This window comes from Rhinolophus sinicus, chromosome 16 (assembly GCF_057876585.1).
Source record: "Rhinolophus sinicus isolate RSI-liver-muscle chromosome 16, RSI-T2T, whole genome shotgun sequence".
Classification (NCBI taxonomy): domain Eukaryota; kingdom Metazoa; phylum Chordata; class Mammalia; order Chiroptera; family Rhinolophidae; genus Rhinolophus; species Rhinolophus sinicus.
The window spans coordinates 45,704,569-45,848,747 of NC_142516.1; the positions used below are offsets into that span (position 1 = coordinate 45,704,569).

Below are 144,179 nucleotides of genomic sequence, written 5' to 3' on the forward strand. Positions count from 1 at the left end.
TGTAAATGTCTCTTACAAAAGAGTAACTTCTACTCTGTTTTCAGAGATTCTCCTGTGTCTGCAGCTTCTCAGAAATAATCAGTGCAAGATAGCCCTTAAGCCAAGGAGGCATATTTTGGGGTGGCAAATCCTTCTCTTCTTTAGTAACATTTTATTTTCTGTTGCATTTGCTTAGCCTTCCTGTTAAGACAGTCATTTCACTTAATCTTTCATGCTCATTTGTCAAAGTTCATCAAATGTTAATAGAAACTAATAAATTATTTTTTGAGACTGATGTAAGTCAAAGACCAGTGTGCCCCAGTGGTGAATGTGTGTCCCCTTTGGATCCTTAGGTTTTCATTCTACGGAGATTTTAGGACAGAGCGAGCTTAGTACAGTTTAGAGCAATAAATGACCTTTCTGAGAGTGCCAAGATTTCAGTGCTTGTTTTTACTACCTTTCAAAACAATAGATTTTGTGGCTAAAAAAAATCATGGGACCCCGTAGAGAAGAAAAATCTGGACATTGATAGCAAAACACGTTCACTGTGAAAACCACTTGTGAGGACTGAGTATTTTCTACACTGATGAAATAGACCGCATGATTAAAATTTGCCTGTTGGGAACATAAGTATGATTCTGGGATGAATAGATGACAATAGCAGGGACTTTGTCTTTCTTACTCAATGCTCTATTCCAGGGCCTAGGACAGTACCTGATTGTAGTAGGAGCTCAACAAATATTTGGTGAACGATTAAATGAATGAGGTCAATAAGTCTGTTCATGGGAATGTCAGAGCTCCAGTAGCCTAAATATAGTGAAGCAAATGAAAAAGAGAACCCTGAAAAGACAGGGTTCTTTGATGCCCCCAATTTGCCATCAGGATAGCACTTGGTGCTTCTCCTTGATCTGTAATGATGTTCAGCTGCACCGAGTCAGGTCCTTTCCAAGGTGGAGAGTCCACAGATGTTTCTGGAATTGAAGGTTGTAATATTTTTTGGCTCTGTTGTGTTCCTGTTGTTTGTTACGTGCTACAGGTTTTTTGAGCCTGGGATTTTCTGGGGTAGTTTGGCGGCAATGAAAGGCTGACTTACTGACAGATGTTCTCTTGCTCATCTGCTCTTTATCTGCACAGAACAGTTTCCTGTATCCATCAGTGATGGGAAAATGATACAGCTGACGGTAGTACCAGGAGTACCGGGAGTAACCCAATGTTATGTTAATCTTCCAGGTCTTGTTTCCTCAAAGAACCATTTTATTTTCTCTTTGAGTGCCTGTTAATCTGCTTGTCTTAGATCTTCTGAACACTTTGCTCTTTTTTGCTGTTCTTCCAGTCTGGGGAATTGACAACGCTGGGGTACTGGGCGAGAGCGAGGCCTTAACATATACTCTAGAAATCATCAAAATGTGATGCACTGTACATCCTCAGCATGAACTAGAAATGAAAAAAAGAAGCTGCAAATAGAATTGATTCCTTGGGGCTTAAATTGGATGGGCAGCAACACACATTCTGCTGTGGGTTGAAGTTGTTTTCGACTTTGGCATTACTCAGTCCGTGGGGAATGGAGGAGTCATGGTTTAGCAGTAAGATTCTGGGAGCGGGCCAGCATCTACATCTGTTCTAAACTGTAAGTGGACTGGAAAAAGGCTTTGAAAAAAAGCCAGAGGAGGGAGGTGAAGAACGAGAACCCTCAAAAAGGCCACGAAAAATGACGCGGTCCACTCTAACTAAGGAGATTGGATTTAGAGAAAAGTTTTTAGAGAAATAAAATGTACACAATTCTTTCTTAGTCTTTATTTGTTAAGTTTCTCTCTCTTAGGATACAAGAATAATAATACACAGCACAAGAAAATCTTATGAGGAAAGACTGAAACATCTCTACTGTACTTGGGATAAGTCTTAATGATTCAAACCCAATACCTTGATAACACCTTCTAGACATTCAACACACTTAGTGAACTGCAGAATGACTCTTTTCTCCAAATGTGTGACTACACCATCTTGTAGGAATCATTTATTTTTACTTTTTTGTTTTTTGAATTGAGGTACTATTTTAATTTTATGTCATGAAGACCATGGGAGAGAGTGTGGCTGATTTACTGGAAAGAGTTGGGAAAGTGACTGGTCTGGGTTCAAACTCCATCATTTCCTGGCTTTGTGCCTCCAGACAAGTGGCTCCTGACCTTGTGATGGGGATAGTAATATCTAATTCATCGAGTTGTTGTGTGAATTGAGTGAGTCCCTGGTCATGTGGAAAGCACAGATAAATGTTAGTTTGCTTGATTTCTCTTTGTTCTCTGTGATTCCCTTTCCTTGTACCTTATTGCTCTGCAGACACTGTTGCATATCCAGACTCTTGATTTCTAGAGAAGTTATTTTTGTCTGATTGGAGTTAATGAAACACTCTTGGCTTTTCTAAATTTGAAATGATCTGTTCTAAGTAGCCGGAAGTGGCTAGAAAAACCAAGAGAGTAAACAGGCTACATGGCATATACGCAGAGGGAGATTTTCAGTCTCCTTGGAGCAATCACATGGATTCTATGAAGTAATTGGGGCAAGGATCAATTGGCCTATTTAGCCCAAATACCAGATTCTTTTTGAAAAGACTTTCTGAAATGGCAGTCAAATTTCAGTAAGCATCACATAGAAGATTCAAAATGACAGAAATCATAGAAAAAATTTCCATGTGACATAGGGATTTTTTTTTTTTCTCTTCAGTTTCTCAGAAAAGCACATGACATTTTTCTAACCGATTCCTGGGATGTATAAAGAGAAGCAAATCGCACTTAGGTATACCAGGGTCCTACTCAACCTCTTTGAGTCACAGTTTATGTTAAATGAGAGGTTCAAAATGAAACTGATTATTTCTAAGATCCCTTTTAATCTAAAATTCTTAGATTTTGTGTTTTGTTTAAACTGATATTAAAGTTATTTTATGCTTCCTATAATAACAACAAATAATAATGACTTACTGAGAACTTACTTGGCATGCTTCGGGTCATTTGCTCCCTATAATTACCCTAGGAAGTAGGTACTACTATTAGTCCTGTTTTACAGATGAGGAAACTAAAGCTGAGAGAATTTAAATAATTTTTCCAATGTCGTCCAGTTAGCAAATGGTGAAGCTCAGACTTAGTGGAACTCTCTGATTCTATCTCATGCTTTTAACCCAAACCTATATCGCCTCCCAGTATATACTGACAATGGGATAAGAAGCTTCTTTGGCAACAGAGAAAATTCAATCTTGGTGAGAAACATTCTCTTAAATAAATAGAACAGTGAATAATTATACATATCAGAACTGGGAAATTTGTCAGTGCTTTGGACTGTGAACCCTATGTGTAGGTAAATATTTTTGTTTGCTTTTTACCTTGGCTCTTGCTTGCCAGGTACAATAGGCATTGAGTAAATTTTTATTGAATGAAATGTACATTGTATAACTTCATTATAAATCATTATAAAGGTTTTGAAGGCTAGACGCAACTTTATAGTTCATCTAATCTATCTATCCCCACCCCACTATTTTATAGAAGGAACTGAAATTCAAAAAAGGGGAGAAAGAGACACATAACTAGCACCCAGGGCTCCTATGTCACAAGCCAGAGCTCTTTCTGCTTTGCTGTCATATTGTTCTTTGCTTCCTGACACTATTCATAGGGCTCAAAGCCCATCTCGTCCACCAATTGAGATGCTCAGGTCTCCAGTATATGGCCTCTACTTTTTTGCCCATTATTTACCCTTGAAACAGGCTGAGGGCATTGCAGGAAATGCCAGCTGGCATGGCACAACACTCCCTTGAAAGAGGACTAATTTTGCCAGGCTCTGGAGAACTTGCTTGCCTTTTTTCAGCTGTGTCTGCACCAGTATGTCTAGATTTACAAGAGCCAAGAGGATGTTTCACCATCTGCCTGTTAGTCAGGAGTTGCCCTTTCTGTTCCTCTGACAGGGTTTTAGAAGGCTTAGTGGCTCAGGGCCAGCTCACTGAGGCGCTCCTCCTTGGCCTGCGTGCTGCCGAAGGAAAGGAAACTCTGCTGAGCTCCCGAGATGAGGGTGACAAGTGGCTTGTGTACATCTGCAACAGCAAGTGTGATCTGAACACAACTGCAGCATGTTGCAAACTTTCTCCTAAATACATGTAATTATCACACTTGGACAGTCAACTGAAAAAGGTCTGGCTTTAAAAAAAAGAAATAATTTTTTTCTTAATTACTAAAGTACTACTGTGTTTTCCCGAAAATAAGACCTAACTGGACACTCAGCCTCTAACGTGTGTTTTGGAGCAAAAATTAATATAAGACCCGATCTTATATTATATAAAACTCAGTATTATATTATATTACATTACGTTACATTATGTTACGTCACATTACATTACATTATGTTATATTATGTTGTGATATATAAGACCCAGTCTTATTTTACTATAATTTTATATAATTTTATATAATTTTATATAATTTTTGCTCCAGAAGACGCATTAGAGCTGATTGTCAGGCTAGGTCTTATTTTCGGGGAAAGATGGTACATGTTTATTATAGGAAATTTAGAAAGTACAGAAAAATGAAAAGAAAAGAAATGCCATCGATTAGATTACCATTCTGGGGGAATCATCGGGAAGTTTTGTTATATATTCTTTATAGCTTTTAAAACATGTATATGGATTGTACATGTGTGTATGTATTCTTTTTTCTTACAGTACATCACAAACATTTGTGTATACTATTAGATCTTATTTCACAATATATTTAGCAGCTGCATAGTACTCCATTGTCCTATGCTTATACCCTATTCTGTTTGTATCCCTACTGTTGGGTATCTATACGTTCTTTAGCTTTTTGCTATTTTAAGTAATGTGATAAACATCCTTTTTGACTGACTGTTTTCATAAGCAAAGTCTTAAAAGCGAAATTGTTGTGTCAAAGTCATGACTGGTTTCCAGTTTTAAAGCTTTGACACCCACTGCCAAATTGCCTTCGAGCAAGGTTATGCCAATTTACATTCCCACAATGGTGGATTACAGAGCACATTTCAGAGTGTCCTCAAGGAACTATCCAAGGAAAGAAAAGGAGGAGCAAGAGAATTGAGAAGGTAAGGCTGGCTGGAATTCAGGAGAATGTTGAAGAAGTTAAAGCAGCTGACATTGGAGAAAAGAAAAGGTGGGTGTTCACTAAGGAAGATGTTTATGAAGGTTTGCTCTTTGTTATGCAATGAAATTCCTTTTGCGCTGCTTCTTTAAGAGACCCCAGAGTGAAGATCTACATAACTGTTTGTTTCTCTTTGGAGCAGGATTTGTCTTCCTTAGAGACATGACAATGTGATGAACCTGGACATGAAATGGTCCTGTTGTTCTTAGGTTAGACTTATGAGCTAGAGAACTACTTCAACTGCAGCCAGCACTCATAATGTTATTTAAAAAAGACCATTATGTTTTTTCTGTCTGACTTATTTCGCTCAGCATTACACTCTCAAGATCCATCCATGTTGTCACAAATGTTCCTATATCATCTTTTCTTACCACCGAATAGTATTCCATTGTGTATATATACCACAACTTCTTTATCCATTCATCTATCAAAGGACATTTTGGTTGTTTCCATGTCTTGGCCACTGTAAAGGAAGGAGAACTGACTCTGGGTGATGAACACACAATGGGATTTATAGATGATATAATACAGAATTGCACACCTGAAATCTATGTAATTTTACTAACAATTGTCACCCCAATAAATGTAATAAAATAAAATTTAAAAAAAATTTTAAAAAGAAAAAAGACCATTATGTGTCAGCGCCTTCATATATATTTTCTCTGATATTTTGAATAATTCAACAATGTAGATTTTTTTTTCTCCCCATGTAAAGTTCTGCCTTTGGAAACCTGGGCGTTTTTAATCTCGAGGCACTGCATGTCTGCTTTTAGGAGAGCCTCTAAGAAATATTGAATCATATAGGAAAAATTTGCAAATTTCTGCAATAACCTCAGCCCTTGATATGTGTTCTTTGCTAGATTAAAAATTAGTTAGGCAAACCTGAATTATGTTAAGATTACATTTTTAAATACTAACTGGAGTTAAATCTTAAACACACTACGTATGCATAAAAAGTATGAATGTATTCTTCCAAACAAAGTATGTAATGACTATTTAAGTGATGTACACATTTTCATAATTATAAAAGCAAAGTTAAAGAAATATGAGTCATTCTAAAATTAAATATGCATCATAAAAGCCAAAGCAAAGATTCTAAATGTATATGGAACTTGGTTCTCCCTCGTAGTTTGTACAAAGTACTCATAGCTCAGCTCAGTCACTGTATAGCTGAGAATAGAACCAGGTCTCCTGAGCCCCAGGCTTGGTCTAACTTTTGTTGCATGGACTGCCTCAAACACAAAAGACTCCTCAACTCTCACTCTCCATCCATTTTGCCAGGAATCTCTAAAAACAATCATTCAATTATAAGTGCACTCTGTGTTCCCAATTGGGCCAAGGCTGAACTCAGGCTCTTTTGGGTGCTGAAATGATTGGGGGCATCATAGAAAAGCTTGAAGCTCCACAGAAGTGGTATAGCAACCAACCCCTGACTTTGATCTCCACTTGCCCACACTGACTGGGTTATTCCTTCCAAGAGAAGGAAACCCAGAGCAAGAGACAGGTGTATTTAATAATAAACCTTTTGGCTCTCTCTGCCCAGTATGCACATGGTGCCCTCTAGTGGCAGAGTGGAGCATTTCCAGACAGGGGATGGAGACTGCTGATGTCTTTGGGTATTTGATTAAATCACTCCATAGCACATACTAAAGTCTTCCAACTAGCAATTTGCTTGTTTATTACGAGCTTTATTTGCGTTAAAGATAGAAACAACATATTTTTATTTGCAATTTAAGGTGCAAGCTGCTATGGCAACCCAAAATAGTTTACAGTAATTATTTTTATATATGTATACCTTATCTTATCCTTTTAGACATGTTTTTATTTATAAAAAAATAAGATAAATCATTTATGAAGTTTAACAATAATCAGAAAATTTTCTTCAAAAGAATTTTCTTAATGCACAATTAGTATAAAATTCATAGTAGCTGAGATATATATATTAAGGACACGAACCCGTGTCATTAAAATAAGAATAAAAGCACATTTCTTTCTTAAAATTTGTCTTAAATGTATTGGGGTGATATTGGTTAGTAAAATTATATAGGTTTCAAGTGTACCATTCTATAATACATCATCTATATATTGCATTGTGTGTTCTCCTCCCAGGGTTAGTTCTCCTTCCATCACCATATGTGTGACACCCTTTACCCTCTTCTACCACCCTCCTCCTCCCTTACCCTCTGGTTGCCACTAAACTGTTGTCTGTGCCTATGAATTTTGGTTTGTTTGTTTATCTTGTTCATTTGTTGCTTTCATTTTATATCCCACATATAAGTGAAATCATATGGTTCTAAAAGTGTATTTCGTAAAAAGGTGCTAAAGAAGAAGGTGCACCAAAAATATGCACTATATATCCTAAACTGTACTTTTAAGCACTATCTTCTTCTCCTATTTTCTTTACCAACAATATGTAGCAGGATTTTTGATATCCAGATGCTACTGCAGGAGGCTTGTGTGTAATGCAGAGAAAGGATAAAGACATCATTCCAAAATTAAGGTTTGCAATGATGGTTGATTGACACCTGAAAGGCTTGGAGTATCTTCATATAATTAAAAATATAAATTATGTCACTGGAGTTAGGCTTTGAGTGGTACTTGATGTGCACGGTCTTCACCTTTAAAATTATTTGAAAATTATTTTACACAAGCAGATATTTAATTTCTGTACTGTTTCACAGGCTGGCTATGCATAACAAAGCTTATTTGTAAATAAGATGTTTATTTATAATAAACAGCTGATTGGTTGTGAGAGCCAACTACTTCTCCTAAGCCCTAGTGTAAAATAGACACATTCTAAACATGGAATGTCTAACAAATAGATATTGGACTTTGAAAAACAACAATCTTAAAAATTCCCCACGTTTCGTCATATTGCATAGCTGAAATTCAACTACTTCTTGCAAAGTGTTCTGTTCATTCAAGCAGAATTTTGCTCCAATCTCCTTCAATTTCCTTCTGTCATGCTATGTAGTAGATTCACAAGTTCATTGTACGCATGTGTTAAATCTTTAAGTAGTTCACAGTTTTAACTCTTAGTCCTAAAGTAGCATCTTTATTATATACGAAAATAATTCAGGGATGCTGCTGGAAAGGTGAAACAGTCCACAAGTCTGCCTCCTTCCTCCACTGCTTTGTACAGGGTGAATGCCTTGTGTGTGCCTGTTACGAGGATCATTACTTCCAAAAAATTGATGTATTACTCCAGCTTCTTTTATTTTCTTTTCAAATGCATCACACGGTATCTGTAAATCTGCAGCATTCCCATCAAAGATATGAATCTTTTCAGGATCTGTATCAATATGCTTAAAAAAGTTATTCCAGACATAAGGATGGTAGCTTTCAGGATGATTGCTGGAAAATCCTACATATTCATCCACGTTAAATGTCTTCACATATTTAAAAGAGAAGCCTCCATTCTTGTGATGTTCTATTAGCTTTTTTATAAGATACTATTGGTGTATGTTGGATACCCAGTGGACTCACCAAGTCTTCTGGTGCTGGAGCAGCAGGAACCCCGATAGCATTTTCAGGGAGAAAAGTTACCTGTTTTATTTTGCATCATTAAACACTCAACTATGATATTTCTATTGTTTCTTGGACAGAGAGTTGTGAATGGCCACTACACAGTTCTAGCTTCTGAACTTGCAGTTATGTCCAGCGTAATTTGGATGACGCTACAATTTTAGAGGCAACGACTTAAACTTCGCTCCATACAAAGAAATTGATGCCACTTTCTATTTTGTAAAATTAAACAATATTGTTCTTAAACATCATGATTTCCTACCTCTTTTGTTCTTGTGTAGACATATATTAGCATAATAGCCAAGGATGATGAATCATTTGAAAATGAACCAGAGTTAGAGAGGCAGTCTGCTGGTCATTTATTACTAGAGAGAGCAGCAAAATAATGGTACACACTTTGTATTTGCCTTCCATGGTGTCACTGAAATCTGAATGTGTCATCTCACAGCTAGCTGCTGAGGGCTACTGTGCTTTGGGAGATGAAGGATTTGGCACAAGCAGCCTGATGTCACAGTGTGGTAGGAGTTACTTCCATCTTATTTTTATTTCCCAGACATATTATGAAACTCTTCCTTTAAAAAAATTAAAGAAATATATTTTTTGAAAGGTTCTCTTTATCTATGTAAAATGTTCCAAGTCAGGGGCCTAACCGCACACAGAGTAGATGCTCTAAAATGCTAGTTCAGTTTCAAGCACTTGAATCTGGGGCAAGGGGACCTCCTTTTCTCTCTATTGGCACCCCTGCCAACCTTGCTAAAACACTATATTGAATTTCCTCAAAGCAAGAGAAGACAAAAGCCTTTTATATTGCCATGTAGTCTTAAACCAATGGCTTCTTTTGCATAGTTCTATTTATTGCGTAATTAAGAAGAAAAAAGACTATTTGTGCTTAGAGGAAAAGTCTCTTTAAATTGTTGTTGCAAACCTTGTAAAATACAGCACATGAAAAATTTTAGTTTTCTTTTTCGTGAAGAAACAATTTTTCAAAGGATTAAAGCTTCATATAGACACTCTAGTAATTTTAGAACTAACATTCTATGTGAAATCTATGTATTAGGTTTCAATACATAGATTTCAATGAAGTGAAAAATATTCTCTAAAGATGAAAGTATGCCACACTTTATATTTTATTCATCCTCTTTACAAAGGATGTGACATCTTCGAAGGTAGAACAGATAGAAAATGAAAGCATATGTTTAAAAAAATGATCTTAGGCAACTCCGACAATGACATATGCTAAAATTTGGCTTGCTCTCCCTTTGCTAAAGGGCTCAGGCAAATTTCAGCTCTCACAACATTTATATATCCCACACATGTAGAAGAAATATTCAAAGACAAAAAAAAAAAAAAATCAATAATAGTAAGAAAAATAAAAGGCTCTCTGTCTTAATTTCCTTATTTGAAACAATCTCCTCAAAGCTAGAGGATAGGGAAAATATTTCATTTAGGAAATTCATAGTCTCACTGTATGAAAAAACAGACAAAGCAGATTATTGAAAATTGTAACCCCCAATTATAGAAAGCTTGAGCTTTGGCTGGTAACAACAACAATTGCAGAATACCTACTGCAAGGAAACTGAGGTAAGGGCTTATAAAACCTTTTAATAAATTAAAAAATCAGCTTGAAAAATATTTAGCAACCATACGTGTACTTACTAATGACATCTTTCATAGAGGGAAACCTACGTGGCTTACAGATCATGCCATTATTCCTGTGGATCATATTTTCAAACTGTCACTAAACTGTACAGTTTGGTTCTTTCTGTTTAGGTGAGATCTGAAGAGATCTGTACTAATTTCAATCTCTGTTTTATTTTTTTTAAAGAAATAAATGACCAGGCTGTCAGTCATTTTAAACATCAGGTGAACTTTAAATGCTACCGTTTAAATTGTGATTAATGTGTAGTGTTTCCCACTGAGAAGCTTATGAGAGCTAGTAATTAACAGGTTTAAAAGAAGTTATGTTGAATGTAGTAACTTTCCAAAGTTCTCTTTTGGGGTGCTCATTAAACTGGTAGATTGCTGTGGAGTGTCACCTTCTAATTCAGTTTATTCAACTAATTCTGGGAGGTAGGCAGCACCTTTCTCTGAAAAGGTTGCATGGAACCTCGCTCTAAGGCTGCCATTTAGGTAGTGCCATAATATCATTGTGATGTGTGACAGTTTAAAAAACATTTCTACATTTTTAATTCTATTTGATTCTCATAGCAACCCTAAAGTAGTGAAAGCAGACACGGCTGTCCCATTTTATAAGGTTCCAAAAGTAAACTACCATATCCAAGTACACAAAGCTATTAAATGACGGAGGCAAGCTTTGAGCTCCAAATTTGTGTGGTTCCAAATTTGAAGCTCTTTCAAGATCCTTTTTTTTAAAATTGAGGTATAATTGACATATAACGTTATATTAGTTTCAGGTGTACGACATAATAATTCAACATTTGTGTACATTGCAAAATGATCACCACAATAAAACCCTAGATCCTTTGGTAAGCAAACTCTTACTGCCACCAGCACTCTCCATCTCTCACCAAACCCTACTCCTGGGCCCAAAATGTGGCCTTCCTGAGTCACAAGGAAAAGTAGGGAAGACAGAGGCCTGTCTAGGCTCATAATACTCACTGGCATCTTCGCAGGTAGGTGTGTGCTGTCACAGTTTTCCCTCAAAGGAGTAAACTTTAGTAAAGTTTTAAAAGATTAGGATAATCTGTTCCACAATTCCTACCCATCATCCCATCACCATAGCCACCCACATGTTCAATAAGCAAGAGTTTATCAGAAAAGATTATAAGAAAGTGTCAGAAAGTGCAGCCTCCATTCCTAGTTCTAAAGTTATCTCCAGGTTCTCCGCTGGTGTTCAATCTCCCTGCTTCCTGGCATCGTGAGACACTGAGCTCTTGCCCATGAGCACTGCAAAAGTCCCAGGTGGATCCAAATACTCCCAACGTTTGGTGCAAAAGGTTCCACTTGGATTTTGCCATGACCATCCCAATATCCAACCGCCATAGAGGTGAACAATGCTAACATGACCTAAATGCGACAGGTAAAAAAGAAAAAGAAAAAAAGGAAACAATTTCTGTTCTAATTGATTGCTCAGATTTCAAAAAATATTGCCAATTATCACTGAATGGCCCTTATAATAATAAAAAAAACAAATAAAATTTATTGAACATTTTGTTATATGCCAGGCAGTGTGCTAAGAGCTTTATGAGCATTATATCATTTAATTCTTATAGCCACTTCATGATATAAGTATTCTTCTTCTTCTTCCCATTTTACAGATGAAGAAACTGAGAACCAGAAAGCTAAAGTCGCTTGCCCAAGCTCACTTCATTCTGAAGTCTGTCTGCAATTAATACAACTACTACTGCTTTCTTTTGATTACTGTTAGCATGGTATGGCTTTCTCCATTCGTTACTTTTAATGGTAAAGTGTGGGGTGGGGGATGTGTTCTGTAGTCCTGTGATTGGGTCTCAGTCTTTGCATGAGCCTGTGCCTCTGGCTCATGAAAGTACTTTACAAGTACTTCTCTTTTTTTCTCCCTCTTTAGGTGGGAGAGGATGACTAGATTGGGCTGGAGCTAGGTATGTTTTTTCTCCTGCATGGAACGCTAGAGCTGGCTGGAGTTGTTATTTCTCTTCCTCCAGGTCAGTTGCCTTCTGATAAAACCCCAGTAGGTTAGGCATTGGCAAGAGAGTTTCTCCTGAGAGCAGAGCTTGTTAAGGAGAACAGAATGATCTGGCATATTTCAAAATGGTTCCTTTTCCCCTCCCACTCCGAGGAGAGAAACTGGCAGAGCTCCAGAAGGTAAAACTTATAAAAGTGTGGGGTCCTCCTGATGATAGGGTCCTCTGGAGTTTTCAGTCTCTCAGATCTGTCCACAATGAGCCTCCAGTAATGTGTCAATTACAGTTCAGTTTTCCCTACCCTTGGCACTGGGTCCCATGCAGGTTTCTGCTCTGGTGAGCTATGACTCTCTATGTGTGCCTATTGGTTTCTTCCATTTTGGGTGCAGTGGTTTGCTTTGTGATTTCCCTTCTCTAATGAATCTAAGAAGAGTTGTTGATTTTTCAGTTTGTTCAGCTTTTTCCTCGTTAGGATGGAGTGGCAACTTCCAAGCTTCTTATATGTAGGATCAGAAGTCCCCATATGTCTCTTAGAAATGAGAAATACTGAGATTAAACCTGTTCCTTTTCTTCTTTCCACCTATAGATTTGTAGCAACCATAACTACCATGTTTCCCTGAAAATAAGACCTAGCCAGACAATCAGCTGTAATGTGTCTTTTGGAACAAAAATTAATACAAGATACGGTATAATATAATATAATATAATATAATATAATATAATATAATATAATATAATATAATATACTACCAGGTCTTATATTAATTTTTGCTCCAAAAGACGCATTAGAGCTGATTGGCTAGGTCTTATTTACTGGAAACACAGTATCAGTGAAAGAGTTTATTCATAGAAGAATCTTTATGTATGTAAGTCAATCTTGATATAAAAGAACCATATTTTACATATGTTAGATACTATGATTTGAGATATTACAACATGGCAGGTGAGCTGAATGGCCTTTGGAGGCTGACATATTGCCGTTTGAATACTGGCTGGCCATATATGGCTGGCCTGTATGGTCTTCAGCAAGATATTTAACCTATTTGAGTTTCAGTTTTACATCTTTTCAAAAATGGATAATGCATAAGTATGAAAATATAAGTCTTTAAATATATAAGTAGAATAGAATGTAAAAATATAAAATTTGAAATTGTGAAACATATTTCAGAAAGGATAATAATGCCTGTATGCAGAAAAGAGTTAAAAGACATAGCATAGACAGACATAGCAGTCCTGAGAGCTTGATTCTTTGAAAAGCCTGCTTGCAAGTTTGGCCCTTGGTTGGCACCTGGGAAGTTGGATTTGGGGAGGGTTCCCACCATTCTCTTGTGAGAGTGGCTCACTGTGCTTAAACTATCTGTGCAAATGATATGGTTCATGCTGAACACCTGTTTTCCTTCTGGTACCTAGAGATTTGGTACATGGTAGACAGAGAATGCCTATGTGAGAAGTCCCCAGGGAAAATCCTGGGCACTGAGTCTCTAATGAGTTCCCTCATGACAAACACCATCTTACATGTGTTGTCACAACTCACTCCTGCAGAAATTAAGCATGTCCTGTGTGACTCTATTAGGAGAGGACCCTTGAAAGCCCATGGTTTCCTCCAAACTTCACCCCACCCATTTTTCCCTGTTGATTTATTTATTTTTGTAATTGTTTACTGTGATAAATGATAGCCATGAGTATGACTACATGCTGAGTCTTCTGAGTCCTCCTAGCAAGTCATTGAACCTGGGAGTGGCCCTGTGGGTCCCTTGCATAGCCTCCTCTACTAGATTTTTCTTAGTATTAAATGTGATTACACTTAGCATAATATTATAGTAATAAATAATAGTAAACACTAATAAATGATGGCCAGAAGTATGATTTATCTTGTGATTACACGGTGAACTTGTGTCTTCTGCTAAAAGACATAGAACAGAAAAATGGCACTAGCCAAACTTGAACTTTTGTGAACACTTTCCAAAGTGGATTCCCTTAAAATAATCATGAGTAAGTCCTGGGCTTTTATTTATAGTAGAACAATTAGGGTACTGTGTTACTGCTTGGCTCCTTCTGCTAGATTTGAGTCAATGAAAACCTTACACACACCAGCCAGATATAATCTCAGATATCGTGTGTGTGTGTGTGTGTGTGTGTGTGTGTGTGTGTGTGTGTGTGTTGGGGGTGGGGAGGAAGCAATATACCAGACTGAGCCTTTGAGAAAATAATTTGCCCTAGCCACGTCCTGTGTTTAAAGCATTGTACCGTATTAATATCTGATAAGAGCCCATTTGAGATCAAGACATGAGAACAACAGGATGCACGTTTTTTCGTGTCAAGGTAGAAGTCTCATGCCGATCAAATAGAAAGTTTGATTTTTGCGTGCCTCAGGAAGAAAACGTCCTAGGTGGTTTGGGGGGTTGTATTCTCTAGTTTTTCCTTACGTGGCTGGGTTCCTACATGCAAATTGAAGTACTTCTGATGGGTCCTTCAGCTTTTATCTAACTTCATTGTCCTGTTTATCAAAACTGGATGAAAACTTGAGACCATATGCATGTTTTGGTTACTGCTCCAGCTTATATACTCAGCGACATGAATGACTGCCAGGTTTGCGTGGGGCCTTGTGCAGGAAAGCATTCCACATCAGAGCCAGGCTGAGGAATGAGTAGTCCTGTCATTTGGGCCCTCTAGCCCTGCAGACACCATGGTGTTGGAGGTTTCAGTGGTGGGAAAAGATGCTGTATGGATTTTGTGGCAAGACCCAGTGGGAGAATCACAATTCAGGACCTTGGGAATTGGGAGCAAGGCCATGCTATCTGCAGTAGAGAATCATGTGCCTTTAGAAAACTGCTCCTGCCATGTTATAAGGCTCTGGTAGAGACAGAAAGCCTTTCGGTGGTCACCACGTGACCATGCAGTGAAACTTCTCATTATGAGCTGGGGCAGATCAACCACATCATAAAATAAGGTGGTCCTAGCAGCAATCCATCATAAAATGAAGGTGCTACAACCGGGACTGAGCATCAGAGGACACAAGTAAGCTGCGTGAGCAGTAGCCCAGAATGCCCATGGTATCTACCACTTGTTGCCCCAGGGCCCTTCCTCAGCCCACACCCATGGCTTTATGGGGGATTCTGTATGACCACCTGAAGGAGGAGGAAAGAGTCCCACTATGATTTGCAGAGGAGTCCACCTTGTATGCGAATGCAAGCTGGAGATGGATGGCAGCTTCTCTACAGCTCCCTCAGAGGTGGCCTTGAAAGACAATAGCTAGGTAAGTGCTCCCAGCAGGAGAGTTCTGAGTGGTGTATGTGGTCATCCACTTTGTATAAAAAGAGAAGTAGCCTGAGGTTAGAATATATACAAACTCAGGGCCGTGGTGAATGGCCTGGCCAGTTGGCCAGGGGCTTGGAAGGAAAACAAGATTGAAAGGTTGTAGATAAAGAGGTCTGGGGTAGGGGCATCCAGATAGACATGCAGGCGTGGGAGGGAAGTGTACCACGTGTTAACAGCTACCAGAGAACATCAAGAGGCACCAAACAACTAGACCGACACAATGCCAGCCAGCACCTGCCTTTGGCCACCCAAGGGCTGGCATGATAGACACGTGGATCAAATGGACAAGGTAGTGGGAATGGAGACCATGCAGGGAACAAGCGTTACTGATGCCACTTACCAAATCTGCCCCTGAAAAATGTCCAACTGCCAGGAACAGAAACTAGGGAAAGAGTTGACTACATAGGGTCCCTTTTATCCTGGAAGGGCCAGCAGTTCTTTCTCTGGAATAGATATATATACTCTGAGCATGGGTTTGCCTTTCCCTGCATTCTGGGCCTCAGCCAGAACCACTCTCGGGGCGGGGCGGGGTGGGGATGGGGGTTACAAAGTGTTTAATTCCTTGGGATGGGCTCCCATGTAACTTGGTATCAGACCAAGGACTCACTTTACAGCAAAGGAGATGTGGGAGTGGTTCCATGACCATTGTCCCATCACATGCCACGCCACCCAGCAGCTGCCATGCTGAGCATGCTGAGGGAGGGTTGGAACAGCCTGCTGAAGGCACAGTTTGAGGACCAGCTCAGAGCCAGTACTCTGGATAGATATAGCCTGTGCTGGGCTTCTCCACTGGGACTTGCTATAAACCACACTGTATCTCTGACACCATAGGGTCTGACAGAGTACACTGTCCAATGGCAGGGCTACTAGCACCAAAACTTGGATTTGATACAAAGCTTTTTCCTGTTCTGAGCCTCATGCAAGCCTGGAAGCATTTCATGTTACCCAGTACATGGGCAAAAGCCATACCTGTAGGTGTGGAATGTGTTGTCTTCAGAACCCAGAGAGGTCCAGCAGACATTGTGCTTCCTTCTTCAAGAAGCAATAATTAATCTTTTACTTTGGAGGGATATCCTAGCATACCCCTTACTATCAGGCCTCTTGGAATTTTATAGATATGGCAAGCCTTAAATCTTTGCAGGGTCTCCTTCTTACCCTCTGGAGCACATGTGTCTTAGTGAGGCCTCTGATGTACTAGCCATTTCTTGTTCCTCCAATCCAATCAACACAATATCACCAGTGTTATGGTGATCAGTGTGATTTTCTGTGGGATGTCCAGATGGTCCCGATCTCTTTGGACTATACTGTGACAGAAAGATGGAGAGTTGATAGAACCCTGGGGAAAATTGCAAACGTATATTGTTGTGTATTACATGTGAATTCAAACTGTTTCTGGTCCTTCATTGATTGGGATAGAAAAGAACACATTTGCTGCAAAATTAATGGCAAAATCAATTGGGATGGAAAAGAACACATTTGCAAAATCAAAATCAATTTCTGAATTGCTATTGTCCCAACCGTTGAATAAGATTACAATAATTTAAATAGAAACATGTTTAAGGTACTTGAGAATAGTGATTGTTGTCTGGCATATTTACAGATGGCCTATACAATGTATGTTCAGGTGGTACACACAAGTTTTGTTGTTGGAATAGTACTTTCTAGGGAAAGTGCAATTTGGTCACAAGTGGCAACACTGTCTAGAAAGTCATGGGTTACAGATGCTTGGTAACCACATCCAAAGCTAGAGTAGAATGTGGACAGGAATATTTACAAAAGTAATATTAAAAACGGCCAAGTATACAAGTTTGATCCATGCAAAGATATCTTGACATTCTTTCAGATTGCAGAAAGAGACTTCAGCTGCTGGCTTGGTTATCATCTCAAGTGGGGTATTAGTGATTTAGACCTCAAACGTGGAGACTTGTCTCAGAAGTTAAGCTAGAGCATCATCTGTGCTTACAATTGATATTGTTGGGTGCATGTGTTCAGCAGAAGCGCTGTGTCCATCAATGTTTAGTGACAGGTCGTCTTTAGCCTATACGTCTGGGACCATATTAATCTCTTCTGTCAAAGATATCACATCTGGCCTGGCAGCTACGATGTGGTTGCGTTTGCAGTGCTCTACAATCACGCTACCAGATCCATTCTGCGGGTAACAGACTGCTGAATTAATGGAGATATAATGGGGAAAAACCATCCTTTAATCCTTTAGATCCTAGGATACAATATTGTTTGTTTCTTAATAAGGAGGTATGGATTACCCCTGCAGCCTCAGAAGCTTCAAAGAAATCTAGGGAATCAAAATCTGTGGGGGGGTGTCTGCCCAAATGACCCATCCCATGTGTCAGAGTCCCTCATTCCCCAAACAGTGCCTGACCTTAGCATAACAGAGCTTCCTTGGATAGGCTTTTAATCATCTTTGAAGTTCAGCCATTCTATTAACACCTGGTCTTGGACCGTGACTTTCTCCACCCTCCAGCTGCAGGAGATGTATGCAAACAAAAAGGCCCTCGCCTTTCACACATGGCTTTCAGTTTCCTGTTTCTTATCCTCAGCTATTTTCTTTCTGTAGCACATCAAGGATGCTTAGCAACAATCCAGAGACTGTTATCCTTATAACTACTCTTTCCTCCATATGTCTCAAATATTTGATTTATTATGCCTGCTAGTGCATTCCCTTTCATAGGTCCACCTTCTCAATTCACCACCAGGGAAAGTTGATGACAGAGATTGTTTGGGCTTCAATGATGGAGTTCTTACTGCCAGTCTGGGCAGTGAGTGATCCACCTCCAAACCCCATCCTATCATCTCCTCTTTCAGACCACTCCTGGTACAGTCCAGGTTCTCCAGAAGCAGATGCTGAGACAGAGTTTGGGTTGCAAGGTATTGGTTGGGGGTTGCAAGATGTTTTTGTAAGAAAAGGGAAGCAGAGGAAGAAGTGCGATGCAGGCATGACAGTTTCCAGCAACTTGGCTGGCAGCATTGCAGTGAATTTGCCTATCATTCTTGTCCATTATTGGGCCAAAATGGCCAGGCCTTTATGTTCCTCTTTTCTCAGTCACCAGGTACAAGCTGCCCTGGATAAGGTGGCTCTTTGCAGCTAAGGGAGACCCCGAAGGAACTGATAGTTGAAAGCTAGCTGCTGATTGCAAGCCTTGAAGAAGGCTCTGGGCAGTGCATCTGTCGGCTACACAGACACACCTTTCGTCATGCACTACCCTCAACCCCCTCAAGTATTCAGGCTCCCACTCTCTCTCTTTCCCATGCATGTTTTCTCTTTTCTCCACTGTTTATCCTTACTCTGCAAAATCCTAGCCTGTCCTTCAAACAACCATCTCCAAGGCTTAGTGCAAGACAGTAATGGGAGAACCATTTCTTTGTGTTGTCATTCCCCTTCTTTTAGTGACTGCTGGTTCTCAGCTGAGTTAGATGGAACTGGAATGGAATAGGGCTTTAATAACAATTCCTCATATTTGCATAGGGTTTGCAAAGCCCATTCAAATACATTTTTTAATTTTACTTCTCATAATTACTCTGTGAAGAAGCTAAAATTATTTCTTATCTTACAGATGAAGAATCTGAGCTCTAGAGAGGTTACGTGACTTCCCCAGTGTATACAGGTCCTGTAGAGTATCAGACCGGGGACTTGACCCAGGTCTTCTGACCCTAAGTCCAAGGCTGCTGTCTCCTAGCTTCCATGCCTACATTGTAATGGGAAGATTGAGGAAAAAACAAGCAATTATTTGTATAAAGACGATAAAAGCTAATAATATTCTGGTACTAATTCTGGAAACCAGTGGGAGGGAGTGGGTACCCACATACTACCAAGCAATTTTCAGAGACCAGCTGGGTGTTCTACAATTCAGCTCAATTCTGGCACTATCTACCTGGAGATAGTGGCATATTCCACAGGTTAAGGGCTCAGTCATACAAGGCTGCCCCGTCACACCCGCACTTCAGATGCCCGTCATAAGTCCAATTTGTCACCTGTGCTCCTGACAGACCAGCTATAGATTGGAGGCTCCCATGACCCCTTCCTTAGATTCAATTAATTTGCAACAGGGCCTCTCACAATACAGAGAAACGTTTTATTGACTAGATTACCAGTTGATTATAAAAGGATATAACTCAGGAACAGCCAGATAGAACTGATGCATAGGGCAAGGTATAGGGAAGGGTACAGAGCTTCCAGGTTCTCCCCAGAGCTCGCCACTCACTGACTCTCCATGTATTCGCCAACCTGGAAGCTTTCCAAACCCTGTCCTTTTGGGGTTTTATGGAGGCTTCATAAGATAGGCATGATTGATTCAATCATTGGCTATTGATAATAGAATCAACCTCCAAGTCCTTTCTTCTTGGAGGTCAGGGGATGGAACTGAAAGTTCCAACCCTCTGAACACATGGTTGGTTCTCCTGGCAACCTGCCATTCTTAGGTGCAGCCCAAAAGTCACCTCATTCATATAACAAAAGATACTATTGTCATTCTCATCAGTTAAGAAATTCCAAGGGTTTTAGGAGCTCTGTACCAGAAATGGGACAAAGACTAAATATATGCTTTTCTTATTATAAATCACAGCTGTTAGGTGGGTGACTGCTGTTTCGTTTCCAGGACCCACCAGCTGGGTGTTGGCGACATGCTGGGCAGAATGAACTGGTCTAAAGGATGGACTTTGATCCTGATAATCTTTGTGTCTATGTCCTGTTCCTGGGACCACCAAGAATCTCTACCATGTGGAAATGTAAAATAATCATTCTCTTTCCTCTTTGCTTTCACACGCACCTTTCTACTATCTCTTTTTCACATTGCAGCTAGAGTGACCTGTCATAAGATGTGTCAGATCATAATACTGCCCTCCTGAAAACCTTCCAGTGGCTTCCCACAACTCTCAGAAGACAATTCAAAGCCCCTCCCAGAGCCTCCCATCCTTTACGTGATTTGACTCTAGGATACCTCTTGGACTTTCCACCACTCTCTCTCTTGTTCATCTCCCTGCAACCACAGCGGCCTCCTAGCTGTTTCTCAGACACATGGAGTACATTCCCTCTTCTGAGTCTTTGCATTTCCTGCTCTGTTTTCCCGGGAAACCCTTTCCCCAGATGTTTGTGCAGCTCGCTCCTTCACTCCTTTCTGGCATCTGTTCACGGGTCTCATTCTCAGCCAGGCTTTCCCTAACTGTGCTCTGTCATACGACCTCACCCATTGCTCTCTTTCTCTTTCTCCTGCTGTAGTTTTCTTTCTGGTGCTTATTACAATGTCACATTATATCATATAATTGTTTGTTTACTTGTTTATTGTTTTCCTCCCCCACTGCAACAAGAAAGCAAGTTCCACGTGGCAGGCACTTTGTCTATTTTGTTCTTTGTTATGTCCTTAGCTCCTGGAACAAAGCCTGGTGTATAGTGAGAACTCAATATAGATTTGTTGAATAAATGAGTGCATCCTCAGTCTTCTTTCTTTCTTTCTTTCTTTCTTTCTTTCTTTCTTTCTTTCTTTCTCTCTCTCTCTCTCTCTCTCTCTCTCTCTCTCTCTCTCTCTCTCTCTCTCTCTTTCTTTCTTTCTTTGGAAGGAATCATGGACTCTTGTCCTTAATTCACCACTTGAGGACTATGGTGAATTATTTATTCTGAAAGGCATTGCTTAATTCAAAATACATTAACTTCTATCCTCTTCCTTCATAATTTTATATGTCTGGTTACTTTCGCTACATTCAAAGTAGCCAAGATCCCCTGTGTCAAATAGAAATGCATGGTCTTGACCTCCAAAGCTTTTATGATCGATTCTGCCTGTTATTACATGTCCAATCATCTCCTGATGCAACTTGGCTCAGGAGTGCTTAACATGGAGTTGGTGAACCTCAATGAAATGAATGGATGGGATTAGGGGAACTCAAGAATCTCCTGAACATGAGCCAGAATTGTGTGTGCATTTTTCTGGACTTTAAAGAGGACCCAATACCTCCTACAGAGGTTAAGAACTCCTTAAAAGAACGGCTATCACCACTCACCATGCCTTCATTCACTCTTTGTTGTCGGTATAGGACTATTGATTGGGCAAAGCTTTCAGGATTAGCAGAGATCTGAAGTTCTCCCTTCTTTTCCTAAAGAAAGTGTAATAACGTGAAGATAGTATGGTTACTGTGAAAGTTAGCTACAAAGTACTAGTGGATGAAAACCTAGAATTAATTTAGCAGTCCATCTCTTTAAGAAAGATGTGCCATCCACATTTATACATATTTAAGTCTTTCTGTCCATCCACATATGCGTCCTTTTACCAATCAATCTGAAAATTTCCCACAACACGTCTTTCTCAGATGAGTGAGACATACTGTTTTCACTTCAAATTCTAACCCCAGTGACATAATTCCATTTTCTTTTCTCTCTTTTTTTTTTTTTTAAAGATTTTGTTGGGGAAGGGGAACAGGACTTTATTGGGGAGCAGTGTGTACTTCCAGGACTTTTTCCCAAGTCAAGTTGTTGTCCTTTCAATCTTAGTTGTGGAGGGTGCTGTTCAGCTTCAAGTTGTTGTCCTTTCAGTCTTAGTTACGGAGGGCGCAGCTCAGCTCCAGGTCCAGTTCCCGTTGCTAGTTGCCATTGCTAGTTGCCGTTGTTAGTTGCCGTTGCTAGTTGCCATTGCTAGTTGCCGTTGTTAGTTGCCGTTGCTAGTTGCCGTTGCTAGTTGCCGTTGCCGTTGCTAGTTGCAGGGGGCACAGCCCACCATCCCTTGCGGGAGTCAAACCGGCAACCTTGTGGTTGAGAGGACGCGCTCCAACCAACTGAGCCACCATCCCTTGCTGGACTTGAGGAATTGAACTGGCAACCTTGTGGTTGAGAGCCCACTGGCCCATGTGGGAATCGAACCGGCAGCCTTCGGAGTTAAGAGCACGGAGCTCTAACCGCCTGAGCCACCGGGCCGGCCCTCTCTCTTTTTTTTTTTGATTAAAACTAAATCATTTCTCAAACTTTAATATACCAACAAATCACCTGAGGAAGTTGTTAAAACGCCTGTCCTTTCTGATTCAGAAAGGGTTGAGGACTGAGATTTTGCTTTTTTTTTTTTTTTTAAATTTATTGGGGTGACAATTGTTAGTAAAATTACATAGATTTCAGGTGTACAATTCTGTATTACATCATCTATAAATCCCATTGTGTGTTCACCACCCAGAGTCAGTTCTCCTTCCATCACCATATATTTGATCCCCCTTACCCTCATCTCCGACCCCCCCACCCCCCTTACCCTCTGAAAATCAATTCTATTCTTTCCTAGAGGCCATCACTAGTAATATTTTGGTGTATTTATTTCCAGAATTTTTCTCAACCCCCCCCCACACACACACCTATACATATTTACTTTTAATAAAAATGGAATTATACTATATGTGATATTTTAGAGTTTGATTTTTCCATTTATATATATGATGGGCATCTTTCATTAAATATGCATTTGCATTACTAATTAATGGCTACAGAGAATCTAATATATTGACAAAACAATTTTGAAAAGTAACCTCCTACTGCTCACACTGAGATCATTTCCATTTCCATCATTATTATAAACAGTGCTGGGTGAACATCCTTGTACAAACACCCATGTGCACTTGTCTGATCATTCTCTTAGGATATATTAGGGTCTTGGTCTCTTTTTCTGTAAAATGAGGAGTTGAATTGGATGATCTCTAAGGTTCCTTCTGTCTAAGAATCCAACTTCTAGAAGGTATCTTAAGTTATAATTTGATTTTCTTGCTTTTGTGTAAACATATCTTATACATCCCAGATAAGGAAATCTTCATGTTATTTTGAAAAGAAAAATAAATAAAATTAATTATATTAAAAGAAACCCAAACTTTTAGAGATCACTAGAGATTCCCTTATGTTTCAGTGCTAAATTATTATCATCACCTGTTATCTTTTTGCCTAGCCTACACCTGATATTGTCATGTAAATTTATTTAACTAATTTTATTCAACAGTGGAGCCTCTCTGAACCTTCTTTCTGAGAATAATGCTCTTTGTATATACTTTCAAGATTTAACAGTCAAATTTTTCTCTTTTCCTATAAATGTAAATGTAGCTCTTCTTGGGGAAGAGAGAAGTTGAATTGATAAAGTGCTTGGAATTATAGTTAAAAAGTTATTAATTTTGCTGCCTCAATTAAGGGAAATCTCTACTAAGGATACAAAACAACTGGCCTGTACTCTTCATTGTTCATGTGGTAAAAGACAGAAAAAGACTAAAGGACTGTTCCAGATGAAGAGGGCCTAAAGAGACACGACAACCACAGGCAATGGATAATTCTAGGCAGGATCCTGAATTACGGAATGGGGACACTGTTGGGCCAATAGGCAATTTGAATATAGATGGTGTGTGCTAAAATTTCTGAGTTCAATAATTATGTTGTTGTTATGTAAAAAAAAGTCCTTGTTCCCATGAGATGCACACTGAAGTATTTAGGGGTGAAAGGGAATGACGACTGCTATTTATTTTCAAATGGTTCAAAAAAAATACGTATTACTGTGTAGATATAAAAAGAGAGAGGTAAGCAAATGTGGCAAAATGTTAACTGATGAATGTTAATTGATGAATCTGGATGAAGACTACACAGGAGTTTTCATACTGTTCTTGCAACTCTTGTAAATTTGAAATGATTTCAAAAGGACAAGCAAAAAGGAAAAAAAATAAAAACCTTTAGTGCTCCATTTTTCTTTTATTCTCTGAGGAATATTTCACATTCTATATACTGGGCCCCATTTGTAATCTGGGGTAGGATGTGTGTTCAAAACAATTGTAGCTGTCAAATTTCCGTCAAATGTGAGATCAGGCTTTTCCCTCCATTTATGTCTCACACCAAATTTTCTATACACTGAAAGGGAGTCCAAGAAAAGGTAAAAATACAAAAAATTAAAAAAGACAAAGATGTTTAAGTGTAAAAGGAAGAATGAGTCCCTGTTTTCCTCAGCACTTTTTCTTTAACTTGTTATTAAAAAATTTAACCTACAGAAAAGTAGAATAGTAAAATAACAGCTATAGATCCATAACCTAGAGTTAACAATTGTCAATATATTGTCATATATAATTCATTATTATTTTATGCTAATATATTTTAAAGATGTCATGACATTTCACTCCTGATCCTTCAGTGGGAAGCTCTAAAAATAAGAAAATTTTTCTTTATCACACCTAACAAGATTAACAATACCATTATCACACCTAACAAAATTAACAATAATTCCTTAATGTCACCTAATTCCTCTCAAATTTTCCCATTGATCCCAAATGTGTCTTTCAACAATTATTTTAAATCAGAGTCTATTCAGGGACCACACATTGAAATGGTTATTGTGTATTTTAAGTCTCTTTTAATCCAGAACTGTCTCCTTCTTTGCTCTGGGTTGTAACTTTTTTCCATTTGTGACCAGCAAATATAATCTGTGTGTGGGGGGGTGGGGGTGGGGATGGGGGTGGTGAAAAAGGCTACTTTTTGTATGTAACATGGGCTAATCATATAAAAGTATTTAATTTAAAAACCAGAGATATTTTTATATCTTGGACACAAACTGAATACTGGAATACTGTTTTAAATAGTATTTACCATATTCTTGAACCTCATTTTTCTCCTCTACATAATGGAGATTTTTAATCCTTGTTCTGTCTATTCCATAGGTATGTTACGAGGCTCAAACAAGATAGTTTGTGAAAGCATTCTGTTCACGGGTATGCACATGTAAGTCAGCATTATTTTTATTATTTTCTCCAGCAGAATGACTTTTAACTTCAGAGTTAGCGTGAGACATTAAATCTACATGCTTTTTTTTTTTTTTAAGAAAAAAAATCTACATGCTGCTAAAGGCAGAGAAAAATGAAGGAAGAAAAGTTCTGTTATGGCCTATTAATCTGCTTGTTCCCCTTTCCCCTCAAAATCGAAACCCCAAACCTCAATCCACCATAGTAACTTTTGAAACAAATTTCAAATATGAAACCTGGGTTCCCCAAGCCCCCTTCCACACAACCTGAACCATGTATAAGCAGCTGCTAGACGGGATGGGGGTGGGGTGGGTGAGTGAGGTAGGGGGTGGGGGGTGGGAGTGGGGTGGGGTGGGCAAGGCCGACCTGCAAGACCAGCTGTCACCTGTGGTGCAAACAGCCCTGCTCTCCCACCCACTTCCTCTCCGCCCTCCGTGCGTCAGCTCCAGGCCACACACGCCGGAGCCCTGGTGCTGCAGATAGTGTCATTTCCCGTGTGAATGAAAGTGCGAAAGGATGGACTGACGGTAACTGGTCGTTCTGTCACGCTGGTGATACCTAGGGTCTGGCTTTAGGAAACGTCCTCTGTTCGCTGCCCTGCCTTGTAATGACAGGTTTTCTGTGAGTGTTGCTTTCCCGCAGCTTGGGAGATGCTGCTGCGCATTTGGCTGTACCAGGTGCGGGCATCTACTGCTTTCTATTTTAAATGCATCGCTTCTGTCTGTCATGGTTGAATCTCTTAAACTCTTCTCACCATACTGAGATTATGGGCCCATGGGGTCTGTGTGCTGGAAGGAACATCAAGGTCACTGACACCAGCACCCACCCAATAACAGTCAAGTGTGCCCTTCACACTGTTGCTTATACACAGTGAAATGGCTAAAGAGCAAAGCTCTCTGGGTTCAAGCTGCACCTACTAGCTGTATAATCTCACACGAACTACTTAGCTGCACTGTCTTGGTTCCCTCATTTGTAAAATGTGGATAATAATAGTATCTACCTCGTAGGGTTGTTGTGAGGAACAGCAGGATTTACCTGCGTCTATAACTCTATCTCTATTTCCATGTTTGTATATCTGTAAAACACACACACAGCAGTTCCTAGCTCATAATAAGCATTATATAAGTTTTGCTGTTTGCATGTAACTGTCCAGCCTCTGCATAAACACCTCCAGGGATGGAAAACTCGCTAGCTCATGAAGCAAGCCATTTAATCTTTCAGGTCAATTCCAACTATCATATACAGCTCCTTGTATTGTGTGGAGGGTGGGGGGAAGGTAAAAGTAGTGGCAAAAATATTCTGAATCCTGTGGTAGACTTTTTGTGTGTATTGTGTTGTAACCTTTTTTGTGTGTATTGTGTTGTAATTGTGTGGAATTATTCTTCCCTGTTTTATTGATTTACATGTGACAAACTACAGCACAGAAGATTTGGCAAACTTGCCTAGAGTCAAACAAGAATTAAATGGTCCAGTCAGAATTTGAACTTGGGTCTCTTGGGCTCCAATATTTTCTTTCTTTCTTTTCTTTTTTTTTTAATTAAAGTTTACTGGGGTGGCAATTGTTAATAAAATTACATACAGTGTTTCCCCGAAAATGAGACCTAGCTGGACCATCAGCTCTAATGCATCTTTTGGAGCAAAAATTAATATAAGACTCGGTTTTATTTTAATGTAATATAAGACCGGGTCTATAACATAACATAACATAACATAACATAACATAACATAACATAACATAACATAACATAACATAACATAACATAACATAACATAACATAACATAACATAACATAACATAACATAACATAACATAACATAACATAATAAATATAATATAATACCGGGTCTAATATAATATAATATAATACCGGGTCTTATATTAATTTTTGCTCCAAAAGATGCATTATAGCTGATGATCTGGCTGTCTTATTTTCGGGGAAACACGGTAAGTGTCATGCAGGGAGGTGTCATGCGGGAGACCCTGCTCGCTGCGCCATTTGTCATGCAGGGTGGCCTGCGGGGTCTCTGCTCCCGCTCCCCATACAAGAACGCAGGATATGGTGAGGCCAAAAAGGAACACCCACGGAGCCATAGATGGGGGAGTCATACCACTATATTCTCTCTGGCGGCACTATACTCTCACTGGAGGCTGGATCCACACTGTCCGCAAACCGCCATCCACGCTTGCCAGCCCAGCCCCCATCTTCTTGCTAGCCCCCATTCTTCTCTCTCCTTCTGCTAGCATAGCCACAGCAGTTATATTAGTGGCCAATGGCTCATTGGTTACAGCTGACGGCCAACTAGCCACAGCTGATGGCCATCCCATCACAGTTGATGGCCATTTACTACCTGAGCCAGCACCTGTCTATGTGAGGCCGAGAGCCTGGAAACTACTTTCTGGGGCTCTGCCCCCACAGTAAGTTTTAGGTGTACGATTCTGTAATACATCATCTATATCTCACATTATGTGTTCACCACCCAGAGTCCAATATTTTCAAATGTTGTGGAAAGATAACTGTCATTTTCCTATTGAAACTTTGGTTTCTCACAGTGGTTGGCACATAACAAGCTCTCAAATGATAGAAATTATTATGGTTAATTTCTATTAACATAATACTTTATATGTTGCAAATGCCCTTTCCAACCATCCCTTCCTTATTCTTTTTTTTTTTTCCTTGCTGAGGCAGGTCTGGCTACAACGTTCAGCTGTATTTGATTTTACCTAAATAAAATATCAGTTGAGTAGTCTTGCCTCTGGACACCTGTGTCCCACAGAAACAGTGATTTACCAGGTAGAGAAGCATTTGCCGAAAGTCTTTTTTGAAGTTACTTCTCTTGTCATACAGGAATTTTTAAAGTCAAAATTTAGTCCCTTCGTGGTTCTGAGAGGAACTTCTCTTACTGCATGTTTGCTAGGATCATTTTGCTTCCTGAAGATTCAGATAGGACAGCAAGCATTTATTCTAAATGTCAACAGGCATTTATTCTAACCCTCCAACAGGTACTTTGCTGTAGTCTCTTCTTACACAAGGCCAGAATGGGGTGCTTCTGAGGCAGCCTCTTCCGTCTTGGAAAGCTCTTATTATTTATTTATTCATTCATTTATTCAACAAATATTTATTGAGAGCTGAGAACTGTTGCCAAGCACTGAGCTAGGGGATACAATGGGAAGTAAAAACAGCAAATTCTTTATAAGACTGAACTAAATTCTGCATCCCTTGAAGCTCTACCTATTGATACCACTTCTGCCCTGTGGAGCAACAGAACATGGTTATTTTCTGGTCCTCACAATAACCCTTTACATACTTGAAGATGGTTTTCCAGTTGTCTGTGTGAATTTTTTTCTCTCTAGGCTTTCCTTGTAAAGATAGTACTTTGTTTCATATTGGCAGATGTGGGGACAGAACCCCAGAAAGCAGTTTCCAGGCTCTCGGCCTCACATAGACAGGTGCCTGGCTCAGGTAGTAAATGGCCATCAACTGTGATTGCATGGCCATCAGCTGTAACCAGTGAGCCATTGGCCACTAATATAACTGCTGTGGCTACGCTAGCAGAGAGACAAAAAGAATGGGGGCTAGCAAGAAGATGGGGGCTGGGCTGGCAAGTGTGGATGGCGGTTTGCGGACAGTGTGGATCCAGCTTCTAGTGAGAGTATAGTGCCGCCAGAGAGAATATAGTGGTATAACTCCCCTACTTATGGCTCCGTGGGTGTTCCTTTTTGGCCTCACCATATCCTGCGTTCTTGTGTGGGGAGAGGGAGCAGAGACCCCACAGGCCGCCCTGCACGACAGCAGATGACCTAAAGGTGATGAAAGAAAGTGGGTCTTAATTATTTTCTCTGAGTCTCATTTCCTTATCTGTGAAATGAGGATAATTATATGCAACAAGTGACTGAAAATTTGAGTTATTGTGTTACTTGTCTGAAATAGAAAAAAATATGTGCATGTATTAGTATGTATTAATAACATTAAGTAACTTTAACTGTATGCATCAATGTGCCAGGTACTCTTCTAAATGCTTCACATTTATTAACTCATTTACTGTCACAATAGCTTTGTGGGGTGGGTACTATATTATTACTCTTATTTTACAGATAAGGAAGTGGAGGCAAGGAGAGCTTAAGTAACTTGTCCAAAGCCACTGAGCTAGGAAGTGGTAAAGCTGAGACTGGATCTGAAACAGTGTGGCTCCAGAATCCTTGCTTTTGTGTCTCTGGTTGGTAGCTATTTTTATATTAGGAGGGGCTAAGAGATGGACTGGAGTCTAATGGTTCAGAAGGTAAAGGGGAGCTTAGAGATTGAATTTAGAGCCTGATTTGATCTGTGGTCTCATCTACTGTTTTAAATAATTGCCTACAGTTTGAAATTCAGTCTCTTGGGTTCACAGACTGGCCTCAGAGGTAGCTTCCTTCTTCCCTGATTGCAGGACCCAGTCCATCCAGCACCCTCTCACATGTGCTGGTTCTCTCTATACCTCATTGTGTGGTTCTTGGCAGCAAATATTAATTTTCTTTCCTCAACACGTCATTTGTTAGTTTCTTACACTGATTCAGCTTGCAGCTACAAACATGTTTTTTTGCTTAAGTGTGGTTTCCTTGGTATAGTTTGGTTTCTAGCTATTTACCACTCCAAATCAGTCTGCTAACCTGGGAATCATAGTTGCAACCCAAATCACAAACAAGAGGATAATTTCTTTAATACATATAGAGCTTTTACACATCAATGAGAATAAGAACAGCCCAGTAAAAAAGTGAGCAAAGGCTATAAAGAGACAAGTCACAGAAAAACAACTACAAATGGCTCTTGTACATGTGAAAAGATACTCATCCTTGATGATTATTCGAGAAATACATGTTAAAGTTATGATATTTTTTCCTATGGCAAAGATAAGTCATATCTATATCTTCGTATTTATGTCTACAGTCATAAATGCTGCTGGTGAGGTGATAGTAAAATAGGTATTCTCATATACTGCTCTTGGTAAAATGCATTGGCCTAGCCTCCATGAAAGACTGTTTGACAATGACCTATCAAAATCATGAATGCATGTGCCCTTTGTTTAAGTCAGAATTTCTCAACCTGGGCACTGTGACATTTTGGGCCAGATGAATCTTTGTCCTGTGCATTGCAGGGTGTTTAGCAGCACGCCGGACATGTACTCACTTGATGCCGGCAGTACCCGTACCCACACTGTGACAACCAAAATGGCTTCTAGACACTGCTAAATATTCCCTGGCAGACAAAAATCGCCTCTAGTCGGGAACAACTGGTTGCAGTTTTTTTTATTGCTGCATAACATCTACCCCAAACGGTTAGCGCTTAGCGCTCCGTGCTCCTAACTCCAAAGGCTGCCGGTTCGATTTCCACATGGGCCAGTGGGCTGTCAACCACAAGGTTGCCAGTTCAATTCCTCGAGTCCCACAAGGGATGGTGGGCAGCTTAAAATAACAACTATTTCATTTGCCTATGATTCTGAAATCAGGACTACAATCAGTTGGGCAGTTCCTTTGCTGGTCTTGCCAGTGGTCACTTATATGGCTGCATTTATCTGGTGGAGTAGGTGAGGCTAAACTCAGCTGGGGTAGTGAGATGGCTGAGTCTTCTCTCTCTCCTCGATGTCTCCGGTTCTTTTACCCCAGACATTCCCTCAGTATAATAAGAAAGTGAAGGCACAGCACTCTTTCCATGTGGTTTTCCAGACGAATTGCTGGATTTTCACATGGCAATGCAGGACTTCCAACGACACAAAAATGAAAGCTGACTGGCCTTCTTAAACTGTTGCTTATTTTCAGCTAAGTAATTTTCTACATTCTATATAAAGTGAAGAATCTGTCCAGAAAATGCTTGGACCTTTATAACTACTTCTTTTGATTTATTTGGTATCTGGATAAGACCAGATCAAGCAGCAATTATGCAAAATGTTTGTCATTGACCTCTCTTGGGTCCACAATATTCCAAGCCTGAATTCCCTGGTCCTCAGGATTTAACCTGCCCTGCTTCTTCCTTTTTCACTATCATAACTTATCTCCCTTCCCAAATTTCTGTTCTTGGGGTTAATATCCTTTAGATCTTCGCTTAATTATCACCTTCTGTGTATTCCCTGACAATATTGTCTTAAACACCTCTTCCCCTACTCCAACTCCAACAAGTGGCAAGAATCACTTGTGCAGGAGCTTTTGAAGCATCTCCTCACACCATTGTGTCCTGGTTGCATTGGCCAAAGCAAGTCACATGGCGAAGTCCAGAGTCCGTGTGGGAGGGGACCTCACAGGAACAAGAATATTGGGAGGTGTGTTTCATTGAGGGTTATCAGTGTAACTTTTATCCCACTCATTATTCCTAATTTTGTTTATCTCCTTTAGAGACTTTATCACAATCTGTATTGATTTACTTGTCAGTTTCCTTCTATTATTAGAGAAAGGAACCCCTACTGAAGTGTATTGGCCTTTGCTGCCTTGTTCACCTCCCGAATCTATCAGCGTTTGGCACACAGGCCAATAATAAGTATTTGCTGAATAAAGAACTGAGCTCTTGAGTTTTCTAAGCCATGTTCAGCTCATTTACAAAAGACCTTGTGTTGACGTGACCATGGAGAGGGTTGAAATTCCTCCTTCATTTTTCAGCAAATTGTATATTTTAACAGTGGTTTTCTGAAAACAATGCCTCGGTTTAAAGGTGTGGTAAATTCTTACATTCAAATGGATCATAAAATCAGATTATTTCTACTTTTGTCCTTTTTGGCATTTTTCCATCGTACTCTTAGAAACTTGGGGAATATTTGATGACTTTTGTTAGTTTATAATATTTCAAGTAATCTTCATTATCTTTCAAAATAGTCTCATGTTCATTTCTTTAGAGAGGAATGTAGAAAGAGATTTGTGGAATTGAGCTGGACTGATGGTAACTTCTGACAAGTTGTTAACTGGATTTTCTAATCAATGGTGATCTCAAGTTGCCTGGAGACCTTTTTTTTGGCAATCAGATGGCCTGAGACTGTAGGGATATATATATATATATATATATATATATATATATATATATATATATATATATATATATTCTTGTACTTTATTTAATTTAAAAAAATAACTATGGAAAATGCAGAGAACTTTTATACAGTATATTTTGACAGAAATTTTACAGCTATGAATTTATGCAGGTAAGGTACTCCTAATCTTGCTTTTCCTTTCTAATTTTGCTCCTTTGAGGAGTAGACAGGATTTCTAATCTTTCAAGGCAAAGTGCGTTTATGCTTCTTTTCTGGTTGCCTGGAAGAGAAGAACAAGAAGGAAGAGATACAACCCAGGAGATAATGCAGATTTCAGGATATTGGTATTATTCCAAATTAAAATCTATATACATAACAAGCTTTCTCAATTTTTATGCAAGTTCACTATATAAAATCTTACAGTACATGTATCTATATGTGATTATAATGAAAATATGCTACATTTCTCATGTGTATTTCTTCAGTTTACATGTATCATGCAATCCTCATATAGCAAACATAAGATAGTGGTGGCAGAGCTGCATATATCTTAGGCTTCATATAAGGGAATCGTAATCCAAAATAATAGCAGCAACTTTTACAGTAGCAACTTTGTTCTAGTTGAGTGGCCTCAGGCTGCTCATTTCCTTTCTCAAGGACAGTGTCCTGTGAGATGAAACAATTGGGGAAATATCCCTTCTAATTCTTGGGTCTGGGTGCCAGCAACAAAACAAAAACACTTATATAAAGATGCCTGTTTATGTCCTTAGGACAGAACAATACTAAGTGTTTTAAACTTAGGATGGTTTGGGGCAAATTTTAAGGATTGTTGGATGGGAATCAGGATGGGATATCATTTTTTTCAGAGTAGAAGGTCATGTTTTGAATGAGAAAAACAAAAGAGGTTTAATTCCTACTTATCTAACAGAATTTAGAGGCTTAAAGTGAATATTCTTTTCCTTTTTTTTCTGACATGAGTGTGCCAGAGTTTTAGCTATATCAGAATTGCTTACATCATGCTGTAAAGCAGTATCCAGACAGTTTAAATGGAAATATGCAGTCTTCCTAACAAGCTGATGAAGTGTGAGAATGAGGTTAGTTGGAAGAAAGGACATAGAGAAAGAAGAGATGGTTTTGGAGGTACTCAGTTGAACCACAGCAGACAAAGCTCACACTAACGTTTTGTAATGTTATTGCACCAGGTCAATGGAGGAAAATTACCCTAAGTCTTTTAATTAGGTGAGGATGGCAAATAGCATATCAGCACTTTCCTGGTGAAGCATTAGTCACCTGGAGAATCATTTCCACACCCTTATATCAAGGGTAGCAGGGAACAAGTATGAACAGGAGAACATGACTTAAAAAAGATCTGTTCAGACCCTCATGGAATGAAACACTGTAGGAATTAGTAATTTCTACAGCCTGAGGGAATACAGAAAGGGGAAGAATGGGTGATAGTCCAGGAAGGTTCTGTTTTAAAAGGGTTTGAAGGGAGAAAATTCAAGCAAGCAGAGACACTAACGTGCCGAATGCGGAGGTACACAGACCCCTTCCAGTTCCTGGTATTTTTTCCTCTCTCCTCTCCTGAAGGCTCTGTGAACTGCTTTGTCATCCACCCAGCAAGCAGTGTCACTCTGCAAACACTGTGCTAGGCCCTGAGGATTTAAACATGAAGGAGTTTCCATCTAGAATCTCTGAATCTTCAGATGCCCGGTCTACCTGCTGTGAGGAGCTGGGCAGAATGGGAATGGCTGGGGTAAGACCTGTTTAAAAATCATAGCACAATGCAGAAGGATTATAGCAGATGTGTGCACACAGCCATTGGAGCTGAGGGGAGACCCTGACTGACCCGAGATCCATGTTCATAGAGGGGGTGACATTGGCTATAGTTCTCAGTAGAGGAAAAGGATAGTGGCAAGTGTGGTATAGGATTTGGCCAACCAGGGTATAGAGTGGGAGGACTGGCATTTCAGAGAGCTAGGACAAGGGACGCACATACAGAGCCAGAGAGGTTTGAAAGGATAAGACACGTTTGGAGGGCGGCTGCTGTTTCTCAGCATTAAAAAGAAAGTTCCAGCTTCCTGTAAGTGATGCTCACGGCATGTTTCTTATGGCCTTCACCTCCAACCTGGATTCCCAAGAGCACTTGGTTTCCTGTCTCCACCAAAAAAGTCCCTGAGAGTGTAACTTGATATAAGATTCCAATTTAGCCAGTCATGGAGGGCCAAAGAAGAGGCAACCAAAGAAGAGAAGCCCCATCATACAGTTTGCTGAGCACTTATGGGGTGAATAGCTAAGCCCCTTACAGCATTGCCATATTTAATTCTCATGACTCCATGTGCTAGGTACTCTCATTATTCCCATTGTAAGGAAGAAACTGACGCACAATGAGGCTGGGCCTCTCGTCTGAAGTTAAATAATTAGTGAGCTATGGATCCGAGTTCTAATCCAGGCAATCTGACCAAATGGCCTCAACTCTGAGCCAGGTGATCTCCTGCCTCACGACTGTGAATACTGCCACCACCAGGAAAAAAGAGAAAAGTATCATATGAGCGTCCCACTCATTCTGGGGCTTCTCCCCGCATACGGAAAGGATAGCACAACAGGGAGGGTGTCATATACCATGTGAATGGGCAACATGGAGGTGTGCTGAGCAGCTCTGAGTGCTGTCAATAGCTGGCCCTCAGGGACTGCTTCAGAAGCTATGGTCCCTTGCCCAAGGTCACGCCACTTCCCAATGACTGATTCAGGAGGGGATATAGAGGTTCAGCTGTGTAGTCCCCATAATTCTGAAGGGCCATGCCAGCTCCTGGGCCTCCGGGAGGTCAGTTGAGCCTGTTGTTGGGTGCACACTACAGGTCGACTTCTCTGTCTGCCCCACCCTGCTTCCTCTCCCTCCCAGCACAGGGATTCGCCCCGTGGATATTCCTTAATGAACATCCTGCCCCTGACTCAGTCTCAGAGCCTGCTTCCCTGGGAACCCAATTGGTGACAATGTCAGTTCCACTGACCGGAGAAGTCTGGCATCTCACTTTGTTCTGTCTCCTTTGTAACTTCCTTTCACATCAGTTTTCTTTGTTTTTCATGTTCCTGACAAACATCTAAAAACAAAAGTTTATACAATTCTCAAAGGTAGGCTACACAAAGATTCACCCCCCATTGATTTGTTTAATAGACTTTACTTAGAGCAGTTTGAGGTTCACGACAAAACTGAGCAGAAGGTACAGAGATTTTCCTGAAACCCCCAATCCTTATCCCCCTGGCACAGCCTCGCCCACTATCAACATCCACTTCCCTTGATTTTGGCAGTAGGTACAGGTTATGGAAGTAAGACCTCTTTAAAACCAAAACTTGCATTAAAATAATGTCTATGAATTTTTAATTGCTGTTTTTAATGTTTGAGGGATTGGCAGACTTCATTCCAATGATCTCTTGCTCTGTGACCTGAGGCAAGCTCCTTAAATTTTTTGAGTCCCCGTGTCCTCTTCTCTAAAATTGGAAAAATAGTCATTGGGAAGATTAGATATTCCAACTCCAAGCAAAGTGCCTGGCACTTACTAATATTCACAAAATGGCATTTTTTAAATGTAAAGGTGGCACTGCACAGGCCACAGGGTGTATTTGTTTCCTGTGGCTGTTGTAACACATTGTCACAAACTTTGGGGCTTAAAACAACGGACATTTCTTCCCTCATGCCAGAAGTCCAAAATCAGTTTCACTAAGCTGAAATCAAGTTGGAGGCTATAGGGGAGAATCCTTCCTTGCTTTTTTTCCCCAGCTTCTGGTTTCCTTCACTTGTGCCTGCATCACTCCAATCTCTGCCTCTGTAGTCACATTACCTTCTCCACATCTGTATGTGTCAAATCTCCTGCCTTCGTTTTGTAAAGATACATGTGATTGCAGCTAGGGCCCACCCCGACAACCCAGGATAATTTTCCCAACTCAAGACTGTTAATTTAATCACATCTGCAAAGACCCTCTTTCCACATAAGGGAATATTTCCAGGTTCTAGTGATTAGGATCTGGTATCTTTGGGGGGCTAATTTTTTTTTTGGGGGGGGGGCTATTTTTCAGCCTACCACATAAATGGTGACACAGTTCCTGTCCTGTCTTTATAAGACATGGTCCTAAACATTTTACCTTTGAACCACTAAAATGGTCTTGTACCTTCCTGTTTGCCATTCAAAACCATCTGCCTTATTTTAAGAATATTCCTCCCTCTTCCAGAAGGGACAGTGGCTCCCAAAGTAGGATGTTTCTTTACATTTCACCACTAAACCATGTTACTATTTTGGAGGCATCTTTCCAAGGCTTTAATTAATTCGAGGATGCTCTCTAGTATTGTTTCTCAAACTTATCCAGGCCCCTGTGATTTAGTAAGTAGTGTGAGGTCTGGGAAACAAAAATTTCGAAATGTCCCAGGGGGATGTTATCATCAACCAAGATTTAGAAACACCGATTCCTACGAAGTCCTGAACCCAAACCCTTGAAACAGGGAATTCCCCTTCTTGCCTGCTGGGTGTGTCATGGTTACATGACTGAGTTTTTATTAAAAGAAAAGTTCTGAAAACCGAGCAATGCTGTCTGTACAGTGTTCACTGAGAGAGTTCCCTAGTGGGAAAGCTTCCAATTCCGAATTAAATAGATGACGACGGCCCAGATTTGGTAGTCCTACTGCTGTCACTAGCTCGGGACCTCGTGGGTCTGACTGATCAAACCCGGGCCCGCGCCCTCAGCGGTAGTCAAGGCTTTTCCTCCGTGAGAGCAGCTCCAGTGAGTGGTGGCGGCTGGGCTACTCCAACCCCGTTGTGAGCGTCCATATAGAGAGGTACTTAGACACTGGGTGGGCGGGGGAGTGGCTTTCGGCGCCACTCCTGCCAGCGGCAGCCACTCCAGAGTGGCGCGGGCAGGGGGCGTGGGAAGGCGTAAGTGTATTTATTCTGGCATGAGAGCAGGGTGCTTGGGGCCGTTCGGAGCTGCCAGAGGAGCTGTCCTGACCTGAGAACTGGCTAGTTCTTCGCAAACGGCTAAGAACCCAGCGCCCATGGTTGACCAGGTGGGGGCGGCCGCGGTGCGGTGGCCGGACGAACAGAAAATGTGCAGTTGTGGAAGTTCCTTTGGGGTTGATGTGGATGGACAGTCCGGCTCAGCCGGGAGTTAATGGGGGCGCAGTCAGACTCAGCTGCGGGTGATGGGGGTGCAGTCAGGTTTAGCCAGGAGGTGATGGGGGCGCAAGATCAGGTTCAGTCAGGCCGGCTGCGCGTGGCGCCTAGCGCCGTGGGTAAGAGCATGCAGCTGCAGCCCGGGGCGCTTGTTGAGGGAACTGCCTCCGCACCCTGCGCTCAGGCGCGGTTCCTGGACGCCGCAGCGATGGGCACTGAATGCCTGCGTCCGCAACTCGCTCGCGGTGGGTGTGGCGGGAGGAGCCCTGCGTGGCTGCCGCCTCCTCCGGCCGCAGGCCCCGCCTCTCCCTCCGTCTGGCCCGCCCTCCTCCGTCTTGCCCGCCCACCCACCCAATCCGCAGCCCTCGGCCCTGGACAGCCGGGTAGCTTGTCTGGCCGGCGGAGGCTGAGCGCGACCTTAACGAGCCGCGGCGCCCGCCGACCAGGGCCAAGCTTGACTCCCGGGAGCTCGCTCTGCCCCGTGTCGCCGCCTCCTCCCTATTGTCGCGGGGACGCTCAGGCGGCCGCGATTCTCCTCCTCTTCCTCCCGGAGGGGAAGGAGCGGAGAAAGCCGAGCGGCTGCTTCGGGAGAGCGAGCCGAGGCCCCTGCCCCCGAGGCTCGGGGCTGGAGGAGGCGGAGGCGGAGGGAAGTGCGCGTCATTCCCGAGCAGAGAGAGTTTCACCTCCAGGCTCGGGCTGCAGCTGCCAGTTGCGTGAAAGCAGCGGCGGCGGCGGCGGGCGCCAGGGCTCGAGGAGCTTCCTGGCCATGGAGAGGAGATCTGGAGCCGGGGACGCCAAGAGCTCGGCTCTGTGTCTTTGGACCGCTGTGTAGGCACCTGAATTAGCCGACGCTAAGCGGGGGAGGGAAAGGTAAGAAGCATGGGGTCACCCGCTCCCCGCCCCGCCTCCCTCATTGCCCTCTGGGGCCACTGTGGGACGCGGACTGCAGTCCCCAGCACCTTCCCAGCTCCTGGCGGCCTGGCATGTAGCACTTCTGCTGCAAGGGAAAACGTCCTCCTGCTCCCCGCAGCGCCCCCTCCCCCCGCGCGCGCCGCCTTTCCCCTCTGGATTAGGAGTAATAAGACTTCCCTGGGGTAAATCCTCACCATAAGAAAGGCTCTTTGGACTGTGATTTCTTTCTCTCCCTCTCTCTTTTCATTACGTTTACGGGGAAGGAAACAATGGACCTTTGAAAGTCGGTGTGAACAGACTCAAACTTTCTGGAGAGGGCTGGGGTGGGGGAATAAACCCCACAGGAAGCCGACTACAGGGAAAGGTTGATGGAATGTGTGTTGCAGTCTCGGCTTTAGTGCGCGCGCGCACTTGCCTTTGGGGTGATCTTTGTCTCTTTACTATTCCCCCGGGTTGTTGGGCCCCCCGCCCCCATCCCGCTTTCTGTTAAAGTAAGGCGAGGCTTTAAAATCGCGTGCAGCTCAGCCCTGGACCACACTTCCAGCTTTCCAGTGAAGAATTGGGAGGTCTTGGCAAAGAAGGGGGAACCGTGAGGACCCCAAAATGCTGTAGTTAATGCTGGTTGCTACATCCCTTGCAATAAAACCAAGGTCCTGACATCCCTGGATGCTCTTTGCTGAGGGTTGATGTGTGTCGCCAAACTTCGCTATGGAGCGGAAACCGCTCACTTCAATGCTCCACGTGAGGTTAGGAAAACAGACTTTGTATATGTCTCCTTTCATCAGCAGTAGGAGTTAGGAATAGAGTGCTTAATAATTTTAAGCACGCACTTTCCACACAGGAGCCACTAGTGCACTGGCCCCGTTTTCCCTTTTCTTGTTTCAGTGTGACAAAGTAATGGGATGTTGCATAATTGCAGGTGTTGGGCATCAGTAGTGGTTGTCTTCCTGAGTTCTTCCCAGTGCAAAGTGAGAAGAATTTAGAGAAGGGATGGAGGGAGGTTCACCCGAGCTGTGGGAGGCTAGAATCCTCTGGGCAGCCTGGCATACCTGTTGGAAATGGTTCTGTGTTAAAAACAAACACATTTAAAATATTTAGCCATAATGGTTCTTTGGTTGGATAGAATAGAGCTATTACTGTTGTTTGACCCTTGAAGGAAGCTTGCTGTTTTAAAAATTGGTCTGGGTATCATACTCTGGTTTTGTGTGCCTTTGGCTATTCAGAGGGTTCTTTTGAGTTTGCATTTCCGGGCAAAGCAGAAGAAAGTGCAGTAGGCACTTCCTCTGTTTAGTAAACATTCAGTGCTTTATCCTTTACATTAAAACCACTCCCCTCTGCTTTCTTTGTACCTGCAGTGCAGGATCAGCAAGTGTAGGGGTGGAACTGGAGGTCTGTCTCCTGGCTTTCAGTGCAGTCCACCCGAGGCTGTTTTATCTGAGGAATGTGTGTTTACAGGCTCAGCAAATTGAGGTTAGAAGTGAATTATGAGTCATCACCTGTTCTGTTTTAACAGCCTGTGAATGTGTGAGCGAGCTGAGGACTGGTCACTGGGTGTGTGGACAGGGAAGCCAAATCTGTAAATTCTTACAGGACTTCCTTTGTCACAACTAATTGTTTGAGTAAAATCTACCTTGATCTAACCTGTAACTTATAGATTTTCAGAAGCCTCACAACAGGAAACCAGAATGTGACAACACCTCATTCATGTCCTAATAGACCTAATCAAGCCTGTTCTCAAACAGCTACCTGGGAAATGAAGAGAAGACAAAGCAAAGGAGTAAATTAGTTTTGGGCCAATTTCTGAAATCCAAAGGCTTCTAGTAAGGTACTTACTAGCTATGCATCTCTGGGCAAGTTTCTGAAATTGGCTATGAAAAAGAAGAAGAAAATTTAAATGATCACTGTTAAATTCACAGTTTAAGACTCTGATGTATGTAAATATGTACCTTGTAAAGTGCTGTAAAATAATGAGCATTGCATCATCCTCCCTCCCACCCACCATCCATTTAACTCACAATTATTAATCACCTATTGTGTGTTAGGGCCCTTTATAAGCAATCTGAATGCCCACCCGCTTCCTGGAGTGTTCATGTTGGTAGGGAGAGGGAATTGGGTCTTTGGTTGAAGCTTGGGAGGTCAGAGGGAGTGAAGATAATCCGTGTGGTGGCTTCCATCTATAAAGAAAGGTAAGACAATTTATGCTCTTGAAGAAATCTGTCTAATCAAGGAGCAAAAGAAATTAACAATTAAGAGGCCCAGTAAATGTGTGTTTGGAGAATTATGCATAGAATGCTTCAAGAACACAGAGGAGGATCAGATTTTGGGGTGGAGGAGCAATTTAGTGAAAAAGACAGTTTACTGAATCAGGCAAAATAGTAGGGACTGAAAACTGGTGTCAGACATACCATTTGGAATGTAAAGATTAGAGGATCTGAAGTCAGAACTGAGTTTAACAAAAGGCTCTGACAATTGCTAACCATTTGCTATTGGGCAGATCTCCGAATTCTTCATACTTTACTTTTTCACATGTAAAATGAGTTTAAAGATACTTTATGGAATTCTTTGAGGATTAAGTTTGATTTAATTTGCTGTGTATATGATAAAGTACCATACAAGCTAGTGCCTTTTGATATCAAAAGTACTTTCCAAATATGTTCTTCTTAAAGCTATAAATAAGATACAAATCATAATTTAATCTAATTGGTCTCAGTCACAGATTTCTGTTTTGTTCTGAACCCAATTTTGAGTGCAAATCCTCTGACTTTAGGTTGTTACCATTTGGCACCCCAGTCACTGGAAATCTTTTTATGGTATTTGGGTTGTGAGCGCTAATTAAAAGGATGGACTGTCTCGTATAGCACATCAATTGAGAGGTGCTTGTCTGGATCTGTACTGTAACTTCTGTACTCTTCCCTGCCTCTCAAGTCAAGCTAGCCCTTCTGCTTTCCTCTATCCTAACAAGATGAACATAGAAAAGGAAAAAGAAAGGAACAGAAAGTTACGTGCCTGCATTTTTGAGACCGTAAAGATCACCCTGATGACTAGATGGGTACTAGACTTATCAGGGTGACCACTTGTAAGGTATAGAAATGTCTAATCACTGTGTTGTACACCTGAAACTAATATAACTTTGTACGTCAACTGTAATTGAAAAAATAAATGTGACAAGATCACCCTTACTAGTTTTCTCCAATTGTAAAGAGGTATAATTTTCAACTATACTGTTAAAGAAAGGCTGTTCTCTCAGTAGCCGCAGCTGCTGTGTGGGTGAAACTTGAATCTGTAAGTACTACTTGCTGTAATAGCCTTGCTTTACTTCTCCTCTTGAAATGGACTTCAGCTCATCTGACATTTTCATAAATTCCCTTTGATATAGAAATCCATACTCAGATATTTGAAACTATCATGTTAAATGGGACTTTATTGGCGGGGAGGTATGAAAATAAACCAGTTTTCAGGACAGTGCTACGCATGCTGAATCTTACCATGTAGTTTCAAAAGGCCTTAAAAATAATATTAAAACTAGGAAGTTGAGACCCAAAGAGGTTAACTAATTAGGTAAGGTCATATAGTAAATTAGTGATTGCATAGGGACAAGAACACATTTGTCCCTATTTCTGGTCAGCATTTTTCTTTTTCCTCCAATATACTCTAATTTGTTCCTGTTTGGTTTTGTTAGCTATTCAGTTATTTTAATGTTGCACGGTGAGATAATTTGCATTTGGGCTCAGAAACCCATTGCACCCAAGTTTAAGGCAGACACTATACCTTCGTTTTCCTTTGGGAGAATTTACACATGACATGGTGTATAGAGTGAGGGGATGTTACTTGTAATAAAGTTCTGCCAAATAAGGAACTAAATGTAAGAATAATGTTAACTTTGCTTGCATTTTCTATAAATAGTACACACATTTCAAATATTGTAAAAGCGTATACTTTTTAAATGAATCAAGTTCCTGGAAACATTCAGATTTGTGTTATGAATCATATGATAACAGCATGTTAGCAAAATGTTTGCATGCTCTTTTGTTTTCCCTATACTTGCTTTGGGAAGCCTTTAATATTGGTTGTCAGGATCTGCGTTCAGCCAGTATTTTGTTGCATTCCTAAGATGTGCAGGCAGTGTACTGGTTGCTGTGAGCAATACGAAGATGAATGAGGCATAGGGTCTTTATTAACATGTCTCTTTTAAAAAAGAGCAACAGACTTGGAAGCTGTGTATGACTTAAAACACAGAATTGCTATTCCCCCCACTCCCAAAAACAACAACAAAAAAAATCAGTCTTTGATCTAGTAGGCAATCTGCTTTGAAATTGTTATCATTAGATTAATGTTGTAACCAGATTTGTAACAAGACAGTTATTTTCATTACATGGTGACAAGTGGTAAACATTTTACATTTATTTTATCAGGGCTCCATCTTAATTTGGACAACAAGTGAAAATTTGGCAACATTTGATGGAATTTTATCTGATGAAAGTTTGCCTAGGAGAGCTGCAGCAGTCTTAGCTTTAACATGTTTTTTAAAAAAAGGACTGTAGATATGCGATTGGAACATTGTTGCCTGAAAGGGTTGCAATTTAAGACAATCCATATTAAGCCCCTGAGAAAAGAATCGTCCTCATTGACTCTGAGTTTGATGTAAGTATCTTAAAACATGAACAGCCATCAGGAACGAGATGTCCTGGTCATGTCTGATTATTAATTCTCTCTGAAGAGTGAAATTGTTACTGATTTGGGGACTTGCCTAATTACTGGGTGGTACTTGGAAACTGCAAGCTTTTTGTCATCATGGTCTCCACCAATAGCAACTCTCTTCCTTGAAGGATGAGTAGTTTCTTCGCATACAAAGAGGTTGGAAAACTAATTATTGTCATTTTAGGGATTGGAAAGATTAAGTTTAGCCAAAGGACAAATGACTGATTCCTCTTTTAGAAGGGGATGAGAAAAATGAGTCATTGTGGTAAAAAAAAGGCAAACCACATAACATTTTTTTTTAATACCATCATTGCCACGGCTATATATATGTCTTTATATGAGGATTTAAAAAATATACTTCATTAATGCAAAAGATGTGGCTTTAATTGTTCAGTAGATGCTTGGTGAGTGCCGTTTCCCAGCCATCCTTAGACAGAAACATCCTCAGAAACATACTCAGACAGAAGTGCTAGCAGTGTTGAGAAGCTAGCAATTTGATAGGAAGTACGTTGTGTATGAAGGCATAGCTGAAAAGGCCAAATGAGAGATGAATCATCTTTTCAGCATGGTTAATGACTGGCATCTTTTGATTAATGTTAATTGCTGCTTTTCCAAGTGCCTGCATTGATTTAGGCACTGTCCTTTCCACAGGGCCACCGTTCACAATGTAAGGTCAGCTCATGGCTAACTTTCTCCAACTGCCTGGTCACCATGTTGTCTGAGCTTAGCTTTAACTGTAAAGTGTTTCTTCGAGCTTCCTGTTTGTGCTTGTGGCACCGGAGCTCATCACACAGTCCCTGTTTTCCTGTCTTCTGTCCCTGTTCTGCCATGTAAAGTCCGACCACTGCTCTAGTGCTCAGTAATTGCTTGTTCAGTGGAGGTCCTGCCTTTTTTCCCCCCTCTGGCACCCTTGAGTTTTGATGAACATTGATTGAGGAGACTGTGGAGGAGGCATAATAAAGTCCTTTTGGTAGGCCTAGGTTTCACATGCCCTAGGAAGACAGGGCCTACGACTGTTCTGTATTTTGTCCTGAAACTCATTTGCAGGTGACTCTGTCTGCCAGCCTTCCAGAGACTATGAAAGACTTCATGAGTCTGTTGTATCTAACACCCCGCCCCCCGCTGCACACCTCCTCCCCCCCATGCTGATCCCTGCTGGACAGTATGTGGTCATTTTAGTGGCAGAGTTCAGTGGTAGATTTTAGTTCACACATACAAAGTAAGAAAGCTGTTAGTTGTGGTCTGATGGTATACATTTGGGGAAGTAAGTTTGCCAAGGCTCTTAAAAACGTAAACTCTGTTCCATTCATAGTGATTTAATAAACTCAGGCAATCACCTCTTTAGACCCACCAGTCCCGTTTTTGCCCTAACATGCGTGATAATTACGTGTTTACTTGTGTCTTCTCCCGACCCCTCAACACTAGCATTTCAGCTCCATGAAGGGAGAGATGATATATAGGTTTTTGTACCACTGGGTCCCCATCATCCAGCAGAGTCCTAGTCTCATAAGAGATGTTCAAACCTGAACGTGTTCCCCATCTGGTAAGGCTTTACTGTCAGTGGTTAATGTTGTATTTAAAATAGGCTATGTGTTGTAAATGTAAGCTATAGGACACTTGGTTTCTTGTACTGGCCTTGCCATTAATAGAAACTTTGATTTGCTGCTGAATTGAGTAGCCCTGGATTATTTCAGTCTGCACATCTCATTATTTATCTGGAATATTTCTTAGTTTGAAAGGCATGCCAAAATATACTCATTATATGTTTCCTATTGTCATTGCATTCTGATGTCCATATATCACTAGATCATGAACTTTTGGTATGCCTGGGCTGCTTTATCAAGCACATCTCTGTCGTCTCCCCACTCGCGCACTGCCCCCTCCCCCCCAACATTCTACTGATACAATTTTCTTGGCTCTTTCTTCTTGAGCAGTATTTTAAAGCTTTGTCCCTGGTGCTTGGCAGAAAAATGCAGCCCACAGGCAGCTCTGCCATTTGCTATAACCTTAATTAAATCAGCCACCCTCAGGTCAGACTTTGGTTTGGTTTTTTCTTTCGAAGGCCAGCTGCAAGGCTGATGACAGGCCTGCGCCTGCCATTGTGTGCCTCTGCACAGCCATCCGTCACTGCCAGCAGGTTGGGAGCCTTTCTGCTGTGTCCTCTCAGCCAATGGAGAGCGAGGGCGAAGGGGGATGGTCTGCTTTTTTCCCCCTCCTGCTTTCTTTTGTTGCCCATGATAATGTTCTCCAGCCTTTTCATTCTACCAGTGATCTTGGGTTTAGGGTCAAGGATTGCTTTTCATGGCTGTGGTTAACAGAGCTGAAAAAAGACAGGATTAATGAGTTAGTTGGTGGCAGAAAAATTAGACATTTGCCTCATGGACCTTGCATAAATGAGAGAAATATATGAATTAAACATAGTTCTTAAAGGTCACTTATTTCACTTTAAAATGGGAAAATGTTCACTTGGTTTACTTTGGGCATTTGTTTTGAGGGATCATAGTTTAACAGGAGATTCCAATATAATTTGCCAAGGATACATCCACCTTTGTCAAATTGTAGCTAATTTGATAATCTGACTTCCTTAAATACAGACCCATAAGCATTTATTTTCTTGTTTTCAACATAAGCAAACTCGTAGTATTTTTAGTTAATATTTGTTTTCTAGGGATTTACTATTTTTTGATTATAGTTTTCTAGCAGAGAGTACATTATAACTTACTGAAAAGTGAATTTCTAAGCAGGAAAATACAAATTATAACTTTAAATAGTACTTATTATAACTCACATACTTATTCTAACTCAAATGGCCACATAATTTTTAGAAAATGTAGTCTTTTTAGGATTATATACCAGGGGTGCCAAAAATATGTATACAAGTGGACACTTTGGTCAGCGTTGCTCAAGCAGTAGTTTACCGTAATCAGAAATGTCTGGATGCTGATGTAACCACTTTGAGCACCTCTTGTAATTGCAGAAGTCAAACGTGACTTGTATTCATCTTTTGTTGTCAGTATATACTGAGTATTACACCTTTAATACAGTTTTCCTTTCTTAAAACGTGTATACAGTTTTTTGGCACCCTCTGTATTTGAACTATTCCTTATAATTCCTCTGTATTTTATTTTAATAGAGTTAGTATGTATTGGGAGAGTTATTTCCTTTTGAGGAAGAAGATAACGTGAACAATACATGGTACAAACTAGGAGTCTGGTGTATATTGGTGTTTATGTATATTAGGAGCTTACTTGGGGGAGTGTCATTCATCATATCTAAATTGACCAAATGGAGAAAGAAGGTTGGGGAACAGAATTAAAGTTTCTCAGTCCCTTACCCTTTCACTTCATCGAAAGAGGTTTCTATTAAGGGTTGGTACATCCCCCTTCTGCCTCTAAGCATTGGACTGGGTAGGATCAGCTTAGTAAGAGTGAACCAGGATCCATGTAAGTAAACTAACTGTGCCAAGTGTCTTATTTTTTGGGAACATGCCAGACAATTGCAGGTGATAGTGACTCATCTTGATTTTGAGAGTTGAAAGAAAAAGACAGAAGGGCTCTAACAAATACAGTGCAAGGTGAAAATGAAGAAAGTGTTCTTGTGCAACAGTCTGAAGCCAGTGCCCTGTAGCGGTTTCAGGGTTTTAATTCTTTGGGAGTGTGCTTACACGAAACCAAGCACATCTCTGAATGAAAGTGAACTAAATTTTTTCCCACTATCTGTCTGTTTTCTCCCAAACAGCTATATAGATCTCCACCAAACATTTATGCTGAACTCCTTTGCAGTGGTTGTGGAAAAATGTATTTTGTCCTGTATGCTCTGGGAATAGAATATGTAATACAATGTATTCCTCTAAACTAGATAAAGGATTTTCTCCCCAGAAATTCTGCTTCAACCTTTGTTTTTGAAAATCTTTACACTATGTATTTAAATACACAATCTTCATGAGACTACTGATCACACTTAAAAATTTATTTGACAGTTTATGAAAGGCCTGAAAGTCAACTTTGCTAAGTTTATTTCTTACTGAACAGTGTTGTATCATTGAGGTATTGAGCTCATTGTTTATCTACAAGTACAGATATAATCTGAATCTAAAACAAAACTAAATGAAACCTCCCCCCCCCAAAAAAAGAAAACCCAAATGTGAAAATCACCTTGGTGTTAATTTTCTGTTGTCTTTCTCCTAAAAATAGGAGATTGGAAGTTGGAACCAGTAATTGAAACTTCAAGGTCATTAGGAGCTGGTTCACAATTTTATTAGGTCATAATTACTAATACTATACATATTTATCATTGTTTTCATGATAATTCATGACCCTGTCTCTTTCCTGGCATGTTTTATTTTTTGCTGTGATGGAGCATACCAGTCAATGTGTTACAAAGACCTACCAAGATCTTAAATAAGAGGAAAAGTTTCCTCAGCCAGATTTTGGCCAGTTGTACTGAAACTCTTGTAAAGCAAAGACTGTAACTTGTAGGACTGACCTTTAGGTTGGATACTGTTTTGAGAATGACGTCCCTGCTCAAAGAAGAAAAAGCTTGATGAGATCATGCCACCTTCTTGACTTTCCTTACAAGCCTGGATTTTCCATTCAGAAATATGTTCTCATCATAAGTGGAGGCAGGGTTGAAAAGAGCTTAAAGGAGTCACCAGTATTGCATTTTCATGAGGTGTTCAATCTGATGCGGCCACAATGAATGGCATAGCGCAGGGCTGTGGGTCCCCGTCTGCGTTGGGTTGGAGGGGCTGGATGAATTTGGGGACTGAGCCTAGCACATGGCCTCCAGGGCCAGTGTCCTCAACCACTGTGTGTGGCTGCTACGCATGTATGGTGGGGAATTTGTCTTCTATATTAGCACCTTAGCAGTAGAAAGAACCAGGAAAACTCAGCTCTTTTAAAGAGCTCTTACTAGTTTTGAATTAATGCTGTTATCTCTGGATTGAGAAGACTTTCCGGTTGATGATAGCATTCATTGGCTATCAGCATAACAATGTAAAATGGAATGGAACATTTTCCTTTTTCCTATGTACCTACTGCATTTCATGGTGGTGTTAAAATGATTACAAAGTATTGTGAGAGGTTGAACTTGTCGAGGTAGTTTGCAGCTCTTTCTCTTTAGAATTCCTATTTGCAGTTGGTAATAATACCTTTCAGCCACCTGCGTGAGACTACATACTAGGATTGAATTTTGTGAAACTTAATGTGTTGACTTTTTTGCTTGAAATGGTGAATGTTCTCCATTTTTCCCAAATCAGGGCAATTGATAGAGATTAGACAAATTTCTCAGAGCCTCAAGGATATTAAATAGGATTAAGTGGGAAATTCCAATTTCTCTCTGTGATATACACAGGAATACTTTGATTTAAGTTCAACAAATGTTTATTGAGTAGTTACTGTGTATATGGCCGTAGGAGAATACTAAGACGACTAAGACATCGTCTCTGCTCTCAAGAGGCTTCTTAGAAGTCAACTGCAGGAAATAGACATATACATACATGATCTGAAACAGAAGGCAGAAAGCAAGATGATCCAATAAGAGTTTTAAACAGTATAGGGAAGAACAGGCAGGGAACTTTTTTCAGCATTTACACTTACGTCTTTTAAATGGATACGTTTTCATATTCTTAGTAATATCTTTTATTCTTTAAATATTTGCCTAAGTTCCCTGTACAAATTTTTAATTGCATGATTTTTTAAAAAAATTATTACCAAGCCTTTTGGGCTACCACTTTTTATCCACAGTGAATAAATACAAGATCTCTTTCAAGGAACATCTAAATACCAAAAATTATGCTTCAAAACCTTTGTGGTGTTCATTTTCAAATTCGATATGAATGACTTTGAGTTATCCCCCCTTTTTGAATTAACTGTGTTTAGGGCTTTAGCACAGGCTGTAATATCTCTTAAAATATATCATAAAATACTGATGTGTTCCTTCTCTTAGTATGTGCTTTCCATTAGAAATGACAGGTAATATAAACAAATTAACTGTATTAAATACATACTTTGTTCTGTAGTAAAAATTTTTAAATGACACCTAACAGTACTTACTTGCCTTGCAGTGTTGAAAGCCAGAGGAAACTCTCCATCCTCTTTACTCTATTGGGTTCCTCCTTTGTTCTCAGGGCCCCAAACTCAAACTAATGCTACTAGAACTAACAACCTTATGGATTAAACAGCCATTGTTGAGATAGCCTGAGAACCTCACCACCATTTTCAAAAGAGTTCCTTGGTTAGTTTTACTCTGCCTTCAAGCAAGTGATTTCAAATTATTTAGGAATTACATTTCTCGGGGATGTTGTCAATTTTTTATCCACCATCCTCTAATGACTTCAGGAGTTCACAGTTCCTTATTGAATGAGTCAAATGTCAGTTTTTCCCACGAATAATTTAAATCTATAACTAACAGTAAATATATTTTAAAGTAATAGATTCATAGTATTATTCCTAAAGTAGACTCGTAAATGTAAAGGGAAATTCTAAGGCAATGTATTTGTATCTTATGTCTTTAAAAATCATAATAAATTGAGAGGGAAATCTGCGCACAATACGATTTTGGGTTGTAATTTTATTCTAAGTTATGACACAACAATGTGTTATTTCTTAAGAAAAGAATGGTTATATTTGCTGCTTATGCATTTACATGTTTTTCAGTAAAATAAAACTAATGGGCTCCGAATATATATATGACAAAATATATAGTTTTGCAGAAGGGTTATGGGGAAAACACAACCATGATTATTTTTGATTTATTGATCATTTTAGTTTGTGGTAGACACCATCTGAATTTTCACAAATTCCAAGTGGGACAGTGACTTCATTTAGCCTCTCACTGCCTTTTATTTGATTGGGGTTAACATCTGGAGATACATTATCTCCCACAACGGGGGCCCTCTAGCCTGTTTAGTGACAACCATTCTCTCGCTGAAACAATGAAGTATCAGATGATTGCAGCCTCAAACAAAAGATTCCCACTCCCTTCAGTGTAGATTATAGTCGTGATTCCCCTCCCACCCTGGTGAGCTTGGCATTCAAGAATATCTAGTTTAGCCCTTTCTTTGTTAATAGACGATCATAAAGGGGTCTTTGTTAGTCTCTGTCATTTGTTCCAACAGGATATATCCATTATTTCACTCTGCTCTTTGGCACATGCATCAGTTTCTTCAATAGCACCTTGAATTGTTTTGTTTTCCTTTTGTCATGGAGCTTAAGCTTCATCTAAATAATTACTTTTGTTCAGAAATCAAATCCCACAAACCCAGTGTTTTTGACGCATAGACTCTGAGAATGTTCTTTGCCCCATGTGAAATCAGCATCAATTCCCGGTTAGATTCTCTTCTTGTCCCCATTAATTTCCAGGTTGTTTGGGTCCTGAGAATGCCTCTTTGTGGCTTCTCTCATGACAACATTTTGTGTTAATGGATTTGCTGTAGTTTAGAGCAAGTTGGAGGTACCCTGTGTCTAGGATGTTATTCATTGTTTTGGTAGAAGTTGAGAGGATTAATTAAAAGGGTATTGAATGAAGCCAGGTGGCTTTGAGAAACTAGTTGTTAAGGAAGGGCAGTAATGGAAAGGGTTGAACATCACATTTCTGGGAACATCTTACTTGTCCACAGTCATTGAAATAAGAATATTATATGACATAGCACTTTCTCTTTTCTTTTCCTTTTTTTCTTTTCTCTTTTCCTGCCCTGCCCTGCCCTCCCCTTCCCTTCTTTTCACTTGGCAAACAAACAGTAAAGTGTCATTCAAAACTTATTTCATTCAAAACTTGTACGTGCTTATTATATACTACTTATAAATGCTTACTATAAATAATATAAAACATAAAAGGACTGCCCTTTTTTCTGTCAGCTTCTCTTAGATAAGAGTCGTGCATAGTCTAGTGAACTTCTGCATGAAGAATTCCTGAGAATTCCAACTGTGCCCTTCCAACACAGTTCTAGTTACACCCTCGTGAAACTGATTCTTTGAAGTTACTGCCTCTCAATTGTTTTGAAAGACTCATTCGTGTAACTGTTAAGAGCCTGCACTCGAGAGTCAAAATACTTGGATGTGAGTTCTGGTTCTCCCATATACTAGCTAATTAACTTTTCTAAGCCTCAGTTTCTCATGTGCAAAATGAGGATAATGGCATCTACCTATAGATTTGTTGTATCAAATGTATTAGATGAGTTAATACATGTAAGTTGTTTGGAACAGTACCATGTGGTAAGTGCTTTATGAGTGTTAGCTATTTTTAAAATCATCTTAATCATAATATTTGAATGCCTACTTTTTTAAAACAAAATTTGAGGATATAAAGAGATAATGTAGAATTTAGACTTTCTCGTGAAATGAATTCACAGTCTATAGTTAAGTGATAATACAAGTAGAAATACTTTAGTTCACCATAAGATGAATCTAGTGGGGGAAATTAAACACTAAACATGAATGCTTGTCTACTGGAACTTGTTAGGGCCTTCTTATGGTCCTCATATGATGTGGACTTTAACTTCAGTTTGAAGAAGTTAGAATAATTATAATCAAAGTGTGACCACCGGTTTCAGTGTCACCAGCGTATGCTTTAACAGTGTAAAACCCAGGGCTCTCTTTGTACTAGCTGAGCTGGAATCACGGGTGGAGAGCTGAGGAGTCTGCGTTTTTAACAAGCTCCCCTGGTGATTCTTAGGCATAATGAAAATTGAGAACGTTTGCTCTCAACTTAGGTGCTCTTTGGATCACTTTTGTGGGGTGGCATTTGAAAGATACATGTGCTTGGATACTGACTTAATTAGTTGAAGTGTGGCCCTGGGCAGGATTGAGAAACAGTGTGGTATTAGAAGACGATTAGTGAAAGTGATGGTCCACACAGTTTATTATAGCAGGTGTCGATGTAAGAACATCCAAACCTGTGGAGAACTTTTATAAAAAGTTTTTTGAACCAAACAGGATACACCTGGAAGCAAGATCTCAACAGACTGAGGGAAATGATCCCTAGAATAGCAGTTTGCAGCTTCTTTTATGCATTTTGAATTAGAGATTTTATGAAGGTAGGAGGAAGCAAGGTTGTGTCGCAAGCGACTGCTAAGCTCAGAGTCCGTGCTGCAGTCTCTTCCTGCAAGTCAGGGGGGCTCAGGGGTCCCAGAGACTCTCAGATCCCCAGGATCTACCTGGCACTGACAGGCCTCCACCGTAGCCGTGGCGCCAGCGAAGAGCAGAGCACGCAAGATCTTAAATGCCTTTCAGTAAGCTCTTGACTCAAACATCAACACACCAAACAGTAAAGCACACAGAGTAATACAATAATTGGATAAAATAGAGTAAGAACAAGTCCCAAAGTCAATCAGAGCCCTGGTGGAGAGAGGAAGGGTGGCTGGTGCGGGAGATTGGTCCGGCAGAGGTTCTGTCCTAGCGGAGCAGAGCAGAGTGGAGGGTTCTTGGAGCAGAGTGACAGCATGGTTACCTCTGAGTCTAGACCTCCTCTCTGAGCTGCAAAAGTCCTTAGTTCTTATGCAGTTCTAAGTGCCTTTCTGATGTGACTTTATCAGGGCAGCCAGCACCCGGACATCTTCATATGGTCAGTAGCAGACCTTCCGAGTGTAGCTGGTTACACCCAATTACAGGGCAACCGGGCAGCTCCCTGGGCGTTGTCTGCTAAGTTCTCCGTGCATGCCCAAAATGTGGAGTTACTCTTGTTCATTCAATATGGAGTCACTCGTGCTCACACAAAACTCATTCTAACAGCTTCCAGGGGCGTTCTACACAGGTGGGGATTGGATTACAGGATAGTTAAGATTCTGTATTCTCTTGAGGGTGGTTAGAGGGGTCTGAAAAAAAGGCATTTCAAAGGTGTGTTAGCCTAGATGGACAGAAACAATGGACAGCTTGTTTAAGGCAAAGATAAGCCTTTTACTAAAGAAGTTATGTGCCTGGGGGGTGACTATACACGATGACCTGTCCAGTTAGGAATTGATGATCTGATCACCCTGTGTGGTTACTCTCCATAGACCCTCTTTTTTTGTCCACACAGGGATGTAAGCTGACTTGATATTTTCAAGAAGTCATTGCAATGGTTATCAGGGGCTGTGGGGTGGGGGAGAGGTGGAAATGGGGGAATTGTTGCTAAATGGCTACAGAGTTTCTGTTTGGGATGATGAAAAGTTCTGGAAATGGATGGTTATAATAGTGGTGCACCACTGTGAATGTACTTGATGCCACTGGACTATATACACTTAAAAATGGTTAAGTTTTATGCTGGGTGTATTTTATTACAATAGAAGGTACTAAAAACAAGCTGTTCCAATTTGTATATTTCTGACCCTTATTTTTTTTTTTCTTTTCGCAGTGACAGTGTATCATGCATGCCACTGATTCCAGGGGACACTCCCCTGCTTTTCTGCAACCTCAGAATGGAAATGGCCATCGCTCATCTGGCTATGTTCCTGGGAAGGTTGTCCCACTGCGTCCCCCTCCTCCTCCAAAGAGCCAAGCTCCAGCCAAATGTCCCTCCATCAGACAGGAAGCCCGGACCAGCTTTGCTTTCTCACCTGAAGAGCAGCAAGCCCAGGGAGGAAGCCGAAAACAGAAGAGGCACAAAAATACTTTCATTTGCTTTGCGATGACTAGTTTCTCATTTTTTGTTGCACTTGCAGTCATTTTAGGCATATCCTCAAAATATGCTCCAGATGGTAAGTGCGTGTGTATGTGTGTGTGTGTGCGCATAGAGAACACACTCTAGGAGAACGAAGAAGGAAAGGAAATAGTATAAAATTAAAAAAACATTCTTGTTAAGTTGATTCTGGCTGACTAGCATATAATTAGATAACATGAAGTGTAACTTCTTATGAAAGAGAGTAATTGTTAAAGGAATCCATTAGGAATGATAAAATTAAAGGATTGCTCTTCATTTCCATTTTGCCACTTTGTCCCCGTGCTCAAGATGTTCTTGGAGCATTTCTTTTTGAAACGCTAATTTTAAGAGTCTTTACTGAATTCTTGTGGTAGCACAGTTTCCTCCTTTGTAGGAGGTATGATTTTCAGACTGCTAAAAGTTTTTAATAACTCGCTAACTGATAAACTCACTAACTGTAGGTGGTAAACTACATTTGATTTAAAAAAAAAAAAAATAAGTGAAAATAATAAGATTTGTGTTCTGTGATTGGGGAGACGGTTCCAAAAGGGAAGCTTCCAATATTTTTGAAGAACAATGCATATCCTTAAAGGAAAACATCCATTAGGAGGTGTAAATTCTGATAACATTTGTCTAAAAATCATTCATTACTTTATAATTAAACATCATGTAAGGAGGTTTTAATTTCTTACGTGGTCTTTGCTTTTCAGTTGGTAATATATTAATATTTGGGATGATTTTGAAGAAGTTTGTTGTTCGTTAGCTTCAATATGGTACCGACAAAGAATGGCCTCATCCCAGAATTCCATCCATCCAGGTGAAAATCAGAGGGCTCAGTTCTGTGGGAGGAGAAGCAGACCAGAACCTGCATTGGGCACCATAATTGCCTGCATTTTTTTTTTTACAGTCTGTAACAGATTTTTTATATCCTTAAGTGGATTTAACATTTGAGAAACATTTGCCATTTGCAAGACTTACAAATATTTTACTTAGTGTTCATGGGTGCATGAGGAGTTTTATAGACCTTAAGGTCCCTGGAAGAGGTAGTCAGTACTTCTAAAAAGACCTGAAACGAGAGAGATATTTGTATTAACACCTTTGTTGACCACACCAGTTGGCCCCTGTTATGAACTTGTAACGTTGCTTTTCATTGCACATAACGTTGAGTTTTCTTGTCCCTTTTCTCCAGCAGAAGAACCAATTCACTGCGGTTGAGTCATTCTTTCCAAGTAATGTGCAGTAAAGGGATGGTAGGTTAGTGGCTAATTAGAGCTGAAATCTGTGGCTTTCACAGACGTTTTCATATTCCATCTAAGACACTGAATCGCTGATGTGGTTCCTCGAATCAACATGCTTTAGTTTCGCATTTTGGCAGTAAAAGTGCAGAATGTCAGTGGAAATATCTGGTATGCTGAAATACTTCAGGGTCAGCCTTACTGTGGTTATTGCTCTTACGTAACTTTGATAATGCATCCACTGCTCATCAAATGGGTAGCCAGGAAGATGGGGCTGGCTGAGCTATTTTGCAGTGCTTTCTGCAGACCACACATTTTCGCATTAAATGTACTTTACTGGAAGGAAACAACCGGGAGTTTTTGGTGGTGATTCTAGTGAAGCATACTCTCCTGGGGAATAATTATAAACAACTAAGAGGAATTATGTAACTTTGGTAGTAGGCTCTAGATCTCAAAAGACTGCATTTCCTTCTCCACAGCTGGGTACAGTGCTTGTTACATGGGCCATACATTTACTTCTGATATAACATTATGGAGAATTCCAGCTAGATTTTTTTTTGGGTTTTGGAATTTTAAGAAATTAAATGCGTTTTATCAGAATAAAGTGTTACCATTGCTCCTAGCTAAAATCATCACCTCTTCCAAATAGAAGGATAAAACCTTGAATTGTAAGGAAAATGACTGTATCATCTGCCAGCACAGGATCCCCATTCCATCACAGCCACATGAGCAAGAATAACAGGAAATTCAAAGGCAGAAACAATTCCAGTGGTGAAAAAATATGCCAGTTCTCAGCAGGCACTGCTTGTTGCATCAGAGTCATTGCATCAGAGTTGCTCTTTTGGCACTGAAATGGGAAATATGAGAGATGGCATGACATATCAGGATGAACAAGGGCCAGTAAACATCATAATCCTCCAAAGCATATCCTAGCATAGGAAAAGTCAGTCCAGTCACCACTAAAGGATAATAACACAAGAGCTATGCCCGCCATGTCTGCCCCCAGCTTGATGTTTCGTGGGAAGAGAGGGAGTTAGAAGGAAAGTTCAAGAAATCTTCAATATTAAGTCAGAACAAATTCAAGGGGCTTCTTGTTTCTTTGATGGGAAGAAAAGTTTAAGGATTATTCTTAGTATAATTGTGATGATTTCTGATTTATCAGAATTAAATGTCAATGATTATGAAACTGCTATGAGAAGAATTAATTTCATGAAGTAATTGCCAAGGACTTAACTAGAGGGACTAATTTTAACTGTAGTAGTAACTATCACCTGAAAGAGAAAGCAGAAGCCTACGACAGACAACATGAGTGCTTAGAAATAAGATGTTTGTGGGATGGCCGTTCAGCTCAGTTGGTTAGAGCTTGTGCTCTTAGCTGGTTCGATTCCCACTTGAGCCAGTGAGCTGTGCTCTCCACAACTAGATTGAAGACAACCACTTGAGCTGAGCTGCTGCTGAGCTGCCAGTGGGACGGCCGAATGGCTCAGTTGGTTGAATGGCTCAGTTGGTTAAAGCGCGTGCTCTTAACAGCAAGGTTGCCAGTTCGATTCCCTCATGGGATGGTGGGCTGTGCCCCCTACAACTAGATTGAAAATTGTGACTGGACTTGGAGCTGAGCTGCGCCCTCCACAACTAGACTGAAGGACGATGATTTGACTTGGAGCTGATGGGTCCTGGAAAAAGCACACTGCTACCCAATAAAAATTAAAAAGAAAAAAGTTTGCATTAGTGTTACACAAGGTTAAAATGAGGAATCAGAATTTTCTTTCTATAAAAAATATCTTTGTGCTGCACCCCAGCCTCTTTACTTTTTCTCATCTTATTTCTCAATGTGTACCTTCCACTTTCATAAGATTGCCAAGCACATTTTGCTGATTACTTTCTACCTTTGCTTAGTTTAGATATAGGGTCTATCTTGCTGTTCCAACTGAGCAACCAAATAGAGTTGAATAGCTGGGGATACTGGGTCACTAATGTTCTCCTTCCTGCTCCTTTTATTTAAATACTATCTACCCTTTGGAATCTATGTCTAGTGCCACCTGTTTCATTGAAGCTGCCTCAGGTACTGCAGCCCCACCTCTCCTTTCTCTGAGCTCTTTTTTACCTCAAGTAACTACCAAATTGTTCAGTATTTAATTATTTCGTACATGGTGGCTGTTTCTCCCAAGCTAGATTATAAGTTCTGAGGGCTGTGGGCTCATTGCTTTATGGTGCCAAAAAAATGTATACAAGTGGACACTTTGGTCAGCGTTGCTCAAGCAGTAGTATTTCGCCGTAATCAGAAGTATCTGGACACTGATAGTAACCACTTTGAGCACCTCTTGTAATTGCGGAAGTCAAACATGACTTGTATTCATCTTTTGTTACCGGTATATATTGAGTATTACAGTTAATACAGTTTTTACCTTTCTTGAAATGTTACACATTTTTTTGGCACCCTCTGTGTGTGTGTGTGTGTGTGTGTGTGTATACATATATGTATATGTCATGATAATATACATATATCAATAAAATTTCTTTTTAAATAAATTTTACAGTATCTAGTACAGAATGGATTAATTGATTTTCAATAAATATTTGGTCATTGGTTGATTCAAATTGTTGTGATTTTTACCCCCCTCTTCTTTCAAATTATAGCAGAAACTAAAGGTCCCATGCATTAAGTAGCTGTGGCAATGCAGAATACTTTCATATTTTCATTATCACCTATCTAAGAGGCAAATTTGAATAACAACACTACAAGTAAAGTAAACCTCATTTCTTAAAGGGGAACGTCCATATTACTCATCTTGCTGAGTAATCATCAGTTTGGCTTCTCTAATCTGTAGTTTCCTCATGTCTGAAAATGAGAAGTCATGTATTTGGTCATTTGTCTCTTGCAGTTTTGTTGGGAAAGAGTACATGTCCGAAGACAGTGATATTTATCAGTCATGGCCTTTGGAATGGAGGAGGTGTTGTTACCAACTTTATGATTCACTGTGCACAGGAAGGAACTTGGGAAGACCTAGTACTTGTATTGCTTAACAATTTCCATTTTCTATTTACCATTATGTTCTGAAACATTTTCTGACACAGCTTTTTGGGGTCCAAGGACAAGTCACAGTTTTGTCTCTTACTGTTGATTTATTTCCACAGTAGATGATTCAGGGGGAACTCCATTTTTACCTTGTGAAGTTTGACCCGAACTAGATGATAGCAACTTAGTTTTGTGGTGAAACCTTTTTGCCGTGTGTAGGAAGTAAAGGATTTGACATATGTCTGCTGCATAGGATGGGATGGGATTTCCATCCTTATAGAAAGAAATTGCAATAGGTCTGCCATAAATGGTGATAGTGCTTGGATTTGGCTGAAGGTATCCTTGCGTTTTTGTTGTGTTAATGGGATATCCTTACATTGTTTTATAGAGAATTGCCCAGATCAAAACCCTCGCCTCAGGAACTGGGATCCAGGACAAGATTCTGCAAAGCAAGTTGTTATCAAGGAGGGAGATATGTTCCGTCTGACTTCAGATGCCACAGTGAATTCTATAGTCATTCAGGATGGAGGTGAGTAATGGTACCTGTCTATGGGAACTGCAAGGTTGCTCTCTATGTAGGGGAACATTTGATGCTTTTTATGTAGAAAATTATACTTAGCCTTTAGAATGTGGTGTCACTCTAACCATGGAGACATAAAAAGTTCCTAAGGTAGAACCATAGAATTCAAAAGGAAGAAGGACCTTAGAAATCACTCAAGATACTTGATTTATAGAAAAGGAAACAGTTCCAGAAGGTGATTTCTCATAATCAAATATTTGTTGCAGCTACGTAGAGTGATAATTAGCATGAGTTAGCATATGGAAAAACGAGATTCAGATTTGTAGGCTGTTAGACACAGTTCTAAGAAATGATTTACTCGTACCTTGAAAGTGAATGGATTGAAATTCATTCGCATGAGAATTTTTAGTGTGTTGAGATATGAGCTCTTCATTTCTTCCTTTAACATGTTTGGAAAACAGGTTTAATTCTCTATCTAGACCCTTAGTAAATTCTTTCTCCCAACTTAGTTATGGGAGAGTCTGTTTTTCCTTCTCAAGGTGAAATCTATTTCTCTGTATCTCAGAAAGATGTTTCAGAAGTTGGCTGATACTAGTGTTATTCTCTGCAGGACTGCTTGTATTTGGGGATGATAAAGATGGATCCAGAAATATTACTTTGAGGACTCGTTACATCCTGATCAAGGATGGTGGGGCGCTTCATATTGGAGCAGAAAAATGCCGCTATAAATCCAAAGCGACAATTGTCTTGTATGGCAAGTCAGATGAAGGTGAAAGTATGCCAACATTTGGCAAAAAATTTATTGGTGTGGAAGCTGGAGGGACACTGGAGTTACACGGGGCACAGAAGGCATCGTGGACGTTGTTGGCTAGAACTCTGAACTCCTCAGGCTTGACCTATGGGTCCTATGCCTTTGAAAAGGGCTTTTTCAGGGGCCTCAATGTCAGGGTCATTGATCAAGACACGGCCAAAATTTTGGAAAGTGAGAGGTTTGACACCCACGAATTCCACAATGAGAGCAGACGACTTCAGGAATTTCTGAGAGGCCAGGCTCCAGGACGGATTGTTGCTATCGCTGTCGGAGATTCAGCTGCCAAAAGCCTCTTACAGGGAACCATACAAATGATCCAGGACCGGCTGGGAAGTAAGCTGATCCAAGGACTGGGCTACAGGTGGGCATACCTTTTGTACTTTCCTTCCCAGCTATGTGTGAGAGTCTACGTCTCTGTGAACGGAGAGCAAGAGTGGACAAAGACACAGAAGACACCACAGTCTGACTTCAGGTCAGAATGGCCACCACCATTTGGAGGACTGGTTGCCTCTTACATTGAAACATGGGACTGGAAGACAGGAATCTGGTTACATAAGCTCTTTTCTTAGCTTTGGTTTATGAAGCACTTTGGGAACTGTAGCGCTAAGCTTGTGAAAAGGACAGAAATGTGGTATTGAAAAAAAAACAACGGTCAGGCAGTTCAAGGACAATTTATATCCCACTTTCATTACCTTCTGAAGTATGTCATAGGAAACTCAGGCTAATTGAGGCAACTTAAGAGTTGAACGTTTCACACTCAATTCCCTGCTAAGGAGTGAAAGTTGTTTTAAGAGCCTAAGGGGGTGGAACGTTAACAGTTTTTTCTTTCATTTTTTTTGAAATCGTTTGCATACTAATTGGGATCTGCTTATTTGCTTGGTGCAGGTCTCTGGAGGTCTGGTTCCTGTGGGAAGGAAGAAGGTGGAGGGCTGGGAACTGCATCAGGATAGTAGGGTTCATTTCTCTTATTTATGCTTCCTGTGCCGTATTCTAGTTAGCCATGGTTTCCTACTGCAGCCCTGCATCTGGGAAAGTAGCCGGCTCAACATTTAATTCAAAAACCAGAAGTTTCAATTCTGCCTACTGTTAGTAAAGTGAGGGAATATCTGCGGTGAAAAGTAAGAGAGTTTCAGAACTCACATGTTGAAATGATCTAGTTATTATTTTATTATTTTTTGATGGTTGGTTGATCTAAATCTTTTTTTTCCTTTGGAAATGTGGTTGTTGGAATGGAATATTATCTACAGAAATTCTGGAGAAAGTTAAGAAGACAAAGGTAGTGAAGCAAAAAGGTCTGTCTTGTTTTAAAAACACTTTTTGTTCACCCAGGGAGTATTTCGGAGGTGCTAAGAGCTGGGTACCTGAAGACGCTTAGATGAAAGGACACCATCTCAGAGCGTTGTTTAATCTAAACCAGGGGTGTCCAAACTTTTTTCAACGTTTTTTACCAAGGGCCATATGCGGTAAAATACACAAACAGCCGGGCCACTCACTCGAGGTGAAGTACGTATTGTCTCACCTGATTTATTTAAGTAAGCTAAATATATTTTTTGGAATTTGCTGCGGGCCAATTAACAATGGATTATGGACCGCAGTTGGCCTGCGGGCTACAGTTTTGACACCCCTGATCTAGACCTAAGTAGATGAGTATTGTCCAGTGAGACATTGCTCCATCCACAGGCTGTAATGGAAGTGTGTGTAGAAAGAGCCCCCAAGTTGGCCTGGGATAGTCAGTGGAGGCTTCCCAAAAGCAAGAAAGAGGGAAGGATGGTGGGTGCTATCTAGGCAGTGGAGAAGGAGGTCTTTCCAGACAGAGGAAGACACTTAGCATGTGCAAAACCTCAGAAGTGGGTTTTAAAAGTAATATAAATAATATAAATAATATATAATACACAAACAGACAAGTGCTAAAAAACAAGAATGTAGAGTTGAATGACTTAGTGCTATGTGATACCTGGGTAGTTACCGTCCAGTTCAAGACAGAACATTGCCAGTGGAAGCCCCCCTCCTGCCCCCTCCTGTTCACTGATCACTCCCTCTACTCACCCCAGGTAACCACTCTCCTGAATTTGTGGAGAATACTGAAGTTTAGGTTTGTCTGGTTTTGAACTTCATATAAATGAGGGCAGACAATGTATCATATTTTGTGTCTAGCTTCTTTGCTCAACTCTTACTAATTGTCATTTATGTTGTTGCATGTAGTCCTGGCACATTTTCATTACTGCTTATTTTCTATTGTTTGTTTATTTCACAATGTATTCACTGCTGGATATCTGGGTGGTTTCCCAGTTTGGACCTCTGTTATCAAAAGTGCTTCTTTGAATGTGTTTACTCATCTCTTGATGCACATATGCATGCATTTCTGTTGTTTATAGATCTGGGAATGAAGCATCATGGTCTTTTCAAAGTTAGACTCCTACTTGATTTCATTATCCAGTAACACCAGGGGTTACAACTTTTGTTTCTTTGTGCCATTCTTGTTCTAGATTTGTGTGATTGTTAGCTATGACTATTTTGTGTCATCCCCCCTGTTTTTTGGTTACTCTCCTTACTGGTTTCTAAATTCCCTTTAAAATGTGGCTGCTGATTTGATGGAGGAATTCGAGTTATGATCCTTTGCCAACGTTCCATTGCTTTGACATTATCTCCAGTGTGCATAAACATACTCCTTTGAAGATAATGTCCTGGTGCACTGAAATTTTCCTCAAGTGGAGGAGGGAAGTAGGAGTGTTCTGGAGATAATGTCAATAGAATAGAACATTGTTTTATAGTTGCTGAGGCAGTCCTGGTAAATAAAGGAAGCCTCTGATATTTTCCCTCTCTCCCTCTCGCACAGGAGGTAATAAATTGAGACATTCTTCATTTGATTCTTGCTGTTGTGTCAAGGAATATAAATAGAGCTATAAAGCATTGTCAGGCAAAGAGTAGCTAATCCAGACAGGGGCGGAGGTGAAATTTATAAGGATGTAGGCATGCTTTGGTTAAGTTTTATCTGTGACTATCCGGCCATCTGTCTGGCATAGATTACATTCCACCCCCCCTCACCCCCACCCCCTGAAAAGGAAGTTGACATTTTTCTTTTCATGTTTTCAACTAGGAGTCTTAAGGCACATTTGTCTTTGTTATTTATTTATTTTTGGTAGAGTGTGACCACAAGTTAAGCAAGGCACTGGGATGTTTATTACAGTATCACAGGAAAAAAAAATGGCATTTTCAAACACATTGCTTTTAACAAATAGACACAGCATGTAATATCTGTTGGATAGTGATTCTGCATCTTTGATTTAAGAATGTTAAGAAGCCAGTAACCCAGTGGATCTCAGCCTTACTTGTACACCTGAGATTTAAAAAAATCCAGATGCCCAGGGCCCACCTTAGATCATATACATCCAGGATTCCCAGGTAATTGATGTATAGTCAGGGTTGATAACTACTGCTCTAACCTCTGACGCTAACGCAGGGTTCTCAGCAGCAGCAGCAGCAGCAGCAGCAGCAGCAGCAGCAGCAGCAGCAGCATCTCCATCATCTGGGAACTTGTTAGAAATGCAGATTCTCTGACCCCATCTCAAACAGAGGGTTCAGCCCAGCAAGCTGATTTAACAAGCCCTCCAAGTGATTTGATGTCTATTGATGTTTGAGAACCACTGCTGTAACTCAGTGGTTCTCAAGTGTGGCTACACATTCATACCATCTGGGGGACTTGAAAAACGTACTAATTCATTGGTCTGGGCTGGGTCGGACCATTGATGTATGTTCTGAAAGCTCACTATGTGATTCTGTTATGCAGCTAGATCGGAGAACATTGAAGAAGAGAGATAAAAAGAGAGCAGGTTTTAAAAGAAGGAAAAAATTGTAAAAGAAGGAAAAATAAATGGGTGTGTGGCCAGAATGATAGTGAATGTAATGGGTGTGTACTGAAGAAGGAAGTCAATGATTAATTGAAGTCACAGTAACTGGTGTGTCACCTGTTACAGAGCTGGACTAACAAGGATTTAAAATCCAGGTGCATTTCTTTCTATGACGTCAATTACTCAGTCAAAGTTTGGATTTGCAATCTCATATGGAGAAAAAGGTGTAGGGATTGACAGAAATGAAATTCGGGAATTCAACGGTACCTGACCTCACATCTGTGTCAGGGATTTGGTTCAATACTATCACAAAAAATCAAATGCACATGCTCTTTTTCCTTCTAGGCAAGCTTGGGCTTTGGTTGGTGTCATTGATGGTGGAAGTACAGCTTGCAATGAATCTGTGAGAAACTATGAAAATCATAGCAGTGGAGGAAAGGCTCTTGCACAGAGAGAATTTCACACAGTGGACGGTCAGAAGTTCTCTGTGACAGCGTATAGTGAATGGATTGAAGGTAGGCAAGTACAGTTTATACCCTTGTAAGACATTGGTAAGTATTGTGACAGATTTTTTTTTTTAAAACAGGTATTGTATTCAAATGGCATTCTCAACTGGTTGAAGGCAGACTCTATAGTTTCCTTAATGTACTTGATCTTTTAGACTCAAGGGTTCTTTCTTGACTAGAGAATGATCTGTTCTAGATTGCACACCCTCAACTGGACTTTGTTCATGATCCTTGGGTTAACTAGTGGAAATGGATTTGTTTCCTGGATTGGTACCCATTGAACCAATCTGGGTGTGATAGGGTGAGTTGTGCTCTGTGACAATGAACATGATCTTGTACTTGGCCTCTTCTCTTTATGCGGATATGTCAGCAGATATTACTTTTGAGCCCATAAAGATGGATCCGGAAATATTACTTTGAGGACTCGTTACATCCTGATCAAGGATGGTGGGGCGCTTCATATTGGAGCAGAAAAATGCCGCTATAAATCCAAAGCGACAGTTGCCTCGTATGGCAAGTCAGATGAAGTTGAAAGTATGCCAACATTTGGCAAAAGATGTATTGGTGTGGAAGCCGGAGAGACAAACTTCTCATTTTCTTATCTTATGTGTTTATGTTCTTTCTGCTAGTGTTCATTTTGTTTTAACCTATTTTCCTCTCTTTAAGTAACTTATTGTAAAGTTATCTCTTGTCTACATTTTCTTTAATGTACTTTGAAGTATAATCCATCTTCCAGAAGAGCTATACTTTGTTTGACTGATGCCTAGCACTGGGTGTTTAGGGTGCTTTTGACTTTTTTCTCTTGAGGCTCACATAATTTTTTTTTTTGTGCCAGATTTTTGGCTTCAGGTACAGCGTGGCAGCTTCCTGTCGGTGCTTGCCCACAATGTTTCTTTTCCACCCAAACATTTTACTCAAACAAATGAGAAATGAGTAAGAGGTGCTTTATTATGTCTGTAATTATCCAGAAAGGCTTATTCTAGACTGTGCTCATACCCCTGTTGTTAGTAGCCATGTAGCAAAGTGTTTATACAAAGATGGATGTCTGGTGAGAGAATGCCTAGGTTCATGTCCCAGCTCTTTCACTTGCTCCATGTTGGTGAGCATGCAACTTGAACTTCCTCACCTTCAGTTTTTTCATCTGGAAAATGGAGATAATAATTGAAACTACCATATAGGGCTGCTGTGAGTATCAAGTGTGAAGTATAGGACGTTTAACACTGTGTATAGTAAGCACTCAGTCAGTACGTGTTAGCTATTTTAACGATGGTACAAACATGATTTGGGTTATAGTAGTGTATTTTGTATCATAATTAGAGAAAGTCTTTTGCTTTAAAACAGACAGACAAGTAGAGTTCCTATCATGTCACAGGAACTTTTCACATGTTGCCTCAAAAGCAACCTTCTGGGTTTGGGGTGAGGAGGTGGTGTCTATTATGGGCAAAAAAGCTGGAATCAAGCCTCAGCTTTCTGCCTCCACAAGACTATACTGCTTTTTATACCACGTCGTGGTTGCCTCTGGCAAAAAGCATCCGTGGGTGAGAAGTATTTCTTAGTAGAAATTTGGACCTGCATGAAAAGTTTAGTACAACTGCCTGCAGTAAGATTCCGGGCAGAAGATGATTACTGAAAAATTTTGTGTCAACATTTCCTCTGTGGGAAATTTTGTTTTCATTTCCACATTGCTGACGACTGGATGAGGGTACGTTCTAGCTGTCTCTCTATCGTAGGATATTGTTTGTGTCCCATGTTCTCAATGACTCTTACTTTCTGGAAGAGGTTAGAAATCCTCTCCAGGAAGCAGGGAGGATGAACTCGTTTCCTTTCATACTTCCAATTCAGTAATGCCGATAGGAGAAAATAGTAGGCAGAATTTTCTTCTAAAGTAAAAAAAAAAAAAAAGTGAGGAGTTATGGAATAATACAGATCTCCCCCATCTAACCTTCTGGGTTAAAACCAAAAAACCAAAAAACAGAACCTAATTCTAACGATCGTTTCAGTCAAAACTTATTTATCTAGTCTTTTAAAACAATTTTTGCTTAAAATCATCCTTTGGTCATATTTTAAAGCATTTTTGAAATTTGTATGAAGTTTTTGTGAAAAAAATTAATGTTTAGTTGTCCTGTTTTAGATAATTTTTTTGGTAAGCATCTGAAATTTGGGGTAGTGATTGTTGTTATGGTCACAAAGTTTTTATTAGCTCTGTTCCTAACCTATTTATTTGATTCTTGGGAAGGCAGAATAATACGTATAGAGGTTAAGGAATTGGGATCTGAATTAGATTGGCATTCGCTTATGGGGTCTCCCATTTTTTAGCTGTTATTCAAACTCCCTGACCTTTGGTTTTTTCATGTCTAATGCGTATTGTATTTCCTATTTCTCAGTTGTTTTGATGAAAGGTTATTATGTGTGTGAAGTCCCAACAACTTTTTAGCTCTTATTAGTATTATTAGTTGTTATTATATTATGATTTGGACAAAATTTTATTATAGACTTTAGTATCTGGATGTAATAAACATATTAAAAAAATACGTTACCTTTATTAGGTATCTCTTTTCTTGGGGTGGGGGGGTGGAGGTGCTTTGTAGAAATAGAAAAGCAGGGTAGATCCCAGTGGAAAGGAACAGAATCCAAGACTTGATCAGGTTCGGTTTTATCAGGATAGTTGTGTGAAGGCTGTAAGAATATCCGTATTATTCCTTGTGCCATGCCTGAGTTTTCCTTCTTTTGATTCCCTTAACTTAAGTAAATGTATTTTTCTCACTCCTCTTATTGTCCCTTAGAGTCATTATCTTAAAGGAGTACCAGATCAGTATGTTATATTCTGGTGAGGGGTGCATGGGGCTCTTTCCTCTTGGCGGGGTCTCTATTAGCATCTTTTAATCATTAGTATCTGCTTAGTGACTTCCACATGGTTACCATTAGTAAACATTTTCTGACTTGCATTTATCTTAACTTTTAATTTGTTAATCTGTGAGTGGGTTGATATTAAAAAGACAAAATTCCTGCTAATAATGCACCACTTTCTTTTTTGCTTTGTGGTTTAGGCGTTTCTCTTTCAGGTTTTCGGGTAGAAGTTGTGGATGGAGTGAAGCTTCATCTGATGGATGATGTTAGTAGCTGGAAACCCGGAGACCAGATTGTGGTCGCAAGCACAGATTATTCCATGTACCAAGCAGAGGAGTTCACACTTCTCCCCTGTCCAGAGTGCAGCCGTTTCCAGGTCAAAGTCAAAGGTATTAGACCACTCAGAATGCTTTTTGGGAAAAACTTTTTTTCTTGAGATTTGATTCCTGGAGTCTTTTTTTTTTTTTTCTCAATCACCACCACCACCACCATCACCACCACCACCACCACCACCACCACCACCACCACCACCACCACCACCACCACCGTGTGTCATGCTTGTTTCTTTGTTTAAAATATGCAGACTAGGTGGATTGATTGTTTTCCAAAATCCTTTCCAACTTCTTATTAATTTTCCACTGTCAAATAATAGTAAACCCAGCCATTCAACCAGATTAGTTTGTTTAATAGAAGTTTGTCTTCTTAATTAAAAAATATGCATGGTTTTTGAGTGCCTACTTCCTGACAAAAAGTAGATCTCATTAATATTAAAATGGAACCAAAAAGTTACTTTAATAAGACTACGTTTCCTATCATAATTTTGAATAATGTATTATTTTATTTTATTTTTTTTGAGGGAGAGGATGCACATGAGATTCTTACTATAAACTATCTTTAGAAAGAATGGGTGACATTTATCAGGTACTTATTCTGAGCCTGGTAATAGGTAAAGCTTCTTCTCGCATTGCTTCAGTTACAGAATTCATTCTACATGTCACTCATTATATTCCTTTACTTGCTACTGTACTCAAGATTATACATTTATGGTACAAAACCAGACCTTACAGTAACTGTTTGATAAGTATCCACTTAATGGATAATTTACAGCTTAGAAGTTTAAGGGAAAATTTTTTGCTTTAAAAAAAAAAGGATGATTTGCTCACTTAGCACTTTTTCTCTGTGCTTCAGTGTTGTACTTTTCCTTCTTGATAGTACAGGGCATAAGCGGAAAACAAAAGAAAACAAAGCAAAAATCCCAGAAAATTATGATACATCTGGCTTTCATTTTGTTTGGAAATTCCCACCCTTGTTAACAAGTCTGCATGATAATGAATCTCCATGATCTCAACTGCTTGATGCATTTGTAGTTTTTTCCCTGAGTTTATATAATAAAACCATCAGAGAGAAGCTCATTATTAAAGTATTTTTAACTTCCAAAAAAGTTGGGAATTTAAAGAATGCATAATATGAAAATAAGAAAGATGGTAATTTCTGTACTGTTCATGTGGGAATGCCGATTACTTTAGCTTTGAAGTAGAAACAAAGACAACTTGACACCCTGTTATCAACATCTACAAACCATTAGTTTTTCTGGACTCACCATGTATTTGGCTCTTCATGTGTCCTCAGGGGAGTAGGACCAGAGCATATGGACAGGGACTAGAGAGACACATACATTCTTAAGTAGATTCCAGATTATTGGTGCTGTGTAAGAGAGAATTGAGCTTCAGGAAGAAGCAAACTCTGTGTGAGGATTTGACAGTTGGTAGTGAGGGTTTGGGCATTGGGTGGGTGGTTAACTAGATAATCTTCAAAATCCTTGCTTTTGGGGATTCTGTGATTCTGAGGTATTAAAGAATGGAAGCAGACAATAAATTTTGATAATGTCTTGGGGTTACAGAATAAATAGGACTGTCTTTTTGATATAAGTTCCATGTTTTCTCTGTTCTAATGTTCTTTTTCCCTTGCCCACACCAACTAGAAACCCCTCAGTTCCTGCACATGGGTGAGATCATAGATGGTGTAGACATGAGAGCTGAGGTTGGAATTCTTACCCGGAATGTTGTAATCCGTGGAGAAATGGAAGACTCATGCTATGCTGAAAACCAGTGCCAATTCTTTGATTATGATACCTTTGGGGGCCATGTCATGGTAGGCAAAAGGATTTGATGAGTTCTTGGAAACCCTGCTTGCTAAATATATTTGAAAAAAGAAATCTTTCAAGTTTTGGAATGAGATCTATAAGGGTATTAAAAAGAAATCATACTTTATTTCTCTATCAAATGGCAAAGAGGAGATTTTTAGATCATTAAAAGAAAAAATTTATATGTTCATTTAGTTGACGTGGACCTATGCTTAAGCCATTTAAGAATCGTCTTACAAAGAATTAATATATTGGGAAGAACCAATTATAGAGAGACAAAAACAAAACAAAGCAAATAACCTTGGTATGAAAGAATCAATTAGTTCTTTTTAAAACATGATATTATGACAGTATAAGCAGTAGCAGTATACATATACAAAATAGATTTCTGCAAAAAGAAACATATATATATACACATACATACATACATATATATATATATAGAGAGAGAGAGAGAAAGAGTTTTTTTTTTTTTTTTTTTTTTTTAAGGAGGGGGCAGCTCACAGTGGCCCATGTGGGGATGAACCAACAACCTTGGTGCCACCAGCACCACGCTCTAACCAACTGAGCTGACTGGCCACCCCTGTAAAAATATTTTTTTATATGCAGATTTTTATTTTATAAAAGTATTGAGTGCTTACTGTGTGGTAAGCTTTGCTCTGTGTACTTATTTATTGGACTTCTGGGTTGCGTTTTGGCTACATGTGTTTTAAAATTAGTTTTTGTGCATGGAGTGGGCTATGCTTGTTAGCAACATTTCTGTTACACTGATTTCTGAAATGTGGGTCAGTATTATTTCTCTGTTTTTAGTAGTATGATTGAAAATGCAGTGTGTAAAAATAATGAGAGTGCTCCAGTTGTGGATCACAGAGGAATTTTTAAAAAGAACTCTGAGTAAACCATATTATGTGCTAACAAAACTACTCAGGGATGATTTAGAAATAACTATCAAACTGTAGTGGCAGTTACAAAAGAACAACATGAGACTGGAACTGACCAGAATATGTGAACAAATCAAAACACGTATACGGAAATCATTTCTGCAACTTTCCTGGTTATATTTCCTTTTATTCCTAATAAAATGCTATTTCTATAGCTCTTTCAAGCAGTCACTTATGTAAAGGAGCATTTGCTAAATTATTAACTGGGGATCTTGGAAAATAGGATAGGAAAGACAATAAATATTTTAATATGTATTCTTCTTCAGACATGTTCTATTAAAACATTATATTTTGCTGCTTTCCTATGATGAAATTTATCATTTGATTTTGGTTACCTTGTTTTATAGATAAGGAAAAATTTTACTTCAGTCCATCTTTCTTATGTGGAATTGAAACACATGGGTCAGCAGCAGCTGGGACGATATCCTCTTCATTTTCATCTGTGTGGAGACGTCGATTATAAAGGAGGATACAGACCCGCAACATCTGTGGACGGACTGTCTATTCATCACAGCTTCTCCCGATGCATCACTGTTCATGCGACGGATGGCTTGCTTGTAAGTAGCCTCACGTTATGTTGATGGATATTGTTGAAGCAGTTATCTCTCCTAATTCTCATGACATCTCAATTTTAGATAAGTAAGCTTTGTACTACGTGTCTTACACTATCTTGATTTTACTGAGAATTCAACTGTTTTTCTGTGTGAAGGAAGCCTACTGTTTTAGCTAACCAAATTATTCTCTTCAGAGATCAATAAAACCTGACATTTGACTTTGCCTCTTCAGATAAGATAAAAACTTCTTTTTGCATTTGTACCAACCATGCTACACTAAATAGCACTTGTTACTTAAACCACAATCAATCTTGTTACCAATTACATTATACACTTGTATTTTTGCAGATAAAAGACACCATTGGATTTGACACACTAGGTCATTGTTTCTTTTTGGAAGATGGTGTTGAACAGAGAAATACTTTGTTCCACAATCTGGGCCTCCTCACCAAGCCTGGCACCCTCCTCCCCACTGACAGGAATAACTCCATGTGCACCACCATGCGAGGAAAAGTGTTTGGAAATTACGTCCCTGTGCCTACCACTGACTGTATGTGAGTAGTTGGCAGAGAGGAAACTTATGCATGATGATCAAGGCCTTTGACTTTGGAAGAAGAGGTTTTGGGGGAAGTTTTTAGGGGGCAGGATTTTTCATGATGAATATTTAAATCACCTTAAAAAATGCCTTGCAGGGCTGTTTCAACTTTCTGGATTGCTCATCCCAACAATAATCTGATTAATAATGCGGCTGCAGGCTCACAGGTAAATAATATTGAAGTGCTTTCAGTTTTTTTATATTCATGTTTATAAATATTCTTTGTATATGGATGATACGTTATGGATGTAACATAATGTGTGGCAATCTGCCGCATCACATTGTTTTCTGATATTACTTGTTGATATGATTCTTCTGTTTCTTTTAAATCATTTATGCCATAACTCTTTGAAGCCCCTTTTGAAACCCTCAAGGTATTTTACCCCATCCCTAGCTGAGAATGTCTCAGATACCTATGTTCCCTTTCTGTCTCTGAACCTCTCGTGCATGTAGGGGTCTCTGACTCTCTTATGTATGTGGGGTTCCCATACACATGTATGTGTTAAAATTGGTTATTTTCTCTTGCTAACCTGTCTCATGTGTGTTTGATTATTAGACCAGCCAGAAGAACCTTGAGGATAAAGGAAAGTTTGTTCCTCACCCACAATAGCTCTAGCCATAATTAAAAGTATGCATAATGATAAAATATTTTAACTTTTGTTAAAATGCCCATCAAATGGGTAATAGAAAAAATATATATCAATATTAAATACCACATTGTAAAAATCAGAACAAAGATGTGGCCATAACCAAATAATAAAATGATAAAATATTTTAACTTTTTATAGCATTATATGAATTTTATAATGCTCCATTTATTTTTCATCATTGAAGCAAACTTTTAAAAGAATCTTTGTATTTCACTGGAATATTTTTAATACAAAATTTTAAGTTTGAAATATTTAGTAATTTCTGCATCATGAATTTTTCCCCCCTTCTTCCGCCTCTCCCCCCACTTTGGTTCAAGCCGTTGTTTCTCAGTCTAGTTGAGTAGGAGGCAGTCGGTCGCCAGTTGGCAGCTCACGGCACCTCTTGCCGGCTGCCAGCTGCTCACAATGGCTGCCGGCCACTCAAGCCGACTGCCAGCCACTCACACTGGCCAATGGCCACTCATGGCAGCACACAGCAGCCTGCAGCAGCACACAGCAGCCTGCAGCGGCTCATAGCAGCTCGCGCTGACCTCTGGCTGCTTACAGCAGCCTAGCTACAGGGAGAGCCATTGTTCACAATCTTAGCTCACTGGCCCATGTGGGAATCGAACCTGAGACCTCGGCATTAGGAGCACGGTGCTCCAACCACCTGAGCCACTGGGTCGGCCTGCATCATGAATTTTATTGAGTCAACTCATTAAAATTTAGCTCAACTTACCATTTTTAAATTTTCAACTTGTTTAACTGGTGCCCATCAAATGGATAATAGAAAATATATATCAATATTAAATACCACATTGTAAAAATCAGAAGAAAGATGTGACCATAACCAAAGTTAAAGAATTATGCATTGTCCCAATAAAATGATCTTGTCTGTGTAAAAGAAATCATTTATGCCACTTAGTATCTTTGAGTACAGTAAGATAGATGCCAAATGGAAGAAAAGAGATGGGATAATCTTTAGGGTTATGTTACTTTCAGAATATATTAATGTGTAAATGTACAGTCTTTCTGGCTTCTTATATTTAAGCAGGAGTGCCTGAATAACAGAGCATTTCAGTTTTTAGTGTTGATGAACAAAGAAAGCTTTAACTTTCCTTTATGGGAATGGATTATTCTGTAGAATACTATGACAATTGTCACTCTGGTCAAGGGGCACCTCCTTTTGTTAAATGCAGGAATCATACACACCTGGGGATGTTATCTCCATGGGAAAGCGGCTGAACTCAACTGTGTACCTTAAATTAACTGTGTGCCTTGAATTGTTTTACAAACACAAGAATAACTTAAAAAGAAAACGAATGCACTATTTTTGGATGGCAGAAATGTCCCCTGGATAAGCTAGGAAAAAGTTTACATTTATAATTGCGTGTGATTTAAAACTGCTGATTTATAATATAAGCATGAATCTTTAGATACTATACTATTATGACTATATCTGTGCTAAATATTCATATTTCTACATCATGGCTATTAAGATTTTAAAAAGGAAAGAAATACCTAGCATTGTTTTCCAGGGTGAAGTAAAAGACTAGTTGAAGGGAGTATTTCTTTGAGGTAAATAGAAGACAGGCATTACTAGGTGATGGTGAAATTTACATCTGTGATTTTCGTTAAAAACATGAAATTCTTATTTGACAGGGTAGATACCTAGACATTTAATCATTTCTGATTTCCATTCATTCATTTTTTATCAAATATTTGTCAAGCCCAAGTGGGGTTTATGTTGAGAGCTTTTAATTGAAAGGTGAGTTTTTGGGTAAAGATGACCAAGAAGGTGATGAACAATCTTACCCCAGGATCATCTTCTGATCTATGTTACATTACAAATGACCAGCCAGAGCAGAGATTCATTTTAGCTGTTTTCAGAAGTCATGGGGTGAAGATCAAAGCAAATTATAAATAGTCCATGAAAATGGTAAAGTGAGATTGCCAGCAACCCGTACTGGGGCTCATGTGAGAAAAAAAGATAGCAGGTCTCTAGCTTCCTCATCTCATGCATGGTCTTCCTTTTCATTCAGTGAGTTCTTTCTTTTCTCTGTAGAAAAACTGTTCCAGTAATGTTTTGGCAAGGGTGTTCTTCCCAAAGTCAGTCAAACCCCTTCGACTTGTACCTTTCCACTGCCTTTTACAAAGTACCCTTTACCTGTGTTGACACCGCAGTGTTTAACAGGAAACAGCTACTATCCCTTTACCCTCCTTCCTCCACCTCCATCCCCAAACTGCATTATATCTTGGGAGGGTTCACTCTGCTCTCAGTTTCTAGGGCTATGGTATGGAGCCTTCTCCACAACACCGCAAGTCTTTTTCCGTGGTCTGTTTTGTGTCCCAAAGAGCAGGGGTAGCACACACACTTTTCAGAGTAGTTTATTTTTTTTTTTAAAACCCATCTATAAACTTACAGAAAAATGTCAACTATTACATTCATTTTGGTGTGTAGGATATATATACTTTTCAAATTCATCTCTCCTCCATGCTCCCAAAAGACTTCTTGTTACAGCGAATATAGTACTTATTACATATGTTGTGTTTTAGTTCTGTCTGTATTTCCCATTAAACTATGAATACTTTGAGAATAGTCTTCCTGTACACGTAGCACACAGTGGGCACTAAATAAATGTTTGCCAAATTTGAACGAATACCATACTTTTGGACTATCTGTTTAAGTTTTAACAACCTGTTTAATCAAAGCTCCATCACGTGAAGTGTCCTTCACCTGGGGCTGGTTTTCAATTAAATTGTAAAATAAAAAATAGTCACAGGGATTAAAAACATTTAGTTTTGACTTTTACGTATTATTTTGAGTGTGAAAACATTTCAAATCGTTCTGCTCCTGTTAATACTGAAATTGAACAGACAGGATCCACATTGAGACAGCATCCTGATTCATGCGTGTGGTGGTTTTTTTCCCTTGGCAAAAATTTGCCTCAGGACAGGAAGGGCATTGGAGTTGTTTGAAAGAAGTCAGTGAGCTCTGCAGGTCAGCGGATAGTTGTTTAATAGGTATGACTCATCTATTGATCAGGTTTGGAGGTAAACAGAAAAAAACCCCGTATTGCTAAAAAGCTGTGCTATCCCGGTCACATGGGACGGAGCAACGTTCGTGTGGTTCTAATTCTGCATACCTTTTTGAAGTAGATAATAATGGGAACGTTATTTTGAAAATAAATTTTGCTGTCAGCCAGGTATTTCTATCTTTTGTCCAACCCTGCAAGCAAAATTAAGTTTGCTGTTTGGAAAAGCATGATGCAATTGCTTTGAGAGTGCGAGATGAGTACCCAACTTTTTACAGTCAATCCCTAACCTGAAACAATGAGTAGTTCATGTTAACAAGATTAAACTTGCCTGTGAAGAGCTTAGTTTATGAGTGAGTTTCATAGAGTGGCTTTAGAAAAGGAGGCTTTTAATGACCTTGGCTTTTTAATTATAGGATGCTGGAATATGGTATTTATTCCACAAGGAACCTACTGGGGAATCCAGTGGATTGCAGCTCTTAACGAAACCAGAACTTACTCCATTGGGTATATTTTATAACAACAGAGTCCATTCAAGTTTTAAGGTAGGTTTGTGAGTTTTAACAATCAGTGCGTATGATTTACAGGGTAAAGGATAGACTACTGTGATTCCAACTGAGCAGTGCCAGTGTTAGGGAGATCTTGTTACCAGAGAAAATAGTTTATGATTAAAAAGAGCAGACTCCTAACCCTTCCGTGTTCAAGATGTACATATAGCTTTCTGTTTATACACACACAAGAATATACACTCACACACATGCACATGCGATCTGAATAATTGTAATAATGGACTTGATTCATGAGTCCTCATCTTCGCTCTCCCTCCCTCTCACCTTTTTCCAATCTGTTCTATTATTACATGTTTCTAGGGATGTACACATTAGGTAATGTGCTTCTGAGGATTGAAAAGCATATTTTCTCTCTGTGCTGATAAAGTGTCCTATGGGCATTTAATACTAATTATGTAAATAGTGAAATATTGTGTAAGAATATTTGACCTAATTTAAAATGACACAGGTCAAGTAAATGAAAGGCCATTTAGAAGGTCTAATTTCCGTGGTACCTTGGCCCTCATCCCTCACCCCCCTGGTGATAAATACATCTGGTTCATTTTGTGCTTACAAGGCACTTTGATATTTTCATTATATGATTCAATGTCCAGAGTCTTTACTTTGATGTGATTGATCCACATCAAAGTTCAATTAATACTTTCCGTTTATGATACTCACAGGATCCTTTAAAAACCTAGAGTTGTTATAATTTGAAGACCTTAGAATCACTTGATGATGTCTTGAGAGAGAAAAAAACTTTACACAGAATTATGATTTTGTGAGCTGACTAGCTGATTAAGAATAATTATTGAAAGTAACATTTCAGAGAGGAAATCTGCAAATTTTTTTATGATAGGTGGTATAAAAAAACACTTCATTCTAATTAGACCATGTGGACATGTAGTTATCTGCTCTATTAATTGTAAGCATGTTAGATGTAAATAGTGAATGGAGGATTAGGTTTTAATTTGTTAAATTTGGGACTGACTATTCAGATACTTGAAAGCCAAAGGACATTGAATGCTTGGAGTCCTCGGTGAGGAACTTGTCATTTTTTATATGAGTTATAAATGTACAAACACTGACCTCTATCTGTGGTTTCAGTTGCTTATGCCTCTCAAATCTAGTCCAGGTCAATTACACCTACCTGACTGCCTCTGATTACCCTTTGGATGTCTCAGGGACACATAAATAAAATGTGTTCCAAATTAAAATCCTTAGTTTTTATCACAAGACCCATTCCCATATCTATTTCACTGAATGAAACCACTAGCCACCTAATTGCCAAAACTAGAAATATATGAACCTTTTTTGCTCCCTCTACCTCACTCTTAGACATTTTATTAATTACTAAATGGTATCAATACTAAAAAGAATTCTCACTCTCTCCATTTCCCGTTACTACTGCCACAAGGCTAGGACATTCTTCTGTCTCTTCTGGGTTACTGCAGTTGTCTCCTTATTTCTTACCTCTTTCTTTGTCCCTTTCCAATCCATTATCTATCTCGTAGATAGAGTATTCTTCCTTAAGATGCAGTTGATTACATTATCTTTATTAAAAGTCCCATTGTCTGGATCCATTAGCGTATCAACTCTGCATCATGTGGCATTTGCTTCTATTTCTCCTTCCTTGCCTTTCCTCCCTCCATATATTTCCTGTCAGTCCATCTAAAATATTTTTTGTTCTCGATGTTCCATACTCTTTCTCATCCCCAGACTTTTTGAACAAATGATTCCCTTGAGGTCTTTCCTCTAGATTCTTCAACTGCTTCCCATCTACTTCCTGCCCTTCATCCTCAACCTGTTCTTTTGTGTAGTTAATTCCTCCCCATCCTTCAAATTTCAGCTTTCAGATGTCACTTCTCTTAGGAGACATTCCCTGAATCATGTCACTCCCACCTTTGCCAGAGGTCTCATCTCGATGTCTTTCTTATGTGCTGCCAAAGCATCATTTACTTTCTTTATTCTATGCTTATCATACTGGATTGTAATTGTTTCTTCAGTTGCATGACTTCCTGCTAGTTTTTTCAGTAACAGCAAAGACCATATTTTTCTTGTTAATGTGTCATGCTTGGTGCCTACCACAAGGTAGGCACTACATGAATATTTACAAGTGACCTAATGAGTAAAATGATAAAAATATCCAGGAAAATAGCTGTTTTCATGATACCTTTGCTTTGCTGTTTATTTCTTCCCCCTCTTTTTTGGTCAGGCATGATAAGCTCAAACTTATTTTCATGAGTCATTATATATAGAGATGTAACTTGGGATTCATATTTATTTCAGTCCATTGTTATATTTTCCAGGCTGGCTTATTTATTGACAAAGGAGTCAAAACAACCAAAGCCAGTGATGCTGACCCACGGGAATACCTCTGTTTGGATAACAGTGCAAGGTAGAGCTGGTCCTTTTAAATCACACTCAAGCTATATCTTGCCAAAGCACAACTTTCTGAGTTAGTTAAGCTATTGTACTCGTCTCTCCAGTAACACATTTAAAATGAAGTTTTCAAAGCTTGTAGGAGAGTTTTGGGAAAACATTTATTCTCTATTCTAGGCCCTGTGGCTGGGCTTTTAAATATTATTGAGATACCACAGAAGTTAATGCTTTCCCCTTTTCACAGTTGTAAATTGATGTTAGCATTGCAGAAAGAGAAAGAAAAAGAGAGATCATGTTGAAAAAGGGTCCACATTTGGCCTACGTAGAATATGGTTCATTGAAAAACAAGTTAAGCTAAAATGTTTTAGTGTAATCCCCGAAAACCCAAGCATATAGACTTCATTGTTAGTGGTAAAACTGGAACATTGCACTAATTCTATTTCAAAAGGAAAGGTCTCAAACTTGATGATTGAGCTAGTTCTGGTGTTGTCATTTGTAGTCTCAGATTCACCTCATAGTTGGGCTTTATGTTACTCTCCTGTGTAACCACAGACTGTGGTTGGGATATGGACCAGCATTTCAACTGAGTTCTTTTATGTGATATATATGAGCCAAAGGAAATAAAAATGTCTTCAATGGAAATAAGAATTTCTGGAAAAGATGGCAACTTAAAGTCATATTCAGTAGGAACTGCATGCATGTTATTTTTCCATACTTCACGTTGATTAACCAATATACAGAGATGAAAGGGCACTAGATTTAATGGAGTCTGTTGATAGACATTTAAGAAAAGGATGCCAAGTTTGATTATTCACAAGGGAATAAAGTAGGAACCACACTGTCCATCAGTGAGTCAGTTTAGGTATGAGGCAGGATCCTTGTGACACAGTAATAAGTCAAGAGGTCAGGAAAACTGGGGAAAGTATAGTTAGTAAAATTACTCGTCAAGATTCCTTAAAGGTCAGCCTGAAATATTTTAAAGCAATGATCAGACAGCGTTTGAGAAGCTGTGAAACTGGGCATTATTAAATAAAGCATGAGGTACTGGACACCTAACAGCTGAGCAAGACAAAATGGAAAACTAGAGGAGATAAACAAGATGAAAAAGGAGCATAGAGATGGTAAATTAAGAACCAAGAAAAGAATATTATTTGACAAAACGAAGAAATCTTTGCTAGGTGGTTGCTGCTACTTTTTTTAGTTTTAAAGAGTTCATTATACCTGGTAGTACTAGTAATGTGTACTTTGCTAAGTTAGTATTAACAGAAAAATACTTAAGCAATAAAAATGGCTCTCTTCCCTGCCTTAAAAAATTATGTGTATGTATATGAATGGATGGATGAGAAAATATGTTTCAGCATCCATTGATATATTAATTAGACTTGACAATAAAACAATTTATCCGGAATGGCCTAAGAAGTTTTTTTACCAGGTGTGTATATGATATTATGATAATAGAAATTTTTCCTTTGCTCTCTATTATTTACTTACCGGTTTATAAATGCATACGTATTGGTAAGTAATTAGACTCTATTTGGAAGTTGTTATTGAAAAGAACCGATTATAGAAGACAGTAACAAGACATTTGGCAGCTGGTGTATACATTTAATTTTGTTTGACCTGATGTATACCATGTTTCCCTGAAAATAAAACCTAGCCAAACCATCAGCTCTTAATGTGTCTTTTGGAGCAAAAATTAAGATAAGACCTGGTCTTATAGTATGTTATATAAGACCGGGTCTTATATTAAAAATAAGATCTGGTATTATATTATATTATATTATATTATGCCTGGTCTTATATAAGACCCGGTCTTATATTAAAATAAGACCTGATATTATATTATTATATAATATAATATAATATAATATAATATAATATATAATATAATATAATATAATATAATATACTATAATATATTATAATGTAATATTATATTATATTATATTATAAAGACCTAGTCTTATATTAAAATAAGACCAGGTCTTATATTAATTTTTTCTCCAAAAGCCTCATTTGAGCTGATGGTCTGGCTAGGTCTTATTTTCGGGGAAACATGGTAGAACATGCCCATATGCATTCATGCAGTCTAGACGTGAGTAAAAATGATAAAACTGTAACAAGTAAGTAATAAGTCAGCCAATGAATTAAACATTAGGCCCATGGGATACAGAAGATAACTCAGTCTGTTCATTACGGAGAAGTTGACTCAACAGTTAATCAGATGAGCCTTTCCTTGCGTCTTCAAGATGTGAAATTACAGGAATCCAAAGATGGGAAATTTTAACTCAAGAAAGTTCTTGGTTTGCGTTTGGGAAATTTCATCTAAACGTGAAAAAGCAATGAGAATCAGCTAGCACATTTAAAGCAGAGAACAGTTAAAGGTGGGGTTTGGAAAGATGCTGAAAGCTCATAAATGAGGATGATGAGAAACTGCGAAAATTAACTGTATTTTTTGCACACCAAGTGGGGATGAGGATGGAAATAAAGAGTATCTAAGCAAGTGGTCAACAATTGATTTATATGGATAGGAATTTCAGAAAAAAGGAGATGACTGTAACAGAGAATTAAAAGTTGCTTTATTGGTACTTATTTTTCTGGCTTTCATTTAGAACATTGTGTAGTTTCTTTTCCAGAACTCTTCCATCTGCTTGATATTATATAATGATGACAAAGCTGTTTGGCAGCAACAACAATGCCAGAAGAGTGGGTGATGGCTCAGAGTCAGATTTTTTACCCGTTAAGTTAGAGCTATTTAGTGTAAGGAGTTATATACACAACCTAAGGGTGACTATAACCCTTTCCACATTGGTCTCTTCACAGTCCAATCTCTACAGTCCTTTCATCAAGTAGCAGCTAGTGACCAGTTTAAAAAAAAATTTAAATCTGGTCATCACTTCCCTGATTCTATGTTACCAATGACTTTCCATCACATCTATCTATCTATCCATCCATCCATCCATCCATCCATCCATCCATCCATCCATCCATCCAATCCACCCACTTTATTGAAGTGTGACTAAAATATAAAAAGTTGTGCATATGTAATGTATATAACTCACTGAGTTTGGGCATAAGTACACACCCATGAAACCATCATTACCATCAAGGCCATAGACATATATCCATCATCTCCCAAAGTTTCCTCCCACCTCTGTTGTTATCATTTTTAAATTAAAAAAAAACTTTATTTTTATTTTTTGTGGTAAGAACACTTTTACCATAAAATCTATTCTTTTAGCAAATTTAAGTATAAAGTATTGCTAGCCATAGACACTATGCTGTATAGTAGATCTCTAGAATTTATCTCGCATAACTAAAACTATGTACCTTTTGACTGTCACCTTCCCAGTTTTTCCCCCAATCTCAGGCAACCACCATTCCACTTTCTGCTTTTCCCACTGCATTTAGAATATCTTTGCTTGGCACATGACTGCCTCTCTAGCCTCTCTGAGCCCTTGCTTCTTACTCTCCAGCCAAATTGCTGGTTGTTTTGTACACGTGCCACATGCACTCATGTCTAAGGACCTTTGCACTTGCTGTTCTCTGTGCATCACTTCTTCTCTCATCATACACATTTAGTGAGCACCTACTGTGTGTCAGCAACGGTAGAAGTAGCATTTGTATAAATAATATTTCTTGTTTATATGATTGATAAGCTCAACCTGGTGAATTGGTTTTTGAAAAGCTGTCTAGATTTTTCCTCCCCCACCTCTTCCTCAGCTTTGTAAGATTAAGATAGCAATGATCTTATTTTTAAATAGGTGGCCTTATGGAATTATTTATTTGAGTTATTGTAGTGGACAGTTTTTGATACCAATTTTTTTGACCTTTTCATTAATGTCCTTGTAAGTGTTTTAGAAGGAAGAGAAAGCAAAGATAAAATTCAGTCTTTATCATTAACAAGTTAATTAAATATAGTCTATTTTAAATTTAGGCCTTTTGAAGATATTAAACCCAGTTTTATCTCTATATCTAAGACATTTCACCAGCACACAACTCAAATAATACTTCAGTTTAAATATACGTATGTTGAAATATGTGATTAATTTATTCAGTAAGTTTATATTAGTATCATGGAGTTTAAGAATTTGTGAAAACATGCCAGATTTCCTGGTCTGAGGTTTTTGTTTAAAACAAAGTGATTTTAGTGTTTAGAATGTTCTGCAGTTTCCATCCTATAATATTAGTTGATGTAAAAAACATAACTAAAATGATATGAAAGCATTTCTCTGTAAACTTATGTAAATAAATGTAATTGTTTTTTCCAATATTTGAAATACAAATAATTGAATTGTGTCTTAAGGCTTTTTTTTTTTGGTGGGAGGTGATTGGTCAAATTTAAATCCTGCTTTTTGACACTTAAGCTTACAATTGTAAATAACTGACTTCCATTGCTTTTTTATTAGTTTTTAAAAAAAATATCGTTTTTTTCCCCCCAACCCCAAGGTTTCGGCCTCATCAGGATGGTGACCCTGAAAAGCCACGTGTTGCTGCTTTAATTGACAGACTGATTGCTTTTAAAAATAATGACCATGGAGCTTGGGTCAGAGGGGGAGACATTGTCGTTCAGAATTCAGCGTGGGTATTCTCTACAAAGCTATTATCTGATGACACTGATGTACCTTCTTTTTTGTTTTTTTTTAAGGCTATTTTGAAAAACCTGGTAGACTGAAAGTACAGGAGTGATTTCTGGAATGATATTATTGTTACTAACAGACAGGGCAAACTCAGAGGAAGTATGCTAGCATTAACAGACTGCAAATGTTTGGAATTGTCTCATTCATCTGCTTTTATTGGAACTGAACTTGTCTAGTGACATGAGAGTTTTTTGATGAGATTGAACAGAAACCGAGAATTTTACTTTATATAACAAGCATGGTCTAGGTCAGAGAGCTAAATAAAGATTTTGAAACTACCTGAAATTTTTTCCTTCCTCTTGGAAACTCAAAGATTTTTTGATGCTCTTTCACTGCCATTCAAAATAAAAGTTGTGAATTCTACCTTAATAAGTTTGTTGACTTATGTCTTAACATGACTTGAGGCAGTAAGCATCTCATTTTTCCCCCCATTTGTATAATTTTAGGAGAAGCCTGGTCTATGTTGATTGAGCTAGGATTTGGTGTTCCAGAGGCTAGAAAACCGTTTTTTTCCCCCTGGCCAGCAGTTACAGTAGCTTCTTGGCATTTTAACATCATCTCTTCCTTTTATCATGTAAAAAAAAACTGATACTAAAATAAATCTGTAGAAATAGCTTGGGTACTAATGTTGAAAAGTTTTGAAGTGACTACCATGAACCGTTTTTAAAAATAATTATAAAAATAGTAATTGTAGCTAACAGTTCTGCTTACTATGTGCCAGGCATTGTTCTATGGTTGAAATTAATTAGTATGTTTAATGCACTTAAGTATTCTATGAGGAAGATTATATTATTATTTCACTTTATAGGTAAGAAAACTGAGAGAAAGGTTGAGTAATTTGCCCAAGGCCACATAGCTAGAACTGGCAAAGCTGAGATTTCCACCAGGTGTCTTCACTGTGGAGTCTGTGTTTTTAGTTATTGGGAAGTGAAACTCTTTGTGGTCTTGGAGAGTAAACGTTATTGGAACCTCCTGGATTTCATGACAATTAAATAGTGAGAGAATTACCTCCTCTTATGTGATGTGGTACATTAAAATGTTCCCTCATTCTCTTTTCTCTTACAGATTTGCAGATAATGGAATAGGACTGACCTTTGCCAGGTTTGTAATTACTTTAAAAACACTTCTCTGATTATTTGAAGGTGTAGGTAAAATAACCCTTGATTTTTATTTATTTATTTTTTTGGATAACACAAGAATGTTAAATCTTTTATCAGCATTAAAAAATGATGCCTCAGGTGGTTAGAGTGCGAGCTCTCAACAACAAGGTTGCCAGTTCAATTCCCTCATGGGATGGTGGGCTGCAACCCCTGCAACTAAAGATTGAAAACGGTGACTGGACTTGGAGCTGAGCTGTGCCCTCCACAACTAGATTGAAGGACAGCAAATTGGAACTGATGGGCCCTGGAAAAAACACACTGTGCCCCAATATTACCCAATCGAAATAAAAAAATACACGATTTCTAATACCACTAAATGGCCAAAAATACATTTTTAAGTGATTAATTGAATTCATACCAAAGTGGTAGGTTATTAATATAGATGGAATTCCACAGAAAGGTAGACCTAACATGTTTTTGCTTAGAAGAAAACACTTGAACATTAGATTAAAGATCTTAAAAAGTATGGGAATAAAGAGAAAGGGAATAAAAATTGGGAGCAGATTAAATATTTTCTGTTTTAGAAGCTGGTCAAATTTCTCAATGGTCTTTAAGAACTGAACTTTTTATGTTATATGTTTTTTCCAGATAAGTTATTCTTATCTAAAACATGGTTTAACCTATCTTAAATATGGTTTTCATCTAACTGTTCTATTCAGAGCAAGTTTATTCTCTTCCCACTGTGCATTGAGACTAAACTAATTAGTTGTCCTTTGAGACTAAACTAATTAGTTGTTGCTGCTAAATTAAATTTCCTTTGTTTAAATCTAATTTACAAACCACTAATTTACAGTACAGCTAATTTGTATTAATTTATAAGAGGTATGTTCACAGTTTAGACACACTTTTTAATGACTCAATAATACGTATTAGTAAAAGCTACAGGCTGCTTTGAAATTTTTTTGGCTGTTTGAGTTACAGCTTGTTTGAGGGTCAATTTAAATTTCCTGGAGATGTGTGGTTAATGATTATTCTTATTTTGGCAGTGATGGAAGCTTCCCAAGTGATGAAGGTTCCAGCCAGGAGGTATCTGAATCTCTCTTTGTTGGGGAGAGCAGAAATTATGGCTTTCAGGGTGGTCAGAACAAGTATGGAGGCCTTGGAGGAATAGACCAGAAGCCTCGGACATTACCCAGGAACAGGTAAGCATTGCTTTAGCAGTGGAGTTTAAATTTAAACAATAAATGAAAACCTAATCTTTCTGGCAGTTTCTATAATCATCCTGGATGGATTGGTTGCTACTGTGACACTTTTCCTACCTTATCTTATTACAATTATTATTGTTATCACTGTTACTATTTGTATATCATCCTCTGGAATTCTAAAGCATTAAGTAAACACTTTATAGATATCATTATCAATTTCATAACGAAGGAAACTATGAGGTATGATCAAACAATATGGTAAATATTTAAATAAAAAAAATTATTACAGTAAAAGACACATTGCCATTAATCCCCCTCAAAATACTCCCCTTCACTTTGAACACACTTATCCCATTGTTCTTGCCACTTTCTGAAGCAGTTCTGGAAATCCTCTTTTGTGACTGTCTTTAGTTGCACTGTCATGGCTGCCTCAATGTCCTGACTCATTTCGACTTTGGGGAAGAGCTAGAAGTTGCATGATGCCAGATCCAGTGAATAAAGTAGATGAGGACACATCGTAATGTTTTTATTTGACAGAAATTACCATACCAGAAGTGATGTGTGACATGGAGCATTGTCATGATGGAGGATGATTTACGGCATGCTTTAAAATACACCTTCTGTCAACCGTAGCTCACACCTAACTGACTGCACCGAACAAGTTGAAACTTGTCACACACTGTTACTAAGGTTCGATGTGCCCCTTCCCGTATGGAAGAAATCAGCTTTTCTGTTGGATGGAACTCGGCAGCAGCATTCACTGTATATTTTGATCAGAACGGAAAGGCTGTGTCACACATCACTTCTGGTATGGCAATTTCTGTCGAATAAAAGCATAACGGTTTGTCCTCATTCACTGGATCTGGCACCGTACTTCTGGCTCTTCCCCAAAGTCAAAATGACCATGAAAGGTAAACATTTTGAATCGATTCAGGACATCAAGGCAGCCACGACAGCACAACTAAAGACTCTCTCGAAAGAGGACTTCCAGAGCTGCTTCAGGAAGTGGCAAGAATGATGTGGTAAGTGTGTTCAAAGCAAGGAGGAGTATTCTGAGGGGGATTAATGGCAATGTGTCTTTTACTATAATAATTTTTTTTAATTTAAACATTCACCATGTTTTGTGATCACACCTCATTTCTTGTTTCTTGTTTCTTGTTTCTTTTTTTCCTTTTCTTTTTTTTTTTAAAGGAGGGTGCAGCTCACCCTGTGGGGATTGAACCAGCAACCTTGGTGCTACCAGCACCATACTGTAACCAACTGAGCCAACTGGCCACCCCTTGTTTCTCATTTCTTGTATAAGACCTTCAAAGCTCATGATTTTTTTTTCTTTCTTTCTTGAGCCACAGAAAATTGCCAGACTGTAAACTATGACATTAGGTCAGTTTTCCCTCAATTTGTGATGTTGGTTTTCAGAAATAGCCACTGGAAAGAGGAAATTACCTATTGAAAAGAGTCCTAGAAAATAAGAGTTGACAGAGGCTAAAGCTGACTCAAAACCTAACCACGGCTGTATAATTAACAGTGTTTCAGATGTTGAAGGAGGTACAGGGGTAGACTTTTGGCATGTTTTCTGTCAAAATAATCAGTCATTAAAATAGCACTTAGCACTAGAAAGTTTCTTCAGAGCTTTTAGGGAACTGTTAACTAATTAATCCATACCTCTGTTCTGAGACAGTTTGGAGCTGTTCTCATGTTACTTGTGAGAAAACCAGGTAGAGAAAAACCAGTGTTCTAAAGGCCATGCCTCAGAGCCAATGAAGGAATTGATCAAGCACCCTTAGAGTTATATGTTCTATCTGGACATTGGAGGGTGGGGCAAACAGACTGTTAGCTTTGACAGCCAAGGGTGAGTGTTGGCAGAAGAGCTTTAAGTAGCTTCTGGCCAAGGATGACCTAGCCTTGGCTCCACTCCACCTGTGCTTGTTTTTGGGAACTAGTGAATGTCATTATATGCTATGCGCTCTGTAAAACTCCTGTGAGACCATGGAAGCCACTAGGAAACTTTATGGAATTTTAATAGCAAACATTTATTAAATGCTTATGATGTATCAGGCGCTGTTCTCAGTACTTTATTCTTCACTTAATCCTCACAAAGCCCAATGAGGTAGCTACTGTCATCATCCCGTTTTATAAATAATAAAAGTAGCTGAGGTGGGATTCAGACACTGTTAGTGCTATGCTTTTCACAATTAGGCTATAGCTGCCTCTTCTGATGTGTAGATTAAAGAAAAGTAGCTGTATTGGTTGGGATACGGGCTGCGTTATGATGGCGGCCAATTGAATTTCATTCTTTTTATTTTACACTGGCTTCCAGTATTATTTCAAAATGCTTATTGCTTCTTTGCTGAGGAGGATTTTCCAAAACAAAGATTCCTCATTGGTTAGTGGATCCAGTTTTTATTTTACTATATTTGTACAACCTTTTTTTATGGGAGAGAACTATTTTTGGATATATACTTAGAAACACCATATTTCCCCCAAAATAAGACCTAGCCAGACAGTCAGCTCTAATGTGTCTTTGGGAGCAAAAATTAATATGAGACATGGTCTTATTTTACTATAAGACCAGGTATAATATAATATGATATGATATAATATAATATAATATATATAATATAGTGTAGTGTAATGTAATATAATATAATATAATACCAGGTCTTATATTAATTTTTGCTCCAAAAGACTCATTAGAGCTGAATGTCTGCCTAGGTCTTATTTTCGGGGAAACAGGGTACATGAATACGATTAGATTTTTAACTAGGCTACTTGATTTTCTTGCTAGCATATGTGCTTTTATTATAAAACACTGCCAAGTTGTAAACTAATTAGTTGCTGTAGAAATCCTCTGCAATGCCATCAAAGAATTTAATAGGGGAGAAACCTAAGGGATCCAGAGTATTATGGGTTTTGTGTGTTAATTATGGTGAGTAATATATGATTAAAGAGTTTGTGTTTGAACAGAAAGGAAGAAAATGACTAAAACTAATTTCTCAATTTAGCTAGCCCCTTTGACATACTAAGCCTTGAGGAATTACACTTTTATACTTTTAAATGTATCATTTCACCTCATTGCTATCATTTAGTGGCTTAAAAGGAGATTCTTTCTGTTTAAGCACAGATTCATCTTTTGTTCTCATGCTAGAGGCTTTGCAATCAAAACTAAAGTATATGAGTTACCAAAAGAGTCTTAGGTGATTAAAGGAAGCAAAAGTCACCTGTTCAGAGAGGCATCCATTCTATCCAAAATGACCCGTCTGTCTTACCCAGTCTATTGTGTAGTACTATGTCTTGTTGTCTCCATAGAACTTTCTGTAATTATCTTTTCTTTTTCTATTTGCCTTCCCCACCATACTGTATGTTTTATTTGATCAGGGATCTTGTCTTCGTTACCCTGTATTCTAGCATGGTGATTAGTGCATACCGGATATTCAACAGTATTTATAAAGCAAATATGTAAGTGAAGTGCTATTAAGGGGAGGGGCCCATGTGCATTAAACAAAATCTTGTCTTTTCACAGGACATTCCCAATTAGAGGCTTTCAGATTTATGATGGGCCAATTCATCTTACCAGGTGCACTTTCAAAAAATATGTGCCAACTCCAGATAGGTACACCAGCGCTATCGGCTTCCTTATGAAGAATTCCTGGCAGATAACCCCCAGGAATAATATCTCCCTCGTGAAGTTTGGTCCACATGTAAGTATGTTCTTATGGTTCAGACATAGTGATTGTGGTTGGAGAAGAAGGGATAAGACATTCCCAAACACAAAAACACAAACAAAGGGTTTGTACCTAAGTCTTTATGACTAGGAGGAGAAAAACATGCGAAAGCAACTCCTGATTCCATGTACCCTGTCCAGGGATTGGGATTGTAGAAAACTCTACAACAAGAGGACATATGATTTGGGGAAATTTATTGTAATAATCCTCAAAGACATTTGTGTTCTGCCTGGTATTTTACTTGCCTGGGGTCTATTCTTTCGAGGAACTAGAGGATAAAAAGTTGGGAAAGAAGGGGAATACTGGGGTGGTGTGAAACAAATTGTGTTATTTCTAATAGAAACTGTTGGAAAGTTTTTATGAAGATTGCAAATAATATTTAGAAATAATTGTTTACAGTGCAGTAGCCCATAGAAATGGTTTTCTTAGTAGTTTCATCAGTACCTTCTGTACCCCTAATAAAAAGGACAGTCTCTTTACTTCCCCATCTTGCCATTTCCAAGGTGACAGTGACATAGAGAGACTGAGTCTCAGACCGTCCCTCTCCTTGCTTCCACAGGTAGCGACACCTGGAAAGTGACTCATAGTTCTCTCATTCACGTCCACAGGCGAACTCTGTTTGCCCAGTTTAAAACAACTTGGAATATTTTACCAGAGTTTATATCTGTTTTCCTAAAATAGCCAGAGCGTGGAACAGAGGCACAGGTGCAAATTGGAATGTCAGCTTAGGTAGCTGGTTCTCTTTCAGGCCACATGACTGCAGAGGGAGAGGAAGGGGGCACACTAATAGATAGCTTCCCACATAAATAAGGTGCGTTTTGGATCCGTTCTCTAGTATGGAGGTTGCCTTATTTCCTACAGGACCTGTCCATGCATTGAGTTTAGTGACCACTGACATGGTCATACTGAAAATCAGTTTGTTAGATGTTGCATTTGTTGTAGAATTCTAGAATTCTAACAACCTAAGAGAATCCATGTTGTTTACTAGTAAGTTTGGTGGTTCATCAGCTTGGAGTTCCTTATGATGGTGACGCTCTGGGAATAGTTCATAAAGGGAACAGTTTGCCAAATTTGTTCTACCTAAAAAGGTGGAAAATATGCCCTAAACTTCTCTTATATATAACCAGAGGAGGTACAAGGGAAAAGAGATAAAGTCTAGAACTAAGAACCCAGTACCACTTGTCCCAAATATCACTGATTTTCCATTGAGTTGCTGATCATTTAGATGTTCAATTGATTTTAAAACATCCTGGGGTGATGAGTGCATAAGAGCATTATAGAGGTGGATCTGTGTGGCTGGAGTAACATTAACATTAGTGATTTACTACTAATCAGCAGCTAAAGACTATAAAACATGTCACGCTGCAGCCTGCTTTGCAGCTGTGTGCTGTGTGTTCTATAAAGGCTTTAAATGAACTCTCCCTGACATGCAAGTTGAGTTGGGCTTGGTTGGTGTTGGGGAGAGGGAAAGTGACATGCACTTTTCAGCAGATTCTGGTGAGTTCAGTGGTTACCCAACCATATATCAAGAAAACACTTAAACTGTGTTTCAGTTTGGAACTGTATTTATTTTTTGTTTGGAGGAGTCATATGAACAAGTAGCTAAAGCATCAAGAGTGAAGTAAAATGATTAACTAGTTTGCAATGTAGAACTTCTGGTAGATTTTTATTTAATTGAGGTAGACTTTGCCTAGAGGGAAATGCACAGATCTGAAGTGTAAAGTTTATAATTAACAAATATGGGTGACTGCTTAGTTCCCCTTCCCACACTCTTCTAATTTCTCTTGCCACAGATTAGTTTTGTCTGGAGAGCAGATAATGGATTTTAAGTATAAAAAAAGGAAAACACCAAAGATGAAGTTCAACACTTGTTATTTGAACTCCACAAGGCTTTGGGAATTTTTTTTCCACAATCATGTCAATGAATTGAGAACTTTGATTGACTGGGTGGCATAGTCGATGGTTATGAACTCAGCACTGTTCTAACCTTAAAGCAGTTGGAATGGCTTTCGGGGATGTTTGCAGGGGATGCTGAGATAGCAGGAGTCCTCATTTTGTTGTGTCCTTGTTTTTCACTGCTGTCAGGTCTCTCTGAATGTCTTTTTTGGAAAGCCTGGCCCCTGGTTTGAAGATTGTGAGCTGGATGGTGATAAGAATTCCATATTTCACGACGTTGATGGCTCTGTGACAGGATACAAGGATGCGTATGTGGGAAGAATTGACAACTACCTGATCCGCCATCCAAACTGTGTAAATATTACCAAGTGGAACGCAGTGGTGTGCAGTGGGAACTATGCCCAGGTAAGCCATATGCATTATGCTGCCTTCTTCCCCACCAGCTCCTGACACTGCTTCTGTGAGGACGACTCCTCAGCTCTTCAGTATGATTGATTCTTTCCAAAGCACGATTTTCTTCAGGAAAAAAAGCAAAAGACAAAATTAATTAGGAACCGTGGTCTCACAGAATTTTATTTAAAGCTCCCCTACTCCTAACCAGTTTAACAAGTGGAAACATGAGTCGAAGAGAGGCAAAGAGATGATTGCACTTGGTTAAATATAGTTGGGATATATTTGAAGTGAAAACACGTATTTCTTGAGTCTTTGGCCAGGTTTTCTTGCCACACCACTGCTGTGCATTATTTAGCTGTTTGTAAATTTCTTTTAATGGAATGTCTGCTCTTTGCTGACCCAAGGGATAAAGGTGCTCAGGAAGAAAGGTGGTACCATAAGGTTACATATGTCACCTCAAATCCTTCTTGGATTTGGAACAAGGCAGGAGAATATTTGTGTGTGTGTGTGTATATATATATGTATATCTCCTATTATATATTATATATATCATACTATGTATTATACTTAACCTATATTTATATAACCTATCTTATATAAATATATAATTGTATAATAAACATTTAACTATAATATAAATATGCTTAAATAAATATATATTATATATATTAAAGTATATGTTAAATATGTATTTAAATGAAAACAGTCATCTCTCATCTCCAAATACATATTTCCTATCTCTTTATTTTAAACTTTTAAGTGGTATCAGGAGAGAAGAGTATTGTATAGAAGTAGTCAAACATGAATGAGAGGTAAGAAGGTTTTCTGGCTCAAAGGTTGTATCATTGAGGAGTCAATATGGACAAAACTGTAGAAATGACCGAAAGAGAAAAATAGAAGTATTGTGGATTGAATGCAATATTCTGCAAACTTTTTAATACTTCTGGGGAAATGTGTTATGGGATACTCATTTGTTTTAGGAAATTTTTTTGAGGTTTGTTCTTTGGAAGATGCATTTGGGGAAGGTTTTGTTTTGGCAAAGCAAGGGGCTCAAATGCCACTGGAATAAATTCGGTGCTTTTACATTTGTCTCAGTTTAATATGCTTTTCCAGTTTTTGCAGAGCACTTTATACCCTCCCCCCGCCCTTCTTTTTAAGGTGAAAAATGACTTCTTGGGCTGATACAGGCCATGGAAAACTGAAAGCCAAACCTCTAAGATATTTACATTTTCCATCTCTGTTTTAGAGGATGGCCTCTCAGATTTGAGTAGAGGGTATCAGTTTTCACATTAATTTACTAATTTTTTGTATGTGTATTCTTTACATTGAGGGATTTCTTTGACAGGCCACAGAAGCCACGGAGGTTTTATATTCTGATGACTAAGCGGACCCGTGTAGTGGAAGAGATGATGATGACCTTGGCCAGCAGATTGTGTGGTCTGCTTTTACCATTGCAGTGGAAGCAGCAGGCTTCATTGTTAAGTGTGGCTTAGCATGAAGTTGGCTACTGCTCATTTAGTCTGGCACAGATCACACAATCTCTCTTTTGAAAGCAGAGACACTTGGCTTTGTGCTGGAAATGCTTGTTTAACTCTCACTTTTCATGCTCTTCCCGTTAATTCTTAATTTATTTTTTGAAGGTCTATGTGCAGACATTGAACACTCAGAGTCTGACTATGACCATCGCACGAGATGAGTATCCATCCCACCCGATGGTACTTCGGGGCACTAACCAGAAGACCACCTTTTCACAGTACCAGCCCGTGATCATGCTGGAGAAGGGCTACACCATCCACTGGAATGGGCCTGCACTGAAGACTATATTTCTATACCTCATAAACTTCAACAAGTACATTTTCATTACTGTTATTTCAAATAGTTGAGCAAGTAGGAATTTAGTGAAGAACATAATAACACATCTCCTTTGTAACAAGTAAAGAATGCTGATTTGATGTACTTTGCTCCTCTTGTGGGGGAGGCTGCATATTTTATGTGGATGAAAATAGGAGATTATAGAAATTGAATCCTTTCATTTTAAAAGCATTTCTCTTTCTTTGTGGTCAAGTTATTATGTACAGAAAGCCATTTATCAATCGGTTTTAATAGTTTGCTGAATACTTTCATTCCCCATAGCTGGGATGGGAAGAAGTTTTATCTGGTGTTCCAACTGAGTACTTGGTTACTTGGAACATAAAAAGATTTTTGAGGCTAAGTTTAGACTTGACAGAAGAGGGTGATCTGATTGATTAATAATGTCTGCTGTGGGCAGGAGTGTAAGAGTTGTGGTATGAATGCCAGGTATTTGCCACTCCTGCCTGAAAACATCTTCCTATCCCTGGATGTCTCAGTTGTCAGTCCTAATTATATTACTTTTAATCAAAGGCTCTATTTTTACATTAATTTATGATGAGTAAGAAAAACACTTGCCCTCGAGGAGCTCACAGTATATAGGTAGAAAAAAACTTGAGTAAATCAATAAACCTGTACTATCTTTTAGTGGACAAAGGATTGAGCAACTAATGCTGCCTAAGGGAGTTGGGCCAGGCTGAGCTGAACAAGAGATAACTAAGTGATCTGTCTTGTTACAAAAGCAATAGAGTTGAGGAAGGGCTAGTTCTGTTCAGGGACTGATGGATACAGTATGTTGGGAGCATAGGGTGTGTCAGGGGAAGTGACAGGAGGTGAAACTAGAAAGGAGAGATGGGACTATTCTGAAAGGCAGAGTTAATCTATATATGTGTGATGGTTAACCCATGGGATTCCATGAAACTGCTCAGATACATGCCTGCGAAATGGAAACGGCTTATTTACCTGACTAGTCATAAAGTTCCAACTTGTCAGAACTTTGTGAAAACACACAGTTGAAATTAACACAGGTGGATGTAGAGCATGAAGGAAGTCAGTGCTAAGTAGGTTATGTCCAAGGATCGGTGAACATCAGAATGGATGCTTTCATTCTGAGACGTGAGGTCTCTGGCACATGCTCTAGACAGAACCATCGCTATTTTCCTATAACACTTGCTGCTGCTTCTCTGTGTCCTCGCTGGAGAGTCGCACCCCCACCTACCAAGTCCACCAAGCCAGAAATCCCACGATTCATTCTTGACTCTTCCTTTTCCCTCATCTCTCCATCCCATCAGTGACCAAACACTGCTGGCTCTGTCTCTTCTGTGTTCAGATCTCTCCACGTCATTCCACTGCCACTGCTTGTGATTGAGTGCAGGCCATTATTGTCTTTTGTCTGGGTCCTACTTGGTCTCCCCACTTCCAATCCTTAGTCCATGTGGTGTCCAGGGTGAGATTTCTAAAAACCAACCTGATATTACTACTCCCATCAGTGAGCTGCAGAAAAGTCAGTGAAAGAAGCGAATGATGGTCAGAGAGGACTGAAGAGAAATATCAAAGAGGGATCAGTAATCCAAAAACTTATATCTGGCAAATTATGAATTTGAGGCGAGGTATTACAATCCAATGGCACGTAGGATTCTGTAAGTGTCACGCATAACTTTTGAACAAATACTGAGCAAGTCAAAACGTTTTAAAGTGAAAGAAAGCTGAACCCAGAAGTTTTAAAAATCCACATGGACTTGAAGTTCAAAGTTTCCTTGTGTAATTAACTAAAAGTTTGTAAAAATTACATCATGAGCAGAGGCAAGAGGAAGAGAGGGGCAATTTAATTTTCCAAATTTAATATAATTATAGAGAGGTCATAGATTTTGTCATAGCACCTCTTCTGAAAATAGCACTTTAAAAGTTTTAAAAGCTACATGTATTCATTAAACAAAAGAAGGAAAATACAGGAAAACATAAAGAAAATTGAAATAACCTAGAATAATTTTCCTAATCAGAGTGAGGCATTATAAACATTTGTACTGTTCTCTCTCCACCCTCAAGGGTTTTCTGAGCACATAGATATATCAAAATTTATTTACTCCCTTTTCCCCATGAACACTTAGGTTGTTTTCCTGTTCCCCCCACTGCTTTGCTGTTATAAATGATACCGCAGAGAACATGCTTTTTAAATACATTTTTGGCCTTTATTTCTAATTATTTAGTGGAATTACTGGGTGAAACCTGTGGGAACAATTTTTAGGCCTTACTACATATCATTTAAAAATTCTTTAGAATGACTAAAAATTTCTGGAAATGGATAGTGGTGATGGTTGCTCAACCGTATGAATGTATTTGGTGCCCATGAACTGTAGAGTTAAAAATGGCTAAAATGGTAAATTTTACATTATCTATATTTAACCACAATTAACAAAATGCCTCCCAAAAAGCAAATGATAAAAACAGGAACATAATTTTAGTGGTTTTTAAAAAGTATTCATTTTATGTCTAAGGACTTGAGGTAAGAAAAACCCCATGGCGATGTGGTAGTATACATCAAAAGCTTTACAAATACATATACTTTTACATCCAGAAATTTTACCGTTTGGTACTTACCCTAGTGTCATAATAAAAGATAAAAATATATTTATGAACAAAAAAATTCTTTGGAAAGATTTCACCAGTGTACATTTCCATTATCAGGCTATTAGTGTTTCTTCTATCTTAGTATACCCATGCCCAACCATCTCACTTAATTTTATTACCCCCTTGTGCTAAGTACATTTTATCCAGCTTCTGTTCACATTCCCCAAAGCCTGGTTGAAACCAAGAAGTTTTTGTAAGCCATATTATTGTTGGAAATATATTGATAAAATAAATGTGGGCAACATTTAAAGGTGGGTGATTGGATAGTATGTAAGGGCTCAGGACTTTATTGTTAGTGGCTCAATACACAGCAGATACTTAAGGAGGAGAAAATCATGGCTAAAATTTACATATGCTGTAATGTTCAAAATATATTGGCTTACATGTGAATTCATTTTTAAATTTCCTCTCCTTTATAGGAATGACTGGATTCGAGTTGGCCTCTGCTATCCACCAAACACACATTTTCAGATTACCTTTGGCTTTCTACAGCGGCATAATGCCTCGTTATCCAAAATAGAAAACTATGAGCCTGTGAATTCACTGGAAGAATTGCAGAGGAAACAGTCTGAGAGGAAATTCTATTTTGACTCCAGCATGGGGTAATTCAGTGCAACCAGTGAATGAGAGTTATTGCTATTTTGCTTTAATGGTGAAATTACTGGTTCTCCAGCCTAACTAAGAATTGACTGTGATGTGACAGCTATGTAGAAAAGCAGCTGATGTGGGTAATTCTCTGCTCATCACTATTAGAGGCTTAGAAGAGAACTCGAATGACGCATAATTATAGTTGGCAGTAGGAATTGAGTAAAGATGTTTGCCATATACCTATTAAGGCAATTTAGAGAGAGAAATTATCCTTGTCGATAAAGAACCAGTAGGCCCAATTGAACATTAAACTAATTTTTTTCCATAACAACACTTAAGATGATTATTTACTTGTGATACAGTTCATTTTTCAGTGAAAGCTTATTTTTCTCTTTAAGGCTCTCTCTCAAGTTGACCTTGAGTTTTAAAAATCACTGTATAATCATGGCATATTTGGTTTCAACTTTCTCTAGGCTGCGTCTTTCCACTTTTTAATTCTAATCCTGTTCACCTTGGGGTCCTGTTGGCTTTGTCTGCTCTTACCAGTTACAGTCTCTCAGCCTTTGGGTTATGGTAGGCTTGATCTCCTATACTCTTCCAGCAAGTAGCATGCTCCTTCAATAGCCATTCCTTAAAGTGATATGCTTACCATGTGCCATTGTCTAGGTGTCGTAAAAATACTAATGTAAATAAGCTGCATTTCTTCTGTGAATTCACAGTCCCTTGAAAGATGTGGGCATGTGAAGCAGATAATTAACGAGTGAAAGGTTTAAATGCCAAAAGTCCTAAAGTGAGATATTCAGTGTGACTTTTGAGGTAACCCATAAGTTCAGCTAGGGTAACCAGTGACATCCCAAGAGGGTGACACTGGGGTGAATTCTTGAGGAATGAGTAGGAGGAGATGGAAAAAGAGATGGGTAAAGTGTCCCTAGAATAGTGTGGATAAATGCATGGAGGCATGGAAGAACGTGGCATGGCATGTTTGGGGAAAGACAAATGTTCAGACTGGAGAGAGGGTGGTACATTTGATTGGGGGAATGAGGTTGGGTTTCAGTTAAGTGCGTTGTTAGCTTTTGAATAAGATGTAACTTATTTGCCCTCCGGCGCCCCTCCAACAGCTAGTGTGATCAGCTTAAATCTTTTCCTATCATAGTTGTCTTTGATTTTCAGTTTCTAATTAGACTTAACCTACTTGGATTGTTACTCTATAGAAGACAGAACTTCCCCATTTCCATTTGATTTTTCACAAAAATAAATGAAACACCTAAATTTTTAAGGACAGTCTGGCGATCACAAATTAATGATAAAATATGTAAAAATACAGGAAATATTTCATCATCTGGATATTTCTAGACTCTCTTGGCCTTTGAGGTTCTAATTCTTTTTAATTCTGTTCTTTTTAATGATTTTAATTATAGGCCAAAGACCCATGCCTATTCAGATCTGGGTCTTTCCTTATGTATATATATTAAAATTATTGGATGTGGAGACAATGGCTAATTTTTACCTATAATTGCTACTTTGCATTGTTCATTGACCTCATATTAAAATGTGAATTCTTGATCTTCAGTAATCAATCACATTTGATCAAATCCTTTAGAATTTTGACTTCCTTTAGTTTAGGACTAGGTTTGTTGACAGATGTTGGATGGCTGCCTGGAAGTTACTTTTCCATTCATCTTGGCAGCAGGAGGATAATTCAGAGTCAGTGGGACTGCTCATTTCATTTTATTTTGGCCAAAGTACAGACAGAAGGACCCCAGGCTCATCTGCTCTTAGTAAACACCACAGGAATTGATTTGAGACTATATCTTGGTCTTAGCCAAATAAATTACAGTTGCTGTTTTTATTATTTTTTGTGCCTTAATCCAAAATGATCTGTAAGCCAAAAACAAAACAAAACACAACCCCCCCCGCCAAAAAAAAAACCATGCTAATTTACTGAATCAACGCAAGTATAAAGTTTTCCAAGGAATTCTTTAGCCAAGACAAATTCCATCCTCCCAAATCACCTACTGAACTAATTGAAACCAGAAATCAACTTTGGTATCTTCTAGAAGGACTGAATCAGGTTATCAAGATATTTTCTAAAGCAGTATTGCATTTGACTCAGGACCCTAAGAGGATAGAAAGGAAACAACTTTATTAGCTTTGTAATTTATTTTTCTTTTAAGGAAATGTTACTTTATTGGAGCAATATCCCTTTTGGCCCTGAGTTGATTGAGGAATTTTTGTGAGTTTTTGAGTCTAATACCCAGTGGATTGGTTTCTGTTTTTGCAGGCTGCTATTTTTGTATCTCAAAGCCCAAGGCCACAGGGATGGCCACAGTTACTGTTCATCTCAGGGATGCGAACGAGTCAAGATCCAGGCAACAACAGACTCAAAAGCCATCAGTAACTGCATGGCCAAAGCATATCCCCGGTATTACAGAAAGCCGTCAGCCCTCAAGCGGATGCCAGCCATGCTCAAGGGACTCTGTCAAGGCTGTGGGACCCGTCAGGTAAACGAGGAAGAAAAGTGGGCTGTGGCCTGAGAAAAAGTCAAAAGATTTCTTTGCAATAGATGCGTTTTTCTTTGAAACAGCTCTGTTGCCAGTGTATAAACATTGCATGGTTTCTCCTGAATTTTGGCCCATTCTAGGATGTGGTGCTTATAAGAAGTAAACTAATCCAAATTATAATAAAAATACTTTCCCCTGTGATGTATCAGTTGACCCTGGATGACTGGATTTATTGGTTATCTCCTTTCTCAAATGTGATTCTGTTGCAGTATCGCTACTGGGTTTACATGTCAGTGGTGTAGAAAAATACTTTGTTTTATTGACAGTGGGAAATTTCTCTTCTGAAAATGCAATCATATGGAAATTGTTTCCTGTTTTTTAAAGCGTAAAGCCACTCAATTTTGAAGCATATGCTATTATATTTACTGTAGTTAAAAATACAGATTGACTTTGGCTAGAAGTGAAATGCTTCTCCTGACATATTCTTAATTAGATGGTCTCCTTCTGGATTTTGGAAAAAACATGGCAATGAAAATAAATAAAAAACATGAGCTAAAATCAGGCCTGGGCTCCCCCAAATTCAGCTATAGATCCTACAATACTCAGTCAAAATCCAAGAATTTTATATGTGTATTGACAAGCTGGTTGTAAAATTTGTGTGGAAAATAAAGGACTTAGAATAGTCTAAATAAATAAGTAAGTAAGTAAGTAAGTAATAAAAAATCAGGCCTTGGTTCCATACGAAGTCAGATCAATTCCAAGTGAAAAACAATTATCGAATTAATACTACCCTAATTAATATTTAATCTTTATACAAACAAATGTGGTTAAGGGGAAATGCTCCTCAAAGTGTGATCCGCCGACCATCAGCGACAGCATTTCCTGGGCGCTTGTGAGATATTGGAATTCTCTGGCGCCTTCCCAGTCCTGCTCAGTGCTGGGCGTGGGACCCAGCAGCCTGTGCTTTAACAAGCCCTGCGAGAGATGCAGATATATGTCCACATTTGAGTTTCACTGGACTAGGGGATTTTTTTTAAAAGCAAGAATTGCCAAACAAATACTGCCTATTAATATGGAGGAAACCTCTAAATGTTTCTTAATCATTCTAAGTGATTTTAGAAAACAATAAGTTCGTCTTCCATTGCAACAGTTCTTTATTTCTAATTTATCTCATCTGTTCCCACTGGTGGCAGTAGGGCAGGGAGAGGAAGATGGATTTATGCTTCCTATTATGATATATGATAAATAGCATCACGCAAGTTGCTATCACAGTTTTGGTCTGACATGCCTGTGCCATCTCTATTCTTCAATTCAACTAAAACCCAAAACACAAAAACAAAAAACCATGTACATGAAGTTGATATGCGTCCTTGCCTGTCCCATGTAGTTTTGATCGTTAAAGTGACATTTTTAGATAATCTTTTTAGGGAAGTAAATTCTCCAGTCTAATTCTCAAGCTGACTTTGTTAAGAAAGTCCTTTATTACTGGACAGAGTTTAGGTAATTTACAGTAACAATTATTATAATAAACATTATTTATAAACAATTTAATCATCATTGGATGTATTCTAGGCCTATCTTGTTAAATGACTCCATGCATTAATGTTTAGCATTCTTTAGTCTTTGTGCTTAAAGCATTGATTAGAATTCATTTTTTAAAAATGTATTGAATACTTTCTTGTGTACTTGCAAAGTATTTGAAGCATCTGGGACTACCACTTTTAACTTGGAAATTTGAGGGGAAATTTCGTTTTGAATATCGAAAACAAACACATATATTAGGAGTAAGTAGGAAAATTCACATGAATTTTTGACCCCAAACCTGAGACTTAAAAGTCCAGCTTCGGAATGCCTGGTATCATGATGATGATTTGCATTTGCAATGAAGTTGTTGACATCAGCTTGGAAGGCCATAGACTTGAAGTGCTGCACTCTGTGAGAGTTAAGAGTGCTTTAGAATGAGAAGCGAGCCTTTAGGGACGAAGGGGAATTTGGGGACTGCGAGTAATTGGAAGAATAGAAGGAATCAAGGAAGGGCATTTTGGGGAGGGAACAGCACCTGCAAAGGCAGAGTATCAGGAAAGGAGGTGAAGTACTTGTGGGAAAGTGAGGGAGCTGCCCTGTGTATTGAACGTGATGTAACACTGGGGCCTATATATGGGCGTGGCTCGATTTATGGGACACTTGGTAGGTCAGGTAGAGGAATTTAGACCTGGTGATACACAAGGCTACTAAAAGTTTTTAAACATGGTACTTCTTGTCATCTACTTTTCTTTTCTCAGTCCTGGAGTGACTGAATCCTGATTCAGTAATAGGTCCAAAAAAGATTTGTGACTGTTTTTGCAGAAAATATTTACAAAGATTTAAATATGAAACACATATATTTAGTCAGGTGTAGAACTGATTTTGTTAGCATGATTACAATTATTTGAAACTGGGATTGTTCCAGAAAATGAGGAACATACACTTCTTGTATTAAGCCTGTATCAAAAGATGGCATTCCAGGTCATGAAATACGCATATGAGCAAAAAGTTCAGGGGGGAAAAAAACACCTACTGGGTTTGATATAATTGAGTTTATTTTGAGGCACCTTTTTAGAGGAGGATGCAGTTGACATAAACATGGCACTTCTTCCCTTTTTAGGTGGTATTTACTAGTGATCCTCATAAAAGCTACCTCCCTGTGCAATTCCAGTCACCCAGTAAAGCAGAGACTCAGCGTGGAGACCTGTCTGCTATCTCTGTAAGTACCATCTGGCGTGTACACTGCCTCAGCTTTTACATTTCATCCTGGTGACTTGAATTATCTCTGGCAACAGTCACTTGTTTGTAATCACATTTTGGTTGTTGGTGGCGAACAATACAATAGAGGTATAAAATACCTCCTAAACATTTGCGTTTTTAAATAGATTAGATAAATATATTAAACCATGTTTTTTGCAGTAGACTGTGTTTATTGATTACTTTTGGATGAATATTAAACTTTGTTCACATTATTTTTACTTTATTAATAGTGTTACAGGTGACCCAGATTTTGTTTCTATTAGAGAAAAGACATCTTTGGTCTAAAAAACAGTTGTCCTGGGCAATCAAATATAGAAAACTGTGCTTAACCTTGGTTTTTGAAACTTCAAAGAGCTCCCAGCTTATTTGTTTAACATATGGGAAATGAAGGTTTACAATTTTTCCTTGGCCTTCTATTTGAACTTGCTTGGCTTCCATTTTTTTCAGGTGAGGAAAGTGAAGACACTAAATGTTAGTTGTCTTTTCTAGGTGGGCTGATGGAAGTATAGCCTGAGCCTCAATGTCAACCCCAGAATTTGGGCTAAGAGCCAAGCTAGCCAGTGGTAACCAGCTCTTGTCATGGGACCAGTCCAAAATCAGGTTGACCTAAGTATCATCATATAAAGAGCTCTTTGGGTACCGAGGATCTAGCCATCCAACCAATTCTAGCTAGGGCCTGGACCCAGTCTCATGTAATCTCTTTAGGAGCTCAGTTGTTTTTTTTTTTTTGTTTTTTTAAATAGTGGGCAATACAATGACAAATGCACATAAATGTGGAAAAAATTAAATCTTACCTTTTCTTCTATCCCATTTTTTTTATTGTGTTGTAAAAGTCACCACGTTGACTATTTTGAAGTGTGTACTTCAGTGGTTTGCGGTCCATTCTTATTGTTGTGCAACTATCACCACCCTCCATCTCCAGAACATAAATTTGACTTTTAACTGTGAATTATAAATATCCCCACTTAAGGGGGGAGGGTGAAATGGGATTTATTAATCAACAGGCATGAAGTTTCAGTTGAGTAAGATGTATAAGCTCTTGAGATCTGCTGTACACCGTTGTCCTATAGTCAACAATAATGTGTTGTGCTGTCAGAATTTGTTAAGAAGATGGGTCTCCTGTTAAGTGTTCTTACCACAGTTTTTTTAAAACCCCAACTTATAAATAAATAAAGAGAATATACCTACTTCAATGTAGCTCAAAGATTCCTCAAGAGCATATCCTAGAATAAAGTCATAAAACATGGTGTTTGGTCGTATTTGCCACCAGTACTTTTCACATGCATTATCTGAAGAGTCTTTGCTAGGATATGGTATTGCTTTCTTTAGTTTTTATGGAAAGTTTGTGTTTCCTTAAAGCAACATGTTTTTGGGGGAGGAGGTACTTTTCAAGAGGACAATTTGAGTGTGTTGAGGATCATTATATATTTTTTCTCAAATGTATCTCAATTTTAAGTGTTCAGATTTTTAAAAATAAGGGGATTATTTCCAATCTTTTCAAATACAAAATGGCACTTTACCTCAAGCATTCCCAGGATCATCCTCTGGATTAGAGCAAGTTAAACACAGCTGAAAAGCCATTTTGATTCCTAGGAGATCAACAGTGATTAGAAATAAAATTTAAATATAATTTCCCCAAGCAAGGACAGGTGTACTGGTGACAGTATTTCTCTGTTAACTTTTAGTGTAGTGTCTAATTTTACACATTTTAAACAGAAACAGTGCTTATGGCATAAATGCTGAATCATTTTTCAGTCCAGTTTTTTTTTCTTCTTCCTTTTTGGCTCAAGAATTAATGATACTTGGATGTGTCAGATGTTCCTTTTTCTTGAAAAGTTCTGAGCCCATTAATTTAAAGAGGACGACTGGAAATTAAATAGTATAGCAATATACTTGTGGCTTAATAGGTTGGTGCAAAAGTAATTGGGGTTTAAAAGGTTAAAAATAATTGCAAAAACCGCAATTACTTTTGCACCAACCTAATAGTAATCCCTTGTGGCTTACATCCTGGTAAAATGACCCCTTTCCCATTTTGATTTTAAAGGGGAGCTATATATAGAACAAGGAGACGAGGCAGTCTGGCTCCTCTGATGTTACAAACCTAAACTCCAATGGGGGTGGTGGTATGTATATATTTTTTTCTGAAGCAATGTGATAATAAGTGAGCTGAACTGCAGTGTAGAGGCTGCCACCTGATCGCTGAGTTAGAAAGCTTTGACCCTGATGAGAGTGTGTGTGAGAGAAGGCAGGCATTGAAGCTGCAGAGTCACCCTGCTCTGCAAAGTGCGGGCAGCTGTGCTCAGAACGTCTTATCCAGTCAGTAACATCCAGTCAGGGCAAAGTCTATGAGAACACAGCCCAGTTTCAAATAGTGGCAGAAAAAGAGTAAATGGAACATACAATTTGATGTTCCTGGATATAGTTTTGATTCATGGGTTTAGAAGGCAGCGGGAAGGGGCTGGAAAGTTGAAACACTGAAATGGTGACAGCAGAAGACATTGTTGTATTTTCAGGTCAATGGCACCGACTTTACCTTCCGAAATGAAGGTGTCCTTCTCCTCATTGTGGACGCCTGCAGTGTTCCCTTCCGGTTGACTGAAAAAAAGTTCTTTTCTCTAGCTGATGTCCGTCTCATGGAAGAGTATTTAAAAACAGGCATCCCTCCAAGGTAGGTGAACCTTGCTCTGTAGAGGGACAAGTCCCGTTAAAGGTGACATCTGATTCACTCTGAGCTTTGGTTTGTTACCTGACCTTTTACTCTGTGGACATTTAGGACTCGTGAAAGGATTTTATTCCTTCTCCATCTCAGATTGATGCCTCTGTGGTGTGAGCTGCTCATCATTGTAAACCTCTGCTTATCAACAGCGAGACCTTGGAAGTGAAACGAGTGCAAATGGTGGGAAGGCTCTTAGAAAAGCTCAATATTTTGGAACATTACTAATCTCTCAACTTTTAGTATTAAGTTGATTTACATTATACCCAACTCGCTCAAAAGGTTCATTACCATTTTAAAGCAATTTTGTAGACAGTTTTATTACCTTTGCAGCCATCTGTCCCACGGATGGACCTCAGACGGCATTAGGCTATGACTGGTATATGAAGTCATCACCTGGGTCGCTTGGAAGTGACTGGAAAGGAGGAAATTAATGTTTAAGTGGATGAGTGTGTGCTCTCGCTTTTAAGAGTCCTAGTCTGATTAGTTTTTCTTTGTCAATCTCTGAAGAAAGATGCACAGGAGAGAAACCTTTCTTTTTTTGTGTTGGTCAGAGCCTGCCTGGAGGCAAGGAGATGAATTCAGGTTCCTTTCTGCCCCCTTGGCTTTGCTGCAGACATTGATTTACTCACGAGCCTTTGTTCAGCGAAGCCCCTAAGAACATATGCTTCCCAGAGATTAAAGGGCCATCTAGCTTTTGAATCATCCTCAGCTGATCTGATCCCTTATGCTCTTTACACATTACAGACCCAGATCTCAATAAGTTCCAGAAAGTCGTTGGGTTATTTGAGTGTCTGTCATATTCAGTGTGTACGTACAGCTCCATCTTCTGGTTTAAGATGCTTGTAGGGAATTCCTTTCAGAGGCCTCATGTTTCTTTAAGGATTTTTCTTAATGTTGAAAAGACATACACTTACTTCCCCTAAAACAATCCAGTACATCAATCTTACCATAAATATTGAGAGCAACAACAATAGTCCTGCAAGTTACCCCATAGATTTGTAAGTTGAAACCAACTCATTAAAAAGTCACTGGATTGTTTCTAGGAAGAAGACGCAAGGAAGGCTTTTGAAATACTTGTAGTGCTGTTTCTTAATCTGGGTGCCGGTTACACAAGTGTGTTTAGTTTGTAAAAATTTAATGTGCTGTACAGTTAGGAATACTGTTTTGTATGTATGTTGTATATCAACCAAGTGTTAGAAGTTATGAGACAACTGGCAGTGACTTCTAGGGGGACTGGGCATGTGTGGGGGTCTGGGTGTGTGAGGGGGACCTGTAAGTGATCTCATGGGACTAGCCTGAGTCATTGTGACCCATTGAAGAAGGTCAGCCCTGCAGGGTTGCTATGGTCAGACTTGTGGTCTGACTCCGAATTGAGTCACTAGTGCTTTGGAAATACTTCAGCAAAACCCCACACCAATCTAAAACTTAAGAATCTTAAGAAATGTCAAGACCCACATTAAGAAAATAAATACTAAAGGATGAAGAAGAGTTGAATAAAAGGACAGACTCTTCCTGTTTCTGGATGGAAAAAATAAGATTGTAAATTAATTTACAATAATCTACCTAAATTAAAATAGAAATTTAACACATTTCCATCAGTGTTCAATAGGTTACCTTTCTGTTGTACTTCACAGATGCTGCTGACATGGGAGAGTAATAAAATGCAATTTTTAAACAAATTACAATAATACAAGGGGCTTATTTTATTAGATATTAAAATGAACCATGAAGCCATGGTAATTAAGCCAGCATAATATTGGCAGAGGACAGAGAGATCAGGAGAAGAGAGAATTCACAAACAAATTTGAGTATATATGTTGATATATATGAGTATATATGCTGCATAATAAAGATGGAAATTTAAACCAAACCATGGGGAACGGATTTTATTTTGTTTCTTTTTAGAATTGGCGTTTATTCATTTATTTAATAAATAGATACATAGTGCATCTGAAACAAAACCAACCTTCACTGTTGCAATAGTTTATTCCATAAAAGAGCTGTGTCCCAAGCCATCCACTAGGTTACCTGACCTAAATGACGGTTGCTTTCCCTGCATTTAGAGGGAAGTGGGAACTTAAGAAAAAAAAAAAAAAATCTGAGTTCTTTGTTGTTGTTTTTTTGATTTCTGCTTTTATCCAGTATTTCTATACCCTGCTCAGTGCAGAATGAAACCTAATAAATACATGCTAATTTATTGAAATTTGCTCTGGTTTTCTAACTTTCACATACAGGTCTGTTGTTCTGTTGAGCACGAGAGGAGAAATAAAGCAGTTGAATATTTCAGATTCATTAGTACCTCTGGGATTAGCTAAACCTGCTCATCTTTATAACAAAGGTTTGTGTTTGTATTCTTCTATGAAGTTCTTAAGAGGCTAGCAACGTATGCATTTTTATGGTAGAATATAGCTACCAGACCCTTTTCACGAGCCTATTTTGTTAGAGTGGGTATCATGAAGGTAATTTCTAAGTAAGGAGACGGTGTTAGAGGAAGTGTGTTGGGATGTGGTTTGTTATTCGGGACACGAGGTGGGTGGTAAGAGTTCCTTCGCTGATGTAAGGCAGTGTCGTTCTTTGATTTTTATTTTATGGCCATCTTTGTTTTGCTTCCCTCCGACATTACCTTGCCTAGAACTAATAGATGTACAAATTAAACTTTTCTGGTATTTTTTAGGGAGTACCATATTTTTGGGATTCAGCGGAAACTCTAAACCGTCATGGACTAAGCTATTTACCAGTCCTGCTAAAGAGGGCCTTGGGCTGGTGGAACAATTCATCCCTTTGCAGCTGGAGGAATATGGTTGTCACAGAGCCGGCACTGTCCGCAGAAGAGACCTGGAGCTGTTAAAGCAAACTTCAAAAGCACATTAGAGATTAACTGTAACTTAAGTGCTGGGGGAACAATGTGAACTAACTTATTTAATTTATGGGATTTTAAAATGACACTGTTAACTCAATGGAACCATTTTCCTGTTTGATACGGAAAGGGGAGGAACGAGTTTGAAATGATTGCTTGAATACCTGCTCATGCACCTTCTAGTTGTACAAAATGTTAAAGAATGTATTTGTATTTGTTAGGCTGGTATATTTAGAGAGCGGTTCTCTCATTCCTCACCTCCCACCCCAGTGTTTTGTAGTGACCGTGAGCAGGCCTTCACCTTTTGTATTAGGGGATGTCATGGGGTGGGTTGGGGTGGGGTGGGGGCCTCTGAGAGTCGGCCTGAGTCCTCGAGAGGACCGGCTCTTGTAGCACCTTGGATACTTGAAGTCTCATACTCAGTGGTGTCGTTGGCTTTGGGTCAGCAGTTACTTTGGGTGGCTGGCATGTTCATCTCATGCCTTGGACCATGGTTCTAGGCAGCCTTTGAGGGTTTTATATGATATTAAATGATAGAGTTTTAAGTGGCAACTCAGGCCCAGCTCATGCCCTTTTTTTGCCTGGACATGTGCTATTTTTATTCATTTGTGTATTGATTTCTTCTAAGGGTTCAACTTTCCAACAGGAAGGACATTGGGACAAAAGGGCTTTTAGGGATTAGACATCCCTTTAACATGTGACCATTGGACAAAAATTTGACCTGCACCAAGGTCTGAGGTTCTTGGGACCATTTTTACAGCTTTAATCCTTAACCTGTTTTGACTGTATATTTGTGTTTCAAATGCAGAGCTGAGCTGAATATTTACTTTTTTTTTTTTTTTAAAAGATGCAGGCCGTTTTCCTGAACTGTAAACTCAAGTCATTTCAACTTGCACAAAGGAAGTCTGTTCTTAGAGTTGCTCCTGCGCCCAGGATTTTTGTTGTTTCTGTGTATAGTTTTTTAAAAAGCTTTTCTGCTCACCATCCTGCCAAGAAAATTGCAGAAAGCTTAATGATACCCCAAAATATTGTACTCAGGGGGAGAAAAAAGGGAGAGCCTTTTAAGGATCAGATCATGGAAGGAACATTCAGAAAGGAGCGTCTTTACAGCCTTAGAAGAGTCTGTCACAAGTAAATTGTTAGAGCCAATTTCAAAAGGTACCATGACACCCTATTTCCCTTCCACTGGGTGCATGTATCTCCTGCCAGTGAGGATTGCATGTGGCAAAAGGAGATTGGCTTCTGGCCTGGGATATCACCACAGCAAGAATCAGGAAGCATCAAAATGCATTTACCTTTTCCTACACCCACAGTGCATGTAGTGGAGGGATGGAGGGATGGCCACAGCCAGATAGTAGGAAGTGCATTTAGGCTGACTTTGGCAGTGACTACAGACAAATTTACTTTCCTCTCCCAAGAGCTACCGCTGATGGCCTGTCTCTCATGTCCGGAGAAACTGCAGAGCAGCTCTGTGACTTCTGTTATTTTATAAGATATGCTACCTCAAAGTGCTACCGATAAACCTTTCTAACTGTAAGTGCTCTTCCTGAGGGCACACGTCTTAATCAAAGTTTAGGGTGGTTTTTTTGTTTTGTTTTTTTTTTGTATATTGATGAAAGAGATCTTACGTATTAAATATATTATTGGATCATGGTTCCTGAAGGTGATTAAAGTTTGTGTGTGTGTGTTTTTTATGACGTAAATATTTCTCATGTGTGTGTTTTTTTTAAAGAGTTTGGCTCTTTAAAGATGTGCAGAGGGTGTGTAATACAGTTCCAAGGCACTCAGTTTTTCTGATTTATATGTTCATTGTCAGGGCCTAAGTTAAAGAAATAAAAATATGTGTGCATGTATTGTTTATATATGTGTGTGACTGTTTATCTAGCAATCAGTCAATCAATCATTTTTTAAACTCCACATTCCAGCTGTAAAGAAGTTATTGGCAGAAATGAGGAAGGGAAACTGTCCGCAAAGTAGATTCTGTAAGACTGTGCTTCAGGATGAAGGGCAGGGATCACATTCTCCAATGCAGAGGTCCTCAACCTTGGGTCCGCATTGGAATCACTTGGGTGCTTTAAAAAACATGGAGGTCTGGGCCTCACTCCACCCCCTATATTCGGATTTAATTGGTGTGGGGTACAGCTGGGCATTGGAATTTTTTTTAAAGCTCCCCTGGTGATTCTAGCATGTAGCCAGGTTTAGGAACCACTGCACCAATATAATAGGCTCCCTGTTTAACTTCAGTCTATAATTTTTTTGTGACAAACACAAAATTACATTTATCTATTATTTTTATTTGCAATTTCTATATTGCTGAAAGAATTCCCAGTCCTAAACAAAGCATTTCATGTGTCTTAACAGAACTTTTTAATACAGTTTGTAGTCCTTCAAATTGTTAAGTCGGTCATTTAAGCTGATACACACATTCAGGCAACTGGAAGCTAGCAATCTGTTTTATTTCTACTGAGAAAATATATTCAAAGGTGATTTATAAGTTCAGTTCGTAAGCGTTTTCCATCAGGTGAGGCAATTGGTTGAGCTCCAGAAATACGGCCATCCACAGTCGGCCAACTGATGAGAAACACAGGGCCTTCTCATGTGTCAGAGACTCGGGCTTTAAGTCTTCGCTGTGAGATTCCTGCCTCTCCACCTGATCCAGCATGCTATATATTATCTTCAGAGGCTAGAAGAGAGTGCTTGTGAGAAGATGAAAGGCAGACGCACAGTCTCAGAAGATGGCTCTAAAGCAGCCGCTAAACTGATGTTCAGACATGGAGACAAGGGGGTATTTATGACTTCTCTGTTCTCTAGCTTCATCAGAAGAGAACACATCCTCATGCCATTAAGTGGATTACTTTGTTTTGGGGGGTGGGCAAGGAGGTGATGGACAGAGGCTTGGATGCTTCGGATAAGTAGGTGTCCATTCTCTAAGAGATGAGGTCATGTTTGGATAAATCCAGTTGAAAAGCATTTCAATAAGCAGGAATGCACTCAGTTAATTCAAGTGCTGTTTCCCCAGTTGGTCCTGGTAGTTAAGTACTTAGATTCCGTGGTGGTGGTGCTTGTTGATTTCCTGATGGAGAGTTGGAGTTTACCCTCCAGAATTCTTGTTTGACTTTCAGATACTTATGAAACCCCGTTTAATCAGTGAAATTCCCTTAGAGGTTAAGACTGAAGGGGAGTAACTGGGTAACAGACTTGTATCAGGACCGTTAGTCTTCCTTGGGAATAACGCAGTTTCCTAGAAATGTGAGCAGACACTCTGGGCTGGAGCTAATTTTCAACAAAAGATCAGGGAGGGAAAAAATTAAGGAAAGACACTCCCAGTCCCTCCCTCACAAATCACAAAATGCTGTCCATGTCTTGGTGGACATGGGAGTCTTGGGGATGGTAGAGGTTTTTTTAACCCTGATTTATCTTCAATATGAAAAAGAAGCTGAAAAAAGGGTGTTACTTAGGCCCTGGGGTTCTGGGGACGGGCACTCACCCTTTTTTATGTGATAAAATTAGAGAATGACCAAACCAGGAAGATTTCTAAATGAGTTGTGCCCCACAGGGCAATCCCAAAATATCGGCCTTAGCAAGCAAGCTGTGAGAATGTTATATCTGAAAACACAACAAAGAGTGGGTCAGAGAACAACTTCATGGGTTTGCGTTTTTCAATTTCCTAAGATGGACAATGTGACTTGTCTGGCTGTGAAAAGTGATAACAAATTTAATGTTCATCCTCAGAAAAGCTTCGACTTGATGATTACAATTGATTCATCAAGGGCTGGCAAACTGACCTGTAGGCCAGACCTGTCCCCCTGGCTGGTTTTATACCAATTTTGAGCTAAGAGTGGTTTTTACATCTTTAAAAATAAAACACGTTGGAAAAAGTCAAAAGAAGAGTAATTTATGATGTGAAAATTATGTCCATAAATAAAGTCTTACTGGAAGAAAGCCACACTCATTTGCTCACATATTGACTGGCTTACATGCTGCAATGGCAGATTTGAGTAGTTGCCACAGAAACTATGTGGCCTGCAAAGCCAAAAATATTTACTATGTGTTCCTTTACTGAAAAAGTTTGCTGACTCTTGATCTCAGTGAAGGGTATACTGATGTTCTTTGTACTGTTATTGGAACTTTCCTAAAGTTTGAGAAATTTTTTAAACAGAAAATTAAGGAAAAGGCTTGCATGACAATCATCTGAGGTTCTTCATGAAAATGCAGATTCCCAAACCCCAGCTCAAACTGGAAAATGGGCATCTCTGGGAGTGGAAGCTGAGAATTTATAAGCTCCCCAGGTGTTTCTTAGGAGCAGTGAAGTTTGAGAACCCCATAGGACGTAGTGAGCCTCTGTTATTTCTCTCTCTTGTTTCCTTCGATAGAGAATACATCTGAACAAATCCTGAAGGTTAGGGTTTTTCAACCCCAATGGCTCTATCTACACTGTCTTCCCAGAACTTTTAGTGGCTAATGCAAGGCAGGTCTGAGACACAGCGCAGTATGTGATTGTTACTGGGGCAAAGGTTTGGAGCCCGTGGTCAGGTCCTCTCTCCATCGTGTCTGAAATTCTCACCCTTAGGGTGATTCTGTTAATTGCAGTTATTCCTACAATGAAATCCCAGCCATCTGTTGTTTTCTGCAAGTTTTTATTTTAAGGAATTTAAAGGAAAATGTACATATAGCCACAATCAGCCTGCACAAACGTGCGGACAGAGCCAGGAGTGCAGTTTTCAGGCTCTCGGCCCTCACGTGGAAAGGTGCTGGCTGACGTAGTAAATGGCCGTCAACTGTGATTGGATGGCTATCAGCTGTGGCTAGTTGGCCGTCAGCTGTAACCAGTGAGCCCTTGGCCACTAATATAACTGCTGTGGCTACGCTAGCAGGAAAATGGGGGCTAGCAAGGAGATCATGGTTGAGCTGGCAAGCAGCGGAGTGTCGCAGAGTGTGGATTGCGGATTCTGTGGCTCCTGCTTTCTGTGTCTCCAACCCAGCCGCCAGCAAGAATATAGTGGTATGACTCCCCTATCTATGTCTCTGTGGGTGTTCCTTTTTGGCCTCACCATGTTCTGCGTTCTTATGTGGGGAGCGGGAGCAGAGATCCCGCAGGCCGCCCCGCACGACAAACAAAAACAGGGTTTTTCTGTTTTTGGATAGAACTGTATCCACCCTAGTTATTTCACATTTATGAAAGCACTGATTGGTAATTACAGATTTTTTTTTTAAGGTTGAATGATTTATTCGTACAAGCAGTTTGCTTTGTAAGCAGAAGCCTTTTAATACATGAATTTCAGAGCAAAGTTGGGAGGTGGTTGGGTGGACTTGGAAGATAATGACCTTGGTCCTTGCCAGGAAAGATGGTGGGACACTGTCTGGGAGGGCCTGGCAAGTTTACCTTCTCCCACCTTTCCCACCAGCTTCTATTGATGATAAACACCCAGTTCCTGAGCGAGGAATGGTTAGGTCAGATAGGTTTCTGATGCGGGAGAATGTAGGATCTACAAATCTCAGGAGGCAAGGAGAATCATTAGCTCCCAGTATGGGAGGGCGGAGAAGTTCTAACAGGAAAGAAAGACCACGCCAAAACTTGTTGCCTGCTTCTAAAATGTGCATGTGAGTGAACAGTCTTCTCCTACGGAACATGGCTCCTTAGTGAGTAGTTAAGTGGATTCGAGACAGGGTGAAGGAAGTGCCTGATACGGTTTGATGCTGTAAGTGTGAATGGTGGGTGTTTTGGTCACCAACTCGGGTTTGATGCCAGCTAAGGCTCTTTACTAGCGGTGTTACTTTGAGCGGTTTCCTACTCCTGATCCTAAGCTTCCTCATAGATAAAATGAGACTACTAATGCTTTTGTAAAATTATAAAGGGAATTAGAATAACCATGGTTCCCACACACAGTTGGTCATCGACAATATCTGGGTGGTTTGTCTACCAAACAAAAAAAATACCAGATTTCCAGGCATCTGTGAATTCTAATTTAGTAATTTTTCAAGGGCTAAGGATTAGGAAATTTGTGTTTTATAAAACAAACTTTCAAGATAATGCCAGATTTGGGAACCACTGAGAATTCCCTAAGAAAGCCCTTGCCCTACTTTTAACACACTTCCCATACTCAGTTGTTTGTACCTAGAAAACGGGACCTCAGCCCAGGCAATACTGGTTTAGTAAATTGGTTTGTGTGTCCTACTGTGGTTTGCATTTATGCCCTCAGTAAGCCAGCTGTGTACAGACTAGAGCTATGAAATGTGGAAAGACGACTTTGAAATGAAAACATGTGGCTGCACCCTGTTCTGCAGCTGGTGTGTGTTGTTTGCTGCTCTTCATTCATGTGAGGGAAAACTTCAGCTAATAGTTTGTCTCTTCCAATCCCTTTTACCATAAAGTAACACAGAATAAAAACAACTCTTTTCTAATTATCTCTGAGTACTTTACCCATATTTTCACTTTTTTTGTCAAACAGGAAAAATGCTAACATGCAGTGACGTGACTCAAAGCTATGGTTTTTATGACAAGCTGAAGCTGAGTTAGAGGGCTTGGAAAATGAGCACCTTTGGCAACGTACCTTTGCATGTTTCTGCATCCATTTCTTCCTAGTCACACCTTCACCTTGTCCTTACTGCCCAGGGTCCACTGCTGCAGCCTTGTTCTACTGGGCAAGACCACATTCCCAGATCTGTACACCTTTCTCTCCCCATCACTGCTCATATATTCTGTGTCCAACCCTCAGGATCCTTAGCCCTTGCTAAATGAATTCAAAATCAGATTGGTCCTCATGTTTGAAACAAATTTTCTTGTAGGCAGCAATGCTATTTTTTTTTTTTTTTTTAAGTTTTGGCACTTAAAAAAAAATTATTGGGGAATATTGGGGAACAGTGTGTTTTTCTGGGATCCATCAGCTCCAAGTCAAGTCGTTGTTTTCAATCTCGTTGTGGAGGGTGCAGTTCACTGGCTCATGTGGGAATCAAACCGGCAACCTTGGTGTTATAAGCACTGCACTCTAACCATTGATCCATCCGGCAGCATCCAACAGTGCTATTTTAATATCTTCCTACAATGTCTATAATGTTAAAGTAATGTGCTGCTGGAAGTTTTGCTTCCCTGATTTGGTTGGTTTGTGTTTAAAGCAGTTTTGCCCTCCTGCATGCTTCACCTGCATACAAGGCTGATGCCATCCATCTAGCGGAAGTTACAAATCTGGAAAATCCACAAACTGGCTTAGCATTTACTGGGTAATAGAGTCAATATCTTCTACAGGATATGAGGACTTGTATTTGAATGAAGTCCTTCCTGATCATCTTCAGGAAGGTTACGGATAAATCTGTGGTTTTCCTCCTGCACATGGAGACTGGATAAGTAACCCTACCTGGCTCTGAAACATATAATCCATTTGGATTCCAGGCTCAGGGTCTTGGCCACAAGAAAGCGTGTGTATCCCAACATCTTCCTGGAAGCTGTGCTCTGTGAGCATTGGAAAATCCCTTTTGTTTGTAGTGTCTTGCATTTCTGTAAATCACTTTTTTAATAGCTGAAAGGAAGAGATTTAGTAATTACAGGTTTTCTTTGTTGCAGTTTTATATTGAAAACATATGCCAGCTAGGCTAAGGAAGGATCCAAGTGGATAGATGATATGTAAACAAGATTAGGAACACAAGGATTAGGAGTTCCTGTGCAGTTTTATCCAGAGGAAGATCAATTACAAACACAATTGTGTGTGTGTGTGTGTGTGTGTGTGTGTGTGTGTGTGTGTGTGAAGGGGGGTGATATTATATTGATCTATATTTTCTGGCTCTGTTTCCAATTCCTTCAAATGAGTTAATTTAATTTGTTGATTTCAGTTATGAATTTTTACTGTAATATCTAAAATAATTAGATTAAAAAATTGACAAATACCATTGTTGGATAGTTAGGGTAGTCAACTTCCAAATTATAAACTTAATCCTCATATTGCTGCTACATATTTGATTGAAATAACATGAGAGGTTCTTTTAATTGGTCCTTTATTTTATCTGCTTACAGAAGACAAATGATAAATATGAAGCATAAAGGTAACTAATTAGTTGAACTGATACCATCACTACAACCTTGAATTTAAAGTCTTTATCACTGACTTTGACCTCGAATTTAGTCTTCAGTACTACCAACCTTGAAAGTAGTCTTTAACACTATGACCTTGAATTTAGTCTTCACTTTGACCTTGAATTTAAAGTCTTCAACTGTATGACCTGTATCATATTATTCAGATGCATCATTTTTGAAATGTAGTGTATAAAAGTACGTATTGTTTTGCTTATTAACAAAAGATTCTTCACAATGTCTCATGTAGCCTAAATTTGTAAATACTGCTTCTATTTTGTTTCTCCTTTATATACTTGACTATATGATAAGTGACATGAATTTTATGTTAAGAATAATTACGTTTCCCCAAAACATGGAATTTTTTTGTAATTACATAATTGGGAGTTTAAAATGAAAATCTCTGAACTGTTAAAGACTCACATTTTAAAAACAAATTTTGGTTCTGATCCTTTAAAAATATATATCTTAATGAGGGCTGCATAGAGAATATTATACTGGTGTGTGCAGTGTTAAAAATATATTCAGGACACTTGTTAAAGATGGTAAGGCGGACTTTATTCAAGGGGGCAATGCCAATGGAGAGAGAGACGAAGCTCAACTCGGAATGTAAGAACAAATGGAGACTTATAGCCAAGGAGCAAGGTGGGGATTGGTGGGTGGCAAATTACTAAGAGGAAACATCAGGGATTCTGGCTTGACAGGATTTATGCTGAAGGCAGGCCAGGGTGTTAAAATCCCGAGGGTGGGGATGAAGGATTTGACCAGACATCAAGGGTGGAGGATTTCCCTTAACTGACCAACCCAATAGGATTCTTGCTAAAACTGGACTAAATGGCCCAAGACCAGAGCCCAAGGTCAGGGGCTTGGTCAGAAAGAGGACGCTCAGGAGCCTGACTTTGTTTGGTCAAGGAGAGGACTCATGTTTTGTCAGTGATAGGTAGATCCCTGCTTCAAGGGTGAAGTTACTGTTCATTACCATGGGGAATTTAGCTGTTTAGATGTTCCCACTTGCTTGGTATGAGTTTCTCAATTTAGAAAGAAAAGAGGGGTTTAGCCTTTCTGATTAGACTACTGTGAGTCAAATTGAAATAGGCTGTTAATAGTGAATGTTAAGGTTTCAAGTACCACAGGTAAAAGAACAGGTTATAAAGGGGAAGGAATCCCTGTTATGGAATATCACCTTCTGTGCTCTGCCATCTCTGTTGTTTTTCAAAGCCCAGGATTATCTTCTTAAAGTGTGGTTTATGGACCATTTCCCTCAGGACCGTGGGGTTCATTGTTAAAACTTGAGATTCATGGACTCCTTTCTAGATGGATTGAATTAGAATCTTTGGTTGAAACTCAGAAATCTGTATTTAAATAAGCAACCAAAACAAAGTAACAAATCACAGCACCTGGAAATAGACCTGTTAGAAAGATGGCATTACAATCAGTGGGTAAAGGATAGTTAATAAATAAAGTAAGAATAATTATACCACATGGATGGGAAAAAATGCAGTTAGATCCCTACCTCACACCATGAAGAAAAATAACTCCATATAGATTGAATATTTAAATGTTTACTTTTTACAGATAAAAACATTTATTTTTACAGAAAATATAGAATATAATTTTGACATTGGATTAAGAGGGATATCTTAAATACACAAGAAACACAAATCATAAAAAAACAAAATTTCTACTAGATTACAATTTAATAATTTTGTATGACAAAAGATACCACAAGCAAAGTCAAGAGACACACTACAAACTTGGATATTTGTAACAAGTATAACCAACAAAGAATTGGTATAAAAAATACATAAAGGTCTTCTCTAAATCATTAAGGAAAATAAAAGCAAACAAAGGGAAAAATGGGCAAAAGTTGAGTCATATCCGACACATAGAACAGGAAACCTGAGAGGCAAATGTGTATATGTAAAGATGTCTAACTATGTGAGTATTAAGTGGAAATGTAGTTAAAAAGTGAGATACCATTCAAAGGGTTCATGAATACTAGAGAAAATGCAAGTTTTGGATACATTGTTGGTTGGAAAGTAAATGGGTACAAAAACTTTTGAAATCAAATTGCCAGTATCTAATAGATTGTATATAAGCAACCATAGTTATATACCAGGGGTGCCAAAAAATGTATACAAGTGGACACTTTGATCAGCGTTGCTCAAGCAGTAATTTGCTGTAATCAGAAGTGTCTGGACGCTGATGGTAACCACTTTGAGCACCTCTTGTAATTGCAGAAGTCAAACGTGAGTTGTATTCATCTTTTGTTATCGGTATATACCGAGCATTACAATTTTAATAGTTGTTTCCTTTCTTAAAATGTGTATACATTCTTTTGGCACCCTCTGTATATTCCAAGGAATTTCTTGCTCCTGTGTGTAAGAAAACATGGGGAGACGTATTCATTGCTGTGTTTATATGGGTGAAAAATTGGAAAGAAACATGAACGGTCATCATTGAGGGACTACTTACAAATGCATTATAGAATTCTCATACACTGGACTACGATACTTCAGTTAAAATGAATGAATGTTGTCTAACTGCATTAATCTAGAAAAGAAAAGGCTGGGTAGACAAGGTACAAACAAATACACATGAAATAACATATTTATAGATATAAACATATTGTTGAAGTGAAGTTGTATGATCCAATTTCCTATCTTTAACAAGAGATTTTCTTTCCACTCTTGCCAGCCTTGGAGATTCATTATTTTATACTTAGATACCAGAATGTTGAGGCTATTAGGTTGGTGCAAAAGTTATTGCGGTTTTTGCAATTATTTTTAACCTTTTAAACCGCAATTACTTTTGCACCAGTCTAAAAACTATCCTACAAATCATGTCATCCAATCTTTTGTTTTTTAAAAAATCTTTTAAAATGAACTTTTAATTTTAGAATAGTTTTAGATTTATAGAAAAATTGTGAAGAGGGTAAAGAAAGTTCCCACATACCCCACACCCGGGTTCCCATTACTAAGATCCTACATTAGCTGGTACCTTTGTTATAATTCATGAACTAATATTTCTATGGTACAATTTATATTTTATTCAGATTATTTTAGTTTTAAACTAATGTTCTTTATCTGCTCTAGAATCCCATCTAGGATACTGTGTAAATTCATTCATTAGTCATTTATTAGTCTCCTTAGGCTCCTCTAAGTTGTAGCAGTTTCTCAGATTTTCCTATTTTCTCTTTCTTTCTTTCTTTCTTTCTTTCTTTCTTTCTTTCTTTCTTTCTTTCTTTCTTTCTTTCTTTCTCTCTCTCTCTCTCTCTCTCTTTCTTTCGCTCTCTCGCTCTCTCGCTCTCTCGCTCTCTCGCTCTCTCGCTCTCTCGCTCTCTCGCTCTCTCTTTCTTTCTCTCTTCCTCCCTCCCTCCCCCTCCCTCCCTCCCTCCCTCCCTTTCTTTTTTTTTTGATGACTTTTACAGTTTTGAATTGCACTGGTCGCGTATTTTGTAGAATGTCCTTTGTTGGAGCCTGTCTGATATTTTCTTCATAATTACAGTGAAAAGAAGACCATAGAGGTAAAGTACCATTCTCACCACATTGTATCAAGAGTACATATTATTAACATGACATCATGTTTAATGTTAATAACCTCGATCACCTAGTAGGGATAGTGGTTTTCAGGTTTCTCACATGTAAATTATTCTTTTTTTTCCTCTTTCCATGCCGTACTCTTTGGAGAGAAGTCTATGAGCAGCCCACACTAATCTCTTTGTTACAAAGAGAAATTATAGCTCAGAGTGATAAAGTAATTTGCCATTCATCATGGAGTTAATCATACTTACTCCGTGGTATGATTTAGACCACAGTAAGGGGATTAGTTAATGTATGGTAATTTAATTTTAAAATTAATCAGTGTGATTCAATAAATTTTATTTCACTTAAATTTTACATTTACTTTACATGTAAAATTAAAATTAAGGTTAAAGCAGTTGATTTAGCACATACAAAATCTAGCTTCCTCTCCCCCCAAACAAACCTTCGTCTCAAAACATAAAATTATTCGATAACATATTTTTCATAGTCTCTCTCTCTCTCTCTCTCTCTCTCACACACACACACCTGAACTTGAAATGAATAATGGAAATGTTATATATGTTGGCAACTAGGAGGGAACTAGTTCAAAGAGCAGTAGCTAAAGTTCCATGAGGACCAGACACATATATTGAAAGTCTGCCCCTAACATTTGCCACCTGAGCAGGAGGTTCCAGGGTCTGGAATCTTTGGAACGTGGTCCAGAAGAGGACAAGAAGTGGATGTCCAAATGGGTGTTTATTCTTGGGTTCCTAGATTCCTTGGATCTTGAAGATGGGTACTGGGGATGGAGGCCCAGAGGGACCCTCTAAAGTGCTTGGTTGCTCGCTCATCAGGACTCCAAACCCAGATATCTGAAGGTGTATGATAAACTGCCATGGGGACTATACTTCAGGAAGAAGAAAAATGGTTGCAGAGTGAAGCTATGGGGTGTAAAAGGCGTTGATGAACAAAGGAAGCAGTAAAACATAGAACACAATTTTAAAAAGTACTTTCCATAAAATACAAGGATAACCGTATTTGTATTTGTGCCTAAAGACAAAACTGAAAGTAAAATACTCCTTAGTAACTTGGAAGTCATAAGGCAGAGGAAGTTACTTGTGTTTTTCAGTAAAGAGATACTGATGAACTTTGACTTTGCCAGTATATTATAAATGTATGCTAAAAATAAAAAAAGAAGAAGAACATGTGTAACTTTCAAACTGGAAAGTGAAGTTTAAGAAATTGATCTAATTAATGAAAGAGCAAAGAAACAAAAAAACAAAAAATGGAAAACAATAAGAATGAATAGCAAAAAATAAAATACAAAGATGGTAGAAATCAATCCAAATACATCAATAATTACAGTAAACAGATGCAGATTACGTTCACTTTTCTAATATTGGATACAAAAATCAATATGGATTAAAAAATAAAATATATAAGAGAGTAGATCTTAAAAGTTCTCATCACAAGAAATTTTTTTTTATAACTATATATAGAGATGGACATTAACTAGACTTACTGTGATCATTTTGCAATATATATGTCAAATCATTATTTTGTACACCTGGAACTAATATAATACTATATATCAATTATATCTCAATTAAAAAACATACAAGCTATTTATAGACATACTTAAAAATGATATGGAATGATTAAAAATGATATGGAAAGGAGAAAAAATTATATACTAACTAAAAAAGTTGATGTAACATAGTAATATTGAATATTGATAGAATATAGAACACTATTAGGTTGGTGCAAAAATAATTGCGGTTTAAAAGGTTAAAAATAATTTCAAAAACTGCAATTACTTTTGCACCAACCATTAGTAGAGTAGTAAGCAAGCAAATGCATTGCGAGAAAGGACAACACATCATAAAAGGAGGTAGCAGTAAGAGACAAAGAGGAATATTCCTCTCAGAAATTAATAGATCAAGGAGGCCAAAATAAGGAACCAGTTACCCTGATGAATTATGAAAGTGGGAAATAGGCACTGTCTTGTTCTCCAATTCAAGATCTAGGTTTCAGTCTTCCATTCGCTTTATAGTATATGCCACATATTTTCCCTGTATTTTTTAAGTACATGTTTTCAGTTCTCCAAACTCACCACATGTTCTCTCATTTTTGGGCTTCATACATGCTTTTCTCTCTTCATACCTGGATCTTTCTCCTCCCCACCCCTTTTCCCTTTTCTTGGTTAATGCATGTCTTCCTTCCCCCTCACTCCCCCCCCCCCCCCCCCGTTTAACTGTCATATCCTCTGGGAAATTGTCACTGTGCCAGGGGCTCCCATAGCACCTCATGCTTCTCCCACAGCGGCATGTGTGATTCTGTATCATCATTACCTGTTACTTCTTTCTCCCCCACTGCACAATAAGCATTTGAGAACTGGGGCTACACTCTTTTCTCCTCTGCAGCGCAGTGCCTGGCACACGTTTTGCATGTTGAGTAAATAAATCAGTGTAGGAATGAGATAGGTAAAAATGAAACAATATCACAGATGGAGGAATTGCTTTTCACCTAAGGAGAGGGCTTCAAAGAAGTGACCTTTAAGAAAAAAACTTTGAGAATGAGTAAGTGGATAAGGACAAGGGTTGTTCCAGGTAAAGGGAACAGAGTGAGCAAATACCTGGAGGCTAGTGAGAGCATGGCATGGCAGAGGATTTTGAGTAGTTGAACATATGCTGGAGCATATGTGGCAATGAAGGAGGGAGAAATGAAACTGAGAATTGAAACCGAGGCCACTATGAGCCTGGAATGGCATGCTAAGTACTGTTAACTATGACCTGCAGGAGAGAGATATCCATTAAAGCTGTTTAAACAGTGCAATGATTGTGGTAGCTATTAGAGCTCTTCACTGAATATTTCCAGTTCTTCCCACTTCTAAGCCTATAGTAAAATAATACTAGCCTGCCTTTGCAGTTATGCAGGGCCACGTAACTTACTTTGACCAATGCTAATGCATAAAACTGACGTGTGCCAATTCCAGGCAGAAACTTTCAGAGACACGGTGTTTTGCCATTGACCTTTCTCCTGCCTTAGCTATTATGGAAGTGTGGGCCTTGGTCTTTGAATGAGAATGACACCCCTCTCTTAGAGGAGACCCTCAGCTATTTTGTTATGGACATGAATAAGACACAAACCTTCGTTGTTTAAGACATGAGATACAGTGTTTATTTTTTATTGCAGCATAACCTTGCCTGTTTGGGTTATTATAGGTTTTTAATTTAATTTAATTTTTTTTCAGACCTGACACTAGGTAGGCTTGGGGCTGGGAATAAAATTAGGAGACCATTCCAAAAGGGCATTGGCTGTAGGGAAGGTGAAGAATGGATAGGGACTGCACTGATTTTACTCATTTATGGATTTTTGGTGCCTGGCATAGTTCCTGGAATAGAAGAGAAGTAGGGGGAGAGTCCTTGTTCCCGTGTTTCATAAAGATTGCTTACTGTTCCTCCAAAAGATCTGTCCAAGTCTTAACCCCCAATACCTGTGACCTTATTTGGAAATAGGGTCTTTGCAGATGTAATTAAGTTAAGGATCTTGGGGTGAGATTATCCTAGATTTAGGATGGACCCTAAACCCAATGCCTGGTATCCTTCTAAGAGAGAGGGGAGGGAGATTTGGCACAGAGATGCAGGGAAGGCCATGTGAAGGGAGGCAGGCAGAAACTAGATTACAAGCCAAAGAATGCTGAGATTGCCGGCAGCCATCACAAAATAGGGAAGAGGTAAGGAATAGATTCTCCATCTGAGCCTCCAGAAGGTACCAATACTGCTGCCACCTGGGTTTTGGACTCCTGGCCTCTAGAACTGTGAGAGGATAAATTTTTGTTGTATTTAGCCACGAAGTCAGTGGTAGTTTTATATAGTAGCACCAGGAAATTAATACAAGACGTGTGCTCCGTTGGTCAAGAGGGAACAGCATTAGAGTAACATTTTCAGTCACATTGTCTTTCTCTATCCTACATGCCTCTGTCTGCACAGGAATAAGAATGATTTATCTGATTTGTGAGAGTAGGGCATTCACTCCTAGCAGCTGATGCTTCTCTGGGCTAGCCTATAGGGAATGGATGTTCTCGTGCTCATCTCTTCTGTTAAGTAACCAAACCTGATTGATGACCCTGAGTCATTTTTCTAGAAGCGCTCTAGGCTTTCGGGTTGCAAGGCAACATACAAATCCCCTTGTAGCTGCTGTGCACATATATTTGCTTGGCAGACTGTTTCTTTAGATGGATTGTAAGATTGGATGTGTGTGTGTGTGTGTGTGTGTGTGTGTGTGTGTGTGTGTGTTGTGATAGAAGATTTGAGAGCCTGGAGGTCATGAAGAAGATGAGTTTCTGTGGGGGTCATAAGTACAGTAGCACGTGTTATTTTAAACTCTTATGAAAGGTTACTTGATATTCAGCCATGATGAAGGAGATATATTTCATTAACTCTAAGATTCCATTGATTATGAGACTCACCATTATGTTATGTACTATAAGAAAGAAAGTGAAGAAACAACTCAAACTTTTCCTAGTTTTCCCAGGATCCTGTCTGCAGGTTCTGGTGCAAGTGGGGTGTCCCAGAAGGTGCCATCCTTGTCACCAGAAATTGCAGAAGAGGAAAAGTAATTTCCCCTCTAGACCCTTTATGGTGAGTGCTCTGCTGAGACTCCTGTTTTTCTAGGGTACTTTGTAAACGGCTAAGTTAGTCTAGGTTAAAAATTCTCCACTGTGGCCACAGTAATTTAAGATTATCTTCGGTCAGGTTAACCTGATTGTTTAGTCTTGAAACAAAATTTTATTCACCTGGGAGAGGTCTCGCACTGGCCCCAGCTCAGTTTAAGCGGGACCCAGTCCCACCCTGGATCCAGTTCGGTTTCTCAGTTGATTGGATCCAACCACACACCCAGTCCTACGCTGGCTGGTTTCAGACCCAGCCTAGAAAAAGAAATGCTCAAGTCAAGTGGGAAAGTTCATAATGCAAAAACTGTGGAGCTAGGATCGGAGAGCGACTTACATACCACCTCCAGAGGCAGCAAAACCCACTCTGTGGGAGTGGGACCAGAGACCCTGCATGACACCCAGCATGACAATGATATAATAAATACCGGGTCTTATATTAATTTTTGCTCCAAAAGATACATTAGACCTGATGGTCCAGCTAGGTCTTATTTAGCAGCGAGCTGAAGGGGCTCAACAGGTGCCGTGGCCTCCTTGCTCGTTGCTCCTAGGTGCTGTCTGGGGAGGGGGCGGTGTCTCTCTTGGTTTCTTCTTCTGACATCAGAGCTGTTAAAAGATAAACTGAGGCATATTAAAATTTTAAGCATGTATTTGAGCAAAAATTGATTTAAATCAGGCAATACCAAACCGTTAAGCATCGTGTTTCCCCGAAAATAAGACCTAGCTGGACCGTCAGCTCTAATGCGTCTTTTGGAGCAAAAATTAATATAAGACCCAGTCTTATTTTACTATAAGACCTGGTCTTTATGATAAAATATGATATGATATGATATGATATGATATATCATATGATATGACTGTGGGGACAGAGCAAGGAGTGCAGTTTCCTGGCTCTCGACCTCATATGGAAAGGTGCTGGTTCAGGTAGTAAATGGTCATCAGCTGTGATTGGATGGCCATCAGCTGTGGCTAGTTGGCCGTCAGCTGTAACCAGTGAGCCATTGGCCACTAATATAACTGCCGTGGCTACGCTAGCAGCAAATAGGGGGCTAGCAAGAAGATGGTGGCTGAGCTAGCAAGAGTGGATTGCAGTTAGCAAGTGGGGTTGGTTGGTTGGCAAAGAAGTGGACAGAAGGTTGCAGATCGTGTGGATTCTGTTTCTTGTGTCTCCAACCCAGCCGCCAGCGAGACTATAGTGGTATGACTCCCCTATCTATGGCTCTGTTAGTGTTCCTTTTTGGCCTCACCATATCCTTCGTTCTTATGTGGGGAGCGGGACCAGAGATCCTGCATGACACCCTGCATGACAATGATATAATATAATGCTGGGTCTTATATTAATTTTTGCTCCAAAAGATACATTAGAGCTGATGGTCCAGCTAGGTCTTATTTTTGGGGAAACACAGTAGTTAAGAGTGCTCCACTGCCAGGAGCTTGGGGTGAGGCTTTTATAGATAAAGGAAAGGTGGACACATAGTCAGGAAATTATGGATTGGCAATAGCTTAAAGCCTAGTTGGCTGTTTATGATTGGTTATTCTTAGTGCTTTAATTTTGCAATCTTGAGGCATATAGGGCATAAGCTGAGATTTTGATTTGCTTAAGTAGGCAGCCAAAGCATGAGAGCCACATCGGTCTAACGGCCTCCTTGTTTAATTAATTTAACAGAAGGAATGGTTCTAAATGCTGGTCAGGCATTCTTCACTGTCTATGATACATTTCCAAGAACAAACCTTCTCCCCTATCTGTACATTCTGCCTTCTATCAGTCACACTTATCTCTTATCGTTTCATTTTGCTTTGCTTTGTTTTTGTCCCTTGTTAGGTCAAAAGGTTAATTTGTTCTGTGGAAATAACAAATGCCTGATTTCCCACTCTTGAAAGCTCTGGGTGAGTTAAATGTGCAGATGTTTATGAGTGGTGACAATTCCTGTTGGCGGATGTAGTAGCAATACTATTGTGCGGGAACTGGACATACTGAACGATGTCAGCTGAAGGGCAATCCCAGGAATGTGCTTTCATGTAGATCAGATATTTGAACCCACTGAAGAATGGCCCCCAATTTTTCAAGCTTTTATAAGCCCTTACGAGGCCCCAAATTTGCTTATGCAATCTGAGACCCTTGCTTTCATCTGTTGTGGCTGACGCAGGGGGAGTGGAAGACAGTTGTTCAAAAGGAAGCTTTTTGTTCATCCTGACTCTTGAATCTGTTTCATAGAAAAATTTCCCTAGGAATTCTAGGAAGATTAAAAAATGGCTTAGGCAGAGAGCAACATTTGCTCTATTAAACATTCCAGTGGCTGAGCCTGTGGCCAGCAGGATAGCCAAGCCTAAGGAATTCCAAAGAACACAGCACTTTTTAAAATTGGAGCCCTGTGTCTGGCCACGATGCTAATTGTTTGACATTAGCAACTTGGTATATAGTGTTATGGGAACTTCAGTGGTAGCTTTTGTCAGAAACAGGTTAACTCCAAGTGCTTATTCAAAAAGGTTACAGTTAGAAAGGATAGTATAATAGACCAGAGCTTGAGAAAGTAACCATGAATATAAATCGCCCCTTTCATTGTTTCTTCTTTGCTTCTGTAGTTGTCAGATGCTCAATGCGTGAATCTCTTTTGGGGTTCTCTTTTCCTGGGGAAGGACATAGTTTATCCGGGCACAGCAGATAACTGAATGCTGGAGTATAAACAGCTGACATGGGAAATAGACATGGAAATGGAGGCTGGTGGTGATTTGAACAAAGCCCAAATGTGCCTGTGGTTGACTTGATTTACAGGACTCAGCAGAACCTGGAAAAGGATCAAGCTGTGAAGCCTTTGGCTTGGAAAGTTTTGCAGGCTAGCCAGACCTAAATAAAGCTTTTCCATCGGGCTTTCAAAACAAAATATTGAAAAAAAAAAAAAGAGGGTGCTTCTGTCTTTCCTTGCTACAGACCAGGTTTTAAGTTCAGTGAGAGGACTAGTGAGTTGGCTGTGGAAAAAGATGTCATCAGTATCTTTGAACAACTCAAGACTCTATCCCATTCTGGAACACATAACAACCCCTGTGAGTGCACTGGAGGGTGTGGGGGACACCTGCCTGGGCGGCTTCGTTTGGGGTGTGGTAATGGAGGCGCCGGTGAGATTGCTGGTCCTGTGTCCTGTGACATGGGTCACACAGAGTGATCAGTGAAGCACGCGCCTGGCTTTCCCTTTTGTTTTATTTCTACTCAGAGAAATGGTTATACAATGACCACTACAATGTTGGATTTATCTCCCTTGCCTAAAGCAAAAGCTAACTAGCTAATTTTTCCTGATGTTTTTATTGTGGCTCAATGTTTGTAGGACTCACACTAAGTTGGGGACAATGTCAAGTTGACACAGGAAGTCTCAGTGACTTAGAAATGCAGACCGAGGGTGGGCCCATGCACTTTCCATTTCTAACTGCCATCTCGGGCGCAGCCACCAAAGGAAGTTCAAGTCTGGATTCTCCTCTGTGTAACGGTAATATTAAAAATACCCAATTCAAGAAAAGCCAAGTGAAAGACTACATGTAAATGTAAACTGTGAAGTTTCCAGGACTTTGTATAGTGTCCATTCCCTAAACACAATAGATTCATCTATTCATGCCTCTAACAATATTTTGGAGCCATAACACATATAGTAGGCACTTAATTAGTATTTGTTGATAAATGAAAGCATGTTTTGTGGCAGAGCATCATCATTATCCTCTATAACAGGGGCTGGCTAACTACAGCCCACAGGCCTCGTTTCCTAAATATAGTTTTAGTGGAAACAGCTACACCCAGTGTTGACGATAGCTGCTTTTTTTGCTACCACAGCAGAGGCGAGTAGTTGTCATGGAGAACATTTGACCTGCAAAGTCCCAAATATTTACTGTCTGGCCTTTTACATAGAAAATTTGCCAACCCCCAAACTTTTCTACCTTCCCCTAAACCATGTATCCATGAATGGTTCTAGAATCATAGAGAGGGTGCCAAAAAAATGTATACACATGTTAAAAAAGGAAAAAACGGTATTAAAATTGTAATACTCAATTTATACCAATAACAAAGATGAATACAAGTCATGTGTATACATTTTTTGGGCACCCCCTGTATTTCTCAAACTACGTGTATGTTCCAAGAAACACTCAAAGTAGAAATTTATAATGCATATTGTAAATTCTTAAAGTTAAAAAAAAACTCTATAATTATTTTTTGTACTTAAAAATAAGCAAAATATTGTACGAGATGGAATCTTCTATGTATAATACTACAGAAGTCACCATCTCTTGGTTCGTTGAATATTTTTGACTGTCAGTAGAGTCGAATGCTTCATTATACTGTCACTGAGACATTTTCCTTAAAAAAAAAAAAAATAACTATGCACCTGCTCTGTGTTCCAACAGAACCCCAAGCACAACTCTAATATACACTCGCATAAAGCATGACAGTGTTGAAAACCTCTATAATTTTGATTCAGTATTTTCAAATTCATTTGACCCTATTATTCTCCGTTCTCCCCATTACTGTTTTAAAGAAGCAAGCTGCCACAGAAACACCTTAGGAAATGTTACCTACATTACCCGGATCAGCCCAGTATGTGCGCTGAGCATTTGTCCTCACTTGTTTAGACCTTATACCAATCACTTTATGTTGATGGTCTGTATGGTCTCTACATTGATCCCTGATGTATAAAGATGTGACTCCAAAGACTCCTTTCTGTGTGGCTTATAACTTCATTATGAAGAGATTTCACAAAGAATTACAATGAGAGTGCTTGTTTTATCTTCCAAGAGAAACTGGGTCATGTAGACGCAAACTTGATTATTACATATAATTCTGCTCCTGGTATTGCCTTTATACTTACGTTATACTTTTTGTAGTTCCACAGTCCTTGAATGTTGTTTTTCTTTTTTTTCCTTCTTCTTTTTTGTCTTTGTTCTCTTTGCTTTTCAGATTTTGAAGCTCCTATTGACATCTGCTCAAGCTGAGAGTCTGGTCTGCTAATGAGCCCGCTGAAAGCATTCTTCATTTCTGTCACAGGGTTTTTGATTACTAGCATTTCTTTTAGATTCTTTCTTAGAATTTCCCTTTCTCTGCTTACTTTACTCATCTATTTTTAATTTTTTTTAATTGGAGTCATTAGCATATTACTCATAGTTGTTTTAAATTCCTGATCTCATAATAATAGGTCTAATAACCAGTCTCCTCCCTGCCATATCTGAGTCTGGTTCTGATGTTTGCTCTATCTTTTCAAACTTTTCTGCCTTTTAGCATACCTTGTGCTTTTTTTTGTTGAATGCTAGACATGATGTACTGGGTAACAGGAACTCTGGTACATAGGCCTTTAGTGATGTGATGGTAAGGTGTGGGGACAAGGGGACATGTTCTGTGATCCTGTGTAGTCCTATGATCAGGTCACAGCCCCTGGGCTGTGAATTTCCCAAGTGCTTCTCAGTCCTCCCCACCCCGCTCCCCCTTTAGGTGGGCCAGAAGACTAGAAAGAGCTGCAACTGTATAGTTCCCTTACCCATCAGGTTAGCTCTGGTAAAATCATTTCTCTTGACAGCAGGTTTTTTTTTTTTTTTCAGGTACTACCAAGTTATATATTTGCAATCTTCGCCCCTTTTTTTGTCGTTAGCCACAAATCAGCATCAACCATGTCTTTTATAAATAGGAAGAATGCTTAGCACAGCCCTCTTGAGGGCAAGTTTTGTTAAGAACAGAATTATCTAGCGCATTTCAAAATGGTTCCTTTTCTCTCCCTGTGCTGGAAGCATGAAGAAAGTTTTCTCTGATATTCACTGTCCACTTGTCTACCCTGAGCCTCCAGCAATTTGTCAATTACAGTTTAGGTTTTCTTACCCTGGTACTGGTTCCTGTGGAGGTTTCTGCTCTGCTAAGTGGTGATTCTCTGTATTGGCCTGTCTTTCTTTCCCTCCTCCTGTTTTGGGAGCAGTGTTTTGCCCTGTGAACTCACTTCTCTGAGGACTCTAAGAAGAGTTATTGATTTTGCTATTGGTTCCGTTTTTAACTTGTTAGGCTGGAATGGCAACTTCCAAGCTCTTTTTACATGCTGAACAGGAAAGAGAAAGTCCATACCATTCTGTATACTCTCCTGGGTCCTAAAATCATAACAAAGCAGATTCCTTGTCAGACCATGTGTGTCACGAAGGCATTATCAACTTGTTTGAAACTCCAAACATATAGCAGTATATATAGAGAAAGCAAAAGTAATAGATATAGTAATAGAACAACAACAACAACAACAAAAAAGAATAACATCTCCTTGGACTAGAAACATAATGAAACAACAAAACTGTGGTTGTGGGTTGGTACTGGACCCTACTGTGCTGTATGTCTGAAAGCAGGCAGGGTCTTCTCGAAACTAGGGCCTTCAATGAGACTCCCCTGGTTAAGAAAGGAGGCTGGAAAGCTCCTTAGGGATGTTGCTTCTATGAAACTTTGTACTTGGGAAAGAAAGACACTGTACAAGTTCACAACCCAAAAATGAGGTAAGCCCCACACATGGGCAGAGCTTCAATGCCTGCAATATCGGGGGTATGGGGAGAGAGAAGCAGTTATAGGTGACCCACTAGAAGTAGGAGACTGGCTGAAAAGGAAAGAACAAAAAGATTTTACCAGAGATGTGCTTGAAGTGCAAATTCTAAAACATATGAAGAAATCTAGTCTAAGAGGGGCAGCCAACAATTTGAGACACATTCACTTTAGGTACAATTAAAACAGTATAATATATAAAAGACTTTAAGTGCATATGTTCAGAATTCTCAGTGGTAAATGAAAGGAAAACTTTCGTAAGAAGAGTAAGAGCTAACCAAACAAATATAGGCAGAAATGAAATAAGATACATATAAAATAGAACCATTTAGGTATCTTGTATGTGGAAAAATATAGATAGTGGAATAAGATATACAAAATATTGGATCTACTCTAGGCTGACACAGTTGAAGAAAAAAAGTAGTGCTCTGGACAGTCGTGTTAGAAATTCGCCAAGAATGCAAAACTGAAGGAAAATGAGAAGAAATACGGAAAAGCAGGAAAGCGACATGGATTGAGAGGCTACAGCATATATCCAACTGGAAGTTCAGAAGAACAAAAGGATGGTGAAAGACCATATTCAGAGAGAGAGAGAGAGTGAGGACTTTTCAGAGTTAAAGAAATTCACAAATCCTCACATTTTTATAGCACACGAAGAATAATGAAAATGATAAAGTAGAAATGAATACACATGTAGGCACAAGATGATAACACAGTTGACCCTTGAACCAGGTGGAGTGGGAGTTAGGGCCGCTGACGTCCTCCGATGCAGTCGAAAATCCATCTATAACTTTGGCTCCTTAAAAACTTTACTTGTCCCTCAGTATCATCAGGGGACTGGTTCTAGGACCCCCTGTGGATACCAAAATCTATGGAGGCTCAAGTCCTCTATATAAAATGGCATAAATCAATGCATACAGTTTGTCCTCCATATTTGTGGACTCCCCACTGTGAGTTGACAACAGTACAGGTATTTATTGAAAAAAATTAGCATATCAGTGGACCCACACAGTTCAAAACTTATTCAAGGGTCAGTTGTGTTGCAGAACTCCTAGCATAAAGATAAAAGTCTTGAAAGCCACAATAGAGAAAGATAGAATCCCTGCTAACGAATACCCGTAAACAACAGACTTCTCATCTGCAACACGTGCCAGATTACAACAAAGTGATATTTTCAAGGTGCTCATAGCAAATAACTGCAAACATTGAATTCTAAATCCGAATAAACTATGACTCAAAAATAAGCGCCCTATAAAGGCAGTTTCAAACAAGCATTAGGGTTCACTTAAGATCCTCAGTGAAAGAACCCTTAAAAGATATCCAAGGATCAAGATAAAAAAACAAGAGAAATCAACATTTTTGAGATGTTGTTATGTTTAACAATTGACACCATTTACACATACACATTTTCTCTCTCTCAAAATTCTAGGTAAGAATTCCAAGGAAGAGAGTATAGACAGAAATGAGGGTCAATATTTTTTCATTGGGTAGGAAAAGAAGACTGGTTGTTTAGGAGGTAGATAGAGAGGTTAAGTAATTCTAGGCCAGTGTTTCTCACACTTTGGCTGCAGCAGTCACTTGGAACACACATGTTGTGGGCCCCACCCCCAGAGTTTCTGATTCATTAGGTCTGTGGTGGGACCTGAAAATTTGCATTCCTGATACTTGCCAAGTGATGCTGATGCTTTTGGTCCACGTCCACACTTTGAGAACCACTTCTCCTGACTTTATTAGAAAAACATTGTAGCTAACTCTCTAGGTCAAAAATTAAGGGTGACCCCTTCAAAGAACAGAAATTATGTATAACTTTGAAACCACAGAGGAGGCAAAAGAATTTATATAACAGTAAGTACAACAGAAGGCAACAAAGGAGAAAACTTAAGAGAAGGAGGAAAAAAAGGAGAATGTTAAACATAAATTAAGATGGCAGAACTAAGGCAACAGACTGAAAGGCAGTTTTTGCAACACATAAAGCTGAAAAAGAATTTGTATCTAAAAGATATTAAGAATTCTTACAAACCTTTAAAGAAAAGACAAAAAACCTTGAGAAAATTTGCAAAGGGTATGATCAGGCAATTCACAAAAAAGGAGACCAGCATGGCTGATAAGCATGTGAAAAGTGATTAATCTCACCAGTAACCAGGGAAATGCAAATTAAGACATGGATTCATACCAAACAGATAATGAAAACTTAAAGTCTAATAATTTAACAGTGAGTGGGTGTGAGGAAAAACAAGACAGAAGTCTCACACACAGGTGGTGAGAAGATACACTGATAGAACTTTTTTGAGGGCAATTTGACAATATCTAGTAAGGATTTGATCCTTATGTCATGTAAAAGTAAAGATGCACATTCTCTGTGACCCAACAGTTTTGCTTATGAGGAACCTAGGGAAACTCTCGCATGTATGCACAGAGGTGGGTGCATGAATGTTCTTGCAGCATTGCTTGGGATGATGAAAAATTGGAAATAGCCTAATTCTTGCACTAGAGTGTGGATTAAAATGTAGGCTGTTCATAACATGGAATACTGCAAAGAATGAAAATGAATTGGTGCTGTGTGGATTTAGATTCCACCTATAGTTTCTTTAGCGTTGTATATTGTGCGACATTATTAACGCCCAATACTTTGAATCAACCTGCGTTAAAATTATAGTTGAAACTATAAACCACGTGTTTTGGTGATAAATAAGAAACTTCAATGAAGTTACTGGCATAAATGCTTTTGAGAATCCAAAACACTGGGTTGGCCATTATTCTTTGTTTAGTTTAGAAAGATAACACAGAAGGTTGGAGAATATTTACATTCTAGTAGCCACTATTTTAAAATTAATCTATGCTTCCTTTGTATTTTGTTATCATAAAATTGTCTCTATGTAAGTCTGTTTACGTAAAAGAGCAAGGAACTTTCCTATAATATGCAAAAGTTTAATAGTTATTGTCCAAAGACTGTTGGCTTATAAACTCGAGACAATGTCTGTTTGTTTTAAGGAACTATATTTGTTAAAATATTTGTAATAGAGAATTTTTTTTTTTTTACTTAAAGACATAAACTATGTTAGTCATTCTGTTCTTGTTGTAATGAATATAACCAGTATACAAAAATTGCTCATTTAAAAATGGAAAAGTGTAATTAAAACCTTCCTCTCTCCCTGCAGAAAGATTTTTTTCAAGTAAAATAAATGAGTGCTTCTAACATTAACTTAAAACTACAATACTAGATCTAAGTTTCCTCTTACATGTAAATCTCAAGAACAAAAATTTGAGTGAAAAGCAAATTGTGGAATATATACAGTAAGATGACACTTACTTAAACAATTAAGACATTCAAAACAATACTGTATGTATTACATGTAATATTTTTCACCAGATACTGTAGTGTGAAGTAAATGTCAATAAATATTTATTGACATTACTTTGGTAATAAATTATGAAAACATCAGGGTGATGAAATAATCTGGTGATTTCTGGGGAGAAAGGAAGGGAAAGGTATTAAGAGCTTTCAGGAATATCTGTTATGCTTATTTCTTTTTTTTCTAGCTTTATTGAGATATAATTGACATATAACATTGTGCAAATTTAAGGTGTACATGTGTTGATTTGATACACATATATTGCACAATGATTACCACCATAGCATTAGGTAACACCTTGATTCCATCATATAATTAGCTTTTTTTTTGATGTAGTGAGAACTTTGAAGATCTACTCTCCTACCAACTTTCAAGTATATAATACAGTATTATTAGATATAATCACTATTTTGTACATTGGATCCCTAGAACTTGTTAATCTTATAACTGGAAATTTTTTCCCTTTGACCAATATCTCCCCATTTGCCCCAACCTCAGTCCCTGGTAACCACCACTGTTATGTTTATTTCTTAAAACAAATGATGAAAATCTGTCAAAAATAACTTTTGTTGAATATAGGTGGTAGGTACTTGGATATTTGAATACTTGGATTTTAAAAAGATAAGCCAAAAAAAAAAAAAAAAAGATAAGCCATCACACATTTTCGTATAGATTACAGAACATGGATTAAAAATATGTGTAAAATGTGTTCTTTCCCTCATACGAGTGTATATAATTCTTATAAGCCAGTTATACACAGCAGATACTACTCCACCCCCAATCAAGTTTTGGATTCATAGCATCTATTGCTATGCAAACTTGTATGCCTCCTGCAACAGGAGCCTCAGAGACCGTTGTCAGCTGTTAGCAGCATCGAGCCAGCAGTAACCTTGACATTGCTCTAGTAACTGCGCACTTCTGGTTAGCAACCTCTTGGTTGTCTACAACAACTACACAAACCTTCCCCCGTCTCCTAATGCTTCTTCAGCAGTGCCCCCAACTCTCAGCAGGTGATGTCATCGAGAACTTCATCAGGGAGGTCAGCAGGCATTCTTCCTCAGTTTCTCCACCTCTTCCTTTGGACCCATGGATCTGAATCTGAAGTCTTTATTTCTTCCATGCCCCTCAGTTTTTGTAAGAACAGTGGCCTTCATTTTACATTAATTCATCCATCTGTGTTCTGGATCTCCTTTCGTTTTACTTTCTCAGAATATCACTTGATCAACGATGCCTCTGATTCCTGTGTCTTTATTCTATTATATGTGTTTTTTATTTTTCTTTGGTACATGATTATGTTTAAGTATCTTCCAACTTAAAAAAAAAAAAATCTCTGTTGATTCTCTATCACCTTCCCATTTCCACTACACTTATTTATCCTTCCCTTAACAGTGTTAATTCATTTATGAAAACTTTGTTCTAAACGAAGAACCATTAACTCTCTCCTAATCAGCTGCCACATCAGGTAACATAACCCTTCACTGTCAAACTTTTTGAAAGAGAAACCTACTTTTACTTTTTCCACTGTCTTAATGTACTTGCATGGTTGTTTGATTTCTGCCTCCCTCTGTTAACTAGTTTTCTTTCTAAGAACTTTGCCAATTCACCATCTTGTTTGTAAGTACAATGTTTTGACTTGGCTTCTTGGAAGTAGTTCATAAAGTGGATAATTTCTTCTTATGTGAATGTCTTTTTTAATTTCATATTTTTGAATGAATACTTATTGATGGACCAGATACAATGTGCTAGAAACCACGCTAGATGCTAGAGATGTTGAGATAAGTAAGACGTGGATTTTGGCCTTGAGAGCTTTAGGAGATTGGAGTGGGGAGAAGACAGCTAAATGCTGCTTCAGTGTCAGGGTGCTGGACTAGAATTTAGCTTAATAGCAAAAAGCAAAAGCAGTTAGTATGGTGAGGTGGGAGAACAGAACAAAGGCTTTTCTGGAGAAGGGGTTACCTGAACTGAGTCTTAAAAACTTGAGTATTAATATGGCTGCCAACTTTTCTTATTTTCTTTCTACCTATAGCTTTAATTTTTTTCCACCTATCTTCTTTTTCAGTATGTATGTTCCCCAGTCTTCTCTCCTTGACCCTTTACTCTCTTCTCATTCTATTCTCTCTGTATGTTCATGGCGTTGACCATCATCTGTCTCCTGCCGAGATCTGTCTCTTAAATTGCAAACCAGATAAATTGCCCCACCCCTCAACTTTATTGAGATATCATTGGCCATATGTATCATTGTGTAAAAGTCTAAAGTGTAGTGATTTGATATATGTACATCTTGCAAAATGTTTACTGCACCACTTTCTTAAACATTTCTTTCTGTCTGGTTTGGACATTTTATAGGCAACTTGACCTAAGACACCTAAAATTGATAATTATTCAACCTCTTAAATCTGTCCTTACTCCTACCTTTCCCGTTGTGAATGCCACCAAAATCTGTCTACATGCCTAAGTCAAGCATTTAAGAATCATCCTTGACCTTTCTTTCCCTCTGGCCTACCATGTCTATTTGGTCACCAAGAGTTATTGATTTTGCTGCTTCAGATCTCTTATAGCCATCTACTTTTCTGAATTCTACTGATATTGCCTTAGCTTAGACCTTCCTCATTCTCTGCCTGATGCATTGACCTACTAAGTGGTCTCTTCTTCAGGCTTTCCTTTTTCAAGTCTTCTCCATATCACTCCCACTCCATATCACTGACCCCTTGAAGCACTGATCTGGTCTCTTCACTCCTCTGAGTAAGGCCCTTTACATGTGGTTCCCTGAGTGGGCCATGTTTTTGTGCTTAGGCATATGCTGTTGTCTGTGTCTGGGACTTCCTTGTCCCCTTTCTTGACTGACTATACCTGAGTCACTCAGTTATCACTTATAAACTACAAATATTCTTCCTTCTCTCCCTTTCCCCTTTTAGCTTACTCTGACACACAGGCTCCATAGCATCCTAGAAATTTTTACATCTAGCATTTATCACACCATACGTTTATTACCAGTTGATTTGTCTGTATCTTCTACTCTTTAGGGGTACCTGAGGCCAGGGACTGTATTTCTGTTCTCTGTGACCTCAGCTGCTAGAGTAGTGCCTGGCACATAGGCATAAGACATGTACTCAACAGATGTCTGTGGAATGAATAAATGGATCCAGCCTTCCCTAAGAACTCTTCCCAGTGCCATCAACCTGGCACTGGTTTCTTCTTAGTCTGCATTATAAAAATTTTAAAAAAGGAAATAATGGAAATAAGATAAAAGATTTTTCAAAAACTAGAAATATTGAACAAATGCATTTTAAATAAGGTTTTTTTTTCTTTAAATTAAAGTTTATTGGGGTGACAATTGTTAGTAAAATTACATAGATTTCAGGTGTACAATTCTGTAATACATCATCTATACCTCACATTGTGTGTTCACCACCCAGAGTCAGTTCTCTTTCCATCACCAAATATTAGACCCCATTTACGCTCTTCTAAAGCCCCGCTCCCCTCTCCCCCCTCCACCCTTACCTCTGGTAGCCCCTAAACTATTGTCTGTGTCTGTGAGTTTTTGATCTTTTAGTTGTTTGTCTTGTTTTTTTGTTGTTTTTGTTTATATACCACATATCAGGGAAATCATATAGTTCTTTACTTTTTCTATCTGACTTATTTTGCTTAGCATTATAATCTCAAGATCCATCCATGTTGTCACAAATGGTCCTATTTCATCTTTTCTTACCGTGAATAGTATTCCGTTGTATATATATACCACAATTTCTTTATCCAATCATCTATTGAAGGACATTTTGGTTTCCATGTCTTGGCCACCGTAAATAAAGCTGCAATGAACATTGGAGCACACTTGTCTTTACGGACAAATGGTTGCAGATTTTTTGGGTAGGTACCCAGGAGAGGGATTGGTGGGTCTTAAATAAGGTTTTAAAAACACTCAAAACTGACCTGTAAAGCAAAACCACCTACAAAAATTCCTAAAAGACAAAACAGTATAAAGGATCACAAAAGATTTTTTTGGCTATATTAAAAAGTAACAACACAGTGAAATAAGTTCTGAAATGTGATTTTGAGGTTTATATAAGGGCACCTGTTTTAAAGTCTTAGGTGAAACTTCTCAAAGACTGGAAAGATGTCCTTAATCATTATCACATATACTTAATAATAATTTTAGCTAACATTTAGGAGTGTATTCTATGTGCCAAGCACTGTACTGAATATTTCACACACAATATCTCAGCTAAGAGGTATGCATGCCTACTATGGAATATGTATAATTATTACGCCCAGGTTACTAATGAGAAAAATCAAGGTCTTTGTATAAACCAGGACAGAGAGGATCCAAATCTAGTGCTTTTTGCCTTCCAATAGGAGGATTTTCCTTGGGAGACAAAGCTTGGCTCACCAGGTAATGCACAGGCAGGAGTGTGTCCTCCACGGGCCACACCAGCCAAGGCACACTTCTATCTTGTCCTTGTCCTTGCCTCTTGCAGACTTCTCTATTTGGGAATCTTTGAAGAGAGAGATTCACAAACTTACATATAATAATAGACCAGAGGCCATGAAGGAAGGTAAATATTTTTACTTAATCCCACCTCCCATGGAAAGTTGCCCTGTGAAGTCTGTGGGTGTCAGTGCTGATTATGGGCTTTCTCTTCCAAACCAGGAAGTGGTAGGGCCGAGAGCCAGAATAACTTGTCAGAGTGTCCAAGGAAGTCGGAACTAAAGCAGGAGGCTGAGTTGTCCTCATGGGACATTCAGGTGGCTTAAACAGGACGTGTATGAGGATGAGTGTGAGAAAGAGGCCCCCAAAGAAGGAAATGTAACCTTACAACTGAGTGATACAGAGACCAAATACAGAAACCTGTTTTTGGTTATTTTGAGTCCCCTCAAAAATCTGTGGTTCAGAGCTCAGCTCACAATAAACCCTCCCCACCCCCCATGTATATTCTTAATGAATTTGGAAGATTGTATGGACTAATCATTATCTAATTTAACCTTCACAAATTTTCATCAGTTAGATATTATTGGTCATCTTATAAAGATGAAAATACAGAGACTCTGAGAAGTTAAATACCTTGTTCATGGCCACTGGCTGGAACTTGGATCCCAGAGCAGCTGCCCTCGTGGTCACAGGCTGAAAGGCTTGCCTTTTGCTGTCTTGTATTGGCTCACAGGAGCCCATTGTTAAATATTCAGGGCTTTTCAAGCGGATTATTAATTTGCTTGTAGTTTGAAATTGCATGGTGTAAGTATTTATACCACAGAAATTTGCAAAGCCTACAAATCAGGTCTCTCTTCCCTCTACCTGCCAAGAGCCAGTTTACAGAACTGGTTTAGTGTGTTTAACCTGTCATTGCTCTCACGACTGTCCCAAATAGCAATGTTTCTATTAAATGTCACATCACATCCCACTTAAGAGTATCCTCATGGATCCAGGGAATAACAAAGGTAAAATTAGTGAGACAATTCTAAAGAGATGTTATTTTCCTTGCATTTTATTTTTGTTGAGATGCTTTGAAACTTTTCTGCTTATTTATTTAATATCTGCCTCTCTCCACTAGAGCATGAGCTTATGAGGGCAGACTTTATTTTTGGTGCTCCCAGTTAGAGAGTAGTGTAAAAGTGCATCACAAAAATTTCTGTCCCTCAAACAACATGTGTAGTAGAAACCAGCAGTAGGTTCATCAGCAGCAATCAAACAAGGAAATGGTTCCAGTCTCACTCTCTAACTGTGAAAACCTGGGAGTCAAAGAAAGATCAGAAAACTCTACCATGGCTAGAGATGGTAGGTCCAAAAACTCCTGGTACTCAAGGAGAGATGATAGGTCTAAAAATTCCTGAAAATTCTTATAAATATCACCAGGTTTGTGCAGAGGCAGACTGAGGAAGTGAGTAGGCTTCTTAGGAAATAGTCTGGGCACCCTTGCCTCATGGGAATAGTTTTAGGGGAATAGCACCCACGACTAGGTGAAGTGAATTCTCAGCCAGGATATTAAGAAAACGTCTGAAGAGCTAGAAAAGCTCACATCTTCAAATTAAGTTCTCCTGGAGCCCCAGCAGAGCTCTCCCCCTTCTCCTTGTACCACAGACTATAAAACAAATCTAGTACAATATTCACTCTTTAACCTATAACTCAGAGGTGAAAACAGTGCAGGAGCTGCAAAGGGTGTCAGTAAGAATTGACTTGCATTCTGTCAGAGCAATGAGAAGCTGGGTTAGAGCCATCCACTTTAAGCTTGTGTTAGAATAAAAAAGCCATGGTTCTAGATAGATTGAGAATAGGGAAGGAAGGAAGGAAGGGAGGGAGGAGGAAGAAAGGAAAGGAGAGAGGAGGGAATAAGGAAGGGAGGGAGGGAGGGAGGAGGGAAGGAAGGAAGAAAAGAAGGAAGGAAGGAAAGAAAGGAAAGGAAAGAAGGAGGAAAGAAAGAAAGAAAGAAAGAAAGAAAGAAAGAAAGAAAGAAAGAAGGAAAGAAAGGAAAGAAAGGAAAGAAAGGAAAGAAAGGAAAGAAAGGAAAGAAAGGAAAGAAAGGAAAGAAAGGAAAGAAAGGAAAGAAAGGAAAAGGGAAGAAGGCAGAGCAGAAGGAATAAAGGAAGGAAGGAAAGAAGGAAGGGAAGGAATGAAGAGGCTGAAGGAGTGAAGGGAGAGGAACATACTGGACAAAACACAGGTGAATAGTTCAGTTGACATTTCCATGGGTGCTTTGGATCATAAAATAATTATGAACAGGAATTCCTTATCAAGAACAGGAATATGAAAAATAGGAATTCAAATATAGAGTGGTAAAAAAAGAGAAAACAACAACAACAAAAAAACACAACAGTATGAAATGCATTAGTAGATTTCAAAGCTAAGGGAACAAATTAAGAACCAAAGGAAAGCAAAACTTATACGTCAATTAGACACAACAAAGAACAGAGTACATGCAGATGAAAATCAAATTATTTACATAGTAGAAAAGCTGAAGATAGTCACAGTGAGCCTAGAGGAAAAATATAAGAGTTGAAAGCAATTAGAACGGAGTCACCACCACTGGCTCACTCTGGTTCACTCCCATGTCCGCACCCTACCACATCTCCTACCTCATTGGGATTCCCCAGTCCATTGATTGTACCACTTTTCATTATTCATCAAGCTTTCCAGCCTCACTCCCTCTGTATCCAGCTTAAATTGACTTAAAAACACACTCTTTGAAAATCTGAATAATACTTTTCATTTTTTGGTTTTTTTTGCAGCTATTCCCCTGGAACAACAGCCTGTCTGGTAAGGCTGGTGGTTGGTTAAGAGCAAGAGATTTCTCATATTAGAAGCTTCGATTATATGGTCTGTCATTGCAATCAACCCTTGGGAAACCAGGAGTTTAAGTTAACTCCCTTGCCTCCCTCTCTTCCTTTATTATATTCACTTGGCCAAATAAGCATAAAACAAAAAAATAAAACCCCAAGTAAAACCCTTACCATGATTAAACCCAATTATCTGCTACTTTGAACACCTGAATGGGATTGGAGTAACTAATATAATTGGGTTGACTAGTCCCACTTTACATATATGCCCATAATTTTCCAAAGAGCACTTAATACTTTCTGGCTTTCTTTGTGTGTGCCCTTTATTCTCTAATTCTTCAAAATAATATTTATATACTCTCCTCTCTCTCTCCGCCAATCTTTAGTATCACTCTGTTCCTACACTCTCTTAGTTGATGGTTTCCCTTTACATAAGAGATACAACAAAAACAAACAGATGGTAACTTGACTTCCTCCTCAATATTTACTTGGTCCTCATATTTTCTCAGTGTCTCGGTAGCAGAGTGGCCTCTCCATCCTTTATGAAACACTTTCTCCTCTTGACTTCCAAGACAGTGCACTGTCTAACTTTTTCTTCCTCCCTGGCTACTCCTCAGTCTACTAGATTCTTCTCTTTCCAACTTCCAGATGTGACTGCATCCAAAGGCTCACTCCTGGGTCCACTTCTCTACATTGATGTCATATCTCATCCTCATGTACGAGGTTGGACAATTGAGTTCACGAACTCATCCTAGAAAAAGTGCTACATACCTCATTGCTGAATTTCACTATGGTCATTTTTGAAGCACTCCCCTTGGGAAGGTATGCACCTAGTCCACGCTTCAAAGCAATTTTGGAACTCTTTTTTCTGGAATGACCATCAGAGCTGTCCTCATATTACACTTGATGTCCTGAATGTCAAAAATGTCTTCCTTTCAATATTTCCTTAATCTTTGGGTAAAGAAAGAAATCATTGGGGTCCAGATTAGGTGAGTAGAGAGGATGTTCCAATACAGTTATTTGTTTACTGGCTAAAAACTCCCTTATAGACAATGCCGTGTGAGCTGGCGCATTGTCGTGATGCAAGAGCCATGAATTGTTGGCGAAAAGTTTATGTCATCTAACTTTTCCACGCAGCCTTTTCAGCACTTCCACATAGTAAACTTGGTTAACTGTTTGTGCAGTTGGTACAAATTCGCAATGAGTAAACCCTCTGATAACAAAAAAGGTTAGCAACATTGTTGCAACAAAGTTCGAAACTTAATTGTCAGACCTCCTATGCTGCTTTATTTTGTGACAGAGTACTGGGCATAAGTATATCTTAAAGCTTCTCTGGTGATTTTTTTTGCCCAGCAAGGACTTTGGACCACTATCTACCTGAGGTAATCTTCCTCTTGGAATTAATTTCATACATATGTTGACCACTTCTAAATTTCTCTCTCCATTGAACTCCAGACTAGACAGAGACACCTCTGACTCTTGGATTTCTAGTAGATATCTCAAATGTGACATTCCTGTACCCCTGTTCCCAGTCCAACGTATTATTTCTCTAGCCTTTCTCTCTTCATAAATGGCACTAATTTTAACCTCTGGTAGTTGCTCAAGTAAAACAAAACAAAGCCTAACAGCCAACCAACAAAAGACTGGAACTTGTCCTTGGATCCATTTTTCTCATTCTTCCACCTCTAATCCCATCCACTCTAGGAAGTTCCATCCACTCTACTTGTAATGTATATCCCAAATATGCTACTCTTCTGTATCCTCACTGTTATCACTGTCCTTCAAGCCACCATTATCTCTTGCCTAGTTTGCTACGATAATCTCCTAACTGGACTTTGCTTGTAGTTTTTCACCCCACCTACTCTTTTAATTCATTCTCTACACAGGAATCAAATTGGTCTTCTAAAAATGTAAATTAGTTCATAGCCATCTTCCCCGTCTTGCTTACATCTTCTAGAAGGTCTGCATTGCATTTTGAATGAAGTCCAAGATTCATATGTTGGCCTGAAGTTCTCTGTGTGAAATGACTCCTAACTACCTCTTCAATCTCATAATCTCTTCTCCTACTCTCCCACCAATCTCTAGCTACATTAGCTTTCTTTCTGGTACTCAAACAAGCTATGCTTATTTTTGTCTTAAGTATTTTCTCTTCCTTCCATGTAGAATGTTTCTTGATTGACTCTTAAATTATTCAGGACTCAACTCACATGTCATATCTCAAGGGAGGTCTTTCTTGGCTAAAATAGCATTTTCCCCTCTTACTCACCATGTGTTCTGATATACACAGCTCTTATACACAATCTAAAAAAGTATCTTGTTTTATTTATTTTCTCTCTCCCCCTTTAGCATGTAAGTTCTATGAGTGCAAGTATCTCACCCATTTTTCACTTTCATCTTCCCGGTGTCTAGATGCCCCAAATATATTTATTGAGTATACTGAGGAACAGAATACCTATGGTAAAAATTATCAGTGTTCAGGATTAGATACATTTAAATAGAGAACTATGGCTGAATACTTCGAGGATTACAATTACAAAACAGATTTTAAGTATTAAAAAACTTGGCAAAATTAAAATAACAATATAACATAAAACTAAGAATGTGAGAAAATTATAAAAGACTAACCTCCTTATTGTTTAAAGTAAGGAATCTTTTAACTTAATTCTCTAAATGTTTATTTCTGTTACATTCAAGAACAATCAAATTTTACTTTAAAAAGATAGCATATACAATATCATTCCATTTTACATTTTACCCCCATCTATCCATCCTCTTGTCGGTATAAATTGAAAAAAAAAAAAGTTACAAAGAGAAAATAGATAATTGTTTTTCACTTGTGAGCGTTCTGGTGATTTATTTTTTGTTTTTTTGCTTTTTGCTTTCATTTTTTTCCCTATTAAAAAAAAAAAAAAAGATCATGCATCAATAAAGTCATTCTGAAAAATAGAGAATGGGAGATGAAAAGGTAAAAACTACATGTGTAGACAACACAATCTTTCAAGAAGCCAACTGTGAATGAGAGAATTGAAATAGGGATCCAACTAGAAAGATTGTCTATAAAAACTTGTCAGCTTCTTGTTTAAGAAGGGAGGTACTAGAATATACTTGAATATGGTTCAGATGAAATGGTTCAGAAGCAAGATTGTGTATGTGGCGTATTTAGGGAAGAGAGGTGATCTATAGAGTGAAGTTTCTTTTAGAGAAGAGGAGAGTGAATGAGGATTATGTCACAGAAATGGCGGCATGAGGGGGAGCCTCTTGAAATCTCCCCTGGAATTTACAACAAATCGAACAGCTATAATTCTACAAAGGAGAGTGAATGAGTTTCACAGGGCCCATTCTGAATTATTCTTTGTTAGGTGGTGGGTGATTCATCTGTTGTAAAAGGGGAGAAAAAAAGAAGATGGGTGCAGGCAGGTGCAGGAGGGTATGTAGATTTAAAATCAGTGGTAGGAAGTTGAGGAGTTTCATAGCTAATTAATTTGGTTATCTCAGTTAAGTTGAAAACAAGTCATTACTTGAGAATGGGTATGGGAAGTTTGAAGAAATTGGAAAAGGTATAAAATGGAAAAGCTACTACTAGAGAAAAATAGTAAGATTAATGGGCACTGTCAAAGGCTCAGCTGAGATGGATGACTATAAATCTGTTTATTCGAGAGATATTTGTCCAGCTTTGCTCAGCTGTTTGGGTGCAGGTATAGAGAAAGTGGGTGGTTGAGTTCAGTCATGGTGGATGCTTTAAGAAATGGGTCCAGGGGGAGTTCAGGAATTTGTAGGAGGAGGATTGTAACAGAATCTAAAATGGATGAGGAGAGAAGTGAGGAGGCTCTCATGAGTAAGGAGAAATTGGTTTGGCCTATGGGTTGAAAGATGATGAGTTTGAAGAAATGTTGACCCTTGGGCTGTATGTCTTCCTTTCGTACATTGAAAGTAGATTAACCAAAGCATTCATATTAATGTTCTAGTTCTAGCCTCTTTGATGTGTATACCTTTGTGGTTTGGCGCAAGGTACTTCCTTGAGACTCAGTTTCTTTATCTGTAAATAAAAGGGTTGAATTAGGTCAACCTATCACAAACTCTAGAGTGCACACAAATTCCTTGAGTATCTTGTTAAAATGCAGATTCTGATTTAGTTGGTCTTGGGTGGGATCTGAGGGTTTGCATTTGTACTAAGCAACTGTGTGATTGCAATGCTGCTGGTCCATAGATCATACTTTGAGTAGCAGGAACAGATAAATTCTATAGGCTTCAAAATTCTGATTAGAAAATCTTGAACCTTGAAATATATTTTCAGCTCCTTCTCGTCTTCCTTTCCTGAGCTTTGCCAATTCATTTTGAAACTGAGTCTTTGGACACTACTATGATTTTCCCTTAACTGAGCAGGAAGAAAATAAAGATGCAAACCCTGCAGAATGGCCAACGCCCAGCAACGGAAATAGAGAAGGTTCTGATGACGTCTTACAGCTGTGTCTGTCCGGGCAGGGGTAAATGATACAGCCTTTTCCCAGGCATGGTGTGTCAAACAGGAATGTACTATCATGCAGGAAATAGCTCCAATACAAACAGGGACACC

At 38.9% G+C, this 144,179-nt stretch overlaps 1 protein-coding gene and 1 pseudogene across 5 annotated transcripts; one reads left to right on the forward strand and one right to left on the reverse strand.

Moving 5' to 3' along the window:
* The first annotated feature begins 37,241 nt into the window (after window positions 1-37,241).
* CEMIP2 (cell migration inducing hyaluronidase 2) lies at window positions 37,242-108,051 on the forward strand. Of its 5 annotated transcripts, none has more exons than XM_019730812.3 (24): window positions 37,242-37,373; window positions 53,419-53,761; window positions 58,343-58,483; window positions 59,085-59,646; window positions 63,479-63,648; window positions 66,687-66,875; window positions 68,468-68,637; window positions 69,918-70,127; window positions 70,473-70,678; window positions 70,817-70,886; window positions 74,800-74,928; window positions 77,241-77,329; window positions 81,763-81,894; window positions 83,019-83,054; window positions 84,100-84,255; window positions 87,779-87,956; window positions 90,066-90,281; window positions 91,910-92,118; window positions 95,165-95,347; window positions 97,615-97,834; window positions 100,479-100,577; window positions 103,132-103,286; window positions 105,569-105,672; window positions 106,009-108,051. In XM_019730812.3, exons 2-24 carry the CDS (start codon window positions 53,431-53,433, stop codon window positions 106,203-106,205), a joined length of 4,152 nt encoding a protein of 1,383 aa, XP_019586371.2. In that variant the 5' UTR covers window positions 37,242-37,373; window positions 53,419-53,430; the 3' UTR covers window positions 106,206-108,051. The 5 variants fall into 5 exon arrangements, with proteins under 5 accessions (XP_019586371.2, XP_019586380.2, XP_074186663.1 ...); XM_019730821.3 differs by lacking the exon at window positions 37,242-37,373 and adding an exon at window positions 37,840-38,349; XM_019730841.3 differs by lacking the exon at window positions 37,242-37,373 and adding an exon at window positions 40,535-40,577.
* Window positions 55,546-56,042, reverse strand: LOC109446958 (leptin receptor gene-related protein pseudogene; annotated as a pseudogene).
* Window positions 108,052-144,179: the final 36,128 nt, after the last annotated feature.

What these genes read in the sequence shown, in the direction of transcription:
- CEMIP2 (XM_019730812.3), top strand. Translation starts at nt 53,431, where the DNA reads ATGCATGCCACTGATTCCAGGGGACACTCCCCTGCTTTTCTGCAACCT. An exon ending in CCTTTGGGGGCCATGTCATG is followed by an intron (nt 68,638 to 69,917) that starts GTAGGCAAAAGG and finishes CTTGTTTTATAG; the next exon opens with ATAAGGAAAAATTTTACTTC. An exon ending in GAGTCCATTCAAGTTTTAAG is followed by an intron (nt 74,929 to 77,240) that starts GTAGGTTTGTGA and finishes TATATTTTCCAG; the next exon opens with GCTGGCTTATTTATTGACAA.